Genomic DNA, 144,179 nt, shown 5'->3' on the forward strand with positions numbered 1-144,179 from the left:
GCACTTCTTCCATTTTTCGTAGTCATTCTTCTCCAAGAGGAATTTTCGTAGTCCTCTCCTCTATTCATCAGTCTCCATTGTGGACCTGTGAACTCTACTTTTATCTGAAGATATTTCTGTCCTTTTTTTTCTTGGCTAATTAATATAGCTGAGATTGCCAAGGTGGAGACACTTCAGGCTGGCTCGTGTGTCATTGTTTTGTTTGTTTGTTTGTTTTTGGTGAGCATTTCTTTAATTTCTGATACAACAATGGATTCAAGCTCATCTTGCATCTTCTTTGCCCCAAACCTGAATTAGTCATCTCATTTTTTCAACCTGATGGAAGCATTTAAATGATTTTTACTTTTTACCATTTAAAACATAACCCAAAGACTTATTCTGGCACTCTGGATATATTCCTCACTACTGTTACTGTTTGCTCTGCTAATGAGGAACAATATTAAAATTTTCTCTTTTTAATGAATAATCTGTTCATTTTCTAAAAATTTAATCACACCTCTGTGGATTAAAAAAATCAACACTAAGAAATCTCTACTAGAACTTGTGAATCAGAGAATGCTATATTGGTTCAGAATATTTTCCTCAGCCTCTAGGGCATGTTAACAAGGACTGAGGTGCTAATCACACAATTAAGTATTGCTAAAGTGATAGGAGCAACTGTAAAATCTATATTTGTCGGCGTGACATCTGCTGGGCATTAGCTCAGTACGCCTCTAAGTTCTGGTGATACAGCTCTTTGTGTCTTGTCAAAACTGTCAGCAGGAAAAATTTGCTTTCATCACTAATTTTTAAACAATTTGAAACAGCGCAGATCCTGGCTGCAGGGTTTATTTGGTTAGAGCATCATGAGGACAGCTGAGGTTGCAGGTTTGATCCCTGGACAGGGCACACAAGAAATAACCAAGGACAGCATGAACAGGTGGAACAACAAGTTGATCTTTCTCTCTCTGTCTCTGTCCCTTCCTCTCTCTCTAAAAATCAATAAAGTGAAGAAACATTACATGTTACTTTTCTTAATATGATTTTTTTATTACATAATCCAATAACTTTTGCTTTTCAAAGTGAAATACTGCGTACTCATTGATCTGAAATATCTTACTTAAGTGACATTAGAAAGATGGGATAAGCATGGGAATAGGTGACTAGATGCTGATTCTAAGACAAGGTATTGCACAATGAAATGAAATTGCAGTCAGATCAATTTTGTTATGTAGTTTGGGATGCACATCTAAAGAAAACCTTACGACGGATACAGGAGAAATTATGAGTGAGTGTTGTTGAGTTTTCTTTGAGTACTATTTTTCTTCTTGACGCCTCTTTGTATTTCTGGATTTGAGAAAAAGCAAAGACAAAGATTTATCTTCTTTCTTTTTAGTATTTTGACCAACATTTCTAAAGAAACAAATTATGGTATGAATATTATACAACATTTAAAAGCTTTTACCAAGCTTTTAATGTGGCATCAGTGACTCCAGGGCAAGTTTAGAAGACCCAGAGTCTCCGTTTCACCAGTTGAGTGACAAGGAGTGTTGAGGATCAACAATTTTATACACAGTGACCACTACAAAGTTATATAAACTTACACAAGACACTTAAACTCACAAATTTCATTCACTTAATCTATTAAATGAAGGCTGATAATAACCATTTCATAGAATTATTTTGAAGTTGGAGACCAACGAATGAAACAACATTTAATATGTTAAAGTGTTGAATATGCTTATAGTTATTATAAATGTTAACATTACAGGTTTGTCTTCATCTTGTCTGGATGGTCAGTTAATAATTTTGGAATCAGTGTCCTTAGAAAAAATACTAAATAAATGAAAATTGTAATAAAATACCTCTCCTAAGAGAGTTATTACATCAAGCACTATCAAAATACTTTTATAAATACTCATTTATTGTGAATAATCCTATAAATTATCACTTGATCTTATTTTGCAAATGAGATAAGAAATGGAAATGTTGAATAATGTTCCCAAAGGTTTTAAGTGACAAACTTAGATCTGCTGGACTTCTGTCTTCATCAACTCTGTCTTCAGTGTTAACTTTGTTATGTATCTTAGTTTTAATCTCAACCAGAAGGAAACTGAGAAATTAGAAGAAGAAAGAATTTTCCATGAGCTATAATAAACTGTGTGTGGGACTGGGAATGCGCATTGGTGAACTTTATAGTGAAAAACTGAAAATATCATCAAAAAAGTGAAGGGCAAAGGAGAACCCAAAAAAGAAACTTTGCTGTTTTTTCAGGGTTGGGCTGCACCTAGAAAGAATTGTAGAACAAAGCTCTATAAAGGGTTGTTTTAGGTCAGAAAGGAAGCACCGCTCCTCTTTTTATTTTTCACTCCTCTTTTTTTAATTTTGTAAATTAAAACAATACAAATACATCAACCAACAACAAAGCCTAGAACCAAACAGATGTAAGTTACTCCGAAAACACAAAGTTTGGATTACCTGAAATCTATGACATATGGTCCTTATTAAGAGCGTGAATAACAAAAGAAATTAATTGGTTAATTTAGAATTTGCTTACTATCCCATATCATGTTCAGTTAAAGCTCACAAGAGAGACAATATACAAAGTTGTGGTTGGATTTTCTCTACTTGCTTTTTCTTATTTTATTTCTTAGACTTAAAATTTTAATTACTAATTACCTCAGTTGCTTCAAGGCAAATCATGCAACAACTTGGCATGTAAAGCAACAGACATTTATCTGGGCTTGTGACATTTTGTTTGGGGTCCCCTGGTCTGCAGGTGTGTTGAGAGTTGCAGTCAGTTCAGGTTGGCTAAGGGTTGGTCTGGAAGGCCTCAGCTGCCTCTTCTCTATGTGACCTGTCCTCCTTGACCTGAGTAGCCATGTGGACTTGTTCTCATAAGCAAACCCCAAGGTGCAAATGCATATTAAACTTCTGCCGCTTGTGTCTCCTTTACTAATGCCCAAATCAAAGGTGAAGAAATAAATGCCACCCTTGGATGGGAAGAGCTGTAGAGTTAATCTACCATGACTTGAGTTCAGGAAGAGAAAGAATTTGTGGCCATTTCAGACTCCATCACACTGACATACATTTCAATATGAACATAAATAATTATAATAATATGTGAATAATATAACATTATACATAAATTATTCATGTAAATACTTTTTCTCTTACATAAATACAGATCATAGTTTCTTACTGTTCTCAGTTTTCTTGGCTTGAAACTTATTTGTACCTATATCATGTTGTCTATGATAACACTTTATTAAAGGAAGAGACTACATCCTGGTCAAATGAGTATGTTAGACACTTGCTACTTTTTGCGATGTTTGTCAGTTTTTCTGGTATCTGTTAATAGCCCCTTGCTCTTCCTTTTGGAAATGGATCTTCCTCATCCCAAATCCAAAAGGGTAGAGGGCAAGCAACACATGCATTCCAAACTGCGTTAATCACCACCTCTTAGAAATTTAAATCAGAAGTGAAGTCATGCAAGCATATAAGACAAGGGCCTACAATGACCATCCAAAGGTATTTGTGACTGAAATCCCCAGAAATGCCCTGATTCATATAGAATCTGATGACTCAGCATTTCCTTCAGTTTGGTGAATTTGTACCTTCACGACATTCTGCTTTGAATAACTATATATAAATTTAACATATATGTGTAATTTCCTATCTTATATATGTTATATGTAAAGTTGAACATTTATGAAGATATAAACTATATATCCTAAACAAATATGTATAACATATGTATATTTCTTTTAAGTTTGACAGAATTTTTGTTGATTTTTCTTTTCAGCCAACATACGCTTAATAAAAAATCAATATAATTGATTTTAAAAAGGAATATTATAAGTTCCTAAATCCCAAAATCTCCCTCAGGACAGTCCATTCTTTCATTGAACAAATATTTACTGAGCACCAGGTATATCCAGGTCCTGGTTTACGTGGTTAGACTATAGCAGTGAACACAGCAGACAGAAAAGTCTGCTGCCTAGAACGTTCTGGTAGGAAACGGCATGGCTGCAGTGGCTCCGAGAATCCACAAAGGGGATGATCACTGAGCTCTGACATGCTCAGAGCAGGCGTCGGGGAGGAGGCAACGGGGAGCTGTGCATTTAGCTGAGTGGGATTTAAATAGACAGAAAAAAGAAATAGCACAATAGTAAAAATATTCCTGGAATCTGATATGAATTTTTATGAGTTAAAATATTAGTGTTTTAGTTGGTATTGGTAACAAAACATTGGAAATCTACATTTTAAAAATGCAAATAAGGCCAAGCTTGATTTAATTTATTCCAAAGCTTTCCATTGCTCATAGGGTAAGATCAAACATCTTAGCAGGCTCTTCCAACATCTGGTCCCGGCATATCTATAAACAGTGCTTTCTTTAGCTTTATTTTTTTTTTTGGTCAATAAACTCTAGCTGCACTGACCTACTTTCAATTCTTATAGCTTATCAAGATTCATGACAATCTTTATGATCACTTGGCTTAGGAGGCCTTTTCCCCATCATGTTGCTTAACTAACTTATACCAGTTCTCCTCCTCTCAATTAACTGACATTTTCTCAGGGAAGCCCATCCTGATGCCCTAGATTAGGCAAAGATCCCTATTTTGTGCTCTCTACACCCTGTATTTCTCCTTCAGAACATTTAATAGTATATAATGAAATAATGATCCATGTAATTACTGGTTTAATATGTGGTTTAATATGTGTCCTCCCACTTGATTATAAACATCTTTGAGGACATTCAATATTTGTTAAAATAAATTAATGAATAATATGATGGTGTTGTCCCTTTTGAGACCCTTTCTTGCAGTAGGGAATGCCTACTGTAGGGACTGCACAGTCTGATAACAAATGATAATAAAAAAAATGCCCCCATGGTGGAATTGCCAACAGGGGGCTTTCCAGCAGAGAGTAGAACCCCTTCAGTCTCCCTTCTCTAGAACAAATTAGAGAGTGCAAGATTTTTTTCTTTTCTCTGTCACTTCTCACGGGAAAGCTAATATGCCCTCACTTCATTCACCCACTCAGCTGGATGCTTGCTGATTTGAATCTACTGTCCCATCCTGTGGCTCTGGTATATACAGAAATCTCTTTACAGTCAGGTGACATAATGGAAATATAGAAAGCAATAAAAAAATAAAAGGCAGGAATAAAGACATTAAGTGAATCTATCGTGGTGGGTGAGATTTCTTGGGGAAAATACAGAAAGTATTTAAAAGTAAAAAAAGAGAGGGAACTGAAAACTGTGGGCTGTCTACATTTAAGGGGCAATCAGAGGAAGAGAAAAAATATTCTGAATGGCTGGAATCCGAGGTCTGGAAAGAAAGCAAAGAAGCTGCATGTCCAGCGGGCGAAAGAAAGAGGATCTTTCAAGAAAGAGGGTGAAGTCAGCGCTTTTAATGACCTGGGCGGCAAAGAGGGGAGTGTAATTTGATAACATTTCCAAATAATTTCCATCAAGGAATTTACTGAAGGTCCCGGGGAAAAATAACTGTATAGAGTTAATATGGTGCATGCCAGGATGCTGCTCAGCAAAGACTAGCTGTGAGGCCAGGAAAGCTACAGAAGTTAAGACTGGGGAAAGAGGAAAGGGTGAGGACGGGGCATGGGGCCTGCTGAATTGGGGACACGTTTGAAAGAGAGCACATTTAAAGACTCCCGGGGAAGAGATTGTTATAACGGATAATATTTAGGACACAGTAACAGGAGAGGGGCCTTTGGTGGAGGGAAGTCCCTTCAGGGATTATGAGGAGATAGTATCTAGGCCACAAGACAGAGTCAGCCTTTGAGAGGAGGAGAGAGTCAGGCTGGGTGGTTTGACATGAGTGTGGAGAGAAAGCTGATCCTGTTCTTGCAGAATAGCCTCTACTTTTTTTTTCTTTTAATTAAAAATTAGGTAAGGTAAACTGTTGAAAACAGGAGGGGCTTTGAAGTAGAGGGCTCAGGAAAAGTGGAGGACTGGAATGTCCACGGGGCAGTGGGAGACGGTTGACTTGGGACAATCAAAGGCACTGAGTTCAGGCACTTAGGTCCAGGCAAACTTGATGGCTGCCCTTTGTGGCAACACACCAACCTTCAGAGGTATAGAATTTCTTCTGATCTCTACTAGTTCCAAAGGGCAAGAGAAAAGAAACTACTGGACTGATATAAATCTCGGGTTTTTCCAGGTGAATGACATGACTAGGTGCAAATACTCCCCCCTCCTCCTAATACTTACTATTTAATTCACAGAAGAAATTCTAAAACACATCAGTAGCACTTCGGTATAATTATGCCTTTTTAATACATACATGTTTTTACTGTTTATATAATGAAATCAATGGTTCAATAAGTATATTTTCTTCAAGTTTAAAATAATCTTTTATAATGATAAAAATTACATCTCAGGCATGTGGAGAATTCAAATTTAAATACTTTACTAAAAATGATTGGCAGTTGCCCTGAAGCCTGACCTCTTTTTAATAATGTGCAGAACACTCAATCCTGCATCTCATCTCTCCTCTAGTGGTTAAATATTTATCAAGTATCTTTTACCCAAATATCATTTCATAATTGCTTTTAGCACACTTTCCCAAACGGCCCTGTTTGGATTGGAATTAAAAAACAAAATAAATATTCTCCATATTCAAAGGTCACTAAGTGCTGGTACAAATACCAACTGTCTCAGCAATGTTTAATTGAAAAAATATTTTTACATTATATGATAAAAAGAGATGAGTCAGACGATTAAGAAGTTTCTGGATTTTGTTTTTCATTGTGATCTAAGTAAAAGGAAAAGGCCAATGAACTTTTGTTGAATAAATAAAGAAAAACAAAGCAAATAGCAATATGTGTATATCTATCTTCCAGAACAAAGACTAATGAACAGGCCAACTAGGATGGTTGCAGACACTATAGCACAAATTTAAAGATATAAAAAATTCAGGGCGGATATTTGCCTTGCCTTTCTCTGAGATAACATTCATTTGAACCCTGATATCAATAGTGCTTTCTTTTCTTTTTTCTCTTTGTAACAGAGACAGAGAGAGGGACAGATAGGAACAGACAGACAAGAAGGGAAAGAGATGAGAAGCATCAATTCTTTGTTGTAGCTCCTTAGTTGTTCGTTGATTGCTCTCTCATATGTGCCTTGACTGGGGAGCTACAGCGGACCGAGTGACCCCTTGCTCAAGCTAGAGATCCTGGGCTCAAGCTGGTGAGCCTTGCTCAAACCAGATGAGCCCACGCTCAAGCCAGCAACCTTGGGGTTTCGAAACTGTGTCCTCTGCATCCCAGTCCAACGCTCTATCCACTGTGCCACCGCCTGGTCAGGCAGGAATGTTTTCGTTACCTTTAACCTCAATGTGGCTGGGGTTTCTGTCTGATCTTGTCCTCTGTATTTTCTCCACCTGCTTAAAGCTACACATCAGTGTTCACAGCTCAGGCAGGAGTCCTGTATCTTACCGGTTAAAAAGCCAATTGTGTTTTTCTTCTGTCTCCCATTTGGACAAACAACATGCTCTGATAACAGTTGATCAGCTACTCAGTGTCAGCAGCTTTTTTCTCTCTTTCTCTCTGCCACATCTTTGGCTGCTTGGCTTCCTGGCCTCTGACTTGGCGGGTTAAAAGTCCCTGCGCCTTGAGCCCGATGCCCCTGTTTCCGAGGCCCTAGTCACCTCTATGAGGGTGTTGATGCACTCTTCCACAAGCTTTTCTCTGAGGTACCTCATTAGCCCTTTCTTAAGGACAGAGTGTGCATGTGGGTGTATGTGTGTGGGACGGTGCCCTCTCGCCTGTACGCCTTCAGAGAAATACAAAGTTGTGTCCTGGAGACAGTCCTGGTATTTATTTTAATGCTCAGGAAATACCACTCCCATGAGCGGCGTGTATATATGTTTTATAGGATGAAAGGGAGGAGAAGGAAACTGAGAAAGCAAGCAGATTTCCTGCCTTCTTCTCTCCTGTGACCACTTTACCTTCTACCCGCTCGGTGCTAACCTTGCTCTGCTCGGAGGCTTGTGCTGAGAAGGCGTGCGGACCCTCACCCTCCCGGCTGCCCGCACTGCTCCCTGCGACCCTCACCCTCCCGGCTACCCGCACTGCTCCCTGCGACCTTCACCCTCCCGGCTGCCCGCACTGCTCCCTGCGACCCTCACCCTCCCGGCTGCCCGCACTGCTCCCTGCGACCCTCACCCTCCCGGCTGCCCGCACTGCTCCCTGCGACCCTCACCCTCCCGGCTGCCCGCACTGCTCCCTGCGACCCTCACCCTCCCGGCTGCCCGCACTGCTCCCTGCAAAGCGCAGAGCCCACCTAGCCATTTCTCGCCTTTGTCCCACACACTTCGCTTCGCGCTTCTCAGGGGAACAAAATGCACCTCTCTGCCTCTGTGATCAAACCCCAGGCCCTATCCTATTCTCATACATCCTAAATGTTCTAAATCCCCAGGTGAATTCCACACTCGAAGTAATTTGGATTTAAAAGAGATTGAAGTCTTTCAAGCTAAGTTTATCTGAATCTGCTATCTTTACTTGAATTGGCGAGATAATAATTCATAGCAATGCTATGTTTAAGGAGGCAGAACCTACCAGATAGACTGTAAGTCACATACAATGGCTTTTCAAATTCAGGAAACTCTGAAGTCCTTGATTTCACAAGCAACTCATTGACTTATACATGAAAAACAGTTGTACACCAGGTAGTTTGGGGCTGTCCCTTTCCTCCTGTGACTTTAATCGGAAGGAAATTCTTTTCAATATTTCAGGTCTCTCTGAGAAAGAAGGTTTTTCTGGATCCAGTTTTGTGGCAACTCTGAGACTATGCCAGTATGTGGGAGACTGGCATAAAGCAGGTCTGCCCGTTCACAGAGCTGGTATTGATTCAGTCTTCCTTACCTCGGTCCACCCAGACTAATAGGGGTTCAGTAACTCCACAGGCAGGACAAGTCAGGGCACTGCCTAGCCAATGGGGGACCTGGGCTGAAACTAGGCCTCCGGATCCTGAGCTCGGTGTTTGATCTCCAGCCCTGGCTCCTGATATGTGCTTATGTCTGTTCAGGAAAAGTATTGAAGCACCAGTGATCACTAAGAATGCTCTGTCACCTTTCCTATTCAGAAATAAAGTGGAAAAGGGAGTTATCCCAGCTTGCCTTTGGACTGCTCAGTGTCTAGTTTTATCAAAACCATGTGACGTAAATATGTGCTATCTATGTTTATTAAAATTTCAGTAATGTCTCATTTAATTCAATATATAGAGAGATTATATCAATATGTAATCAATACAAAAGTTTTAATGAGTCTTACATTCATTTTCCTGGTAGCAAGTCTCCAAACTCTACGTATTTTATACTTATAGCCCAGCATTATTGCTGTTTGCAAAATGAAGACAAGAAAAACAAATTTAATGGAATGTATGCTTATTTATTATGTTTGGTCTTATTTTATGGCTCAGTGGATCACCAGTCTATAAAAAGAATACCAAATGTGTAATAGTGATTGCATTCAGCCAACTTTGGTATATTTAAGACTCTCAAGTCATAAAAAAAACCCAAAGGTTTCCACACATTTTGCAATTTTGTTGTTATGGAGGGATGCAACAGGTAGACGATGGGTCTCCACTTATACCTTTTCCGCAAGTCCCATCAATGTGAGGCGTGGAATTGGCTACTTTCCAGCATAGGACCGGGTACCGCGGAGGGGAGGATCCACAGGCAGCCATAGGCCCCTTCTGACACTGCTTACCACTGAGCTTCTCTTCCCACATCCCCTCTATTTCTCCTCAGCCCTTCCCTTTCAATGAAATAAAAATGTGTTGACAAAATAAACTAACATGGTATTTTTATTTCTGCAGACTGTGGGGCCTTTCACACGTGTCCTCTAGCTGGTGTATAATACACCCTGTGACGTAGGTAGGAACAGATAAGAAACAGGTTGAGAAATTTTAAAGTAATGAAACCAAAATTTAAGTTAGTCACCCAGCGTGTCTCATTATAAGTTCTTGCTCTTTCACCTTCAATCATTTGGGGTATGATTTGGGCCAGGAGAAATGGGAGTTAGGAAAGCATCTTAAGTGCAGCAAATAGCACGAACAAAGAAACAGAAAACGGCTGTCTGTTTAAAGCTTGCTGTCTGTGTTCAGGAGAAATGGAAAAGGTGAGAAAGAACAGGGCTGCGTTGATGAGGCCTTGGGCGTCAGGTCGGAGCTTTGCATTTTACTCTGATGATTTTACACTATAATTTTTAGCAAAAGCAACTGAAGTAAAGAAATCTTATTTTTATTAATACAAATATGGTTTATTTGCTCTTGAGAGTGAGCTGCTTAGTGGGAGCATGAGGGGAGATGAGCGGAACACATTGCACCTGCCAATAATAAGCTGCTGAGGCCTACACCTTCCTTTCGTTCTCCGGCGTGGGGAGGAAGCAACTAATCCTGGCCAGATGGTGCTCACTGTGATCAACTGGTTGTGAGGGTGGCTGAGTTAGAGAGGGTGGATGGATCCAGTTCCCCTCCACCACCATTTTTCAGCCAAGTGCTCAACTGAGGATGAATTTGACACATTTTTTTTTGTACAAAGTACAACAAATTTCTTTTATCAGTTGATGTACAGGGGTAAGCAAAAGTAGATTCACAGTTGTGAGTACACAAAACAGTTTATTCTTGTATTATTATGTATTAATAATCATATTATTTCTCACACCAGAAGATGTTCTACCCGGCTGGGCCACAGCTTCCGTTGCTTGGCAACTGAGCTATTTTAGTGCTGGAGGAGAGGCCATGGAGCCATCCTCAGTGCCTGAGTACAACTTCTCTTGAACGATTCAAGCCATGGCTGCAGGAAAGGAAGAGAGACAGAAATAGAGAGGGGGGAATGAGGAGAAGCAGATGGTTGCTTCTCCTGTGTGCCCCAACCGGGAATCGAACCTAAGACTTCCACACACTGGGCTGATGCTCTACCACTAAGCCAACAGGCCAAGGCCTGTATTTTTCTTTATAATCAAGTTTTAATACTCGAGGGCAGAGGACCAGGTTTCTATGATGCTTTAACTGATGGTGCACAGAAACTCAATAAATATAGGTTGACTTGATGCAGTGATGACAGTCTTTTAATTATGAGAGTCAACTAATGCCAAAGAAATTATAAGTCTGATCCACAGTATCGACTACACCAACTGTTTCAAGATCCAAATAAGAACAAGTAATTCCTGCATGCCCGTAAAATATCAAGAAATTTGGAATCAGAGAATGGAAGGAAAGAAAGAAATGAGAAGATAATTTTTTATTGCTTCAACATTTATTACCATTATATAAGTGTTGAGAACATTTTCAAAATACTAATTAATTTTATTCATCATAGTATATCTTGCTTCTTTCCACATATTGTTATAAAAGTATTTGGTCTAGTATTCATAAGAACAATTTTAACGAATCTTTCAAACCCATAAATTCTCCTGATTGTCCATCAGCAGAGGATTTTAGAAGAGGGGCAAAGTTCTGCTGGAGAAGGTACCAGTTGTATGGACCTTCATTCTGTTGCCTCCTCAAGCCGGAAGCTGACTATTTCAGCTCTGACCTGGAAAAGAAAGATAAAGAAACAATGTTCCCTAAACCCAGATCTGAATGAATCAATTGGTATGCTCTTTTTTTTTTAATATTCTTATTTATTTGGTTTAGAGAGTAGAGGGGGAGAGAGAACAGAGAGAGAAGAGAGAAGAGAGAGAAGAGGGGAGGAGCAAGAAGCATCAACTCCCATATGTGCCTTGACCAAGCAAGCCCAGGCTTTTCGAACTGGCGACCTCAGGGTTCCAGGTCGACTCTTTATCCACTGCGCCACCACAGGTCAGGACTTACTGGTATATTTTAAAGCCTCACCCTATAGACTTCAAACCAGTTGTCAGTGCTATGCTATTCACTTCCTCTCTGCTATGCCTCGTCCCAGTTTCCTGGGGATCTCAAGGCTTTTGAGAAACAACACTGTGCCTCAGAAAATGTTCAAAGTTCTTAAAAACAAAAAGTATTTATTAGAGATAATAATGACCCAAATTTCTTATGCAAAAAAGGAGTTTTAGAATTTTGGGACATTGCTACAAAGAAGCAGTTGACATAAGTGGATATCCTTCATCCACTATCAAATAAAGCATCTGTGAAGAGATTTTGATAATTCAACGATGCCCATCACATTTTTGTTAAGGTTAGCGGTCGGAACACTTATTCTGTCCCGGTAGGGCAGTCCTGAGTTACTCTAAGTAACTTATTAAAAAATAAAAAAATAAAATAAAGAACACTTCTGACTCAGGTACTTATATAATTATTTTCTTCAAAGATGTAATGTCATTCCCTTGTTCAAAAATTTTCATTAGTTAACCAATGGTTTACTGAACTAAACATGAACACTTAGCTGTACCATTCTAATCTCACCTGAAGCCTCCCCTTAAGGCAAACTGGTCCACTGACTGTCCTCCAAGTTCCAATGGAGGCCTCAAGAAGTCCTATGGCCACGCCTTTGCCAACGAACTTATCTTGCCCCTAATGTGATCCATGTGTCTAGGCCCCGTCAAACCCAACATCTGTCATGAATGCTCCCATGACCAAGTCATGATCTAATTCCGATCTTCTTGACATTTAATTGCCAAGAATAGTCAGAATTGTGAATTCAACCTTAACCTTTTGCTAGATGTGGAAGCTTGGACAAGTGCCTAACTACCTAAATCCCCATTCTTTTATCTATTGCATGGTGGTAATAATACCAAATTTACAGAGTTATTGAAAAGGTTAAAAACTTTGTAAAATCTGACAGTTTATAGAAATATATATAAGTTCTGTTCAATTCTATGTAGTGTTTATGTTAGTTACTGTTTTATGTCCAAATACCTTATTTCACCATCCTGAAATCCTTAAGAGTGCTATGTAGTTCTTCTACAGGGTGGGCAAAAGTAGAGTTACAATTGTGAATACACGAAATACAGAGTTTACTGTTGTATTATTATTTATTAATCATTGTATTATTACAAATAATTATAATTCTACTTTTGCCCCATCCTGCTTTGTCTTATTATGTCTGGCCAAGTATCTTTTTTATTCTATACGAACAGAAATATTTGTCAATTAATGGACTACATTTAATACAGTGATAAAAAGTTTTTGGAGTATCTCACATTTGATATCTTATTCATTGGTTAGTAATATGTAAACATAGTAATTAATTGTGTTGTTAATAGCAGGGGATTTGGGTTCATTTAAAGTAATCATTTTGACAAAGATGATCATGCTTTATATAATAAAAAATATATATACCCTTAATTTTGACAGAAAAACCACTGCCAAAGTTGATCAAACATGGCAAGTTATTAACTCTTTTAGCTTCACAAATTAGGACTCAGCCCCGAGTCTCTGACTGCAAGATAAGTTGTAATTCAACCTTTTGGGGGTTGGCTGCAAATTAGAACACAGTGGCTTTAATTAGAGCTTTGAAAGAGCTGACATCAGTGAAAAAGCTGAGGGTACGGTGGGGAAAAAGAAAAGATGCTTTGTTTTAGGGACTTTTTTTTATCCATTGATCACAGACACCAGTGGCTGCTTCAGCGACTCAGGTCAGTGGCATCTCCAGGGTTTATTTCAGTAGGTCTCCAGGGTAAACATGACAGTTTGAGACAGAGAAAGACGAATAAGAAATACAGTCAAATAGAGTATTTAAAAATCCTCCTCTTGGTTATTAGTATGAGGTTATGCAATCTGTTTTTCTATATGAGTATGTAATCATCACAAGTATTCATTAAAGCTTCAAGAGATAATTAAAGGCAATTTGAAATTCACTTAGTATTGCTTCTCCTGTTATCTTTGGCAGCTACTGTTGGGTTGTTGTGCTTCCAAAGGGGGCAAAGTGGGTAGGGCTCTCCTTAAAAAGAGAGAAAGATGAATAACGAGGATTATTATAACTCCCAATGGTTTTGAATGCTTCCTGAGTATTTAATTGCAACAAAAAGAAGAAATCATTAAAGTCAATTTTAAAATCATAGGCATTGTGTAATTGCTTGAAGAGGAAGGGGAGGAAAACTCTTTGATAAAACACTGTTATTTAGAAAAATAACTTTTAACAATTCAGTAACATGTATTAAAACTTTAAAGATATTTATTTTTATTTACTCAAAAATTATATCTAATATTCTTTCAAGAGAAAATAACAATTCTGAAGAAATAAAATGTTTATAAATGAATAAAATGAACCATAATGCAAATATTAAAACACTGATATTAAAAGTGATATTTAGCCTGACCAGGTGGTGGCGCAGTGAATAGAGCGTCGGACACAGAGTACCCACCCAGTTTCAAAACCCTGAGGTTGCCGGCTTGAGCATGGGCTCATCTGGCTTGACTGGGGGCTCATCAGCTTGAGCGCAGGGTCACTGGCTTGAGTGTGGGATCATAGACATGACCCCAAGGTCTCTGGTTTGAGCCACTGCACTCTATTCCCCTGGTTTCAAATCTCCTGAGAACCTTTAGAGCCTAGGATAAAGAACGCAAAGATACACGCCTGTGAAAAGAAGGAGAGTAAAGATGCAGGTGTGGTCCAGAGAAAGAGCATGCACCAGGCTCATTGTATGAAGGGATTTGATCTGTTTTTAAAAGCAGAAATTTTAGGGGAGGTCTTTGGGAAGGATCTCAACAGGATATTCATCAACTTTCCAGGTGTGTCCTTTAATATGCTGATTCATCAAAATGAGCAAATAGAGGGGTCAGGGTCATCTTCAGGTCAGTTTCACCTTTAAAGAATGTCACTAGAGAGGGACCAAGATCAAGGCAGGTCTGCCCTGGCATCTGGAATATGTGAACCATTTGCTTCTAAGTGTCCTTGGTTAAGGAAGATAAGATCTTGCAATTTATCAGCTGGCTGTAAATTACTCAACTTTTTGATGATCTGTCTCAGTTTCCCCATTCCACTTGCCAAAGAATTTTCTTTGCTTCTTTCTATCCTGCTCTACTTTGGTCTCTGCTTTCTGGTTTTAAAATATTCAATTTTTTCTCTTTCTATCCTGTGATGCTTCTTTGAAGAGCATCAAATAAAGATGTTTTAGTTTAATTAAGTCCCAAGTAATGTATTTATCTATCTACCATTTATCTATCTTTGTGTTAATAATCAGTTTAGAGTAGAATAAGTCAATAAGGCGGTTATAGACTGTTTTTATTTATTTATTTTTTTTATTTTTCTGAAGTTGGAAACGGGGAGACAGACAGACTCCCGCATGCGCTCGACCGGGATCCACCCAGCACACCCACCAGGGGGTGATGCTCTGCCCATCTGGGGTGTCGCTCTGTTGCAACCAGAGCCATTCTAGTGCCTGAGGCAGAGGCCATAGAGCCATCCTCAGCGCCTGGGCCAACTGTGCTCCAATGGAGCCTTGGCTGCGGGAGGGGAAGAGAGAGACAGAGAGGAAGGAGAGGGCGCTTCTCCTGTGTGCCCTGGCTGGGAATCGAACCGGGACTCCTGCACACCAGGCCGATGCTCTACCACTGAGCCAACCGGCCAGGGCCTATAGACTGTTTTTTAACAGAAGTTCAAATTTAATTGGGCATTCTGTTTATAAAGAGTTATAACTATTAAGATTAGCAACCTCCTTTGTATGGTCATCATTAATATGCTTATTGAAATAGTTTTCCTCAAAAATGGTAATTTATTCAGTGTTGAAGTAACTTAGAATTTCGTAGTGTATTATTTAAAATAAGTTAATAGAGACCCTCACCAGGTGGTTCAGTGGACAAAGTGTCATCCTGGCACTTGAAGATCACTGGTCAGATTCCTGGTCAAGGCACCTATGAAAAGCAATCAATTAGTACACAACTAAGTGGAACATGTTGATGCTTCTGTCTCTTTCTTATTCCTTGCTTTTCTCTGTCGCACGAACAAGTTAATATCCTGAGTATAATTTGGGTGTGAGAGTGCGTGACAACCAAACTTCTTTATTCTTTTCTCTAGCAGTTTGAAATTTCTGACAATTTAAGCTTGTAAGTCTTTTTTGTTAACTTACTGAGAACTATTATGATCTTACTATATATTGATATAAATTTTGTTCTAAAATATTAGAATAAACAGGAAGTTGTTCATCAGAAGTATCTTATATTCTTTTTGTTGTTGTTGTTATTTAAGGTGCTTTAAATCAAATGTTGGACTTCAGAATTTGTTCTACAGAAACACTTTGGTTTTTCCCACTTGCCTTTGAGGCTTCTTCTGTGTGTGGCCAGGGCTGGGAGACTACAGATTAAATTTCCTAGATTCTTTTGAAACCAGCAGATCAGAATGATATAAGAAGTGAAAAGCTTCAAGTTTTAGCTTCTACCCTACAAAACTGCTGGCAGTTTGGAAATGGTAATAAGATAAGGTCATTCCAGACTCTGGAGTACAAACAGAAGGAACATTTTTCCTTGTATTATACAATAGTCCTTGCGTAGCATCCCAGGTCAGAGCTTCCAACACTGGAGCACCAAACGTGTGCTCACCAGCCAGGAACGGATGCTAATGCAACACCTGCCTAATCTTTAGGTAGTCTTACTTTTTCCTTCTTTTTCCTCTAGTTCTCACCTTTGTTATCAATATCTTATTTATTTATTTATTTATTTGTATTTTTCTGAAGCTGGAAACGGGGAGAGACAGACAGACTCCCGCATGCGCCCGACCGGAATCCACCCGGCACGCCCACCAGGGGGCGATGCTCTGCCCCTCCGGGGCATCGCTCTGTTGCGACCAGAGCCACTCTAGCGCCTGGGGCAGAGGCCAAGGAGCCATCCCCAATGCCCGGGCCATCTTTGCTCCAATGGAGCCTTGGCTGCGGGAGGGGAAGAGAGAGACAGAGAGGAAGGAGAGGGGGAGGGGTGGAGAAGCAGATGGGCACTTCTCCTGTGTGCCCTGGCTGGGAATCGAACCCGGGACCTCTGCACGCCAGGCCGATGCTCTACCACTGAGCCAACCGTCCAGGGCCTTCTTGTTATGTATTTATGTTCCTACTGTTGTTTCTGTTTTCCTGATTGAACTCTGACTGATAAGAAGCCACTAGGAATCCTCCAGTACAAACAGAGTATCTGTCTTTGCCACCAGAATGAAGAGGCGCCTCAACAACTGTCCTCCTTTTGGAAGATATTATATATATATATATATATATATATATATATGGTCTTACAAAAATGATGAAGTATATTCATACTTCTGAAACGAAAATGCAGTGGTGTGCGTATTATAAACTCAACACAGCTTTTGGGATATAAATTTCACGCGAAGATTGTATTTCAAAAGACAATTATTCTTTTTCACTCTTAAAAGTTTCGGAGCAGTTAATTTTACCAGTAAATTCTACCAAATACCTAAGAAAAAATTAACACCAATCCTTCACAAGCTCTTAAAAAAAAAAAAAAAAGACAGAAGGGGAAGAACAATTTCTCATTTCATTCCGTGAGGCCAATATTACCCTCATATCAAAGAAAAAAAAATCTTGGTGACATTCTCTGCTGTAGTTACGACCAAATACGTTTGGGGTTTGAAAAGAAACTGGCAAAGGTGGAAAAGATCCACTTGCTGAATGATGCTCCATAGTTGTTCACACGCCAGAAGGGTATTTTGGAATGACTGGTTGAGAGATTAATGCTAACTCAGCTCTTTATTTTTAACTTCCACACTAATAATTTAGCAGTTTGACTAGATAATTAACCTTTGTTCATTAATTGCATAAGGATAATTTCTAGTAAAATAACTAGTAAATAATTTTTTAAAAGATGTGAGATATCTTTTTAATAAATGGAAAAGCACACGGTGCTGAATGCACGCAGGGAAACTGATCTTCAGTGTTGACGACGGGCGTAAGGTCTCAGTTTGAACACAGCGTGAGTCAGCGGTCCCGGAGCAGCCCCTCAATAATACATCCTCTCAAAAAAAAAATCTGTCTTCATTTTGTGTGTTAATGGGCTGAAAAGATATGCTGAATTTTGTTGAAAGTTAGCAGGAATAATTATGAAGTTATCCATTTTTGTGGGTACATTTGTAAAGAACTGGAAAATTAGTTTGAAAACTAGCTTCCTGACTTAGGCAAAGAAAAATAAAGAATTGGTTTTCAATTTTGTGGAATTACCCTTTTTCAAATAGAGTTGCAATTGTATTATAATAATGGCTAAAACATGGGTAAAATGATAAGTCATTGTTTTGCCTAAGGATAAACAGTAGGTCTCAAAGTTCTCTTATTCAGTAAAAACATTTTGCCGGTGAATTCTTTACGAAAGTGAAATTGTGAAAGCTTTCACTGGGTGTAATAAGACTGCAGCAGAATTAACGTGTAAAAATTGTGAAAAGATGATTTTATTGACAGTAGAATTTTGGAAACTGTAATTCAATTGTATGCGATAAAAGTTAGCCCACATATATGTTTTTCTTTCTTCTAAAGGCCCTTCAACTATTTTTCCCTTAAGACAGTAATAGAGGCAGCCTTACAATATTTCATATGACGTGAGTCCCTTGATTTTTCAACTAAAAGATGTCTAACAAATTTCCTCTAGTTTTCTGGTCATTTCGCCTTATGGACTGGATTGTTTATAAAGTTTACAAAACAATAAAAAAAAATTCAATTTGCATGCACATTTTAAAGTAGATTCACATTCTCAAAATATGGTGAGACTATGACAAGAAGGGAAATTACTGTACAATGAAAATTCAGATTGGCTCAATTTTATGAAATAAGTACATTCCATTCAGCTGTGATTAAATAAGGAAGCAGAGAGGAAAACTTTTGTTTTTCCTGATAGCACATAATTAAAACATTAAAAATTTTTAAAAATTTATTCAACAAGTATTTATTGAGCCTACTATCTACTGGCACTTTTCTAATTTGGCATAATCAGTGAACAAAGACAAAAACCCATATTCAAGAACGGTAAAAGTTTTCAAGTTAAAATTTTCCAAATTTCAAAAAGTTTAGGCACAGAGACCTTTGGATAGATATTTATTTTCTCTGCTATAAGAGAACTTCCTGGCAATATTCAAGAAACACTGCTCTGGTTACTTTCTTACTTCTGTAAATACCCAGGTAGTTAATTTGAGAACTAGAAGGCTGCTCGAGTGTGGAAAAGGTGAGCTGATGGAATTGGGTAACCTTGAGGGACATCTGTGTGACAAAGATCAGTTTGGGGGGGACCTCCTTCTCCCACGACAGACTGGAATAGTCCTGTGTTCAGAAATTTCATGTTCTCAGACTCTGGTCTTTTCCAAGAGACAGCAGAGGGTCAACACTAGATATTCTTACTCTTGGGGTACCTTTTTCTCTGTTCCAGGCAGCCTAGTTCTTTTTCATTCACACAGAGCTCCGACCAGTTAAGCCTCATTTCTTTTAGTTATAATCACATTTTTTTCTTTCTTTTTAATTCAGTGAGAGGGGGAAAAGCAGAGACAGATTCCCACCTACGCCCCAACCAGGATCCACTAGGCAAGCCCACTTGGGGGTAACACTCTGCCCATCCGGGGTGTTGCTCCATTGGTCAGCAACCAAGCTATTCTTAGCACCTGAGGTGGAGGCCATGGAGCCATCCTCAGTGCCCAGCATTAACTTACTCCAATTGAGCCATAGCTGCAGGAGGGGAAGAGAGAGAGAGAGAGAGAGAGAGAGAGAGAGAAAAGTGAAGGGGGGAGGGGTGGAGAAGTAGATGGGATACTTCTCCTAGGTGCCCTGACCAGGAATCAAACCTTGGACATCCACATGCAAGGTTGATGCTCTATCACTGACCCCACCAGCCAGGTCCACATTTCTTTTTTGTTGGCACTATATTTTATTATCAGATGCAATTTGAGTTTTTTCTGCACTCACCCAGTTCATATATACAGTTTTGGATAATGCTCTAAATTCTTTTAAAAATTGGCTTACAAATTGATTATATGCCTATTTTTTATTTGTATTGGAGAGAAAATATAACTTTCTGGGGTGTCTAATTTTATCCTTATGGTCTATTATATGAAGGTATAGATGGCTCATTTTATTTATTCAATTACCTGGATAAAATTTTAGATTCTGGTAATAGTCACAAGAAAGTAATAACAGAAGTTGAAAAGAGTATCAGTCTGCACCTCATTGACTTTGCCTGTCATTAATCCCTCAAAGTAAGACTCTCTAGGGGCCTCCGATCAATTCTAGTTCCTAAATCCCAGATGAGAGCTCAAGCTGCACTGACCCTCCACTTATTTCAGCTTTGTGGTGGTTACACTTCTAGCTGTCTCTAAATGGGTCTTTCACTTGCTCCGCAAGTCTTCTTGGCTCCCAACTTCATTAAAGAGCTGGTGTGCCAGTGAAGAACTCTCCATTGTTACCTCCGATGGAAATTCTCCTCACTACTTCTCGTTGCATCTCTTAACTTTCTTTTATGCTGGTTCCCTGGACAGAACTTTGAGATCTTGTATCTTGCTTTTGCCAATTTTTATCCCTCAACACTTCATTCCTACCTTGGACTTGGATCTAGTGTCCAGTTTCAGCTGCTTTGTGAGGAAAAATCATCTCCTTAAGGATGACGACCTGCCTGAGTTTTGAGCACAGTCCACCCTGGAGTCCTTGATGTTATGCTTTTCCTGGGAAAGCCTAGTATTTGCTTTTGCTGAGTTGAATTCATTTAGCTTTGGCTGCCTGGGCTACCCCACCACCAGTATCCTGTTTAGTGAGGTGACATGCACGATCTCAGCTTCTTTCTCCTTGGCTGGAATTTCCAATCAAAGATCTATATTCCCAGTGATCTATCTTCTGAATTTTAACATATAGAGAATATTACCCTTTTCCCATTTACATGTAACTTCCTTTTAAAAATATGGTAAATAGTTCTCTGCTTTCATTGAAAATTAACTATTACACTCCAAGATATCATTAACTCAAAGAATCACTTACTGAGTTCATTGCAACACAAAATTTCTTGCAAAAAATGAAATTATATATATATATATTATATATATATGGAAAAGCTAGGTTAAACTGTGTACATTTTGAGTTTAGACTATGTGAAACATTTAGCGTTCCTGATGATCAGTGTAGAAAAATAGGAAAATCAAAACATTCTGATTGTATACCGATGCCACAGCAGGTGTCCCCCACACCTATTTTATTTGGTAGCTTCCAATGACTGAAGGAGATAGCAATATATAGTAGTGGTTTGTCACAAATGTGCCTGAAAATAATTTTAAAAATCTTTGTAGAGAATCAGATTCTCTTTTTTATGGTCCAGATGTTTTTCTCGGGATGAAATGGAGTCTGGCTAAATCCTCTATGTAGAAGAAAATCATGTTTTGGTTATGATAATCAGCTTATCTTCATTGTCTATGTAAAAACAAATAAAAGTTATAATTTTTGATCAAATGAATTATACAAACATTTACATTTTTATACTTGGCTTTGACATAAGGCCAAATAGAGAACTTGAGCAAACATGTGCGTTCATACACGCATGTGCGTACGCGCGCGCACACAGACACACACACACACACACACAAACTGAAGCATTCTGCTCTGTTCATTCTCACTCCTTTCTGAGATAACTCATTATTATATCAGTAATCTTCAATTGAAATAATATAAGATTTCCCCCCAAAAGTATGCTAAGGAAAACTTCAATGAACATAATTGGTTCTAATCAAATGTTTCTAAAATGTTTACAAATCCCTTAAACCCAGCAATGACGGCATAATAAAGGGTGTAGTGTTGAGAAGAAACTGCCAGTCCAAAGCAGAAAACTACTGATTAAAAATCACAACACAGCAAAAAATATTTTTTAGGACAATTTCCATTTCCCTGATATGTTTTTCCATAAAAATTTATAAAATACTCTAAAAGAGAAAACAGAACATTCAAATAATCTCTGTTTTAGTTCTGTCTTTACAATCAAGGAGTTGAACTAGGTGCTAAGTTTTTTTTCAACTCTAATGTTCTATGATTTTGGTCAACGTAAAATGTTAAAATGTGTCCACTGTTTAAGTCATTTGGTGATAAAAAATGTGGCTTAAAATTATGAAGTCTGATATATAACCTTTAAATTTTTTTTGTTTTGAAATTAAGTTTAATGGGGTGATATTGGATCTCTAAACCTTTTAATTTACAGATAATTAAAGGCAAGTCCCAAGGAAGTAATAATGCTCATTTATTTGGGTATCAATGCCACTTTTTCCACATCTTTCTGATCACCAAATATAGTGCGTTTGGTTTTGTCTTGTGTTTTATTAAAAACACCATATTGCTGCTCACCACTTGTGGGAACTCTGCTTTAGCACTAATGGGGTGACGTCAGCATTCTAATTTTGTAAAAAAGGTTCTCAATACTCTGACTTGGTAGTTAAAGTTTGGGACCACAGATCTCCATCAGACTACCTGGGATACGGTCATGGGGGGGGAACAGGTCTGTTGCCCAGTTTTGTACAAGCTCTCCAGTGACACACGGCTGCATCTTCCTAGTCGTTTTATGCCACAGGCTACCACCTCCTTAGTGATGTCTGCCTTCTAGGTGAAATGCATGTTATATGAATGACATCACTCGGTTTCTAGGTTACTTTTCTCTGATAGGCTTCCTATAGAAAAAGGTAGCACTGAGAGAAACAAAAATTAAAAGAGTGGATCTGTAGCCTTTACTTACCATCTGCTCCAAGTCCACATTCTAGAAGTTTAATTCAGCTCAACTCTTGGAAGGTCCCTGATTGGAAAATATAAATCTGTCCATCACCATGCAACAGTCTTGAGTCTATTAAGGCAGTCTGGGATTTGGAAATTATTTAGTTGGTGGATTATGAAATGAATTTTGCTAAATTGTTAGAATATGTCATAAGGAGAAGAAGTCTCTTTGGATACTTTTGTCATAAGATGTCTTCTTAACCTTTTTGGTAGTAAAGAAACACTTAAATAGACAACATCTAATAACATAGTTGGTTTTATAGAGAGACAGCAGAAAGCAAAATTGCTTCTAAGATATTCTGTGTAGAATTCCAAGCATCTCAACATTCATATTTCTGTCAGTTCTCAATATAGATTTTATGTGTTCACTGTATGCAAACTGTGGCCAAAATACATGTTTCTGCCCCTTATGCTACTCACAGGCGCCAAAGATTAGTTTAAGGCTTATTTACGTAGCACACTATAAGAAATACATTATGATTAGCTTTCAATAAAACATCATTCTTGATGTTCCTTGTTCACAAAGTAAATTAATCTTTTATCTACTAATTTTAAGAAAAAAGGTTAGGAAAAGGAAAGAAAAGTAAATGACTTATCTCTAAACATGTATGACTCCAAATAAAGTTGAACTAAATCTTACTGCAATTTTAACAAAAGGTAAAATGTAATATTATTGAATTTATTTTTATACCCTATTTTAAAAATGTTTGTCATTGAGTTTGACAAAATAAATTCATTTTTTAAGTCATGTTGTTTATAAGGCAGTCTCATGATACTGGCTCAGAGAATCAAGTATACATTTAAAGCCATAATAGACAATCAAATGATATATAAAAGTTTTTGTGAACATTTTATGTTTGCTTTTGAAGGCTGATCTGCTAAACCTATGACAATTTCATTTATTTAAAAGAGTAAAATAGGTGATCAATGGTATTATCCTGATATGGGTTAAGAAACTATTTATGAGTTGTATATAGAAATCTACCAATGTTAGCTATGTGTAGAATTCTTATTTTTTCAATGTAGCTGGGCTGAGAAAGTGGTTAGTTAATATATGTACCTCAAATGCTTTAAGTGGATACCTATGAAAAGGTATACAAAATATAAATAGTATTGTATATTTTCAAAAATTTTAAATAAACACAAAGAATATATAGGTATACATGTTATAATTTCAAAGTCAACACTAGCACATAAGTTTTCTTATCTAAATACATACTAGGATACTTCTCATTTCAAGACATGCACCTACAAACACTGGCCATGCACATAACCTTGCTTTCTGCCACTTGCAAGGAAGTCAGAATATACAATATAGTACATTGTTTCAACTTAAATCATATTGGCAAATTAGTGAGGATGACATTAAAAAATTCTGATCTAAGAAAATAACGTACAGGAAGATGATTATTCCATAGATTAAAAACACTGAAGACTGGTGAGAAGTTAAGATTTATAATTGTTTGTCCCAGTGATCTTAGAAGGTACGGAAAAGATAGGATTGCCTGTAAACAATCAGAATGTTTTGTTTGGCAATTGGATTTTTGAAATCTAACAATCCAGGCCAGAGACTCAGATCATTGATGCTTCCGGTCGCAGAGAAACAGTACAGCTGTGGACAGTTCTCCGCAAGGCAGGGGGAGCTGATGGAGATCTCGAGGCCCATCTGGATGGGAGGCGGCGATTGGTTGGTCTAGCTGGGCGAGAAAATCCTTTTCCCTGTGAAGATTTCACTGCCGTGGATTCCTAAAAGACAAAAGACTCTCATCTCACTATACCAGCACCAGCCATGTGCTTAGTAGTTTATGAATCCCAGCAATGGGACTAATATATTAGCATATTTACAAGCATGAAAAAACATCAAAAACTAGAGAAGCTCACCAGCTAGTAATTGTGGTCTTGAATGTTTAAATTAAACCATTTCACTTTTTATATAGAATATGACATTTAATCATCTCTTCACATGGACAAATTTTAACACAACTGATCTCTTTTTAGAACTAATTTTAAGTTCAATATTTAGAAGTTCATGTTAGATAACTTTGATATAACGGAACTGCAGATGTTTCTTGGTAGAATTTTATAATGTAAAACCGTTATTTAAAAACAAAAGGTTAATTTATAGAAGAAATTTCATTTTTCTCTAGTTATTGACACTTTTAGAAGTCATAAGCAAACAGCATACATACCATCAAATGATGTACCCGATGCTCTATTTTCCCTCTAAGGACCACTGCTATTATAGCTCTCAAAAATTTTGAAATTGCTAATAGGGAGTTACTATCACTATTGGGCATCATTTGATGATTGAAAATTTTCTTTTCCCTTCTTTCATTTCTTCCTTCTTTTCTTTTTCATTTTAATGGAAAAAAGCATTCGTAAGCCCTTGCAACGAAAAAAAAAAATAAAAAGCTTACGTGACCCATTTTATACCTTTGATTGTTACTGACCTTTTGAACAAAGTGTTTGTTCTTTTATCAGAGATGGGCAGTGAGGATAGCTTCAATTTCTATGACAATAACTTGCATTTTCTTTTTCTTTCTTTGGAATCTTATTTTTCTAGAGGAAAGAAGGGTGAAGAACCCCTTCCAAATCTCCAATCAATGCAAAAATAAAATATCTAGAAATAGTTCTTATTAACTACTGAAAATTTGGCTGGTTACTGTGTACATGTTTCTCTTTCCCACTAAAAGCTTTAGAAGTTTATAGGTATTTATAGGCTCAAACAAAAAGGAAAGATACATATATGCAACCTGTGTTCACTGCAGCATTATTTGCAATAGCCAAGCTATGGAAGCAACCCAAGGGCCCATCAATAGACAAACGAATAAAAAAGATGCAGTATGGCCCTGGCAGGTTGGCTCACTGGTAGAGCGTCGGCCTGGCGTGTAGAAGTCCCAGGTTCGATTCCCGGCCAGGGCACACAGGAGAAGCGTCCATCTGCTTCTCCACCCCTCCCCCTCTCCTTCCTCTCTGTCTCTCTCTTCCCCTCCCGCAGCCGAGGCTCCATTGGAGCAAAGATGGTCCGGGCATTGGGGATGGCTCCTTGGCCTATGCCCCAGGCGCTAGAGTGGCTCTGGTTGTGACAGAGCGACGCCCCGGATGGGCAGAGCATCACCCCCTGGTGGGCAGAGCATCGCCCCCTGGTGGGCGTGCCGGGTGGATCCCGGTCGGGTGGATGCGGGAGTCTGTCTGACTGTCTCTCTCTGTTTCCAGCTTCAGAGAAAAAAAAATAATAATAATAATAAAAGATGCAGTATACATACACACAATGGAACATGACTTAACAATAAAAAAGGATGAAATCTTACCATTTGTAACAGCATGGATGGATCTAGAGTACCCTAAGTGACATAAGTCAGTTGCAGAAAGACAAATATAACAGGTTTCACTTATATGTGGAGTCTAAAAAATAATATGAATGAACAAACAAAACAGAAACAGACTCATAGATGCAGAGAACAGACTGGTGGTTGTCAGAGGGGAGGGGCTGAGAAGTAGAGACTGGCAGTTACAAAGTAGTCATGGAGGTGTACAATACAGCACAGGAAATAAAGTCAATAACATTGTAATAAGTCTGTATGATGCCAGGTAGGTATGGGGATATATTAGTGGGAAAACTTTGTGAAGTATATGACTGTTGAACCACTATGCTTTATACTGGAAACTAATATAAAATAATATTGAATGTAAACTAATTGAAAAAAAATTAATGTAAAATAAGATATAAAAGTAGAATATTTGTACCTTGTGCAAACTTGCAAAAGGTTTCTGATAAAATGAACAAAACTGGTATTTTGTAGGGTTTGAAAGCCACATAAAATTTTTTTTTACACCAGAAGGTAGTGACCTACATAACTTAAGATTATATTGCATACATACTGCACTATGTAAAACAGGTGTTTTAAAGCATTAGCTGATTATAGCAATATGCTACTTAGCATAGCAAGCTTTTGTGAGTTAGACTCAAAAGGGGACTGCCGGATAGCTCTTCATTGTAAATAGCAATCACTTCTACCTCTCTTTTTCCTATAACTAATGAAGATTTTACCCTTGCAAACTGTCTGGAACCAAAAAAGGACAAGCGTTTTTTCAAATATCAATTTTTTGTCAAATTTCATGCTAAGAATTTAGAGAAATTAGAATGACCTTAAAAAATTTTAAGTTATTAATATTTTTTATTTCAATGTACTCTCTGTTTGCTCCACAAATAAATGAGCTTTATAAAGCACTATTTTATTTTATTTTTTATTTCTTTCTATAAAGCACTATTTTAAATGACGTGTTTTACTCATATCTCATTTATGTAACTGATTCCATGAGAAAAACATATGAACCAAATGCTGGGAATGCCGAACCAGTCACAGTTAACAACTGAAAAGTGGAAACTATTTAAAAAATATTTCCCATATACTTTTTTTTTAAATTTTTTGAAGAATTTTTTTTTAATTTTTTATATTTATTTATTCATTTTTTAGAGAGGAGAGTTAGAATGAGAGAGAGAGAGAGAGAGAGAGAGAGAAAAGAGAGAGAGAGAGAGAAAGGGGGGGAGGAGCAGGAAGCATCAACTCTCATATATGCCTTGACCAGGCAAGCCCAGGGTTTTGAACCAGTGACCTCAGTGTTCCAGGTCAATGCTTTATCAACTGCGCCACCACAGGTCAGGCACCATATACTTTTAAGACCATAAATACTTTAAAAGAATAAAATTCTATGAATCAACAAGTGACTATTCAGAATACTTTTTCAAGAAACTTTCAACAGGCCCTGGCCGGTTGGCTCAGCGGTAGAGCGTCGGCCTAGCGTGCGGAGGACCCGGGTTCGATTCCCGGCCAGGGCACATAGGAGAAGCGCCCATTTGCTTCTCCACCCCTCCGCCGCGCCTTCCTCTCTGTCTCTCTCTTCCCCTCCCGCAGCCAAGGCTCCATTGGAGCAAAAGATGGCCCGGGCGCTGGGGATGGCTCTGTGGCCTCTGCCCCAGGCGCTAGAGTGGCTCTGGTTGCAATATGGCGACACCCAGGAGGGTCGCAACATGGCGACGCCCAGGATGGGCAGAGCATCGCCCCCTGGTGGGCAGAGCGTCGCCCCCTGGTGGGCGTGCTGGGTGGATCCCGGTCGGGCGCATGCGGGAGTCTGTCTGACTGTCTCTCCCTGTTTCCAGCTTCAGAAAAATGAAAAAAAAAAAAAAAAAAAAGAAACTTTCAACAAACACAATTTGATTTCACTGAGGTTCTTAAGCCCATATATTATGTTATTCTATTTCAGAGTTTTTAAAGAAGTTACAATGTGCTAACCCCAGTCTTAAAACTACACTTAAAACAGTTCGTGTTGAGTTATAATCCGAAGGGTTACAGTTATTCACAAATGAAGGATCAAAAAAGTAAGAGGCTGCCGAAGCCTGCGGCTGCATTCTGTTTATGTGAACGTGAGGGAGTAGGCTGAGCCATGAAAATATAAATGTAGTTCTACCAAACCAGGGGTCCCCAAACTACGGGCCCGCGGGCCACATGCGGCCCCCTGAGGCCATTTATCCGGCCCCCGCCGCACTTCCAGAAGGGGCACCTCTTTCATTGGTGGTCAGTGAGAGGAGCACATTGACCATCTCATTAGCCAAAAGCAGGTCCATAGTTCCCATTGAAATACTGGTCAGTTTGTTGATTTAAATTTACTTGTTCTTTATTTTAAATATTGTATTTGTTCCTGTTTTTTTTTGTTTTGTTTTGTTTTTACTTTAAAATAAGATATATGCAGTATGCATAGGGATTTGTTCATAGTTTTTTTTATAGTCCGGCCCTCAACGGTCTGAGGGACAGTGAACTGGCCCCCTGTGTAAAAAGTTTGGTGACCCCTGTACCAAACGATATTAATTATTTTCTCACCTCTGTCATCTTTTTCCAATCTACTCCTTGCTTCATTTGCTGTGCCCCACACATAGCTGTTTTTCCTCGAAGCTCTTGTTCTACTTGGAACATTTCTAAATGCTGACTTAATGTGGCCCCAACACTGACATCAGCATTACATTTGGTCCAATTATCCTGGAAGCATTTAGGATTTTGTAATGCGGACCCTGTTGATGTCTCATAGGTTTTCAGCAGCTTTTCCACAACACCATAATTTGACCTTGGATCAGCTGATCTCGGCCGGCCAGACAAATTACTTGGTCTCCAGTCATGCTCGTGGAGCCTATTCCGATAGCTGCTAGGGCTTGTGTGCTCCTGCGTTTGTCTGACTAGGCCTGTTGTGGATTTTTTGGTGGGATTATCAGGCACATTTTCTCTAGGCACAGGCATGTGGGCACTGGTTCTCAAAACATCAGACACATTGTCATCTTCTGGGATGTTGTCCATACGAGTAATTAGAGGATCACAGGGTTTAAGATCTTGAGATGATTCAGAGTAGCTTTGATTTTGCTGTATCGTATGACAATTTCTATCTGTTCTAAACACGGTTCTATTAAATTCATCAGTCTTTGCTGCCAGCTTTTCATTCCTAGTAGTCCTTTCAAAGCCACAACTGAAACTTCTAAGCGGGCCACTGTTCTGTGTCACCGAGGAGCTATAGTCATTGTTCACATGAATGTCAGAATGAGATTTAGCAGGGTGATCTGGGATAATCTTTTCGTATTTTGACTTATTGGGAGTAGAGCAGGTTTTCTGAAACCACAAGGTAGAGAGGCTATTTTTTGTGCCTATCACGGGGTCGCATGACCACATGCCAACTCCAACATTTTTATTACATGCAAGCTTGTTATCTATTTTGGCTTCTGGTACCAAAGCAAACATGATGTCATCTTTCAAAATCTTCCTTTCATTTAGACACGGTGTAGGCACCTCATCATGCCTCAAAAAGACATGAGGATTGCAGTTTCTTTCACCTTGACCCTTTTGGACCACTAGGCTGTTATGGTCTAAACTTTCCTTCAAACTTTCATGGACTGGTTCAGGATATGAGCTGGGAAAATTTCGAGATGTGCTTCTTGGAGGAGGAACTGGTGGGGTTTCATTTTTTTGCAAATCAATTGTATCAATTCCATATTTTTTCATAGAATTTCCCTGGAGCACATCAGTGTAGCTCAGATTCTTTCTGTTTTTCTGCTTTTCCTTTTCTGAACTGATTGGAAGAATGCACTGGCCATTGTCGATCACGTGGTCTCCATGAGGCATGTTAGTTACATTTGGCATTTCCTGGAGGAAAGAATCTGACTTCATCCTAAAGAATGATAAAACATGATATATTAGTGATAACTTTATTTAGAATAAACTCTTCAAAAAAAAAAAACCCCACAAAACAACAACAATAATAAACAAAAACCCATGGCTTAAGCAATGGATATCTGTTATAGGAAAAAGAGTCAAAATTTCCTAAAGGATCGTTTTATATAAATCACCTAGTCAATACTTCCAAGTCATTTTTAGTGCAAGGTAAAGCCCACTTCTCCGGGCTGCATTCAAGTCTCTACATCCTCTGACTCAAACTATCCTTCCTACCTCATCTCTTATTTTTTCTATTACCTACAACTTCACCTACACTCAGACTAGATCACATATATTTTCTTGGCTGCCCGTTGTTAGCAGTTCCCTTTCAATAGGTTTTCACTCATGATTTTCTTACCTCCAGTCTGCCTTCTGAATTCCTATTCATTATGACATGTGAGCTCAAATTCCTTCCCTTGAATTTTAAGTAACATTCTACACAGTATGACAGAAATCTGAATAAACGTACAACAAAACATTAGTAATAACCAAATGGAAGGTGTCCTTTGGGCTTGAAAGAAAAGTAAGAATTTTCTGGGTGAGTAAAGGACAGAGGCAAAGTGACCCACAGTGAAAGCAGTGTGACTGTTCAGGGGACAGCGAGTATTTGGTGTGGATGTATTATTATAAAGCAGAGTAGAGGAGGAGGATGGAAAATAAGTGAGAAACATTCAGTGATTATAAAGTCTTTGAATAACATATTAAAAATTTTGAACTTTATTTCTTAAAGGTCATGAAGTAACAAGAACTTGATACCGGTATGAATTATAAAAGAAAATTAGTTAAGTTTCTTCTGAGTTCAATCAGAATTAAAAGCTAAATAGAGCAATGATATGGATTCACAAATTAAGTTAAATTAATCACATTGATAAATATAAATCATATTTTTATCTCTTCAACTTATAAACTGTTATGTGCTAGCTCACATAAAAAGTACAAATAAATGCTCATTAACAGAGAATAGTAGACAAAAGCCAAATGAGCAAGTAGAGGGCAAAATTATGGATAAAATAGATAAGAAAATATATTGTAACTAAGTATAAAATTTTTTTCTGAGTTTCCTAAGAGCTAACAACAACAACAACAACAACAAAAAATATATATATACATTGCCACAACTTTCTAAGAGAAGCATCCTGCCTCACGAGGTGATAAATGTTGATCCTAGGACAGTCTATCTTGACTTAACCTGTAGAAAATTCCAGTTTATTTTTTAATTTGGCTAAAACTTACTTTCACAATTATATAAGTGTTTCTGAATTGAAACACTATTTTTATAGCATTGTATATATGTGTGTTCATATGTTCAAATATGATACTCTGAAAATTATGTATGCTTCCATTATACACATAATAAATGTAGAGACATAAGTGAGCCTTAGGTAAAAAACATTTCAGTAGAATGTCATTGCATAATTAAATCTGCATAGTTTAAAGAAGTATTTAACTGGATTAGTCCAGTTTTATACTATTTCACTGGCTAAATACTCAAAATTTTAAAAAAACCCACCTTCATTAGAAGATATTTGTTAATTTATTATGGATGGTAAACTAGATTCTTTAGGTGTTTAGTAAATATTCCTAATAGTCAAATTATAAAGAAAATCAGAAGATTCATTTTAATTAGCAAACAGAGAAACACTCAAAAGTTTTATCTCTTCTTAAAGATAACAGATTTTAATAACCCACTGTTAATTATCACTAACAAAGTGTGAGGAATTGATTAGCTGAAAACAGTATTTTCTAAATTTTATAACATAAAATAATTATACATGTACCAGCCTACCTTCTGTGATTAGACCGCTTCCGAATTTCCTCTTGAAAGCAGCAGAGTTCTTCACTGACTTTGGCAAGTTCTTCGAGAGCCTTTACATATATATAAGCAACAGTGTGTTAGCACTGTGAAATGTAAATACTACTTTAGAAACATTCCAGGCCAGTCATAGCTTACTTACTGTGTTGAGGGCGTGGGAACAGCCTTTGTTTGCCTCCTCAGAAGTCCTCAGGTCAGGCCAGGCCTCATGTTTTTTTTGGCTGTCTCTGGTCAGAGGATCCACAAATCCTACCTTTGATTTTTTGGTTGCTTTTTGTTCCTTACACATTTGATTTTTTTCACTGAGTAAATTTTGCTCTGTTTTATTACTTTTTTCCAGAACTTCCCTGTGATTCAACCCTGTAAATTCACATTGTCCAAAATTGGAGTAATTTGGAGTCGATTCCACCACTTTGTCCTGAGTGGCCTTCTCATAGTCAAGATCAATGACCCTAGCACGTTCATTCATGTTGATTTGCCTCCGAAGCTTTACTTCATGGCAAAGCTGAAAGGAAAACAAAGATAAGACTTTTTTCTACCTTAATTTACTTTGTTAATATTTTTTAAGCTAAGCACACTGTGTGTTTTGAGTTATCTTTGTCATAGGACTATATACTGCCCTAGGGTATCAATGCTTATGCCTCTAAATAGTGCTTCTACAATCTGAATTAGTCAGAACTTTGATAAATCATAAAGATTACTTTTGTAGGCCAAAGCATGGATGACAATTTGTTTTTCTGAGTAGAAATCAACTCAGTTAAAAGTAAAATAAACTTGTATTGCCTGACCAGACAGTTGCACAGTGGGAAGAGTATCGACCTGGGATGCTTAGGATACAGGTTTGAAATCCCGAGGTCATCAGCTTAAGCACAAGCTTATCAGCTTCAGCGTGGGATCATAGATATGACCTCATGGTCACTGGCTCGAACCCAAAGGTCCTGGCTTGAGCCCAAGGTTGCTGGCTTGAGCAAGGGGTCACTGGCTCAGCTGGAGTCCTCGGGTCAGGACACATATGAGAAAGCAATCAATGAACAACTAAGGTGCCACAATTATGAGTTATGCTTCTCATTTCTCTCCTGTCCTGTCCCTCCCCCCCCCCCCGGCTCTCTCTCACTAAAAAACCCCCCAAAACAAGACTGTATTTACATATGAACATCCATATGATACAGAAGTACGGTAACAAAGTTGAAACTACCTGAATCAATTACCGGCCATGAACTTCCATTGCTTTCAGAGTTTAACATTAAAATCATGTTTTTAAATACGTGATCTCACTTGTATATCAACATTTGACAGTCTAAATAGTTGACAATCTCATATCGTCAATTTATTCTGTCCCCTAAGACATTTTGCAATCAAAGGACGCTTTCATTGGAATTTATGTTGGTAAGGGTTAATTCAACTGAGATTCTTTTTAAATACCAGGTTATAAACATTCAAAAAAAAGTTTTTCATCCTGATTAAAACAGATGTGATGCTGTCATATGAGATAAAAAAGAACTGTAAGGCTTTTTTTTCTTTTTTCTTTTTTTTACAGAGACAGAGTCAGAGAGAAGGATAGATAGGGACAGACAGACAGGATCGGAGAGAGATGAGAAGCATCAATCATTAGTTTTTCGTTGCAACACCTTAGTTGTTCATTGATTGCTTTCTCCTATGTGCCTTGACTGTGGGCCTTCAGCAGACTGAGTAATTCCTTGCTCAAGCCAGCGACCTTGGGTCCAAGCTGGTGAGCTTTGCTCAAACCAGATGAGCCCACGCTCAAGCTGGAGACCTCGGGGTCTCGGACCTGATTCCTGCACATCCCAGTCTGACGCTCTATCCACTGCGCCACCACCTGGTCAGGCAAGAACTGTAAGGCTTTGATGATCATTAGTCTATGTTAAAGGGTACCTCAAATTATTGCTTGATGAAAATTTAGTTTAACTTGCAGGCACTCACTCAGCTTGCCTCTGAACAGAGGAAGTGGCTTTCTCTTCTGACTTCCATTCTGGGAAAGCTTATCAAATTTCATTGGAAACTATCAATAACTATTAATGCAAATGACTCCAGTTTACAGTCACAAACTGTATTTGCACTACATCTGTTATTTAAGGAATAACAGATTTATTACTGCTCAGTATTTACCTAACCCTCAGCTGAAAGAAGCACTAAACATGGTTGATTTCTGAAGATTATACAGTGTATTTATTGCCCTACTTATAAATCTATCATTGGATGAAGTCAGTATAGCATCAAATTGTAGCCATGATCCCTGTAGAATGATCTGTACTGAAATAATGTGGGCATTATAATTTTGGCTGACCTTGAAGATATTATAAGAAGTAACCCTCAAAGTACCATCTAAGGATGTTGTTGGTGATCTCCTCTTTTTGAGAAACTATGGATGAAAACAAAATTGCTTTAGTTTCAAAACCAGGAACAGAAGTACTATTTCTGAAAAATAAGTTTGCTTTTGTTTTCTAAATATTGAGAAATATGTATTTGATAATTTTTGTGGTAGTTACTAGAAAGACAGACTTGCTGCATACATTTTACATATGATCTTTGTTCTTGTCTTTATCTCACCTTTCTTTTTGTTTTGGCTACTGGTACCTTATGTAGAAATTTATATGCCATTGTAAATTCTCTTGGGAACTTAAGTGTGGTATGAATAAGCAAATGACAAAGTTTTTGATGGAAAACAATTTATTTTGTATAAGGAAATCTGTATAAGCCCTTGTAAATGGTCATCTAATCATTTGATAAAAGAGACAAGCAGGCAAAATTGCAGTGTGATTTAAAAAAAGGAAACGTTCCCAGGCATCTGCGTACTCCATACCAGGTTTCAATGATCCAATTATGTACACATCGGTTGATCATGGATATCCATGTAATGATCATGGATAGTGGTCGAACAGAAAATCATTAGCATCTTACTACTGAATTGTGGATCCTCTCACTAGATCATATTTTTACTTGGAATCACTCAAGTTCTATGTGTGTGTGTGTGTGTGTGTGTGTGTGTGTGTGTAGGGAGTCACCTATCTGATCTTGGACCCTCTATAACTTGGATTAAGGAACTATAGTTAAAAAGCACAGAGTATGAATTGTGATATTAATGTAATCCCTTGCTGCAAACACAGGGAAATAAATTTCTTGCATGCAAATACCAAAAAACTGTGTAAGTAACTTTTGTGCGAACATGAAGGAATGCACGTAACGGGTTTTAGGAAATTAGCCTAGAGGTTTATTGATCCCCTTCACTTTGTGCTACTAATTAGCAAAAATAAAAAATAAAAAAAAGGTCCCTGGCCGGTTGGCTCAGTGGTAGAGCATCGGCCTGGCGTGCAGGAGTCCCAGGTTGGATTCCCAGCCAGAGCACACAGGAGAAGCGCCCAGCTGCTTCTCCACCCTTCCCCCTCTCCTTCCTCTCTGTCTTTCTCTTCCCCTCCCGCAGCCAAGGCTCCATTGGAGCAAAGTTGGCCTGGGCACTGAGGATGGCTCTATGGCCTCTGCCTCAGGCGCTAGAATGGCTCTGGTTGCAACAGAGCGACGCCCCGGATGGGCAGAGCATCGCCCCCCTGATGGGCATGCCGGGTGGATCCCTGTCGGGTGCATGTGGGAGTCTGTCTGACTGCCTCCCCATTTCCAACTTCAGAAAAATTAAATAAATAAATAAATAAATAAATAAATAAGAATGTGTGACCGAAACTAGCCTTTTTTTCCATATCAACAAGAAATACATTAGTCATTCTTTCCCCTTATCATCTGATCTCCTGCCCCTGCAATCCTGTTACTGTTTTCTGCTTCTGATCAATAAAAGCCCTGGGAGAAGGAGACTCGGGAGGTTAGTCTCTCTTGAATGCCTCTCTCTCTTCTCTTGACAATAGTTTGTCTTTAGCAGTTTTTCCACGCGACACTGGTAGTTCCCAGAGGGCTGGAAGACTACATGTGTTCTCCCAAAAATCTACAGTTCTCTACTGCATCGCTTAATAATTTGTATCTGATTTAATACTCAGAACTTAGTGGTATATGTTAAACAAATACAGTTTATGATATTTGTGGTATGCTAAAAATTTTCCAAGTATTAATTTTTTATTTTAGTTTAAAACAGATTATCTTGATTCTCTGTGACATGTGACAATCTTTTTTGCTCCCCACTTTAAAGCCTGTAAGAGCAATGTATAAAAGGTACTTTCTTTCAGGGTACAAAGCTAAGATTCTAAAGTAAAATATATTAGTATAGGAAAGGGAGCATTCTAGTATTCAGGTATTGAAGAGCATCATCTATGGATATTCTAAGTAAGCACATTTTCTTCTCATTTTATTTTTTTAAGCAAGAAGGAAGGGGAAGAAGGGAGAGAGATGAGAAATATCAACTTGTACTTATGTCACTTTAATTGTTCTTTGATTGCTTCTCATACATTCCTTGACTGGGGTGAAGGGGCTCAAGCCAAGCCAGTGACCCCTTGCTTAAGCCAGCGACCTTGGGCTCAAACCGGTGACTATGGGATCATGTTGACCTCAGCATCCCAGGTCAATGCCTTACCACTGTCCACCATGGGTCAGGGTAGATAAGCACATTTTCTAAACACATTCCCTGGTTATGGAGCTGTATATGCAAGCATCAAGAAATAAATAACATCAAAGCTACTACTATCCAAGGTGAAGAGAAAACATGACAGTCCTTTTCTCTCCTTCATGCATAAAGGGGCAGTATTTCTATTATGGACCATCAGCCTAAGTTTGAAGTATTTTTAATGACTATTACTAATTGATAAGGCTGATATTTATCATAGATGAAGTCTACAGAGCTGTCATAATAATTATTTTACAATAACAAATTTAATCAGACAGTAGATTGTTTTCGCAATATGGTTTAATCCATTGGATAGATTTATCCTGACTCTCATAATTATTTTGTATGCATGAAAAAATTATCTGAGACTGTTACTATCTGGAACTTCTCAACCATTGTGAGCCAATGACCCATGACTTTAGGTTTGTGATTAGAGTTGTGGATTCTGATTTGACCTAGGCATATCTTTGTTGATCCAATGAGTCTCTGGGTGGAGGAATTAACAGAGTGAGCAAAACACCTTTCCCAAACCTATAAAGGGATGAGCAGTAGATTATCTTTTCAATCTTTAATCATGTATGTATTAATTGCCTGACTTCTCACCTGTACTTTAAAGGAATAGTTTAATAGCTACTCTTGAAAAATTCTTTTTGGAAAATGCCAATTTATATTTTATTCACAACCAACTACATATATGTTCATAAGAAAAATATTTGCATTATAAACACATAGAGCAGCAGCTTTGATTGCCTCTGAATAAAAGCCAAAGAGCCTATTAAAATAATGGCTTTGGCCATGTGCACAAAACCACATAACTCAATACCATGGATGTTACCAGAAGAAAGCACAAATAAATATAAACACTTTCAGTTGGAACAACTTGAATACAGATCAGTGTAAATGCTTAAAGCAAATACTCTAGGCCCAGCGTGCTGAGGGAAGGTGATTGAGGATTAAATGACTATTTGTATCAGGGTTATGGCATGACATTTTTCATTATCCCATTTCTAACACATGTAACAATAAATGTGTCACACCTTACCACAGCTGCCATTTTCTGTTTGAGATATGACAGTCCTTTTGATTTTACTGGATTACCTAATATGTAATTTCCTTTAGTAGACATTGTTCAAAAATCCTCTCAGGAAATATCTGCATTCTAATAACCAACTATAATTTTGCTAATTTGTTTCACTAATTATGGATTTCTCACATTTCCTCCTGGACCCGGTATTTGAACACTAATGAAAAATATATACCTCCACTTTTGATACCAAGACACCCTAGTCAGCCCTGGCCGGTTGGCTCAGCGGTAGAGCGTCGGCCTGGCGTGCGGGGGACCCGGGTTCGATTCCTGGCCAGGGCACACAGGAGAAGCGCCCATTTGCTTCTCCACCCCTCCGCCGCGCTTTCCTCTCTGTCTCTCTCTTCCCCTCCCGCAGCCAAGGCTCCATTGGAGCAAAGATGGCCCGGGCGCTGGGGATGGCTCTGTGGCCTCTGCCTCAGGCGCTAGAGTGGCTCTGGTCGCAATATGGCGACGCCCAGGATGGGCAGAGCATCGCCCCCTGGTGGGCAGAGCGTCGCCCCTGGTGGGCGTGCCGGGTGGATCCCGGTCGGGCGCATGCGGGAGTCTGTCTGACTGTCTCTCCCTGTTTCCAGCTTCAGAAAAATGGAAAAAAAAAAAAAAAAAAAAAAGACACCCTAGTCTGAAAATAATAAACTGATATATCTAAGAGTGATATTTCAAGTTCTTAAATTTCGTGCAAGTCTATAAAATAAGCCTAGTCCGTATGATGCCATTGGGTAATGTTACGCTATTTTTGGTGTATTAAATGTCACTGAGACATGCATCTCTTAAGTGGAATAAGAAAAATGAAAATAGGTTGATACAAAGCAAACTTCAACAGTATTTTCATTCTGAGATTTAAGTTTCCAATGTATTGAAAACAAATCAACTTGTACCTCCTCTATCTTTCTCTGCATGATCTTCCATTGGGTTTCCCATTCCTTCCTTTCATTGTCAAACTGGTCCAGTAACTCCATCTTCTCCTTGTGCCAGTCAGTCTCTGTGTTCTCCCACCGCTTATGCAGGTCCATGGCAACCACGTGAGTGTTAGTGAAGGGGTGTTTCTGCTTGTCTCTGCCTTCTCTCAACTGTTGCTTGGAAGCTTGGAGTTGTTTTATTTGAAGCAGTCTCACTTGCCTTTAAAATAAAGCCTAATATAAATATAACAGAGTTACAGATCCATGTGCTTTCTGGAAACATTCCACTGTTTTATCAAGCACCATTGACATAAACAAACTATAGGATAATTGGACTTAAAAGAAGAGGTGACAATCTATTTAAGAAGAAACAGTAAAAGAATAAAAAATAAATAAGTATTATCTAAAGTTTTTCCTCCCCCTTTCTAAGACCAGACAGCACAATTATAGTGGACAAGATGATTAAAAAGTACGTGTGAAATATAAACATTCCTTTAACTAACTACCAAATCTAAACATGGACGTTTTCATGACTATCTAAGAGTAGAAGTTTGAAATTCAATTGCATGGTCACATCTACAGAACCGTGACAGAATCTGCTGCATCAGAATTGTTCCTCTGGTCTGATTATGCAACCAGACTCTATATTTCTGTGACTTAACAGTCCTGAGACAGTGCTGGACTAATGTCTCAATTTTATATTCAGGAGTTCAAGCCTGTGCCAAATGTGATTACTGTATTAACAAGCCCCTAAAGTTGGTAGTCAATCTGGGTCTGGTATATTAGCAAGAAACCAAACTAAATCACATACAAAAATGTGTGTCTTCATTATTTTACTTTATCAAGTAAAATGTAAAAGCAGCAAAATTATCCTGGGAGCCAAATGTTAAAATTTATCCATGTTCTTTTTTCCTTCTAATAAATTATATACTACAACCTATTTAGGATATTTAATACGGAGAGATAAAGAAAACATTTGCCTCAGTTTGCAGGGAAATCCTCAATCATAATAAGCAATACCTAAAGTAATTAGAATTCTAGCATTTAGAGTGTATGTAGGGTTCAAAGATACAATTTAAAATACCAGATGAGCAATTTTATTATAAGTCATTTAAACTATCTGATATACAGTTTATTTACATTAAAACAGGACTAATCACAACGTTGTCCTAAAGATTAAATGACATGATAGGCAAAGTAGTTTGAACATTTTTTTAAATTTCATTTATTTATTTTTGCTTTGAAAAATCTTACTCTGACTTTTTTGAAAATGATTTTTATTTAAAAAGAAGTCATATGCTATTTTAATGGGTAGAGAAATATGTTTAAAATGTTTGCATCTCTAAAATAATCATGCCTATAGGAAATCTAACTCTTCAGGTTTCTAAGACATGACCGAAATGCATTAACTTAGCAGGTGGCGGTTATGTTAATTACGAGGGAAGTGCCCAGGAGTTCACAGCTGCCTAGGCGCTGGAAAGGTGGAATAAAGCCGACATGACCAGCCAGCGTGCCCCATCTTGTGTAACAGAGGACAGCTGCATGTCGTAGCCCAAACGAAAGATAAACATTGAAGACTAATTTAAATTTTTGTCAGACTGTTCTGAACATGCATATCCAAATGGTAAACTGTTCCAAACATGTGTTTGCTGAGCTACAATCTAGCAATGAATTATAATAGACTAATAAGGATAAAAATGTTAGTGTTATCCTAACACAAGGGCTCCACCTTCAAAAACACCCTCATAATATTGGGATCTGTACTGTGACTCTTTTCTCAAACAATTTGCTCCACTTTGATCATTTTTACTTATTTCTTTGGCACTCACAATGCTACGACTACTTCAGTCAAGGAAAAGAAGTCCTTTCAGACTTAACCATTAAAAATGTTATGTCTCATTTTCTCCACTTAGCTATGCTGTATTTCTAATCTCATTTTCTACTCTCTGTCAGCCTCCCTTCATTTTTGACCCTTTACACCGATGAGTGAATGACCCTAAGTACCTGCCACAGCAAATACAAGTTGCCCCCAAATAAATACATCAAGGAAGACCTAGAAAAATGAAGATAGTAAAGAAGACACAGAATTTGTTTTTTGTTTTGGTGAATCTGTCATTGATCTTGACTATGTAGTAATCTTTTAGGTTCATTTAATAACTATTCACAGAAGAGGCAGAAAATGATTATTTTCAGAGACTAGAAGACTGTTCAAAAGCTATATGTAATAACTGTGAGCTTCAACTATCTTGCTTACTAGCAGGTATATAACACTGGAACTTCTTAGGAACAGTGGAATGGTTTAAGACATCAAGAGATAGTTGCAGATTTAACCAAAGAAGTTACAGAAAGGGAACAGACTAATTTCAAACTACCTGAAAAAGAAGTGTGATGGTATTCTATATTTCATCCTAATGGTCTGTAAACACTGGAGATATTCAAAAATCATCATACAGTTTTTCCTACAATTATATAGCAAGTGGCTCCAATTTTTCTTTCTATTCCTAACTCTTCCTGAACCACTTCCAAACCAGGATTAAAAGGTTTTTCTTTTTCACTTAACTGAAGATCATCCAGGCAAACTCTAAATCAAGTTTGCTCCTGGTAACAGTAAGATACATAAACCCAGATACATGTTCCCAAAGTAGATATAATACCACACTTAATTGCAAAGAGCCAAACTCATCACTTAATATGGAAAAGGGCCAGTGTACAGAGCTTCCCGTTTCCAGGGCCAGAGCAATTCCTAGTGCCAGGGAATGTAACAGTTATGGATCAAAAACAAAGACTTTGAAAGAAAATTCCTATAGAGCAGTATCTGTGCCGATTTGGGGGGAGGGGATAATTTCACACTCTTAGCACCTCTGTCTCGTCATAATGTAAAATTTGAGATGGCTGAATATATTGTTTTCTGCTCTAAAAATAAAGTGGGGGCCATAAAGTTGTTGTGAGGATGAAGTAAGTGAGAGAAAGAATGCTTAATAAACATGCTTAAAAGTGTTTTGGATTATAGCAGAGATTTAATCAGTGCTTGTTTCTTGTTTTCTTCCCTCTGTCCCTTTCTCCCTTTGACGTTATTCTTGTTTTCCCTCCCTTGCTCTTCTTTCCTTCTCTTCATCTATCCCTCTCTTTTTTAAAAAAAATTAAATTGATGATTTCGACCTTTATTTAATTAGAAAATTGACCGAAGCAAGTCTAATCTGTGAACTCTCATATTTTCAATGGTTTTCCTTTGCACTTAGTAGTTTTCAAGTATTTCAAGGATGCATAAAAAGTTAAATATTTAAGAATAAAATTATTATTAAATATTTGAGTAAATAAGTCTTATGTAAAACTGCTTTTGTTATAATTCTCCAATTTTTTGGAAGCAAAGGTTGAGTAACATAGGAGTCGCATAAATATATATTCTTAAACATATATATATATAAATTTAAAATCCAATTAATTAGGCAACTTTGAAAGTTCTATAATGAGAAATTATAAAGTTCACCAGATTCAAAAATGCAATTTCAGTGTTCTCTACAGAGGCAACTATAAAAGTTATCTTTGTTCTAAGATGTCACTCTTTTTCACCCACAGATATTGGCATCTATGTGGGAGAAAAGAAAGGATTTCTGCTATGTGCACCCCTCCCTATGTTCTTTTGACTCTCCATTTCATTCTTTCCAAAACTTCATTCAAAATATAAATTTATTAGAACAAATGTAAATGAGTAGAGTGAGCTGCACTATTTAGTCGTGCATAAACTCTTCATCCAACAATTCTAAGATAGAATTACAAAATCCTTTTAAACTACGCCCCCCTCCCCAAGGCTGGAAGCCAGAATTGTAGGGTTGTGAGTGGTCTGCATAAGTATGGTCATGGGAGGAAGATAGTTCTGTTAACCTTCCGGCCCCACTTGTAAGCAAAAGTTAAGAGTAACATAGGCGTCTCATGATAAATCATTCCCAAATTAGCCTCAACTGGTTATGGTAACAACTTCTTTGTCTGAAAGGTGCTTCATTCTCACTACTCCTGGTCATTACCAACCTCCCCCAATGAAAACTGAACTTGAGCCAAACAAATGAAACAATGTTAGGAAAGTTGACTTCACTGTTCCTTCTCACTTTGGAGGTGTTCAGAATAGTTGTTTTTTGATCTCTTGTTTCCTCTTTCTAAACATATTACTTTTCAAATAGTCAAAGACTTTTCATTTGTAGAAGGTTTCATTTTCCAACATGAAAGCTAACATAGTAGGTATTGTCAACCTCACAATTCCTAGAAGAATCATTTGCCTTGGAGGTGCTTTGCTTGCTCTTAATTTTGACGGCATAAGAATTCTCATATCAATACCCATCACAGTAATGCACCATTTGCCTCAAAGATTCTCTATAGCTCTTCCTCCAGGCTATTATAAATCACTTGTATCATTTCAACTAATTAGCAGAGTTCCGAGTTAAGTTCTCTGCTATGGCTCACTGGCAAATGCACCTTTCCAAAGACAATCATGATTTGATTTTGTTAAAGGGCAAAATAGAATTTATTTTCTTTTTTTGCTATTTTGTGCTAATTCAGCATATTCCTTATGTTCCAATAAGGTCAAAGGGATACTACTACAAGCAATTCTGAAGAAAGCAATTTTGTCTTCTCATTTTATTATCTTTTCTCCTTCCTTTTTTCTCCAGTTACATTCTCAAGCTACAAAACATCCAAGATATAGGTGTGCTGATTTTTCATCTCTTATAAAATAAAGCTTTGAAAGAAACTTTTGGCTTGGGTAAAAAAAAACATTGAAAATTAACCAGCTTAAACAGACGATGTGGTGGTTGGTAAGGTCCTACCTAACTTCAGATTAAATGGCACATCCTTCAACTCAATTTACAGAAACACTTATCATGCAGTTAGCAAACCATTGTCTTGAATAAAACTACATTTATTTATTATTTTTCATTGCAATTTTCAAATATCAGCAACCGCAAGGGTTGTGAGCTTTATTTTACAAATGTTAAAATGTCTTCATCCTATGAATGAAAGTTCATCCAAGAATAAAAATAGCATTCAAATAACTAAATTTTAGCGAAATCCCATGGTAGGCACAACGTTGTTCTAAGTACTGAGGCAGTGTTAGAAAAACAGTGTCAGAAAGCGGGTGGCACTGTCAGTCCAAAATAGGAAAATTCACTCCTAGCAGCGGAATCCTCTCTGGGAGTCAGTAAAATCCGTTATGAACTCCGCCCCACAGTTTTCAAGCCCAAACAGGCAGATGTTGAAATCAGCCCTCACTTAAACAGTGAAACAAGCAGATGTTGAAATCACTCCCCACTTAAACAGTATCTATAGTTTCAAACATGTCAGTAGCAGCCCTTTTACATATTGCCAGAATTAGCCACTTGTTTTCAAACTGCCAGAAAGACACATACCTTCTAAGTCTGGGAAGGAATCCTATGGATGCTCGACCACTGGCCAATCTAGCAATGGAAGGATAGCTAGTTGTATTAAAGAGAAAAGTCTCAGCTTGGTGAAGCTTGCTTCTTTGCAAGAAATGGAAATGCAAAGTAAGTCCAACCATTCAACGGAGCAGTACTGACAAGTCCCTCTGAAACCTTCACCACTTGCACAAACCAGAACGCTGCTCAGCTCTGTGTCACTGCAGCAGCCGAGACTACTGTGACGTCAGATACTTGGAGGCGGCCTTCAAGCCACCCCTTCCAACCAGAGCTTTGTAACTTTAGAGCAGGCTCCTTCACTCTGGTAAACAACTCCAGGTCCAGGACATTTTTAGCTTTTATAATGGAGCTCAGTATTTTCAAACTTGCCAAAAGAGCTGGTGGTAATATCATACAATGACAATGGCCGATTTTAGAATTCTTTTACTTGGAAAAGTGAATTCCTTTTTTACAGGCAAGGGTTATCTCCTTGCATCCCTCTCTCTTTCCCCTCTCTTTGGCTAGCACCAGGATGCGCTTTTCAGTGTTTTTAGAGGTTGGTGCCTGAATGTGGCAGAACATGTTGTGGTAATGATTATATATAAAATCTTAAAAGATCTGTGAAAATGTATCAAATTTCTATTTTAAAATAAAGTAGAAGTGGGACATATTTAAAGACCAACTTCACAGCTCCCCGTGATTCTATGACAGCTTGCTGCCTGTGTCTCCAGCTACAGTGATGTCTTTCTGCTACAACGAAATACAGCATATGGGAAAGCATGATGCTTATGACGAGAGGATTAAAGCCAATGAGAGACCCACATGCTTGTTTTCATTTGCTGTGTGCTGCAGCCCAAGTATTTGGAGAAGGTGCCTAAACCGTGACAAATGGATCTATCTTAGAAATGCTAGGGAAACTTTGTTTCCCCAGCATTTCCAGGTTGTGTGAGAACTTGTACATATGTGTGCTCGTTTGGTTTCACTGACTTAAAAAAAAAAAGTGTCTAAAGCAATTTGGTGTCTAATTCAGCAAATAAGCTAGATAACAGTTTGAATAATATGGTTTTATCCTCAAGTTGTTCACTTTCGCATTGTTTTTGTCTGCTTCCAGATAAGTATCGCATGGGGAACTAAAAGTTTTATTAATAGTGATCTGCTCATAGTAGGACTTTAGCATATGTAGGACAATTGACTGAAATTATACTCTGTGTTGGTATACCTGAAATCCAGGTACCATATTCTCTAAAGCAAGAACAAGAAGAAGAGTTACAATAGGGATTACACAAGGAGAGACAGCTCTCTGCAAATCTCTGTGCTAAGTACTTTGTACCTTTCTTTTAGGTCACCCTCATAGCATAATAGTGTCAGTCAGTAGACACTATTAACCCAATCTCACTGATAAAACCATGGCTCAAAGAGGCAAGGTGTCTTGCCTAGACTCACAGAAGTATGCTCATGTAGAAGAGTGGGGCTTGGAACTAGTTTCTCCAACTAGAGATTCTAAAATTTTGTCACAGAGATCTTGGTTTCAATTCTATCTCCATCACTTATCTGTGTGAACTTGGAATTTCAGCTTCTTCCATAAAGAGGTAGTTATATTTACTTCATGAGGTTGTTGTAAAAGTATGAGAGGTAACTTATAGGACCAGACATACAAGAAATGTTAGCTCACTTCTGCCTTCATCCTTATGAGGACAGGAGGAAGATCTTGGGGGTAGGGGGGAGGTGCTCAAAAGCATCTATAAAGAGTTGTTTAGTAATATTGTTTCCCCTTACCCACTCCACACCTCTTCATTTCCAAGTGTCCTTTGTAAATCAAAATAAGACTGGTTTCCGAATTCCATCAGAACTTCAGATAATGTGTTTAACTTATAAGAGAAATTATGTTGGGCTATATTGTTACACTATCACTCAGTACTACCTATGTCAATGTCTTTTATCATGGATGTACTAATAATTATTAATTGCAGGTGCTTCATTTGCTTCTTGTTATTGTAAGCTGACCTTGAATTATATAAAAAAAACAAAAACAAAGAAAAGACTTTGACAAGAATTTCCCACCAAGTCCACCACTCCTACTTCCTCTGCTTTCTTTCTTTTTTTTAGTCAGAGAGATAAAGAGAGGGACAGATATGGACAAACAGGGAGGGAGAGAGATGAGAAGCAACAATTCTTCATTGTAGCACCTTAGTTTCTCATTGATTGCTTTCTCATATGTGCCTTGACCTGGGAACTACAGCCAAGCCAGTGGCCCCCTTGCTCAAGCCAGTGACCTTGGGCTCAAACTAGTGACCATGAGGTCATGTCTATGATCCCACATTCAAGTCAGTAATCCCATGCTCAAGCCAGATGAGCCCGCACTTAAGCTGGAGACCTTGGGGGTTCAAACCTGCATCCCCTGCATCCCAGGCCAATGCTCTACCCACTGCACCACTGCTTGGTCAGGCACCACCACTCCCTATACTATTTACCAACCTTTTCTGTTTTAACTTTCATATGCATTAGTTAAAATTTCCATCTATATTTCATACTTAAAAGAAACAAAGTAACACAATTAGATAACAGCAACCAAACTCAATAAATACAGTGGTACCTTGAGATACGAATTTAATTCGTTCTGTAACCGAACTCGTCAGTCAGTCAACTCGTATATCAAACTGCCTATACTGGACCCGTGCGCCAACACGCCAACTAGCGGCAGCTAATCAAATCACGACTTGTATCTTGGAATTTCGCTTGGATATCGAACAAAAATACAGACCGAGTCGCAGCTCGTATCTTAAAAAAAATTCGTATGTTGGTCTGTTCGTATCTTAAGGTACCACTGTACTCAGCACAGGTTTTTTGAAACTTTCCACTAAGTACTTTAAAAAAGCTCTGTTTTAAGGAAAAGTTATTGCTGCTATGTACATAAAGTTATCGAATGTAAAAGACTGACAGCTGTCAGAGATGAAAAGTTGCGGGGTCAGGGAGACTGGAAGAAAGACTGAAGAGATTAGCTAAAAAACATACATACATAACACAGAGACAGAGACACAGACAACAGGGTGGTGATGGCAAGAGGGGAGGGGGTGGGGGCTCAGGGGAGGTGGAAAATGGAGACAGAAACAGGCATTATGCTAGGGGCAAAGGGTGCTTGATGTGGCGGGCAGATAGTGGTTTGTTGAGCTGTACACTTATACCCCGCATGGTTTTGCAAACCAACGTCTTCCCAATAAATTCAATAAAATAAAATTTAAAAAATGGATGATGCTGGTGTAGTGATATTTTAGACATCTTGAAGTGGCTGACATTTTAAAGCCAGAGTCCAAACGGTTAAAAATCTTTTGGGACAAATGCAATTTGTTGTATAGTTCAGGCTATTTCTTTTTTTTAAGTGAGAGGAGGGGAGATAATGAGACAGACTCTCACATTCACCTTGACTGGGATCCACCTGACATCCCCCGTCTGGAACTGATATTAAAATCAACTGAGCTAAGAGACATGGACAAGAGTGTGGTGGTTACCAGGGGTGGGGGGAGGGAGGACATGGGAGGGAGGGAGGGAGGGAGAGAGTTAGGGGGAGGGGGAGGGGCACAGAGAACTAGATAGAGGGTGGCGGAGGACAATCTGACTTTGGGCGAGGGGTACGCAACATAATTTAATGACAAAATAACCTAGACATGTTTTCTTTGAATATATGTACCCTGATTTATTAATGTCATCCTATTACCATTAATAAAAATTTATTTAAAAAAAAAAATCAACTGAGCTATCCTCAGCGCCTGAGGCTAATGCACTCAGACCAACCCAGCTACTCTCAGTGCTGGGGCCACGCTCAAACCAATTGAGCCACTTTTAAACCATTTAAATATTTAAACTTTCAAATAGAAAACTGATACAAATTATAGCTCTTTTAATTCAGAGAATTTGGAAAAATCACATCTTATGACACACATCCCATTTCAACATATTACAAATACGTAAAGAAGTGCATATAATACTTAATGTAAAGTACTGTAAATGCAGAAATACCAGCTGCTGTCAAGAAACAAATAAAATCCTGGAAAGGATTTGAAAATGTTTATATGACTAGTGAAAGTAAGCCACAAACTAAAACGTTTTGAAAAGGGTGAGAAAGGAATACTGAGTGCATAAATGTCACCAGCAGGTGTTTCCAGACTTACAGATTTTACAGCCAGAAAGACCTCTGAAATCATCTAGCCAACCTTCTCATTTTACAGCTGAGGAAAGAGCCCCTGATGTTGAATCACTTGCTCAAGGTCACAGAGCCACTTACTAACAGTGCCAGGAATAGAATCCAGGTCTTCTCATTCCTGGTGGAGTGCCTTGAAGTTTAAAATTCCAAGGTATTCAAGGGAAGGCAACAGAGCCTGGGATAAGTGTTTTGGGTATAAGAGGTTGATTCCTGGTTTGTCAAATTTTAAATTCAGCTTTCTTCTAAGTCTAAACGAGGAAGACGAAAGTCCAACTTCCAAGTGTAACACAGGAGTCACATAGCATTTATCTTGATGACTATTTATCAGAAGAGGCTTGTTACCCTCATATACTATAAATCCTAGATCAAAATTCTAAAACAAAAGGATTTTAACATAGTGGTTGGAAAAAATCTGGGTATAAACATACCAACTGTGTCTTTAGCGTGCCACTGCACACTTAATTCACAGGTTTTTGTTTGAGGGATGATCTTGGAACATCACAAAGCATTTATTCATTTAATTTCTTTATGCTATAACAACTCTGGCTTGGGTATGAGAATGGGTGGCTTCTGACTTCTTGTGTAGTTTTTAGTCCCTTTATCCTTCACTCTTGAAACATTTAGTTGTGAAAGGGGTATCATATTTCTATTTTCACTAGCAAGGAGATAGAAAAAGTTGTAAAAGTGATGCCTTTGAAAAACTGGGCTAATTTTATGCATATTAAAACTAAGAGGTTATTATAGGTGACATTTGTTTTTTGACAGAGACAGAGAGAGTCAGAGACAGACAGGAAGAGAGAGAGATGAGAAGCATCAATTCTTCATTGCAGCATCTTAGTTGTTCGTTGATTGTTCATTGATTGCTTTCTGTTATGTGCCTTGACTGGGGTCTACAGCAGAGTGAGTGACCCCTTGCTCAAGCCAGAAACCTTTGGCTCAAGCAAGCGACCATGGAGTCATGTCTATGATCCCACACTCAAGCCAATGACCTCGTGCTCAAGCTGGATGAGCCAGCGCTCAAGCCGGCAACCTCAAGGTCTCAAACCTGGGTCCTCTGCATCCCAGTCCAACGCTCTAACCACTGTACCACCACCTGCTCTGGCATAGTTGACATATTGTAAATAATTCTTCCTTCTAGAATAATGTTGGTCCCTTGCAATTTCAAAGTACTTTAGGATTCCCGATCTCAGGTGTTTAGAACTGTCTTCAATCTTAAATTATTTTCCACTCTTAGGGAAAGGTATTGGGCACTCCAAATAACATTTCATTGAACAAATATCCATAAGCACCAACTGTGTGCCAGGTGTTGTATCAGACCCTGAGGATTGGAAGAAGACAAGTCTTTGTCCCCAACAAGCCTGGCTAATTCTGAAGACCCCTGAAATATGATCTGTAGCATGACTACCAACATCCTGTGTAGACTCATAAACCAATGTGGAGAAGCCTGTCCCAGTGTTCTGCATAGCACTCCACCACAGCGACCATAGTTTACTGTTACTAGTTTACTGTTACTCTCAACTTTTGCTGCATGCTACAATCACTCAGAGTTACTTTTAAAAATAACTAAAGCTGTAACTTTCCCCTAGACTTTCTGAATGAGACCATCCAGTGGTGAGAACTGGGTTTCTTAGTTTTTATAAAGTTCCATACCTGATACTGCCAAATGTAGCCCTATGCTATTTGAATCCTAGAAAGGCAAAAGTTAAACTCTGTGTTATAAATAGTATAGTTTTGATACTCATAAGACTCTGGTTTGGGTTATAAAATTGTGAGAGTACTTATTATCCATGGAAGTTACATATTTAGAATGCTGTTTTTCAGCTAATTTTGTTATTTTCCCAGTGTGGATGTTTTCCCCTAAAATCATAGGGCCCTGGCTCTCTGTCTTACCCTGAGGGCTGGTGACATGTCAACAGTCTTTTTTAGCCAAGCACACAGCATGGGGTTATGTACAGGAATTTCCAGATGACAGAAATATTCAAAAGAAAGTTTCATAACTATGTTCTTTTTAAGAACTACTATGTATTCTGAAAAAAACATTTTAGAAATATGAGCTATTTAAAACTATAGTTTTTCTAATGAGTGCTCAAATTTGTTTTTAGCATCTCATTATATTATTTCCAGATTCTTGGGGGATGTTGACGATGTTGACAACAACATGTAAATAATGAAGGGACTGTTCTTCGGCTACCTCTTAAGTCTAGAAAAAAGCCTTGGAAATGCCTGTCCACCACCAGAGGGCCACCCTGAGTCACTTGTCTCAGGAAGTTCTGGCAGCAAAGCGGGGCTAAGAGAGGTCATTTAGTGAGTATATAAATTGGAGGATACGGGATCAACCCCTATTCTCCCTCACTCTCCACCTCCAAGGAGTTGCTAGCCCACCTGTATCTCTACTAGAAATGTTAGAATTATCACTATTAGATGCCAGCATTCTATATTCAGTGACTGTCTTACAAAATGACATTGACAGAGGAAAGGGGAAACACTGCCACAGGAAAGAACATGTAGCACACAGAAAGGACTGGAAGGAACAAGCCAGTATCGGTAAGCTTCACTGGAGCTCAGGAAAAGAACATGCTTCACTCATAGTGCATGGATTGGCGAGAGGGAGGGAAGGTCAGACTGAGGAACCACACGAGTGGGTGCTGGAGTTTGAGGGCTCACTGGGCAATACGGTGTGAGAAGGCTCAGGTTGAAGATCTGGACACGTGGGTACAGAGGGGAGGCTCACAGTCACACTTCAGTGTCCCCGGGGCCCACTCTCATCAGAAGACTACAGAGCCAGCCAGGCCCATTCTGCACCACAAGGGCTCTTTGTAGGTCCAGGCGAGACTGCAAACACAGGATCTTCACGGCCATCTTGGCCCTTGCACTATTTTCTTTCGGTGGTGGTGTTGCCATCAAAATATTCTGAACAATAATACTCCTCTAACTTCATTCTTCCTTATCCAACTATTTTGAATCTACCCTGGTATTTTGAATTAATCTCTCTACAAGTATTAACACTTAAGATGGCTACTTACAAATCAATTACATTTCCTTTGAAGTGAGGAGTGTAGCCAGAGACACGAATTTCTTCTCCTGGAAGCCTTCTCACCTCAAGATCTATGAGGTCCAAATCTGGGGACGCTCACCCTCTTTTTTCAGTTATCTCCCCTGGCTGCTTCACTGTGGCTTTTTCCACATAAGGAGTCAAAGCAAATAAAGTAATGTGACCCCTTCCGTGCAGTGGCCCTGGTACCTCGCAGATACATACTTCCTTTCAGGCAAAGAAGCTCAGATTCCTAGGAGTCGCTTAAAATCTAGAATAAATGAATTTTGCTAACTTGCGGCAAACTCTCCTTCTGAAGTTCTAAATGACTGATCGAGGCGGGCACATAAAAACATTCTATTTTAAAATCCTAACTCTCCTTTATCTGTCCAGGAGTTAATGATACAGAAGGAATAACACAGATTGTGTAAAAATTGTACATGTTCATGAAAAACAAAAAAAAGAAAAGAGTTCTAAATAAGGAACTGAACTGAGCATTCTGACTTTAAGAAATGACTCTATAAAGTATTTTTTAAAGTTCTTCAGTTCTTCTTTACTAAGCCATTTGAGGCAAGTGGGCAAATGAGTGAGTTTCTCTCTCGCCCTCACATGCTCTAAATTTTCAAATGCCTAGATCAATGCAAATACTTTCGACACAGATTCGAAGAGCTGACTTGCAGACTTTAACGGTGCATTTCGTTGGATAACTTCAGAAAGGTACAAATGTTGTTTGCCAGCTTTTGAAAATTACTTCCGTAGGTTATTTGTTAACATAAATTATATAAACAGCTCAATTCATAGCATGCAGAAGAGACTACAGAAAATAAACGTATAGAGCAACCTTTTCAGAATCAATCATCCTCAGAGTTTCATCACCGGAGTGCGCAGTTTACTAACGCTCCTGAACCAGCCGCACCGTTCCTGAATACTATTGGCTGTTTTCCCATTTTGTGAAATGTGTCAGTACTGTAAGCTTTTCGGAAAGGTTCTAGTGTTTCAATTGTGCGGTCCTCCAAATCACTATTTAATATATATTTTGGTCTCAGATAAAAACTTTTTAATTATTTAATATATCTAAAAATGTGCTCAAAATTAAAAAAAAATAATCAAAAGAAAAGACAAATGATAATATAAACTGGGCTTGGGATATCCTAAACAGGAATTTTGATTTTAACAACAGTCAAAAAAGCATTCTAATAAACAAGTCAATAAAGTTACATGAATATTTTTGAAAAGGCTAAATAGTTGCTAGAAATCACTGATTATATATTCTTAGATCATAAATTTATAAATAATGCAGTTTTATTTTCAGATGTTGGGTTTTGATGGTACCTATTTTGAAAAATAACTATAGGAAAACTCATACAGCTATGAACTAAAAAACCTTTTATAATTGTGAAAATGAAACTGAATAACCAGGAAATATCAATAACTGATATCATAATATATTTTATGAATTTATAAAATCATGCAATTTTATTCTCAGATGTTGGATTTTGATGGTAACCTATTTTGAAAAATAGGTATGAGAACTCATACAACTATAAACTAAAAAATACATAATTGATAACAATGAAACTAGATAACCAGGTAATGTCAATAACTTTACGCTTGTTAAATAATGAACATCTGAGACATATGATGAGGCTCTTTAGGACAACACAGCCTGGCTGAACAGTAGACAGTGAAAGGTAGAGATTTCTGGTTTCTCATTTTCAAGAGGTGAGCGTTACATTTGCTGCTCCTATTCTCTGGTCAGCTGAGGTTATAAGTACTCTTCTTGAAAGCTGTTCCTAGAAGTGTTTTAATAGTCACCCCCAGCTTCATCAGGACTGCCACAAGGTATTTTAAAACTGCAAAAGAGGACATACAGATGGCCAATAGGCATATGAAAAAATGCTCAACATCACTAAATCATTAGAGAAATGCAAATTAAAACCACAATGAGATATCACCTCACACCAGTCAGAATGGTGCTCATCAACAAAACAACACAGAATAAGTGCTGGCTGGCGAGGATGTGGAGAAAAGGGAACCCTCCTGCACTGCTGGTGGAAATGCAGACTGGTGCAGCCTCTGTGGAAAACAGTATGGAGATTCCTTAAGAAATTAAAAATCGAATTGCCTTTTGACCCAGCTATCCCACTGTTAGGAATATACCCCAAGAACATCATAGCACTGTTTGAAAAGAAGAAATGCACCCCCATGTTTATGGCAGCATTGTTCACAATAGCAAAGATCTGGAAACAGCCCAAGTATCCATCAGAGGACGAGTGGATTAAAAAGCTTTGGAACATATATACTATGGAATACTACTCAGCCATAAGAAATGATGACATCGGATCATTTACAATAACATGGATGGGCCTTGATAACATTATACGAAGTGAAATAAGTAAATCAGAAAAAAACTAATAACTATATGAACCCATAAATAGATGGGACATAAAAATGAGACTCAGAGACATGGACAAAAATGTGATAGTAACAGGGGGTGGGGGGTGGGGTGGAGGCAAGGAAGGAGAGAGAGGGGGTGGGGGAGGGAAGGGGCACAAAGAAAACCAGATAGAAGGTGATGGAAGACAATTTGACTTTGGGTGAGGGGTATGCAACATAACCAAATGTCAAAATAATCTGGAGATGTTTTCTCTGAACATATGTATCCTGATTTATCAATGTCACTGCATTAAAATTAATAAAAATAAGATTAAAAAAATAATAATGTTAAAAAAAATGCAACTGAATAGAGTGACTGAGTCTTTAAGCAGAGAAGGTGTGCACCAAAATTTATTAAGCTACATGGAAAGGGACCTTTAGAGATTCTATGATTTCGCACATACTTGCTGAACGGACATTTAAAATAGCTACCATTGCCTCCTCTCCCAAATGATCAATACACAGAAACACTGTTCAAAAGCATTTAAAATGTTACCACATTTAATATAGTCACTACAAAGTTTTTCTTGCCATGCCCATAAAGGTTTCTTACTCTGTACAAGTTTCCTGCTAAATTTTACAAGCAGAATATTGAGAATAATACCAAGACCTCAGGAAATCTTAGCTTCATCAAAATGAGTATGCAATCGCTTCATTTCCTCAAAGCTAAATCAAACTTACAGACAGAATCAAAACTAGTTTTCATTAGCTCTACCTGGTTTACACGGGGGTTTAAGCAGTAGTGCCTTCACAAATACAGTTTCTGAACTATACCAAATCCCAGTTCGTAGTTTAATACAGTCAACTTGTCTCACTTTCTGATATTATCCTCCACCACTTTTCTCTTCAGTCCTTCCATTTGGTTAGGCTGTCTGACCCAAGGCGTGACTGTACCAGGTGACAGTGAACCGCAGTTATGTAAGAATATAGCTCCAAACCCCACGTGGATGTCTGAAGTTAAGGCTGAGCTGGCGAACTGACGTTTTACACTTCCCCGGCAGTTGATTCAACAACTGATTCAACAACCGTATCCCACTGAAGTGAGGGTTGGGGAGCGCAGGCCGAGACACATTCCAGGCTCAGCACTGAATTTCCCTTTGCTTTACGAGTCTGAGTTAGTTATGCTTAAAAATAGTCAACTGATTTCTTTTTCTTAAATTAGGCCAAATTACGAAAGGCACTCTACTCTTTCGTACACTCAAGACTGTGCATGCAAGAAAATTTTCTACAATAACTTTGGTTTGTTTGAATTTACTTTCAGCAAGATTTTTTTTTAAATAGCAGTTTCAAAGGTGCAAATAGGAAAAGATTCTTTGCCTCCATAATTGGGGGACTTTTTTTCTTTTGATGAACAAGGAAGCCTAGGTGTTCCCGTTTTAGCTTTATATTGAATACAATCAAGATAATACCAGTCACTGGATCAAAGGGGACAGGAGAAGATACCGTAAATTCTTTATGAGTTCCTGGGCACCGTCTTTGTTAACTTCTCTTCTCATGCCTATACCCTGCGGTGCAAGAAAGAGATGCATCCAAGATTCTGGGTGTTTATAGAACAGTCTGAAGTTCCATGGAGAATAAGGCAAAGGACAAGGTCACTTCATCCCTGCTGGCCGACTGCTGAGACCACCTCCCAATTACTAGCCCCCAGCAGTCCTCTAAGATAAAGACAGGTCTGAATTCCCTGACACTGAATGCACCACTCATTGTATGCCACAGTGCGGTAAAAGAGTGTGCGTACACACAGGCAAACCAACTACGCAGTGCATAGAGCAGAGCTGGAAAGGGCTACCCTGGGCTTTAACTACACAGTGAAGTCACCGCCCTAACTTCAGAGGAGCTGTCAGAGTGACTTCCATCCCCTCTGAATTTGTGAGCAGCAGCCAAGTGAGTCTTGTTTCCCCACCCCAACATCTTCTGGGCTTCCATATAAGGGCCTAGATGGAGTCTAAGATTCTTATAAAATTCTTCTAGAAAAAAATAAGTGTTTTAAGAGTTCATAAATAATATAAATACACCTGTTGCCAGGATAACCTGAATTCCTCAGAAGAGAGCTGAAGATGAGGTTGGTGTTCCAGTTAGCCCAGACTTTCTTGGGTTAGTCAATCCTTTCTAATACAGGTCACAAGATACCAGTGAGGTATAGGCTCACCCCTACATATATTTATGCTATCATTCAACCCCAGATTGCCTAAGAATTTTACTGTGTATGTGTTTTGTTATTGTCGCTTTTAGAAAAATCTAGCATGCTATCAGGAGTTAAATAAACAATACATTACAATCACAAGCCTTTTTTCTCAATTTAATAGAGTACATGTTAGAATTAGCTGTTTAAAGTCCTGGCTGGTTGGCTCAGTTGTCCAGCGTTGGCCTGGCGTGTGGATGTTCCTGTTTGATTCCCTGTCAGAGCATACAGAAGAAGCACCCATCTGCTTCTCCACACCTCCCCCTCTTGCTTCTCTCTCTTTCACTCTCTTCCCCTACTGCAGCCATGGGTAGATCAGAGTGAGTTGAGCCCGGGCACTAAGGATGGCTCCATGGCTTCTGGCTCAGGTGCTAAAAAGAGCTAGGTTGCTGTGCAACAGAGCAATGCCCCAGATGGGCAGAGCATCACCCTCTAATGAGCTTGCCCAGTGGATTCTGGTGGGGTACCTGCAGGAGTCTGTCTCTGCCTCCCCTCCTCTCACTGAATAAAAAAAAAAATGATTTAGCTGTATACATGTTTGTCTTGTTCCATCAAATAACTGAAGACTCCAAAAGAGCAGATACTGAATGTTACTTTTCTCTACACTGAACATAGCAGATACTTCAAAAAGTTTATTAATTATACAAAGGACCCACACTCCATTTATTTGCTCCATGCTTTCATCTCTTGCATATGCTCTTTACCTTGGTTTGAAGGGTAGAGTAAGTTGGCATTTATTATTCCAGGTGGATTTGTGGGGTACCATATCCTTTATTTGATAAACAAGAGAAGCTTTGTGGTAGAGATAACGACGTAATGACAGAGAGGTGGACTGTTAAAGTGTGTGAGAGGATCACCTTGTAGCTTTAATTCAGCACACATGTGCCTGTGTCTCCATGTGCATGCATGCATAACCCTGTATATACACTCTCTTCATCTGGGTTCTCCTTTCTGTCATATATTATTCCTGTTTATCTTCTCTGATTTTGTTGGTTTCAAGAACCTGTATTAATGAGAGTTTCCTGACACTGTCATCAATGTGGAAATGGAATTACTTTATCATGGCATAGACTGTATAACAAAGGCGGAAATGCTTTAGAGAGGGTCTGGACATTCACTGAATGGTTGGAATTTTAAGGTCTACTCAAACCTAGACAACTAAGGATTCTACAAAGCTAGTATCCTAGTTTACTGTAACCTTGGTATAGGCAATAGATAGACAGACAGAGAGACAGACAGATAGATAAAATTCAAACATCTAAAGAAGTAGTTCTGAGGAATTTTTAAAAATATAAATGCCTGGATCTATACATTGAATTTCAATTAATGTGGGGCAGGATGTTAATTCTAGAAACACCCCAAGAATTCAGATATGCAGCTAGGATTGAGAACCTCTGATCTAGATACTTAGTTCTTGATGCCTCTCACAAATTGAGATGCTAAAGCCAGTTTCTTAAAGCCACATAGGGTAGTGAATATCTATAATACTTCTGAACTGAGCAATTGGATTGCATATACTCTTTGTCTACAGGGACAATATTAGCAGTTTGGACAGGACAATCATTTGAAATTCTGACCCTTTTCCTTTAAATGCCATTAGAACCTGTCAGTCATGTGACAACTCACAACACCTCTATATATTACCAAATGTCTGCAGGCAGCTGAGAACCATTGCTTAGCCAGGTGGATCTGGTTTCAAAGGCAATAAATATTTCAGCTAAATTTCAGCCCTTAAACATTAACTTTTTCTTCCTCTCCCCAAAATAGTTCCTCTGGTCTGGAGACTTATCAAGGATCTAACAGACAGATTTTGGTTTTTAAACTAGTTGCTTTCCCTGAGATAAACTTATTTTAAAATTAAATTCTTGACTAATTGAATAAATACAGCACTTATGTATTTTTTTTTCATTTCTTTCTGTCATGAAGTACTGTGTAGCCTGTTGAATGTCCAAGATGGAAGGCCAGAAGTGTATACATAGTGACAGATTCCAACTGTTGGTTAACCACTCCTCACTCCAGTTCTTTCCTCGACTCCAAAACAAAATGAAATTAAAATCAAATGGGAAAAAAAGGAGATTAAAAGCAGTTATTTTAAACTAAAATTTCAACTATTGTTAAGTGCAGGGGTCGGGAACCTTTTTGGCTGAGAGAGCCATGAACGCCACATATTTTAAAATGTAATTCTGTGAGAGCCATACAACAACCCATGTACGTTATGCATTATCCAATAAAAATTTGTTGTTGTCCTGGAGGACAATGGTGATTGGCTCCAGCCACCCGCAACCATGAACATGAGCGGTAGGAAATGAATGGATTGTAATACATTAGACTGTTTTATATTTTTAACGTTATTATTTTTTTATTAAAGATTTGTCTGCGAGCCAGATGCAGCCATCAAAAGAGCCGCTTCTGGCTCGCAAGCCATAGTTTCCTGACCCCTGGTTAAGTGTTTTTTCTTTCATTTTTTAAATTAATACTCAAAGGAAAGTAGAGGCACTGGGGCCTGAGGTCACAAAAGTCTTTTACCAGTACCAACTTTTATAGTAAACAAAGATTTTCCACATCTTATTCTTTATCCTGAGATATAAGATACTACAGATTTTCATATCCACCAACCAGTGTGAGAATGTTTCCAACTGTGTGACTTCAGTGACTGCTGTGATTCTGAATCTTCAGTGGCACTGGTGCATTCCACCTTCCACTGGGTAAACTGCCACAAGATGGACTAATGCAGCCATCTGGGCACCTGGAGCCTATCTAGGCCACTTTAGATAGAAGGGGAAGTGGGCTCAGGTTCAAGAAAGTAAGTTTATGTTTAGTGAGCAATCCCTGTTGGAACTATACTACTGGCTGCGGATTGCGATTTAATAAAATTCTAGAGAATGACTATATTTTTCCCTATTCCAGATATTTTACATATTATAATTCTATCATATTTCCTGCTCTGGAAGCAGTTCTGTGCGACAATCTATTATAGAAGAAAGGATTCCAGGCAACAAACTTGATTAGCAACATATGTCTCCCAGTATAATAGATAAAGGCAGAAATTCTGGTTTGCTTGAAAGCTGGTCAATTGCAGTAGGATGGGGATAATTATTTTCTCAATAAACCCAAAGCCTAATTCGTTCTGCTACAAAACACAATTCTTTAAACAGAACTTCATCAACATTACAACGAATTACTTAATTTCTATGAAGGTCATATTTCATTCATTCACCAAAATTTTCATAGACATTTATTGGATATCAGAATTATCTTGTTAGTCTGATGTAATCTAGCAAAGATAGTTTATAAACCTACATATATTTTGGACATGTACCCAACTTGTGAAAGTCCAGCTTTTGAATTAATGTAATAGTCAAGTACTAACAACTGAGAGATTTAGCCAATTTTTACAGTCATTCTGCCCATTTCTGGATGAGTACAAATCAAGATGTAAAAGAGATGTAAAAGTTAAAATGATTTATAAAAAAAGTCACACTTACTTCCTTACCTGAAATATTTTAGTGCTTGGGCTTCTTATTAAATTTGGTAGTGGTAAGAGGGGGTCTTTATAAAGATATTAAGCAGTCTTCAGTGTTTTTATAACATCGGTTACTACAGAAATGATACTTCTTTTACTTCTTGTCTTGAAGGGTGAACAAAATAAACAAACTGAAAATACTACAATGAATGGCAAATGATGAGAGATTTACAGTACAAAAAACAGAGTAAAAAGGAAGACAAGTTTAAATATTGTTGTGTAAGAAAGTGATGAAAATAATACAAGAATGAGAATAAGTAAAATGATAGGCTGGAACATCTGGGAAGGTAAATGCAAAGACAAAGAGAAGAGTTAATTAATAATAATTTAAAAACTTATACTTATAGCAACTAATCTAGGCATTTAATTCAACTTCAGATAAAATAACCCTCCGTTATGTCTCTATTCACTAAATCTAAAAGCCTATTATCATACACAGTGTCTTCTCTCCCTGTCTCTTTTCCCCCAAGAGTATAATCGAAAAACAACATGCTTAAAGTATCGAAAAAGTTGCAACAAGAAAACTAGAAACCAATTATCGGATACACCAACTAGAAAGAAATAAGCTTCAACATTTAAAAAATTCAACAAGTTTTATCATAAGACAATTTTTCTTTGCATAGCAAAGCAGAGCGACATGCAAGATTAATAAGCAATAAGGTTGCGATTTTTCTACTGGTGACTAACAGGCAGTTCATCGAATGTCAGTCATGCTTTTGTCTATAAACTGATTTTTAAATTTAAACCTCTTGAATGTCTAAAAGCCATGCATGCTGTTGCACTTCTTCGGGTTCTCCAATGGATACAGGATATCAGGCTGGCCACAGCCGGTGGTGGCGCTGCCTGTTGTTTTAGGAATTATCTCTTAGGTGATTAACTGACAAAATGCATGGGTCTTTGGCCACCATACCTGGCTAGAGCAGCTCAGTCCAATTCATCGGGTGTGCCTCTACAAATTAGGATGGAGGAAAAATGCTGGTTTTCCCTGTTCGGGAATAGTTATTACTATTTATCTGAATAAGTGTTGCCTTACAGTTAAAGTATAACACTCCTTCCCCAGTCCTGAGATTCTCCACTACAGAGCAGACAGTGGTATTTTCTAGAAGTAATTAATGATTATTTTACTTCACCTGTGGTAAAAGGAGCAGCTTCTATTTATTTATTTATTTATTTATTGGTCGGGCTCTGGACATAATATCGTCATCTCTTTGCTTTGCTGGTTTCTACCTTTACCAGTAGTTATGCATCATCTTAGTAGTTGTAAAAAAAATTATTTTAAACTCAATTTGAGTTTTAGCTTGAAAATTGCACATCAACAACTGAAGATTCCTATTAGGGATCTTCCTACAGCTCGGATCCATTAGAATCAGTTAAGTAATACTAAAAGTGTGAACTGATAATAATAGTAATATGATAAATCTTAAAAATCCATTAAGCTTTCCAATAAAAGTGGGGGATAAGGTTTCCCTTTAAAAATAGCCCAGGGGAAACAGTTACCAAGTAATGGATGAAATCTGATGGAAACCTCAGGTCTGAAGAAGGACAGTGTGAAAGAACAGGAGCGCTAAGGGGCTTCCAAGCCCAGGGAGGCTCCCAGCACGGACTTCCCTACAGCAGGGAGGGCGCGGCGGTCGGTGCGCGGGGCCGCCCCGCCGGGGAGCGCAGCTCCGCGGAACAGCCTCGCCATGGCCGCGGCTTGCAATAGGCAGAACTGTACCTGACTCACGGATATGGGCTCCTCGGCTCCGCGCTCGTCCGCGGACTTGGGCACCTCCAGGCGGTCGATGAACGTCTGCAGCTCCTTGCGGAAGGCCTTCATCTGCGCGTTGATGCGGTAGAGCAGCTCGTGCTCGCGGATGCGGCTGCCGTCGTCCTCGTCGTCCATCAGCCCGAACAGGTCCCCGTTGGCCACGTAGATGCGCGCCTCGGTGATGATGGTGCTCGTGTCGGCGATGAGCCGGTCGATGGTCTTGCCCAGGCGCTCGGCCTCCGAGCGGATGTCCTTCATCTGCTGCCGGTCGGAGAAGCTCTTGGGCCAGGGCCCGGGCGCGGGGTAGAAGGAGCGCGTGGGCGTCAGGCAGCGGATGTTGCGCACCTCCTCCGAGTCGCTCTCACCGCCCACGGGCCCCTCGCGCTTGCGGTGCGGCGGCCGCGAGTCGTCGTCGCTCTCCTTCTTGCCCGCGTCGCTCTCGGCGTCGCTGTCGCGGGGGCTGCCGCGGATGCCCAGGTGCGAGGCCAGGTCGTAGCGCTGCATGTTGGACATGAGCACGCGGTTCTCGTACTGCAGCTGCATGACCTTGCCGCTCAGCTCGTTGATCTGCAGGCGCGCCGCCTTCAGCTCCTCCTGCAGGGCCTCGGTCTTGGCGCTGTCGTGGTGCCGCGCGCTGTCGTGGCCGCCGGACTTGTACTTGTACTTGTTGAGCTCCGCCGTGATGCGCTTGTTCTGCTCCTCCAGGTCGGCCACGTTCCTCCGCAGCAGCTCCGTCTCGTCTTCCACCAGCTGCAGGTGCTGCCGCAGCTCGGACAGGGACTCGCTCTGCTCCCTCATGAGCGGGTTGGCCGAGCCGTTGAAGTCGTCGCCTCTCAGGTCATCCAGTTCCGCCTTTAGGCCTCTGTTCTCTACCTCCAGTTCCACGATTTTCCGGCCCAGGATGTTGGCTTCTTCCTCCACCAGCCTCAGCCGCAGCTTGAGCTCAGCCTCCCTGGTGCTGGGAGGCCCCCCAGCTTCTCCTTTGGGCAAAGGGCTGTCCAGATCCCCATAAAAAGATCGGTACTTCTGGAGCTCGTGCTCAAACCTGTCCTTTTCTTTATCAATCTTGGCCATCTTCTTTCTCATCAAAGCAGCTTCTTCTTTCACGAACTGCAGCTGGCATTTCAGATCTTCGTTGTCCTCCTCATTTGGGAAAAGAGAAAAAGGGACAGGAGACCACTTTTATGTAAATCAAGACAACAACCAAAAAGGGACACACTTGCGCAGATTATTCTTTTTTGTCGTAATTAAGATTTAACGAGAGGCAGAGAGAGAGAGAGAGAGAGCTCGATGCTTTAGTACTTTCTCCAAATCATTTAAATTCTTTGGCAAATAAAAGATTAAGACAATATTACATACCGACAATAAAATGAGAAAGGAATATAAAAAGAAGAAAACCGTAGTCATTATTCAGGGATTGTTATATGTTGTAACTGCACACAAATATTTGGCTATAATTTAAACTACGTTCATTTTGCTTGTTTTGTTTCTTACATGGTTTGAATTCCCCTGACTGTAATAAATATGAAACCTATTCGCTGGAAGGAACATGCAGTTAATATGTACTCACTGCCATTTACTGATCATGGACTCGGCCAGAGTCTATAAAGTTCTTTCCAGATATGACCTAATTTAATGTTCAGAGTAAACTTATGAACAGATATTAAAATGGTTTTAAAGTGTTCATTATCTTGTTCAAGACTGCACAAGTAATAAGGGGCAAAAGGACAAAGGTGAAATTTGAATTCAATTCTGTCCAACCCTGAAGCTCAAGCTCATGATCTCTCGACCATACAGAAAGAAACTGATCTCCATCTTTATTTGAGGTAGAATTGTTCTTAGAGACCTTGAAAGTAAGGAGAGTTTCACACTACAATGGCCTATCCAAGGAGAACCTGATAAGTGTCCCATCAAATCACTTCAAAATGGAATTTACTCGCATCATCTGAAGTGGATAGGTTGGTTCTGCCGCCTGAAAGAAGGACGGAGCAGGCCCGACAGAAGCTCTCACACATCCCTAGGACAACATTCAAATCGTAATCATTAAGCTAAAAAGTACAGAAAAGTAGAAATCAACTATTTCTCTGAGAGCTAACAAAAGCACATTATTATATCCATAGCATAGTTCCTAAAATTCTCTTTTAAGTATGCACTTTGGGATAATCGTGTAACTTCTATAGATGTTGCTTTCCGCATTTTTAAAATCGGAATGAGAATACCTTCTTTTCACAGCACTGACTCAGCTGTGTTTGCGATGCATTCTGGTAAAGAAGTAGCAACACTGGTGGTGAAGGTGAGAAGAACAGTGAGATTCTGACAAGAGATGCTCAGTTACTATGGTCCAGAGCTTTTGAGATGGAAGATATGGAGAGCAGGACACAGGTCTGCTGTCCTCCTAATGAAAATAGGTCTAAGAGCTGCTGGGTGTGCCGAGCCTGAACATCACATTGCTTAAATCATTACATCCTCACATCAGCTCTGTGAGGACAGTGATACTATGTCTACTTTACACATAAGGTAGCCGAGCCTCAGAGAGCTTCACTAACATGTTAGAACACAAGTGACACAGCACATCTACGGGCAGGCCAGTTCCAAAACTCATATTCTTTCCACTGTACATGTTATTATACAAAAGAAGCAGAAGAGAAAAAAAAATAGGAAGATGGATGTAATAAAACAGATGTGTTGGTTTGTACACATTCCTCTAGAAGGAGTTCAGAAGAAAGGAGAGAAGCACAGAGAACAGAGAATTCAGGAACACAGTAAGAGAAAAGAATAAGAAGGGATGTCACAGAGAGATGGATGAGAGACTCTTTCACAAGGGAAGAGAGAAGCTGCCTTGTGAGACACTGTGCTGGAGCTCTCAAATTAATTCAGTGATAATGAAAACAAAGACATTTTCAATGTTAAATATCACATCAGCAGAAGAATCGAACACAACCTGCTATTTTGAGTTTAGGTATCTTTTATATTCTTGCATTTAGTTTCTTCCCTTTTTATTCAATGAAAATATTTTTTCAATTGAAGTTTACATTTAGTATTATTTCATATTAGTTTCAGGTGTACAACATGGTGGTTAAACAATCATATACTTTACAAGTGTTTTCCCTAATATTTCCAGTACCCAACTGGCACTGTACATAGTTATTACAATATTATTGATTATATTCCCTATGCTGTACTTTACATCCCCATAACTACTTTGCAACTACCAAATTGTACTTCTCAATCCTTTCATCTTTTTTACCCACTCCACAAACTCCCGACCTCTCTGGCAACCATCAGTTTGTTCTATCTATGAGTTTCTTTCTGTTTTGTTTGTTCATTTATTTTTCATTAGATTCCACAGAATGTATGCAGCCCTTTGTTCACTGCAGAGAAGTTTTATAATAGCCAAGCTATAGAAGCAACCCAAATGCCCTCAACAGATGAGAGGATAAAAAAGCTGTGGTGCATATATAAAATGTAATGTTTATTGGCCATAAAAAAGAATGAAATCTTACCATTTGTGACAGCATAGATGGAACTAGATTGTATTCTCCTAAGTGAAATAAGTCAGAGAGAGAAAGACAAATATCATATGATGATTTCACTCATATGTGGATTTTTGGTTGTGCTGTTTGCTGGGTTGTGCTGCTACTAACATGGATAGAGAATGTACAAAGAGGAGCAGGTTTTCTGTGAAGAGCATGGGTTTAGGTATATTAAAATGCTGTCATTATTACACAATGTGGGTGAAATGGATAAATTCCTAGAAACATACAATCCTTAAAAACTGATTCTGGAAAAAATCAGAAAACTTGAATAAATTGATTACAGCTAATGAAATTGAAGCAGTAATCAAAAAACTCCCGAGAAACAAGCACTGAATCGGATGGCTTCACAGGTTAAATTTACCAAACATTCAAAGAAGAAATGATGCTCATCCATCTCAAACTAATCCAAAGAATTCAAGAGGAGGGAAGACTTCTAACTCATTTTACGAAGCATGCCTTATCTTAATTCCAAAACCATATAAAGACTCTGCAAAGAGCATTGTTCACAGTGGCCAGGACATGGAAACAACCAAAAAGCCCGTCAATAGATGACTGGATAAAGAAGATGTGGCACATATACACTATGGAATACTACTCAGCCATAAGAAATGATGACATTGGATCATTTACAGCAAAATGGTGGGATCTTGATAACATTATACGAAGTGAAATAAGTAAATCAGAAAAAAACAGGAACTGCATTATTCTATACGTAGGTGGGACATAAAAGTGAAACTAAGAGACATTGATAAGAGTGTGGTGGTTACAGGGGGAGGGGGGAAAGGGAGAGGGAAAGGGGAGGGGGAGGGGCACAAAGAAAACTAGATAGAAGGTGAGAGAGGACAATCTGACTTTGGGTGATGGGTATGCAACATAATTGAAAGACAAGATAACCTGGACTTGTTGATTTTTGAATATATGTATCCTGATTTATTGATGTCACCCCATTAAAAAAATAAAATTATTAAGGAAAGAAAAAAAAAAAGACTCTGCAAAGAAAGAAAACTATAGGTCAAAATCCCTAATGAACATAAATACTAAAATCCTCAACAAAATATTAGCAAACCAGATCCAGCAACATGTTACAACTATCACACCCCATGACCAAGTAGGATTTACTGCAAGGATGCAAGGTCAGTATAATATTCACAAAAATCAATAAACGTTATACACCACATAAACAAAATGAAGGATAAAAATTACATGATCATATCAATAGACACAGAAAAAACATTTGATAAAATTCAGCACCTGTTTATGATAAAAACTCTTAGCAAATTGGAAATAGAGTATATATCAATGTAATAAAGGTTATATAAGACAAACCCACAGCCAACATCATACTCAGTAAGCAAAAACTACAAGTGTTTCCCTTAAGATTAGGGACAAGACAGGTATGTACACTTTCACCACTCTCATTCAATATAGTATTGGAAGTCCTACCCACAGTAATCAGACAGGAAAAAGAAATAAAAGGCATCCAAATTGTAAAAGAGGAAGTAAAACTGTCATTACTTGCTGATGATATACATAGAAAACCCTAAAGACTTCAACAAAAAAACTACTGGACTTAATAAATGAATTCAGGAAAGTAGTAGAATACAAAATTAATATTCAGAAATCAGTGGCATTTTTATACACCAATAATGAACTATCAGAAAGAGAAACTAAGAAGATATTTCTATTCACAATTGCTTCAAAAGAATAAAATGACTGAGAGTAAATTTAACCAAGGATGTAAAACACTTGAACTAAAAAAAATTATAAGATTTTGAAGAAAGAAATTAAGGAAGATACAAATAAGTGGAAACATATACTGTGTCCATGGATTGGAAGAATCAACATCATTAAAATGTCTATATTATCTAAAGCGATCTATAAATTCAACACAATTCTTATTAAAATACCAATGGCATGGGCCCTGGCTGGTTTGCTCAGTGGTAGAGCATCGGCCTGGCGTGCAGGAGTCCCGGGTTTGATTCCCGGCCAGGGCACACAGGAGAAGCGCCCATCTGCTTCTCCACCCCTCCCCCTTTCCTTCCTCTCAGTTTCTCTCTTCCCCTCCCGCAGCCAAGGCTCCATTGGAGCAAAGCTGGCTTGGGCGCTGAGGATGGCTCCATGGCCTCTGCCTCAGGTGCTAGAATGGCTCTGGTTGCAACAGAGCAATACCCCAGATGGGCAGAGTATCACCCCCTGGTGGGCATGCTGGATGGATCACGGTCGGGCGCATGCGGGAGTCTGTCTGACTGCCTCCTCATTTCCAGCTTCGGAAAAATACAGAAAAAAAATACCAACGGCATATTTAGAAAACTTAGAACAAATCTTCCAAAAATGTATATAGAACTTAGAAAGAACTTGAATAGCCTCAGCAATCTTGAGAAAAAGAACAAAGTGGAAGGTATCACACAACCTGATATTAAACTATACTACAAGGCCATTAGACTCAAAACAGCCTGGTACTGGCATAAGAACAGGCATAGAGATGAATGGAATAGAACAGAGAACCCAGAAATAAACCCAAACTTTTATGGTCACTTAATATTTGACAAAGAAGGCAGGAGCACACATTGGAGTAAAGAAAGTCTCTTCAATGAATGGTGTTGGGAAAACTGAACAGGTACACACAAAAAAATGAAACTAGACCACCAACTTATACCATATATAAGAATAAGCTCAAAATGAATAACAGACTTAAATGTAAGTCACAAAACCATAAAAATCCTCAAAGAAAACATGAAATAAGTAAAATATCAGACATCTCCTGTAGCAATATTTTTGCCAACATATCTACTTGGACAAAGAAAACAGGAAAATAAATATAAATGGGACTACATCAAACTAAAAAATTTTGCACAGCAAAAGAAACCATCAGCAAAATAAAAATATAACCCACTAAACGAGAGAATGTATTTGCTGATACATCTGATAACGGGCTATCTAAAATTTATAAAGAACCTCTAAAACTCAACCCAGGAAGACAAACAATCTGGGTAAAAAAGTGCAAAGGACCAGTATACACACTTCTCCAAAGAGGGCATACAGATGGCCAATGGGCATAAGAAAAGAAATGTTCAATGCAACTAATCATCAGAGGATAAAAATTAAAACCATGATGAGATATCACCTCATGTCTGTCAGAATGGTTATCATCAATAAATTAACAAACAAGTGCTGGCGAGGATGTGGAGAAAAGGGAAGCCTCATGCACTGCTAATGGGAAGGCAGACTCATGCAGCCACTGTTGAAAACATTATGGAGTTTCCTCAAACAATAATGTAACTGCCTTATGAGCCATGTATTCCACTTCTAGGAATTTATCTTAAGAATCCCAAAACACTAGTTTGAGAGAATATATGTGCCCTCATGTTTATTACAGCATTATAGTAGCCAAGATTTGTAGATAAAAGATGTGTAGATAAAAAAGCTGTGGCACATTTACACAATGGAATACTATACAGCTATAATAAAGAAATCCTTAGCTTTGGTGACAGTATGGAGGTGACCTGGACATTCTTATGCTAAGTGAAATAAGCCAGTCAGAGAAAAACAAATGCCATATGAATTCACTTATATGTAGAATCTAACAAACACATAAAGTGATGAAGAAAATAGAAATAGAGACATGGATACATGGAACAGATAGAACAGCTGTTAGAGAAAAAAAGGCTGCAAGGACTAGATGGCAGAAGGTAAAGGGAATAGCCCCCAAACCATATACACATAACATATACACACAGACAACAGGTGGCATGACCAGAGGGAAAGGGAGCTGGGGGTAGGTGGAGGTGCGCAGAGTGTGTGTGTGAGGGGTGGGGTTGAGAAAGACTGCTTCAGATTGCAGGGCAAAGATGTGGTGTACAGATAGTGTTATATTGAGTTGTACACCTGAAACTTATATGGTTTTGCGAACCAATGTCATCCCAATAAATTCAAATAAAAAATAATTTAAAAATTAAATGCTATCTTGAAGGTGTATCAGTGGAGGGCTACTTGGTGGCAACATCTATCAACAGGTATGTGGATTCCAGTCCAAAATTACAATGATTACACAACTGGACCTGCAGAGAGCTCAGGTCAGGAGGGAGATAGGAGAATGAGACATACAGACATGATGGTTGAAGCTACTGGTGGCAAAGAAAGAGGAAAAGCAAAGCAAGGGAGACAGATAGGAAATGGTTAAAGGTTTGCAGAGGGAGGGGACTGAGAGCCAGAGGTCACGTAAGCCAAGAGTTAAAAACAATGTTTGACATATGACCAACAATATACATATTACACATGATTTTACATGGGCTAGGCTTTGTTGGGAAGTAAGAGCAGGTGAGATCAGGAAGTTAGGTTGGGCTACCTGCACGGTACAAGTCCTTGATGGGAAGGCAAGGGCTTCATCTGCTACTAAAAAATATACATATATGGCATAATGCTACCGTTTGAATCTAACCAAACAACAGTGGATGTGACAAAAATCACAAACTGAAGTAAAAAAACACCTGAACGGGCTATGTTAAGAAAATATAAGGAGAAAGATACCTGACTTGTGTATATACAAGCTCTCCTGCCTAAAGAATGAAAACATAAAAATCATTTTAAGACTTAAACATGTACTGCATGGAACAGTCTTTAGAAGGAAAGAGAATGATGGATATGATAATCACTTTATTTTTTAAAGAAGGAACCTTTTCAAGATTCAAAGAGTTGAAATGATGACATCGGATCATTTACAATAACATGGATGGACCTTGATAACATTATACGGAGTGAAATAAGTAAACCAGAAAAAACTAAGAACTATATAAATCCATACATAGATGGGACATAAAAATGAGATTCAGAGACATGGACAAGAATGTGATGGTGGTCCTGGCCGGTTGGCTCTGTGGTAGAGCATCGGCCTGGCGTGCAGGAGTCCCGGGTTCGATTCCCGGCCAGGGCACACAGGAGAAGCGCCCATCTGCTTCTCCACCCCTCTCCCTCTCCTTCCTCTGTCTCTGTCTTCCCCTCCTGCAGCCGGGGCTCCATTGGAGCAAAGATGGCCCGGGCGCTGAGGATGACTCTGTGGCCTCTGCCTCAGGCGCTAGGATGGCTCTGGATGCAACAGAGCGATGCCCCAGAGGGGCAGAACATCGTCCCCTGGTGGGCATGCCGGGTGGATCCCGGTCGGGCGCATGCGGGAGTCTGTCTGACTGCCTCCCCATTTCCAGCTTTGGAAAAATGAAAAAAAAAAAAAAAAGAATGTGATGGTGACGGGGAGTTGGGGTGGGGGGGAGGGGATGAGGAAGGGGGGGTGGGGGGAGGGGAGGGGCACAAAGAAAACCAGATAGAAGGTGATGGAAAACAATTTGATTTTGGATGAGGGGTATGCAACATAATCAAATGTCAAAATAATCTGGAGATGTTTTCTCTGAACATATGTACCCTGATTTATCAATTTCACTGCATTAAAATTAATAAAAAAAAAGATTCAAAGAGTGACTGATAGTTTCTGCAAGGGTAAGAGTTTTTGTTTTTGTTTTTTCTGTATTTCTCTGAAGCTGGAAACGGGGACAGACAGACAGACTCCCGCATGCGCCCCACCGGGATCCACCCGGCACGCCCACCAGGGGCGATGCTCTGCCCACCAGGAGGCGATGTTTTGCCCCTCCGGGGCATCGCTCTGCCGCGACCAGAGCCACTCTAGCGCCTGAGGCAGAGGCCAAGGAGCCATCCCCAGCGCCCGGGCCATCTTTGTTCCAATGGAGCCTCGGCTGCAGGAGGGGAAGAGAGAGACAGAGAGGAAGGAGGGGGGGGGGTGGAGAAGCAAATGGGCGCTTCTCCTATGTGCCCTGGCCGGGGATCGAACCCGGGTCCCCCACACGCCAGGTCGACGCTCTACCACTGAGCCAACCAGCCAGGGATGCAACGGTAAGAGTTTAAGAACTCTGCCTGTCAATGTGCCTTGCCTCCTCGTGCTGTAGTCTAATTATTAATACAGGCTGCATTGGAACTGGGCATAGAAGTACCACATAGAAATGCTGAAAACATCAAATCAGAGATTGAGTGGGAAGGCCTGGTTGATAAGCTGTAAATACTTGTTCCTCTCTTCACAGTGAATGGTAGGCAAGAAACATTATAATGCTTTGAGATGCAAAACAAGTTGTCTGTTATTTTTGTGTACTTTCCAGACTCATTATTAAGACACAAATGACATGAGGAAGAGGAACCTAAAGATGATGAAGGGTCGAAGGAAGTGAGTTAAGTCTCACTTTGCCTCAGCCACTACTAGAAGCTAAACCATACACTAAAAAAATATTAACTCATTTAATCTGTACAACTCTCTGTTATGACCCCCATTTCATAGATAGGGAAACTTCCTAGCAAGAGGAAGTAACTGGTATAAGGCCACAGAGCTTATGTGGTAGAGACTTTAAACTATGTAATCTGGCCCTCAAGTTACTGTTCTTAATTGTTATGCCGTACCATTTCTCAGCACGGAAAGTCTTGGTGCCGCTGGCGGAACATGTAAGGAACGCTTCCTTGAACAAAATGAAATATATATATATAAAACTATACAAACAATACAAGGCTAAACCAAATGAAATTGTTATTTTTGTAGGTCAAAATCAACAGCATGTTGGCCATTCATGTGGCTATATGAAAAGGGGGACAGGGGAGTACTCAAAAGTGCATACTGAGCCTGACCAGGAGGTGTCGCAGTGGATAGAGCATCGGACTGGGATGTGGAGGACCCAGGTTCAAGACGCCGAGGTCGCCAGCTTGAGCGCAGACTCATCTGGTTTGAGCAAGGCTCACCAGCTTGAGCCCAACGTCACAGGCTTGAGTAAAGGGTTACTCAGTCTGCTGTAGCCCCATGGTCAAGGCACATATGGGAAAGCAATCAATGAACAACTAAGGTGTCGCAACAAAAAACTAATGATTGATGCTTCTCATCTCTCTCTGTTCCTGTCTGTCTCTATCTAACCCTCTCTCTGACTCTCTCTCTCTGTAAAAAAAAAAAAAAAAAAAAAAAAAAGTGCATACTGAGCATGTTGCAGAGTGCCAGGTACTAGACACTGATGTGTGAAAGCTGAATAAGGTGGCTTCCGCCTACATGTCCTGGCTAAGTACAGGAATGAATATGTGACCAAAAATTATAATAGATTGGGACACTTGTAAGTACGTGAATCAATGGTCCTCAGCCTTGCCTGAGCAATGAAACCATCTGTGTACTACTTTATAATTGAGCTCTCCCCTCCAAGACAGACAGCCCTAACCAATCTGCTGGGGTAGGTTTTTGATAAAAGACAGGTAATAGCCTCTGAAATTAAGTGAATTGCAAAGGATATCAGGGGCTTCAAAGATCAAACATAGTTATAAATTTCCCAGGACGTTTGTCACCATGAAATAAAAACTGGTGGATTTCAGCGTATCTTGGCTGTTCTGAGGTCCCAGGCCCCACTGAGAAACTGATAAAAGCTGTGGCTATCTTGCCGAAAGGTCTCAAAGTCAGATAGTCTGGATGGAGGTCTATCCAGCTAGGAGCAAACAGTTAACAATTCCCGGATTAGAGAGTATTTTTGAAAAGAATAAATAAACTTTAACAAGGGCAATATAAGAATAGGACAAAAGTTATTTAATAAGAGAAATAAACTGCTGACTAATACTGACGTAAGACTTTAGAACAAGGAACATCTTCTCCTAAATAAGATGAGGAGGAGGATTCATGGCAACAGGGAAAATGATTCATAGCAAAATACTGAGACTGAGGTGGCTAAAGTTATGGCAAAGACAGTGAGAAAGCTGGAGCAACAGAGCATATTTGAACTTACCAAGAAAAGTGAGAAAATGTACAAAAAGGGGGAATGATCTTGGTATAAGACTCTGACTTATAAATATTCTTGTGTAAGTACCAGATAACCATGATCAGAGTGGGTAGACAGAGGAAAAGAGAAAATAAACATGTGTTATGTTATGCTTTTTAAAAATATGATCAAGATCAACTTTTTCAAATTTTCTGTATTTAAATATTGCTTTAGTTAAAGTTACTATCTAATGAGAAACGCCTTTGAAAGAATGTTTTAAAAAGCATGCTATAGTACTCTAGATTCCAACATATACATTTACATGTCAATATCTCCAATAAAGGGTTTTTGGAGAGCCATAATGTCATTTTTGCTTCCAAATATTTCCTCTTCTGTTTTAAAATCTCCTTCAGGACGTCCATAACCACCTTCTGGCTTGGGTGAAAGCCAGAACTAGTCTTTACAGTGGCCATGTTTCTAAGGTTCTTCTTTTTTTCTTTTTTAACAGAGACAGAGAGAGGGTCAGATAGGGACAGACAGACAGGAACGAAGAGTGAAGAGAAGCATCAATCATCAGTTTTTCGTTGTGGCACTTTAGTTATTCATTGATTGCTTTCTCATATGTGCCTTGACCGTGGGACTACAGCAGACCGAGTAACCTCTTGCTCAAGCCAGTGACCTTGGGCTCAAGCTGGTGAGCTTTGCTCAAACCAGATGAGCCCGCACTCAAGCTGGCGACCTCGGGGTCTCGAACCTGGGTTCTCTGCATCCCAGTCCGACTCTCTATCCACTGTGCCACCACCTGGTCAGGCTGTTTCTAAGGTTCTTAACAAACCCATGCTGAATCCATTTTTTAAGTTTTATTTTTATGTTTTTCATTGCCTTTCTTTTGCTTCTTCAATCACTGGTACAGAGAATTACTTCAGTGTAAGACTCTAAAGCCATCACAAGCCTTCTGCTCCCCTTGGCCATGCCCTCCTCCACCTTCTTTTCTTGACCCTCTCCTGATTTCATAAGAATAACTTTTCTACCGACTTTATTAATTATGAGCGAAGAAGATTAGTACCATGGGTACAGTTTTCACATATAGGAACACATAAAAAGCTAATGGCATTTCGCTGTGTATAAACACAATAATAATAACAATGTTAGTGCTAACTTTGTAAGCAGAGATACTGAATGTTTTATACTGCCTGTATCTATAGCTACATACTCAGTGTGCATAATTTAACTTTGATTTACAGAAGTGTATCAGGATATTACCTCCATTAAAGAAGTAGTTTATTATATACGTTTATAGGTGCTTGATGTGCCAGTGAACTTGTGCTTCTACGTACCTCTGTGGGAGTCTGTTGAGTCTTTTTTTCAGATTTTGGCAAATCTTTGCTTCCTCTTCTTTTTAAGGATAGCTGAAACAAAGCATGAATATATTTAGTTTGATAAACTATAATTTTAATTCAATTTTATGGGTTTTTTTTCATTTTTTAATTATAAATTTTTATTAATTTTAATGGGGTGATATCAATAAATCCAGGTACATATGTTCAAAGAAAACATCTCCAGGTTATCTTGTCATTCAATTATGTTGCACACCCATCACCCAAAGTCAATTTTATGTTTTTAAATGTCTTAATCTCATATGATGAAACCAAGGCAAATAAAAAATGTTAGTTCAAAAATCATAAAAGAGAAGAGTAACCCAAGCCAGAAAGATTTAGATATAATTTCACTTCAGACTGAGCTACATGCCACTGTAGAAAATAAACTGGCAATTATAATTGTCTAATTAATTGAGAAATATAGGAAACCTACTGTGAAAATGCAGAAAAGTAACTTGGACAAAATTTAGATTATAACTCAACATGCTAGATATTTCAATTGAAAGCAAATTCTTGTTAGCAGATTTCATCACTAAAGAAAAAAAGGAATAAATTGGAGTTAGGTTGTTTTAAGTTTGTAAAGATCCACAGACAGTGGATTTATGTAGAATTTGAAGAATTTTTTCCTTTACTACGCATCCATGGAAACCTGCATGACACAATATACATGTACACACCTATGTAACACAATAGGGAATGGGGGGGGGATAGCGAAGAGGGTACGCACCGTGTAAAGGAGCGCGCAGAGTGGGAATTAACTGCAGCTGATTGGTGTAATACAGGAATGTGGGCTTTTTTCAAGAGACACTGGAAATCTGGAATGTTATATAAAATCTCCTACATTTTATTGGTTGGTCCAAATTAAAATTCCAACAAACAACACTTCGTATGTCAAATTATACATTTCTAGTGCCAAATCATTTTCTGGACTAGCAGTTAATGATCTCTGGTGCTCAGTTGCATTTCTGAGCATCAAGATAACAAGGAGGGTTTCTCTGTATAAATAATAATCTCTATGTGTGAATACCTTTTGTACACCAGACACTGAGCTGAAGAACCGGAAATCAATCAGATAATGCACCTACCGTTAGGAATCCCACAGTTCATCATGGGAGACAGGGAAGCAAACAGTTACAAGTTGTTAAATATTATGCTTCAGGTTCTGTGAAGCAAGAACACAGTCTTATGTGGCATCCTCACCACAATACTTGCCACAAGATGGATGGTGAAAAAAAAATGTGCTGAACTAACGAGTGAATATGAGATTCTGAGATCAAAGAGGAGGATAGGGGTAGGAACTGACAGTAAAAGCAAGAAAGGCTTCTCAAAAGAGGAGGAGTCATTAATTGCCAAGAGCTGCAAATTAAATACTTCATGGAAGGCGCAGAGAGCACATTGTTGCAATGCTTTAATTCAGTGTGAAAGCGAAACTAGAGCCAAATGAGTAGTCCATGTGTTTATTTCTAGTTCCTACAGAAAAACATTCTCTATGTTGCTTGAAATAAAGGCTGTGGGGACTGACTCACCAAAACCAAAAGTAATTTGGGAACCCATCTGCCAAAACAGTCCCAGGAAAACCAAGAATACAACAATCTGAACTAAGGAATCTTGGAACATTCTGTGTAGTGGCTACTTTCATAGAAATGTCTGAATTCATTTTATTTCTTATTTGTTGAATGCTTTTACTTTGAATTTATTCTATTATATGTTTATTTAGTGTTTACTAATGTACTTCATAAAGCACCTGTCACCCAACTATAAGAAAATCAATCCAGTCTCTAAATTTCTGTGGGGTTTCTACTTTATTTGGCAGTTCAGTCTATAATTTACTATTGTGATGAAAGCAATGATAATGTAGAAACAATATTGACTGAGTACCTACTCATGTCAAACACTCTGCCTCATTTTGCAGATGACAAGTTACATTTACAGAGATTAAATAAATTTTCTAAAGTAGAGTCTTAAAGTGTGATCCCCAGAACACCTTCAGTATAACTAATTATAAATGCAAAATTTCAAGACCAATCCCAGAACTACTGAATCAGAAACTCTGGAGATGGTTGCGTCTCCGGGTGAACATGATGCAGGACAAAGTGTGAGAAGTGCTGGTCTAGAGTCAATATTTAGTTAGGAAACGGATTCCTGTCTTGATCCAAGTCTCTCTAAACTTTCTTATATATTAGATCACAAAGGAGAAATGTTTCATTTCATCTGGGGCTGGAAATGGTACCAGGATTTAGGGATGATTTCCAGAAGAAAAAAAAAAGATAACATTTTATTTTGAATCTGGTGGATGAGGAGCTAACCAGTAGAAGATGGAGAGGAGAAGGATGGAACAAGAAAGCATTCCATGCTAGGACACAGAGAAATTCAGTATAGTGGTAGCAAAGTATGAGGAAAGGAGTGATGTGGGATTTGGCGTAAGTCAATCTTGAAGGACACTGAATAAAGTTTGGATTTCCTCCCAGAAAGGACAAATAATGGTCAGTCAGGAATATTAAAGGGTTTTAAGCAAGAAGTGTCCATAACCAGACTGTCCTAGAAGAAATACAAAGGGACAAAGTGGAAGTCCAAATGTCCATGCAGAAAAGGGATGACATGCAGAAAAGGGATGTCCATGCAGAAAATGAAGAAAAGTATGCTCTAGTTCTGAGAGTTTTTTCTCCTTGTTTTTAGGTTTCATTAATTCCACAGATATTTGTTGAGTTCTGCCTATATATGCTCCTCTATAGCATAGAACTATTTTACTCTCCCCTGAAAGAGCTGATTGTTTATTTTTATTTATTTATTTATTTTGCATTTTTCTGAAGCTGGAAACGGGGAGAGACAGTCAGACAGACTCCCGCATGCGCCCGACCAGGATCCACCCGGCACGCCCACCAGGGGCGACGCTCTGCCCACCAGGGGGCGACGCTCTGCCCCTCCGGGGCGTCACTCTGCCGCGACCAGAGCCACTCTAGCGCCTGGGGCAGAGGCCAAGGAGCCATCCCCAGCGTCCGGGCCATCTTTGCTCCAATGGAGCCTTGGCTGCGGGAGGGGAAGAGAGAGACAGAGAGGAAGGAGGGGGTGGGGAGTGGAGAAGCAAATGGGCGCTTCTCCTATGTGCCCTGGTCGGGAATCGAACCCGGGTCCCCCGCACGCCAGGCCGACGCTCTGCCGCTGAGCCAACCGGCCAGGGCCAGAGCTGATTGTTTATGATGATAGAAAGGATACAGATAATTAGCTAAAAACAAAAGACAGAGTTGATTAAGGGCATGAAATGAAGAACAAAGAATTGAGAGGACAAAAACACATCTATGATTTCCTATCTGGGGATATCACAAAAAAAAAGCATCCAGAGAAGAATGTACACAATTTCAATAGAAATAAAAACAACTAAACAGCAGAAACAAAGACTTGGAGAATGAACGTCTTATTGATTCCCTAAGTTCTGAAAAGAACTAACAGGAGTAGAGACATTTTAGAGACAAGGTAGAAAAAGACACAGAAAGGATTGAGGTCAGTTTGTGGAGCTGAGAAATTTAGACTTGATCCTGTGGGCAATGTTAAAACGAGCCCTCTCAATTAATATGGGAGACATGCTGAAAGTAGGCCATTCCTTCCTAAGAGGCATTTTCTATTTCACTTTTACTTAAGTGTCACTCAGGTGGCGTGTCAAACTCAGTTAAAACTTTGCAATAAGGTTTTCCCTTGAATAAAAGGTAGACTGCCTTTAAGGTGCCTGAAAGAGTATAAGTAGCTTTAAGTATCACATTTAAATTTTCAATAAATATTTAATCATCTTTTTATATTCCAGTAAGTTGTTATTCAATTTCTGACTCTAATAAAACAAAGATGAAAAATTTATTTGGGTAGAGAACGTTGAAGAAATATTTTAAGTCCAAAGCGGTCCGTTTCCTCCTTCTTTGTATCCTTCTCTACCTTCATTCACCATCTAGAAACCATTATAAAGGCAGCAGTTGGGGAGGCTAGACCTAAATCTCAGATTTTCATCATAGTTTGCAAAGTAGGCACTTGAGATGGTTCCCTAGAGAAAAATATTGAACATATGTCTTGCACACATCTTGATTCTTTGCATTTCCAGCCTCAATTTGTCCAAAAGCGGTTGCTGTTCTTTTTATCTATACAAAGGCCGGGAATTAGAGAGTTTTGCCAAAAATTATGTTTGCACAACAATATTACAAAATGGATTGTTTGTGTTCTAAACACGTTTGAGTTTGCTTTGCTTCCTTCACTGAAATGTGGACCCCTTCTTAATACGCAGTATGTTTATGTTTTCAACAATTAAACAACAGAGAAGAACCTGTCAAAAATGCTACTGGAAGACATTACTATGTTTATAAAATTCTCTCGCCTGACCAGGCGATGGCGCAGTGGATAGAGCGTCGGACTGGGATGTGGAGGACCCAGGTTCGAGACCCCAAGGTTGCCAGCTTGAGCGCGGGCTTATCTGGTTTGAACCAGCTTGGACACAAGGTCACTGGCTTGAGTAAGAGGTTACTTGGTCTGCTGAAGGCCCACTGTCAAGGCACATATGGCACATATGAGAAAGCAGTCAATGAACAACTAAGGTGCCACAAAAAACTGATGATTGATGCTTCTCATCTCACTCCCTTCCTATCTGTCTGTCCCTATCTATATCCCTCTCTCTGACTCTCACTCTGTCTCTGTAAAAAAAAAAAAAACTCTCATGTTGTTTTTGATAAAATTAGAGAGAGATCCATTTGCATGATGAAAAACCAAGGAGGAAACTGTTGGACCTGGCCAGTTGATTCAGCGGTAGAGCTCGGCCTAGCATGTGGAAGTCCTGGGTTTGATTCCTGGTCAAGGCACACAGGAGAAATAAGCATCTGCTTCTCCACCCCTTCCTCTTCTCTCTCTCTCTCATTCTCTCTTCTTCTCCCACAGCCATGGCTTCAATAGTTTGAGGAAGTTGGTCCCAGGTGCTGAGAATGGCTCTATGGCCTCCCGTAAGGTGCTAAAATAGCTTGGTTGCTGATCAACAGAGCAGTGGCCCAGAGGGGCAGAGCATCACCTGGTAGGGGGCTCACTAGGTGGATCCTGGTTGGGGCACATGCAGGAGTCTGTCTCTCTGCCTCCCTACCTCTCACTTAATTTTTAAAAAATAAAGAAAAATAAGGAAACTATAACTGTATTATACCTAGGATTTATTGAGCACTAAATATGAACCATACACTTTTCTGAGAACCTAATATGTATCTGCTTATTTAATCTTACAATAGTCTTCTGAGTTTGACACCATTATTTGAAGCACACAAAGAATAAATCATTTAGCTACTAAGTGTCAGAAACAGCATGCAAGTTACACAGCTTCAAAGCTCTTGCTCTGAACAGCCACATTACACTGTTATTCCAAAGGAAGATAAGTGCAAGGCTATATTATTTCCAAGGATATCTTTTTCTGTGCTTACACTAAGCTACATGGGTTTGGGGGCACTATTTACATATATTACACATGAACAGTGTGTTTCTGTACTTTCAACATAGGGGTCAGCAGACATGACATACACATTCATTGCTTCTCAAAGTCCTCCTGGAAATAACTGTGACTCCAGGGAAACATAGGGAAGGAGGCATGAGGATTTCAGACTGAAGGTTGGCAAAGAAAGGAAAAAGGCAGCAACTCTGCCCCTGCTATTGTCCAAATGCTTGTGTCTCCCCAAAATTCATAAGTTGAAATTCTAATTCCCACTGTGATAATATTAAGAGGTGGGGCCTTTGGGAGGTGCTTGGGTCATGAGGGTGGGGCCCTCATTAACAGGATTAGTGACCTCATAAAAGAGACCCCATAGAGCTACCTCACCTCTTCTAGCATGTGAGGATATAACGAGTCTGCTCACTAAAAGAGAGCCCTCACTTGGGCATTCTGGCACCCTGACCTTAGACTTTCAGTCTCCCAAACTGTGAGAAGTATATTTTCGTTGGTTATTAGTCACCCAGTCTATGGTATTTGTTATAGTAACCTAACTAAACTAAGGCAGGCTCCAACCCATTTTGGAAAGAAACAGAAGGGCTCTTGACTCTAGAAGACCTCTTCATTTCCTTCTATTACAGCTTTGACACTTACCAGAGAGGCTGGAAGAAGAGGGGCAAGTGAGGGCACCCAGAGATCTTGCTCAGGACCACATTTCCACTCTATCCCTTAAAAGAGTAAGGCAAAATCCAAGCTCTATGCTAAGTGATGATCCGTTGCAGACCACGGGAAATGTGAGTAAAGGGGTCATGCAGGAATGATTGGGTCATGTCCTTCTTCAGAGCAAAATCTTCCAGCCATTTTGATCTCACTCAGAGGCAGAGTTGTGCTTTATTAAAGCAGAGGAGACCTCAACTACACACTGGATCTATCCTGGTAATGTTTAAAAAAGACATGACCAACCTGACCAGCAGTGAATGAAGCATCAGCCTGGGACGCAGAGGACCCGGGTTCAAAACCCCGAGGTGATCAGCTTGAGCGTGGGCTCACCAGCTTGAGCATGGAGTTGCTCCCTTGAGAGTAGTATCATAGAAATGAACCCAAGGTCGCTGGTTTGAGCAAGGGGTCACTCGCTCTGCTGTAGCCCCCCAGTCAAGGCACATATGAGAAAGCACTCAATGAACTAAGGTGCTACAATGAAGAATTGATAATTCTCATCTTGCTCCTTTCCTGTCTGTCCCTATTGTCCCTCTCTCTGTCCCTCTTCCAAAAAAAAAAAGACATGACCAGGGTCAAACTAGACCTGTTAAAACAGATTCTGGGGGTGGGCCCAGGCATTTTGTGCAAAGCTCCAGGGAGGGTATAATATGAAGCTGCCTCTGAGAACCACCACCCTGCTCTCCATGGTCAGCCACATGCCCACCCCAAGCAAGATCTCAGACCTCATCTCCCACCATACTCCTCCCTTGCTGCCTTCACTCCAGTGTCACAGATATCCTTGTGGTTCCTCAAGTATGCCAAGCATGTTCCAGATTTGGGGCCTTTCTTCTGCCTGCACCACTCTTTCTATATACTTTCATGAACCCCTCCCATAGCTCTTTTAGGGTCCCTAATCAGACAGAACGTTGTAGACCACCTTGTATAGAATAACGAATGCCTCCACTCTCTCGCTCTTTGTATACCTTGTCTTCCTATCCCTGCTTTATTTTTCTCCATAGCTCTTCTCATCACTGAACTTGTATATTTGTTTTGTGTCTGTCTCCTCTTTCTGGAATGTGAGCTGCACCTGCACATTCTCTGCATTGTTCTCTTTCAGAGCACCAGCTCTTAGACACGCAACTGGCACAGAGAAGTTGCTCAGACAGTATCAGACAAACAAGGAAATTGCTAGGTCAACCTCATTTTTTACACAGATTTGTTTTCGAGGCATCCTAACCCAAGAAGTTGGTAGAAGGTTAAATCAAATAAAAGTTCACTTTTGAAGTTCCACTCAAAGCTTGGAAAAATAAAAATTTATTCGAACTTTTCAACAGAAAGAATACAAGGCAAAATATATGAGATGAGAAGTATTTAAAATAGGACATATAATATACCTTTTTATTTTCCCCAGTGTTATAAATTAAGATTCTAAGTCTCAAAATCATTTTGCAAAGAATATCTGGTATCAGCATTCTTTGGTGGCCTGTATGCCTGCTTCTATTCATAGCTCTTCCCCTATAATTTCTTTTCCTACCCTAACCCTCCCAGTCTGCAGAACCCCTGCTTCTGTCTTCCTGCCCTTAAGCCCAGGTCACACTTCTCCAAGTCACTTTCTAAAGTGTCCTATTCTTTGCTGTCAGTCTTGGGAGGAACCAAATCAATGACTCCCCCAACTCTTTCACTTTCCTTAGCTTTGGGGAAATGTCAATGTGATCATTCTGATGTCAACTAAATTACTTTCCATGCATTATAATGCAGCCAGGGTTTACAAAAAATATTCTGGCCTGACTAGGTGGTGGCAAAGTGGATACAGCATCAAACTGGGATGTTGATGGCCCGGGTTCAAAGCCCTGAAGTTGTTGGCTTGAGTGTGGGATCATAGACATGACTCCACGGCCACTGGCTTTAGCCCAAAGGTTGCTGGCTTGAGGCCCAAGTTTGCTAGCTTGAACAAGGGGTTACTGACTTAGGTGGAGCCCCCAGGTCAAGGTACATATGAGAAAGCACTCAATGAATAACTAAGGTGTCGCAACTATAAGTTGATGTGTGTCACATCTCTCCTTTCCTGTCTCTTTCTCTCTGTCTCTGTCTCTGTCTCTCTCTCTCACTAAAAAAAGAATAATAATTATAATAATAATCTGTAAGTTATAAGCATAAAGGCTCCTATCTTTCAGACCCAACCAGTGTTTATTATATTGTACATTAGACTTCAGACTTTTATTAATGATTAAGGTTTTCTATAGCAAAACAGTTTACAAAACTGGCTGTATTTTTCCCCTGTCAGTGGGTAGTCAATTTGCAATGTGTCCCATTAAGAGGCAGGGTCCGTTTCTATACCTCTTCAAATTGGGTTGGCCTCATGACAACAAAACATGGTGGCAGTAAAATGTGGTAAGGTAGATGACATGCTACTTCTGATTCTTCCCTCAAGAGACATGGGACATATCTACTCACTCTTTTTTGAAAACATGTTGCCTCACATGATGTGTCTGGGATAGCCAGCTGGATGAAGGGTCACGTGGCTCAGCTGTTCCCACTGTCCCAGCCAACAGCCATCCAATCCCAGAAACAGAGCCTCCTCACTGACTGTCAGCTGGATGTAAGTGGGGACCAGCTGAGAGTAGAAACTCATAGAGAAGCGCACAGAATTATGAAATAATTGAATGTAATATTAAGCCATTAAGTTTGAGGATGTTTTGTTATAGAGCAAAAGCTCATACATTTGCAAAATACCATGGAGATTGAAAAAGACGTTATGCTAATGAACTCAGTTGATATTTGTGGGGAAAAAAAATCTCTCCAAATTTCAGAAAACCAAAAACACATGTAAAAAGGCAGGAAAAGAGTTGAAGGATTATCAGACAGAGGAAAAAATACTTGATTTACATTATGTTTCTATTTTCCCCTGCTTTTGTCAATATAATAATTCCATAAAATTATTAAAATAAAACTGAGCTGTAAGTAAATTATTATAGCCCTGGCCAATAGCTTGGTTGGTTAGAGCATCGTCCTGAAATAACAAAGTTGCTGGCTCGATACCCGGTCAGGGTACATACAGGAACAGAGTGATGTTCCTGTCTCTTTCTCTCTTTAAAATAAAAAAAAAAAGATTAAGCAACAAAAAAATCAATTGTTTAAAAATAAACAAGTAAATAATTATAAAAGCTCACCTTTCAGTTTTAAATTGCAGATGCTTCTTTTAATAAAAGTAGGTGTTCTATAAGCACCAAAGGTGTGATATGAGGTAAAAGCTAATCAGATTCATTCTAACAGTCAAGCTTTTACAGGGTCTGACTCTTCCTCTGTACCGTCAGCATATTTTTCAAGTTGTTCTTCTATTTTTTTTAATTATTTATTTATTTATTCATTTTAGAGAGGAGAGGGAGAGACAGAGAGAGAGAGAGAGAGAGAGAGGAGAGACAGAGCGAGAGAAGGGGGGAGGAGCTGGAAGCATCAACTCCCATATGTGCCTTGACCAGGCAAGCCCAGGGTTTCGAACCGGCGACCTCAGCATTTCCAGGTCGACGCTTTATCCACTGTGCCACCACAGGTCAGGCAAGTTGTTCTTCTATTTGAACTTAAGCTTTCATTTTTTCTTTTCAGAAAAGAAGTGGTATATGAGTACATCTTTACCCTGCTCCTGGGAGCTAGGTTTCTAACTTATATTTTTCAGTTCCACCCCTATTCTTGGCGAATTTTGTTGGTCCTCCTGTTTCTATAGTTTTCCTTAGCTAGGGAAGAGAAATATCTGTAATTTTACAAGAGTCCTACTGAAGTCTATTCACAGAGTTGAAACATAAAGGTAAATTCACAGGAAGCTGTACCCAGAAAAGTATAATTTAAGGCTCAGATTTTCCAAATTTCTACCGATTGACAATTAAAAAGGCCAGAATTTATTATAGAATAGAATGAAGGTGAGAGAAAAAGAAAGTTGTCATGTATGGTACTCATTTACTCAAAGAAACAACTTTGAAAGATATGGGAAAGGAAACTGATCAACAGTGTAAATCAGGATTTGTTTTCAGAAGATACTAATAAATTGGATAACAAACAAACAAACAAACAAAAACTGTACATTCGTGAGGAGCCTGGTAATCCTCCGGACATCATCATAGAGGTTCATGTTACAAAGGTGGAGATGTGTCCCTGGCACAAAGAAGTCTATGTTCCAGAGGTGGAACCCCACTTCTGCAGTAAATAACTCAGCTTTCTTCTGCACCAGAAGGTTCTCTCCTTCTTCTGCCCCATAACTGCAGGTCCCATTTCTATTTTCTGAGTTATGAGCCTTTCAAATTTATTTTTTTTAACTCTAGTAAATTCCTTAAATAAACACTTTCAAAACCTGGAAAAGTTATTTTTCTGCTGTAAAAACCTTGAACCAGTGACAAGTTAAAATAGTTGGAGTCATGTTCTTGGACACACACACACACTAATCAAATGAATTTTTCTTTTCTTTGCTTCTCCATCCTACTCCCTTTCTGCTGATCAGATTAACTCTAGAGTTATTCTTTGTTGCTAAGGAACATTAACAAGTGAACTTTGTAGAGCATGCTACCAAAATAGAACATCAAGGAAAGAAGACACCTTCGAATCTTTGTCTGTATGGAAATCAGAGTTATCTGTTCAGGGCCTAATGGCTTTGAAAGGCTCTAGAGTTGCCTAGTGTCTTTCTCCTTTAAAAGTCATTCCCTGATACCAATAATTACTTTACAACACTCCTGGTCTTTTCCTAACATACTACTTGTTAATAGGGCTTAAGTGTTTTTAGATTGGAACCTACTTTCCATGACTAGTAGAGTAAAAATTATATAAGCCAGGAACTTAAAAACAAAATATTGAACTTAAGTCCAGCAAATCTATGTTCCATGGTCTTAAGAACCATGGATTATCAGAGAGAGAGAGAAAAAAGGAGACTTCTCTTGTTAATGGGAATGTGGTGGTTATAGAATCAAAGGAAGTAGAATTGGGATAAAATTGGCGATGATAATGTAATAGCTGAGGTTTTTAAAACCTTTTTGAAAAATATTCCTTTTAACAGTTAAGTGTAGATACAATTGCCTGACTTCCATTATGTGGTTCGTAGCATATAAACAAAACATCTCTAGTTCCTTAGGCAGAATTATTCTCTATAGTCTTTAAGCTACTCTAGGATCCCCAAGGGGCTCAAGGCTACTGGTGAGACACTTTCTCATACAAGAAACTCTTAGATCATTGAGGAAACCCTTTTTTTTGAGCAGGTATAGGTTATTAAGAATTTTTTCAAATTATGAATAATGAACTGATCCCAAAGCAAGACCATCTTGCTTTAAAAAGCAAAGACAACATGATGATAAGTGCTTCTTTGATAATCATATCCTGTGTAACACAGGGATGGATAGGTACCATTCAAAGGCCTCAAAAAGCTCCAAAGGATTTAGAACTGGAAGCTTCCTCAGCTGAGATTTTTTTTTTTCATCTGAGAACATGGTTAATGACTTCTGAAATAATAGTCATTAAAAAATACTTTATGCCTTAGATAATTGAGAGAAAATGTATGCTTACTAAGCTATGAATGTCATCAGCAAATGCAGAGATTTGCACTCCCTTCTAATTAGCTTTAGTTAATGAATTGGGTTCTAAGCACCATTAGATTTAGCAATTAAGACACATTTAGAAAATTTAGCTGAGCACTGATAGCCAGCATATATAAGATGAAACCATGATTTGTCTGGTGTTTTCTACACTGAGTTTGAACCAGCTTCTACCTTATTAATGCAGTGATATTAACATCATTGCTGTATCAATTCAGAATCTTGCAAGAAATATGCTAATGCTAAAAGCGCCATTAACAAAATGGCAAGATGCTAAGGGGTGGGTATTACAAAGGTGCTTGAAAGTTACTCTTTATTTATTTATACATTAAGATATCAGTGATAAAGTTTTAAAGGTCAGAGTATTCAATAATTTCCAAAATGCACTGAAATGGAGTAGAAGCAAGTTTTGGGGGGCAATTCTTAGATGAGGTTAAAAAGTGATAGCCCTCAATTGTACTTTAAAAAATTTGGAATTAGTTACCAAATTTTAAAATGTAGACAATTACATTTTTAAAATCAAGATTTCTAGTTTCTCTTGAAAAATTAGAAGGCCTGCCTGACCTGTGGTGGCGCAGTGGGTAAAAGCATCGACCTGGAATGCTGAGGTTGCTGGTTCAAAACCCCAGGCTTGCCTGATCAAGGCACATATGGGAGTTGATGCTTCCTGCTCCTCCTCCTCCTCTCTCTCTCTCTCTCTCTCTCTCTGTTTTCTCTTTTTAAAAATAAATAAATAAAATCTAAAAAAAAAAAAAGGTATGGAAGATTTAAAAAAAATTAGAAGGTCTGGTAAAGCTGGGTTCTGGTTATGGCATGAACTCCTTGGGTTGGAACTGAATATTGAGATATATAACATATACAGTTTCCCCCCTCATCATTAACACAGAGAGCTTCAGTCATTCATAGAACCTGCTTAGTCCCCAATAAAACGGAGTGTTCAGCCTGACCTGTGGTGGCACAGTGGATAAAGCATCGACCTGGAAATGCTGAGGTCGCCGGTTCGAAACCCTGGGCTTGCCTGGTCAAGGCACATATGGGAGTTGATGCTTCCAGCTCCTCCCCCCTTCTCTCTCTCCTCTCTCTCCCTCTCTGTCTCTCTCCTCTCTAAAAATGAATAAATAAAACAAAAACAAAATTTAAAAAAACAAAATTTAAAAAAAAAAAAAAACGGAGTGTTCAGACTCCGCCCTGGAAAGCTATGTGTATATGGAAGAGCTCAAGGAACCCAAACTTCCAGTTAGTATCTTACAGGAATCTTTTCTGTGCCACCCAGACTCTGCCTGTTCTTTTCTAGTAGCTTATCTCTGTATGTGGTAAGCAACACAATCCCTTTTAAAGATAACTTTAATGGCTAAAATATCTTTGCTTTTCTTTCAAATCTACTTAAAGTTAAAACCTACTTAAAAAATGGTTCAAAGAATAAATTTACTATATCTTCTATATAGCAAATCTTCCAAACTATGGAAGGGAGTGAACACATTGCAAGTATTTCCATTTCCGGCTTTATATACTTTCCAATTCTTTCAAGCATTCATCATATGACATAGATTTTTGTTGTTGTTGTTTTGTTTCTTTGTTTGTTTGGTTTAAATGAGAGGAGGGGAGATAGTGAGACAGGCTTCTACATGCACCCTGACTGGGACCTGCCAGCATCCCTCCCCCAGTCTGGGGCCAATGCTCTAAGCAACTGAGCTATTATCAGTGCCCTGGGCCAAGGCTTGAACCAACTGAGCCACTGGCTTCGAGAGGGGAAGAGGAAGAGAAGGCAGAGAGGGAGGGGAAGAGAAGCAGATGGTCACTTCTCATCTGTGCCCTGACCAAAGATTAAACCCAGATGTCCATATACTGGGCTGATGCTCTATCCACTAAGCCAACTGGTCAGGGCCAATAGTTTAATATTTAGCTTATGGTCCAGTAAACTCTCTAAACCTTTTTTGTCTGTAAATAGCTATAAATGTATTTCTCTCCTTTTATATTTTAAAATATAAAATATGTAAATATTTTAATATAAATGTAAATTTTAAAAAATATCAAATTGTCAGACATCACATTTATCCATATTATGTTAATGTGGATTTTTCACTTTAGTATGTTGACATTATTTTGATTTTTTTGTTCTGTTCTTGACTGAACTTTTCTTGATTGCTACTAGGGAGGATTTCCCTAAGATATTCTCTTTTTTTTTTTTTTTTTTTGTATTTTTCTGAAGTTGGAAACGGGGAGGCAGTCAGACAGACTCCCGCATGTGCCCGACCGGGATCCACCTGGCATGCCCACCAGGGGGCGCTGCTCTTCCCATCTAGGGCGTTGCTCTGTTGCAACCAGGGCCATTCTAGCACCTGAGGCAGAGGCCACGGAGCCATCCTCAGTGCCCGGGCCAACTTTGCTCCAATGGAACCTTGGCTGCAGGATGGGAAGAGAGAGACAGAGAGGAAGGAGAGGGGGAGGGATGGAGAAGCAGATGGGCGCTTCGCCTGTGTGCCCTGGCTGGGAATCGAACTCGGGACTCCTGCATGCCAGGCCGACGCTCTATCACTGAGCCAACCAGCCAAGGCCCTAAGATATTCTTTTATTAGAGTATGACAGATATACACTAACAATATAGGTGAAATACCTTAAAATAAACATCATAAGAAGACTGAGTTAACTCCTTATTGCAAATTTATAAAAACATTTATGAATAAAGCATTACAATCACAATTTCTGTAACTTCTATCCATGTACCAAATAAGTAAAGTCATGAATTAAGATTATGGAATTTTTTTCTGCATTTTTTTTTGAAAGAGAGAGACAGAGAGAGGGGACAGACAGACAGAAATGTATGAGAAGCATCAACTCATAGTTGACACATCTTAGTTGTTTATTGATTGCTTTCTCATATGTTCCTTGACCAGGGGTTCTAGCTGAGCAAGTGACCTCTTGGCTCAAGTCAGCAAGCTTGATCTTCAAGCCAGTGAACATGGAGTAATGTCTATGATCCCACACTCAAGTTAGCAACCCAAGCTTAAGCTGGTGAGTCCATACTCAAGCCAGCAACCTTTGGGTTTCGAACCTGGGTCCTTAGCATCCCAGTCAACACTCTATCCACTGCACCATCACCTGGTCAGGATGTTTTCCTATAGATCTTAAAGGCATTGGGGAAAAAAAATCTTGTTTCTATGATTTTATTCAATGATAATCAACTATTTCTGGCAAACTGATCCTTTTCCATATTGAAATATAGTGAAAGTAGAGGCCAAAATAATTCAGCGTATACGTGAAAAGGCAAAACAAACAAAGGAACAAACCCAAGACCGTAAAATCAAACAACACATCTATAGAGTGTGTTTTATTTGTACATATATGTGCACATTCATAGAGCAAGTGAGCATAAGTGCATGACTATACACATATGTGCATATATAAATAAGTTTGTGTTGGAGCATGCATGTATATGTGCATGTGTATATCTGTATGTGTTCTAGGTTCTCGAAGGAATTTCAGCATATTTAAAAAATTTCTTAGTGAATTCTAAAACACAAGGACAATCAGAATTTCTGTAACCTCTATCCATATATCAAAAAGATAATCTGAAATATATTATAGCTATCAGAACACATGCTCACTGAAATAAGTCATAATTTGATTTTGCTTTATATTAAGCAGTATCTTGATAGTTTTTTGAAGCATACTGTATCTGATCACATCAGTCAGATGATTTCAAAGTTATTTTAATTCACGGGCAGTCATTAAATTTCTAAAACTTGCACAAAAACAAATGCTATATTCTAGGCTAAGTAAATTTCTGTAGTCTCTTGATATAATGTTATAGAATGCAGATATGTGCACATGCATCATCTTTAGACGTAAGAGCCACTTTACATGTACACAGATAGTAGTGTCTTAATAAATAATGAATAAGTACCTGAGGAGGACCTGCATGAACATGAGAGCATGAGGCACCACTGGAATAAAAATAGGAATAAAATAGTCTATATATTAAGGAAGTTAATGTAAGTGATCAAAGATGAATCAGATTCATTTCCTAAAGTAATGTTTCTAAAAGAAATTTTACCCTGTTTACATTGTTAATCAAATTGAAAGAATTTGGGATTAATATGGCATGAAGCTATCATTTTCTTCTTATTAAAATATACTTAAAGGCAAAGATAAAAATGTAAGTGCAGTAACACCAGAAACTTAGGTTAGTAGTCAAGCATTTTCTAGAATTTGAAAAAATTTTTTCTTTAACAATAACATCAGCAGAATTCAACCAAGAAACAGAATTGGTCTTACATGTAGCCTTTACTGACTGAAGCAGAGCAACTGGAAATGTAGACCAATCAAAACTAGGCATTCCTTTTTCTTAAAACATTAAACATAAATTTACCTTCGGTTCAATTCCCAGTCAGGGCACACAGGAGGAGCGCCCATCTGCTTCTCCACCCTTTCGCGCTTATCTCTCTCTTTCCCTCCCGCAGCCAAGACTCCTTTGGAGCAAAGTTGGCCTGGGTGCTGAGGGCAGCTCCATGGCCTCCGCCTCAGGTGCTAGAATGGCTCCAGCCACAAGGGAGCAATGTCCCAGATGGGTAGAGCATTGCTCCCTGGTGGGCATGCCGGGTGGATCCCGGTGGGGCACATGTGGGAGTCTGTCTGACTGCCTCCCCACCTCTAACTTCAGAAAAAAAATTTACTTCTAATTCAGCAATTCCACACTTAGGTATGTATCAAAATAAAATAAAATAAAACATGTACTTACACAAGTACTTGTACAAAAGTATTCTTAGCTACATTATTCGTAATAGTGCCAAACTAAAAAGAACCTAAATGTCCATCTGGTGAATGGACAGATAAAATACAGTATCTTTTTGAAGGAATATTATTCAGCAATAAGAAATAAACTACTAATATGTGATATGACGTTTCAAAAACATGGAAGTGAAAAAAGCCAGGCATGAATTAAATTTTTCGCTGGAATCTTTAAAGAGCACGACTGACATGGCAGAAAATTGAGTGATATTGAGAACTTGAGAAATTGTCGAAAGACACAGGTAAAAAGGATAAAAGGAAAGCCAAAGGATGAGAAGATAGTAATAAGGAGTACAAAGTGAAGAAAATTCTTTTTTTTTTTTTTTTTTTAAATATATATATTTTTTTTATTTATTCATTTTAGAGAGGAGAGGGAGAGAGAGAGAGAGAGAGAGAGAGAGAGAGAGAAAGAAGGGGGGAGGAGCTGGAAGCATCAACTCCCATATGTGCCTTGACCAGGCAAGCCCAGGGTTTTGAACCGGCGACCTCAGCATTTCCAGGTCGACGCTTTATCCACTGCGCCACCACAGGTCAGGCTAAAGTGAAGAAAATTCTAAAAAACAACTACAAAAAATTAGAGGACATGTAATTATTAAGCCTATACTACAAAAAAGCTCCTCTGAGATAATTAATAAGTAAATGTTAATTTCAGATTAAAAGGTCTATGTATTTAGGACATATTATAAACAAAGACCATCACCTAGATATGTCCTGGCAATATTTCTGAACTGGTTATTCTCCTTCAGCTCTCTAAGTGCATTCTTGCCCCTTTTCTGCCTTGCTCTGTGCTTCAGGAGGCTGATCTCTGTACACTGTCTCACCCAGCCCACAGCCCCTAATAGCTGCTTTCCAGCTGGCTTTGGCCAATAGAAGACACTGGCAGAAATGCTGAGAGATGAAGGGTAGAGAAAAGATCATTCAGGATATTTCTACTTGTGTTCTCACTTTTTCAACACCACATCTTAGCAGTAGCTAAGACTCCTCCAAATGACAGCTTCTACTGGCTTGACCTTCCTCCCAAGTGCCAGCTTTTACTGGCCCTTGTAATAGTATTTCCTCAGCAGTGGATTCATCTCTAAAGCTGGAGATGTTTTCCAAGTGTAACTAATCTCTGAAAACCTCACCAGCCCATATTAAGAGTATGTTTCTTCAATACTGCCCACACCACTGTGAGTAATCCTACTCATTAATCTATCTACGGTGAATTTTACTTCCTACTGGAAGATCCTGACTGATACAAAGGGTAAAGAAAAATATCCTTAAATATCTAAAGAGAAAATAATTTGACTTACAAAGGAATCAAATTCAGAATAATCTCACACTTCTCCAGTGCAAAACAAAAGCCAGAAGCTAATGCGAGAATCTGTCTCTATTCCTCCCCGTTTCTCACCTCAGAAAAAAAAATAGGACAACCAACTTCTAAATTAGTGCAGAACATATTATTCTAATTAGCAGGAGGCAGAGAAGATAGACTCCCGCATGTGCCCGACTGGGATCCACCCGGCAAGTCCACTAGGGGACGATGCTCTGCCCATCTGGGGCATTGCTCTGTTGCAACTGGAGCCATTTTAGCACCCGAGGCAGAGGCCATGGAGCCATCCTCAGCGCCTGGGCCAAGTTTGCTCCAATGGAACCTTGGTTGTGGGAGGGGAAGAAAGAGATAGGGAGAAATGAAAGGGGGAAAGGTGGAGAAGCAGATGGGCGCTTCTCCTGTGTTCCCTGGCTGGGTATCGAACCTGGGATAGAATTCTACATGCAGGGCCGACGCTCTACCACTGAGTCAACCGGATAGGGCCTAGCCACACCATTAAATAAGTGAATCATCTAGCTGTATTTTATCCTTGAAACACAATATTTTCCATATAACAGCTCTTCCTAAATTCAATTGGTTACCATTTGATAAAAGTCTAAGAAAATCTCTTCTTCCATGTGCAAGGAGGTAGTAGATACAACCACATACCAATATATTAGTAGTTCTCTGTGCCCTTAAATACAGTAATCAATTGGGCTAATTATTTCTACTATCATTCAAGGTACTTGGCCAATGCAGTGGTAAGAACACTTACTTTGTGAAGGAAAGAAAAAATAATGTAGCTAATTTTATTAACCATTTATGACTATGACTAATTGGCTAGAAAAATTAGAAATAATTGAACTAGCCCCAGATAAATGTAGAATAGTTTGAATTTTTAATTTTAAGGGCTTCTGAGTTGATTCGTGCTGAATATAAATGGTCCCATTAAGTAAAATATATAAGTATGAAATGGAAAATGTCAGGAGAGAAACTAAATGACATCTTTAAATGTCATTTACTATCTGGATATAGATCAGTTTAACTAACCCTGAAATGTAAAAATGGAACCTGAACGGAGATATTAAATAAGTAATTGTATTTCCTTTAAAATGCGATCAACTCTAAAATCTTCAAGATACAACTGAATCTTCAAGATACAACTGAAGTGGAAAATACTTCCTAATATACAGTGAGTGAAATTGCATGTTATATTTACTCAAATGTAACACAAGTATTAGAAAACAAAAGAACTGAATAAGTTCTACGGTAATTTAAGGAGCTGAAGATGAGCGCCTCTGACAGAAATCACATTTTAACAACCCTTCCCTTGCCTGAGCATTTTTTGATAGTCTTTGTATGTATAACAGCTTCTGCATGTGAATTAAACAGAAATAGCGTTCTTAAAATCAGAAAGCAAAGAATTTAGATAGATGTGGAGTCAATAAAAGCTTCAAAGCCATCTGAAGTATCTTGTGATTGAATACAATGGACCTCCTCTCTGCTAAAATGTACAAGACTATTTTACAGAACAGCAAAGGCAGGAGAGACAAACTGGAATGGTCAGCAGAGAGGTCAGCCATACTCTCTGCACATCCCCCCTCCAACATATACAAATGTGAGCTAATGGTGGGGAAGCCCTAAGATCTAAGCCAGGGGTCGGGAACCTTTTGGGCTGAGAGAGCCATGAACGCCACATATTTTAAAATGTAATTCCGTGAGAGCCACACGACGACCCATGTACGTTACACATTATCCAATAAAAATTTGGTGTTGTCCCGGAGGACAGCTGTAATTGGCTCCAGCCACCCGCAATCATGAACATGAGCGGTAGGAAATGAATGGATTGTAATACATGAGAATGTTTTATATTTTTAACATTATTTTTTTTATTAAAGATTTGTCGGCCCTGGCTGGTTGGCTCAGTGGTAGAGCGTCGGCCTGGCGTGCAGGAGTCCTGGGTTCGATTCCCAGCCAGGGCACACAGGAGAAGCACACATCTGCTCCACCCCTCCCCCTCTCCTTCCTCTCTGTCTCTCTCTTCCCCTCCTACAGCCAAGGCTCCACTGGAGCAAAGTTTGCCTGGGCGCTGAGGATGGCTCTGTGGCCTCTGCCTCAGGAGCTAGAATGGCTCTGATTGTGGCAGAGCGATGCCCCAAGATGGGCAGAGCATCGCCCCCTGGTGAGCATGCCGGGTGGATCCCGGTCGGGCGCATGCGGGAGTCTGTCTGACTGCCTCCCCGTTTCCAACTTCGGAAAAATACAGAAAAAAAAAAAAAGATTTGTCTGCGAGCCAGATGCAGCCATCAAAAGAGACACATCTGGCTCGCAAGCCATAGGTTCCTGACCCCTGATCTAAGCACATGCCTCACAGAATAGAGAACAGGGCAGGTGGAACAAGTTACTATGACTTTGTAGTGAAGTAAAATGTGAAGGGGAACCTCATAGCGCAATGGATGCTCACGGGAAAAGAGACAGCAGGAGTGTTTCAAAAGCCTGCGTGCAAGAACTGGAGCCCTAGGTAGATGAAATTTCAATCTCATGGACTTAAAAATTCTTTCCAGGAGTGATGTCTTAATTGGCTACTCTAGAGGAATGTGGTAATAATAAGACAATAACATTTCCTGTCTACATTGTACCTTACACTTTATAAAATGTTTTCACACACATATTATCTCACACCGTCTTTGTGAAAAGAATAGATAAAAAAAATATTATTTTCCTAGGTTTTAAGTCTGTAAAAATAAGGGACAAGATCAGCATACTTGAAAATTTTTTTCTAGTCTTGTTTCTAGGTCTCCTCCGCCCCCCACAAAGAGTCACTTTCTATGTGAGAAAATATGTTTTTCCTATAGGCATGGCGGTGGTCTTAGAGCAGTCCCAACATGTCCACGAGAAGTGTGGAACTTGGAGATTATCGGAATATTGAGGTCCCCACATAGAGCAGGTTACTTGTGGGTCAGGAAAAAGATGAAGTGGCCATGGAAGGGGCAGCCTCAGCCTCAGTCCCTGCAGTGAGGTTGCACACCAATGGCCAGTGGAGACCATGGGCTTGGAGACAGGCAGATGGCTGTGGACCCAGTCTGTTACTTCTGGTATAACCACTCTGAGCCTTGAGTATTCATCTTAAAAATGAAACTATTAACAACATAATTATACATAAATTATCTGGCTCAGTGACTGGCTTATAATTAGCACTCAACACATGGTTATCAAGCCACTGCAGCCCTGGGGTAATTTTCCATTATCTCTTCATCCAAATTAACTGCTGAATTGACTATCCCAAACATTGAGGATTTAAAACAAAATTTAGCTGAATAGTCTTCGGGAGAAACAGCATCTGCAGTCTTCTCTCATTGTCTAAATCTGCATTTCACATTTTTTCAGCAAAGCACATACAAGTTAAACTGCAGAGCTGGTGTTGAGGATGTCAGAATTGTTCTTCTGTTCTTGAATTCTTATTCTCATTCCCCCTCCCAAGAAGCCTAAAAGAGCCTGCTGCAGGGAGGACTTGCTGTTTGTGGGGAATGACGGGGGTTTGAGAACAGCTAGGTGGAGGACTGGAAGTTTCTAGGAGGAAGCAGTTCAGGAGACCTCTAACTCTAGAAGCAGGGTGAGCTACTCACTGGCTTCCTCCTCATTTTGTGTCTATTGCACTAAGCTCCCTGGAAAGGGGCCTGGTGCTGAGTCATGTTTCTCGTTCTCTACAAAAGAGGGTCTAAAACCTCTCCTCGTTTTCATTCATCCTCTCCTTCAAAATTATTTATTATCTGGTTTTTGTCAACAACTTTTGATTGTTGTGGATGCAATGATGGCTAAGACAGACTCAGTCCTTGCTCTTGGGGAGTTCCATGTGGGGGTGGGGGCAGTGATGGGATTCAGCCAATTTGCACTGGTTCGGTAGAACCGATACCTAATATTTTGTTGAGTTCAGTGAACCGGTTGTTAAAATGGCACTTGTAATCAGGGTTCTCTCTCAGGTGGGCGCATGGGCAGCTGCCCAATGTGAACATCACAAATTTACATTCCTTACTCTTTTTTTTTTTTTTTTTGTATTTTTCTGAAGCTGGAAACCGGGAGAGACAGTCAGACAGATTCCTGCATGTGCCCGACCGGGATCCACCCGGCACGCCCACCAGGGGGCGACGCTCTGCCCACCAGGGGGCATCGCTCTGTTGTGACCAGAGCCACTCTAGCGCCTGGGGCAGAGGCCAAGGAGCCATCCCCAGCGCCTGGGCCATCTTTGCTCCAACGGAGCCTTGGCTGCGGGAGGGGAAGAGAGAGACAGAGAGAAAGGAGAGGGGGAGGGGTGGAGAAGCAGATGGGCACTTCTCCTGTGTGCCCTGGCTGGGAATCGAACCCGGGACCTCTGCACGCCAGGCCGATGCTCTACCACTGAGCCAACCGGCCAGGGCCTCCTTACCCCTTTTTAATGTTCATCTGCACAACAGCGTATTCTAAGTGCCTGTAGTAATGTTCATTCTGTCCATAAGTGAAAGAAATTGCAAGTGTGGACACTAATCAAGACGTAATATAGAAATATCTTAAATAACAGCTTTATTGTTTTTTTTGTCAGATATTATTCAATATTTTTTATTAATATTTTAAAACTTTTTCTTATAATCTAGTTTTGTGTACGTCTATCATTGTTCTTATTTAAGTATTAAATGCATGAAATAATAAACTACCTTTTGGTATATCTTTTTTTTCACTTAAGACAGTCATTAGGTCAGAGAACCAGTTGTTAAATTATTTGAATCTCACCACTGGATGGGGAAGAAATATATGCAAATGAAATACTAAATAACAGTTAGACTATTACAGAAAAAATACAGTTTAATTACTGAGTGCCAGACACTGAACTGGAAATGGAGGGTGCGGCAGTGATCAACACAGGTATGGCCCCGTCCTCACAGGGTCTACTGTACTGAGACAGCGTGCACCTAATATTCGGCATGGTGGTGCATATGCGTAACTACCGCCAAACTACAACCTGGCTGTCTTTTCCTGTCAAAAAATAATTCACTTGAAGTCAGGGACTTTTCTCATAGTGACACTTACTGTTATCCCCTTATATATATATATACTATATATGTACTCAATAAATGCTTGTTTTAAAAGTGTGCTAACCTGAAGTCAGATTATACGTTTTGGTTTTTAACCTCAAGAAAAGGCTGAGACAGAAAGCCAAAGGTGTCTTCTGCCATGCTCAGGGCGAGGTTCTTCTCAGGCAGCCAAGGGTGCCAGGGTGGAGAGGATGCCAAAGAACAGCGTTAACTCCTGCCCCCAAAGCCTAAAGGTGGCATCACGCCCCAACCCGAGTCCCTTAGGGAACGAGGTTTTAAAGGGGAGCGGGGTAGCTCTACAAGAAGTTTTGTTTGTCAAACAAATAGGCCAAGTAACCCCGAAGAGATTCTTCCCATCTTGTAAAGAATTTCCCCTTCAAAAAACATCAGAGAAGTCACAGGAGGATGAAAATAAGTTGAATTTCAATAAGAAAATATCACGAGTATTTGGACGTTTGCCTGAGAACCAGCAATCATTAACTCAAGTGCCACACCCGCTATGTGAGAGCCTGGCCGTCGCCAGGGGCAGGTTTCACCCCAGAGAACTCTATAAAGTCACTTCAGAGATTTCAACACAAATCCGAATGTCTGTACCATCATTCAATACTCTGGTTTATAACTATTGGAAAAGATGATGAATTCTTTGGTTACCAAGAGGTCTTTGTGGCTGCCTGGGGTGGGGAGCTAAAGGCTACAAAAAGCGTGGCTCAGAGCGTTCAGAAAGCTCCACTTGTCCTCAGTCCGGCACACAGGGTCCTCAGTGCTGCTTTTTTTCACCAAACCAGGCCCTGAGTGCTGAGCAGGAGCACAGCGTAGGTCTCAGTATCTGTGGCTCAGGACCCTTGAGCATGCTACCAGGAAGTGCAAACTCAGTTTAATGTAACACCCTGCTATCTCTGTCTTTGTATCCTCTCTGGTTTGACCACACTACAGAACGTAACAAATTACTGTTCACTAAATATCTGTTGATTGAATAACTGAAAAAGATGCTTGAAGTAATAAAATAGCATTAATGAGATGGAATGGCATACCTGTCTTTGAATAAAATTTTTAGGAAGAACAAAGATAAATAAGTGAGAAAGTAAAAATGACACTTTTACAGGAACTTTTGAGAACATTCAGTATAACTTCTACATTTATGAATAAAGAAACTGAGGTCTATAATTTTAAAGTTACTTGCTCAAGGTCACAGGGAATGAGAGGTGAGGCCTCAAAGCCAGTCACCAACCAGACCTGTGGTGGTGCATGCAGTAGCTAAAGCGTCGACCTGGAATGCTGAGGTCGCTGGTTCAAAACCCTGGGCTTGCCTGGTCAAGGCACAAGCGAGAAGCAGCTGATGCTTCCAGCTTCTCCCATCCCTGCCTTTCTTTCTCCTGTCTCTAAAATCAATAAATAAAATAAAATAAAAAAGAGGTAACATTAAACTTAAAAAAAAAGCCAGCTTCCAGACTCTATGCTACATGCATTTTCTAGGAAACCACACTCAAATTCACAGCTACTGACAAAATGCCTTAGTTTTATATCCTAAAATATCCTAAATTTTAATTTCTAACGTATGAATTGTACAGATGAAAAACGACAATTGTTGAGAAGGTGGTCCTCCATTGGTTGCCATGTAAATAAAGTCTGTAACAGTCAACATTTCCGTGTACTATAATTGATTTTCTTCACCTTTGCTCAGGAGGACTCACTGGAAGCTCAGAGTTGCCTTCATATATGAAATCACAGCTAGAAAAATATTTCTTTCAGTATTTTGCTCCCTACTTTGATTGCTACTAAACTCAAAGCTGTTCATAATAATGTAATCCCTTGAATTAAGTTTGCCTGCATCTTCCCAGATTCTTACTTGACTTAATTTTTAAACCCTTATTCAATGTTTATGGCTTATTGTGAACCATTTCAAATCCTCTTTTAAGATAGGTTGGATAGAGAAGTAGAAGACATACAGATATTTAAACATAGGTAAGCTGCTCATGTTTTAAAGGGTGAATTACTCAGTGTTCAGCCTAGAGCTCCAGAACCTCTGATAACCTGGGAGAGTCCTGGGTTGGACACTGAACTCCCATAGAAATGGTTTGTCAGCAAACACAAAAAACATTTCAACACACATAGGTTGAACAATTTCTATGAAGCCATGATGTGACAAATACCAAAAACAATGAATATTTAAACTAGAAACTGCAACTCAATAGGAAACACTTAACCAGGTAAAATCTGTTTTTACAGTGCCTTACTGTTTCAAGAATATGAAGTTGAGCCTAATAACTAGGCGGTGGGGCAGTGGATAGAGTGTCGTACTTGGATGTGGAAGACTGAGGTTTGAAACCCCGAGGTCGCCAGCTTGAGTGGAGGATCATCTGGTTTGAGCAAGGCTCACCAGCTTGAGCCCAAGGTCGCTGGCTTGAGCAAGGGGTCACTCAGCCTGCTGTAGCCCCCCAGTCAAGGCACATATGAGAAATCAATCAATGAACAACTGAGGTGCCGCAATGAAGAATTGATGCTTCTCATCTCTTTCCTGTCTGTCTGTCCCTATCTGTCCTTCTCTCTGTCTCTGTCTCTGTCACACACACACACAAAAAGTTGCAAACTCCAACCAAGAGGGAAACTGGGATCTAATCAACTATATAAGGTGAGTTATGCTGACATGTGTTTTTATGTAAAGAATAAAAAATTTGAAGTTTATATTAAAAGTTCAATATGCTTCAAAATATAATCCACCACCAGAGTTCTTCTGATCTGTGTAATTACTTTGCTTTAGCTGGGGGATTGCATCTCAGTAAAACAGCCACTTACCCAAGGCTGTGTCTGGGAAATCATTTCACAGTACATGTAACTGCATATGAATTGCATGAAAAAATATTTAGCAATGTTTATCATTCCAAAATAAATACGTCTTTAAAAATACATTGTAACCTCCTGGAAGACAAGCCTTCCTGTGCTTACCTGGCATACTCTTTTTTTAAATTAAATCTCTATTTTTCTTGCCAATATTATTCAAGAAAACTATTGTCTCTGAAAAGATATGACTAAAGTAATAGTGTTTGATGCTTTTGAAAATATTTCTGGTGGCCCTGGCTAGTTGGCTCAGTGGTAGAGCATCGGCCTGGCGTGCAGGAATCCTGGGTTCGAATCCCGGCCAGGGCACACAGGGAAGCGCCCATCTGCTTCTCCACCCCTCCCCCTCTCCTTCTTCTCTGTCTCTCTCTTCCCCTCCTGCAGCCAAGGCTCCATTGGAGCAAAGTTGGCCTGAGCGCTGAGGATGGCTCCTTGGCCCCTGCCTCAGGCGCTAGAATGGCCCTGGTAGCAACAGAGCAACACCCCAGATGGGCACAGCATCGCCCCCTGGTGGGCATGCCAGTTGGATCCTGGTCGGGTGCATGCAGGAGTCTGTCTGACTGCCTCCCTGTTTCCAACTTCAGAAAAATACAAAAAAATATATAGATATTTCTGGCAATTTCATTTAAAAACTTCAATGACCACTGTTTCATTTTTTTTTCAAATTATAAGGAAACTACCAGAACTAACGGGAAATACTCAAAATGCCAAAGAAATTCCCCATTAAAACTGTCCCTAGGGCTGTTTCTTTGCTAACTTATCACTCAGCATTTCTTGTTTGTATTTTATAACTTAGATAAACATGCTCTCTCATAACTAAGTATTGTTACAATCAATTCTTTATTTTATATAAGAAAATAATAGGTAATTATAATTATGCAAGACAAACATTTGTTTATTAATGTGTCCTGTCTGCAAAGAGAGTCTTAGTATACAGATACACTCTTTATAGAAAAGACCAAAAATAAAATTTAAAAAATCCCCAGAAACAGAAATTTATAGCATCAATAATTTTGTTGTTCTAGAATGAAAGTTCATCATAACAGACAGGATATATTAACCAAATACACAGAAAATGAAAGTCCCAAGATAGATGATGTTATTGTAATAGGCCAGTTAAGAGCTCTCCAGAGCAAATCCCAGGAAAAATGAAAAGAATAATTTTCTTTTAAGACTCTTGTGTATGAGTGAGGGGTTAGACAACACAAATACTGATTCTGATATGTAAAAGATCAATAAACAATGCTCATCATCATCTCAATTACTTTTTTATCTCTATTTTCAAAGGTCCTCTGTTGGTTATCTGCTTCAATGTCTCTCATCAATGCTTCTCCAAACACCAGACCTTAGGTGACATGAGAAGACTGTCCCTATTGTAGAGTAGTTGTTTCAAAGCTTTGATAATAAAGATTCATCTTACAACAGGACTTCATGAAGGGCAGTGACCCTCAATTAAATGAAGCAAAGACTCACCCTTCACAGACCCTCACTTTATGCTACTTGTGCATTAACCTGTCCTTGCATTCAAAAAACTAGTAATAGTTTCCATAAAATAATATCTCTACTATAATTTGTGATGCTGAAAGACCCTCATTTTTCCTATGTTACATAAACGTAAAGGCATTTTTCTACCGCAAGAAAACATACTGGCTAGTAGCAATCAGTGTTTTGAAATCAGAGTGAGAATAACACTATGATTCTAAGGCGGCATCCTAAGAAGTCTTTTTTGTTTGCAATTGGCAGAATATCAGCTATTTCAATAGAAACAATGAACTGCAAGAAACTTAACTAATTACCTCCATCCTGTCTCTACTCAACTCTTCTTACCCCCAAGTGCCTACTCTACCCTCTCAGGGGGAGACAATAAGCAGATGGATGTGAGCAGGTGCACAGAACTGTGCACAGAACTGTGCGCAGCCACCAGCCCTGTGAGCAATTGGTCAACACCCTTGAAGCCAGTTAAACCTTTAGTAAACAGTTTTCAAACTCCAACAGATGGGCTACTGGTCCCAGTTGTGCTGTTCAACATCCTCCATATAAGAAACTAAAATCTGGGAGTTGGAGGATTGCTTCTCTCTAGTATATTCTATTTCATATTTAATGACTGTACTCCATAACTAGTGTCTTCCCTTCACAATGGAAAGCTTGGCCTGGTCTGTTTTCTCCACTGGTAGAATGCCACAAAGGGTTGGACAGTCATGTGGTTAACACTCACCAAGGACTTGAACATGTTTAAATCTTACAACCAAGGAAACAGATGGTTAACTGAAGCTGTTGCAATTGTGCAGGGACAAATCAGTCTTCAAACTCACAGCTCCAGTAATAACAGTGAGCCTGTTATTACTGCAGCTCAGTTTTAATATTTATGTTCATGGAGGACAACAAAATTACCAATATTTTTCACTTCCCTTATATTACATTTAGAATCCTTCAAATTTTTATCTTCCACTCTCTTGTCCTTAGTCTCTATTTCTTCTTTCTTTCTCTCTCTCTCTCTCTCTCTCTCTCTCTCTCTCTTTCTTTCTTTCTTTTTAGTGAGAGAGTGAGCAAGAGGGACAGATAGGAACAGACAGACAGGAAGGGAGAGAGATGAGAAGCATCAATTCTTCGTTAGGGCACCTTAGCTGTTCTTTGATTGCTTTCTCATGTGTGCCTTGAACAGGGGGCTCCAGCAGAGCAAGTGACCCCTTGCTCAAGCCAGCAACCTTGGACTCAAGCCAGCGACCTTGGGTTTCAAGCCAGTGACCTTTGGGCTCAAACCAGTGCCAATGGGGTCTTGTCTATGATCCCAAGCTCAAGCTGGAGACCCTGCGCTCAAGCCAGATGACCCTGTGCTCAAGCTGGCAACCTCGGGATTTTGAACCTGGGTCCTCAATATTCCAGGCCTATGCTCTATCCACTGCACCACCATCTGGTCAGGCTTTCCTCTTATTTATATTTCTGCCACTTCTCTCACCTTCTCAAACTGTAAATGCTATTTTAAAGACCATCTTTTTAATAAAAGTTTACTTTAAAAGCTGATGTGCTGTATATGTGTTCCTAAATTCTTTACACTTTTTGTTGTCATCTCTAATCAGGGATTGAAATTTGGCCTCTATTAACTCCAAGAATAAAGCAAATTGCCTCTTTAGCTTGAACATATATATATACCCATACTGCTTGGTGCTGCAAGAGTGTTTTCCCAATCCAGAGTTAGAGCTCTGAAGGAAGAAGCAGTCACAGGGAAGGGTGTGAGGAACAGAATCAAGGAAATGCATCTTTCCAATGATTCTCTTGAGGACATTCCAGGTTCTAGCCCTTCTCAGTAACCAGATGACTTTAGCTTTTATTTTAAGATGGGAGTGGTGCCTCTGTCTGGCTAATAGAAAGCTAGTTTATAGGTGTCTTTTCCCTTTCCTGGACATAGATTAAAATCAGAAAGCCCTTATGCTATTGTTAAATCCAACTTTCTAGATATCCACTTGAAAACTACTCACATGACACCAATTCACCATGTATTTTTCTTTTATCCTTGGTAATCAAATAAAGTTTGTTTTGACTTGAATGTTTCCAATTATATAAACAAAGAACATGGCAGAAAGCAAGTGAGGTATGAACATGGAATGAAGCTGAATGGAACTAACAATGAACTTTCTCTTTGCTTCCCCATAAGAAGGTATTTAATAGCTACTGTTCTGCGTTGAATTGTATACCTGCAAATCATATTTTTAAGTCCTAGTCCCAAGTATCACAGAATGTGACTTTATTTGGAGATAAGGCCTTTATAGAAGCAACCAAGCTACAATGAGGGAGGTTATTATGGTAGGTTGTCATCTAATATGACTGTTGTCCTTATAAGAAGAGAGAATTAGAACCCAGACAGCTACACGGAGAATGCCATGTCAACAAGCCAAAAAAAGACTTGGAACAAATTCTTCCTTCACAGCCCTCAAAAGGTGTCAACCCCACTACCACCTTGATTTTGGACTTCTTGCCTCCAGAACTGTGAGAAAATGAATGTCTATTGTTTAAGCCATCCTATTAGCGATACTTTGATACAGCAGTCCTAGAAAATTAATACAGCTACTTACTCTATGTTTGATCTCTTAACTTTAAGAAATAGATATCTATGCTGCTCTTTAAATGGTAACATCCTGGATTTCACAGTAGAATCCATGATAGCAACAGGAAATGTTGAAAACCCTAGAAAACCACATTTAATAATTGAATAAACAGAAACCAGTAGAAGTCAGAAGCCTGTTCAAATCCCTGTTTGTTACCAGAGACGGGAAGATGAAATCAACATGGCTTCTAGTCTCCATGAGTTTCTACTTCAGCACACAGTCACCCTTAGCCAAGAATTACTATCATTAAAACATCATGTTAAAAATATTTAAAGTCAGGCTTGGCTAGGCAGTAGCACAGTGGATAGAGCATCAACCTTGTATGCTAAAGACCCAGGTTTGAAACCCCGAGGTTGCCGACTTGAGTGCGGGCTCACCAGCTTGAGCCTGGGGTTAACAGCTTGAGTGTGGGGTTGCTGGCTTGAGTGTGGAATCGTATACATGACCCCATGGTCACTGGCTTAAGCCCAAAGTTGCTGGCTTAAGCATGGGGCCACTGGCTCAGCTACAGCCCCCCGGGTCAAGGCACGTATGAGAAAAAAATCAATGTACCACTAAGGTGCCGCAACTATGAGTTGATGCTTCTCATCTCTCATTTCTCTCCTTTCCTGCCTGTCTGTCCCTTTCAGTCCCTCCCTCCCTCCCCCAGAAAACAAATATATATATTTGTTTAAAGTCAAGATAAGACTAAGTAGAAACTTAGATCACAAAGAGTTTACTACATTGAAACAGCTTTATACAATTTCTGAAACATATTCTTAATCAGACTATTGACAATTTCACTGTTATATGATAGATACACTTATATACCATTTTGACATAGCACGGTGAATGGAAAACTGAAGTATCTCAGTCCATAGAAAGTTCAAGATTTTCATTTCAATTCTGCATATGTCATCAGAGAAAAAGGTTCAGAGTGCCCTTTATATAATTTGGTAATTCTCAATGGTTTTTACAAGTTGCAGTAATATTCTCAGGCAGTTTTCTTTCTCTCTCTCTCTCTCTCTCTTTCTCTCTCTTTTTAGTGAGAGAGGCAGAAAGAGGGACAGATAGATAGGAAGGGAAAAAGATGAGAAGCATCTTCATTGCAGCACCTCAGTTGTTCATTATTGCTTTCCTATATGTGCCTTCTCTGGGGGGCTCCAGCTGAGCCAGTGACCTCTCGCTCAAACCAGCGACCTTGGGCTCAAGCCAGCAAGCTTTGAGCTCAAGCCAAGTACCATAGGGTCACGTCTATGATCCCATGCTCAAGTCAGCCACCCCACACTCAAGCTGGTGAGCCCGCACTCAAGCTGAATGAGCCTATACTCAAGCCAACGACCTTGGGGTTTCGAACCTGGGTCCTCTGCATTCCAGTCCACTGCTCTATCCACTGCACCACCACCTGGTCAGACTTTCATGCTGTTTTCAAAGAAAAATATTTTAATTCAAGTTATTACTTATCACAAAGCTAATTGTGTATTGATAGACCCTTTCTCTTCCAACTATTTTCTTTGATACTAATTTTTTTTTTTGTATTTTTCTGAAGCTGGAAACGGGGAGAGACAGTCAGACAGACTCCCGCATGCGCCCGATCGGAATCCACCCGGCACGCCCACCAGGGGCGATGCTCTGCCCACCAGGGGGTGAAGCTCTGCCCCTCCAGGGCGTCGCTCTGCCCCGACCAGAGCCACTCTAGCGCCTGGGGCAGAGGCCAAGGAGCCATCCCCAGCGCCCGGGCCATCTTTGCTCCAATGGAGCCTTGGCTGCGGGAGGGGAAGAGAGAGACAGAGAGGAAGGAGGGGGGGGGGGGTGGAGAAGCAAATGGGCGCTTCTCCTATGTGCCCTGGCCGGGAATCAAACCCGGGTCCCCTGCACACCAGGCCGACGCTCTATCGCTGAGCCAACCGGCCAGGGCTGATACTAATTTTGCAGATAACATTCAGGGATATATAGTAGGAATCTTGAGATAACTGATGTGGAAGGCAATTCTGACTCTTTTACCCTTAAGGGCAGAACTAAGACAGCTTGGTTAAAGTTGAAATTAAATAGATTTCCACTCAACACAAAGAAAACCTTTAAAAAGATGTATGCTGTGGTAGAATTAGTTACTGTAGAAGATCTTTTATGGGTTAGTCACTGGTGATGTTCTGAGTATCAGACCGTTTGGAAGCTTTTTCATAAAGGAGGATTCAAGCAATGATTAGGTTAGATTAAATGGACTTTTTGGCCTTTTTCATCCAAAAGTCCATGGTTCTATGAATTTAGTAATATCACAGAACTAGTTCTTCCCCTCTGCTAGCACAAGGTTTATTCCTCCGTACTCTTGACACCCTTCGTGTTTCATATAGCTGTGTAATTCATATAATTAACATACATTTAGATGACACAGGCTGAAACATCAGTCACAGCTCATATATGTCAAGTTAGAGCAGCGGTTCTCAACCTGTGGGTCGCGACCCCGGCGGGAGTCGAACAACCAAAACACAGGGGTCGCCTAAAGCCATCGGAAATACATATTTTAAAATGTATTGTATAATAAATATGTATTTTCCGATGGCTTTAGGGGACCCCTGTGTTTTGGTCTTTCGACCCCCGCCGGGGTCACGACCCACAGGTTGAGAACTGCTGAGTTAAAGGTAGAGCTAAAGTCAAATTCTCATTTATTAGTACAAACTCATCTATCTGTTATTATATAGAGTGAGAACAACAAAATGTCTTATATATTAATCCTTGAAATTCTTTTCTAAAAAGTTAAAAATAATTAGCACACCATGAGATAATTGAATTACTAACCTCCTTCATTTTTTCCAGTTCATTCTGTAGAGCTTGCTTTGCAATCTCAACTTCTATAAGTTGTTGCCTCAGTTTCTCATTTTCATCTTCTGTTGTCGTTCTCTTTTCCTCCACATTTTCCAATTCATGGTGAAGTCTCACAGATACATCCTTTGCAACCTAAAGTGTTTATAACAATAAAATATAATTAAAGACAACAAAATAAGTGGGCTAAATTTATATTCATAGAAAAGTATTGAGTCAGTACTTAAAATGTTTTCCATATGCAGACATTATTCCAGATGTTTTATATATAAGCCGTTCACATACACAAACCATTTAATGCTCAAAACAACCCCATAAAATAAGTACGATTATGATTCCTATTGTATAGATGGGAAAACTGACTATGAGAGATGTGAAGTAATATGTTCAAGGTCATATAGCTAAGAAGTGGCCAGGTTGTCTGGTTCTCAACTCTGTTCCTTACTTTGAAGTTAATACAATTAAAATTATGTATTTTTGGTTGTCCAAGGCCATGAAGATAAGACTTGACTTACAGTCAAATTAAATAGCCACACTCATCTAAAAACGCATTCCAAAATTGAAATTTCTCCACTGGGGGAAATTTTGCAGAAGCTCCTTCACAATAAAAAATATATAAAGTATTTCTTTTACTTTACTTCACTCTCCCTTTACTTACAAAAGGGGTCTTCTTTAAAATTTTTTATTTTTATTTATTCATTTTAGAGAAGAGAGAGAGAGAGGCAGAGAGAGAGAGGAGAGAGAGACAGGGGGGAGGAGCTGGAAGCATCAACTCCCATATGTGCCTTGACCAGGCAAGCCCAGGGTTTCGAACCGGCGACCTCAGCATTTCCAGGTCGACACTTTATCCACTGTGCCACCACAGGTCAGGCCCAAAAGGGGTCTTAAATTGGACATTTTTTCCTTTGAGGGATTATGGAGGTGGTAAATACAGCAACAAAAGACTCCTGGAAGGTAGGGATAAGGGACTTGCAGAGAGAAATCTCAACTCATCTTCCCAGTGCTTTTCCTATTCAGGGCTTCAACTACTTTGGGGGAGTCCTCAACGCATTGCTCTGGAGTGCTTGATTCCACCAGGCCTTCAGCTGGGAGGCAGATTCTCGAGGCCAGAGCCTGTGCTCTACCACACCCTTGTTTCTGCCAGGAAGGGAGGCGCCCTCTTCCCACCATCTCCGTTAGAACCGCCTTTAATCCCAGGAGAACCCAAGGGCTCGCTCTCTATAAGGCCTGACATACACTCTTCAGATCAGCCTATTTGCCCTTCCTATCCCTTCTGGGGCTGACATTTTGTGGTCGGAGCTGAGAAACTACGTGTAGGGAGACAGGGAGATAGGCACCAATGAAGGCCTTTCAGAGTATAGAGCCTTTGACCAGTCCCCCGCCCCACTCCCCTCCCCCCGCCCCGTCCGCCCAGCCCCGCCTTCTTTGCCTCCCTTGCCACGCGCCCCCAGCCCCCGCGCCCCCATGCTGGGGCGCCGCAGACCTTGAGGTCCTGCTCCAGGCTGCGCAGCAGCTCCCCGTCGATTTCGCCAGTCTGCGCATAACGGAGCCTCTTGCGCTCGGCTTTGCGGAGGCGGTACTGCAGGATCCGGCAGTTTTTGTTGGCTCTCTCCAACTCGTGGCGCATTTCTTGCAATTGACAGGCGTCCTCCTCGAAGAAAGTGTCCCTCATCTCATCCATCTCGGTCCTCAGCTCGTCTATCTCGTTCTGGGGTGACAGGTCGAGGGTGAAAATTAGCCTCGCCCCCCACCCTTCTGACATACAACGTGTACACCCCATCCTAACTCCGAATTCTCAGCTTTATTGCCCCCTCTCTAGCAGACACGAGTGACACGGAACAGCTAGAAAAACAGGCCCTCTTTGGGCTTTCTCTTGCTCTCCTACTCGATGTAGCTTTCTCCGTGAAAATGTGGGGCAAACCATGATAATTAGAGAAACGAAGGTTCAGATTTGGATTTACACTAAACCCAACGCTACCAATCTCAGGCTATTTTAAATCCGGAAAAGACCTAGGAACCCCCTCCCCTCATTTCCTGTTCCCCTCCCTCTTTAAAGGCTCCCTAACGCGTTAGCAGCCTCTCACCCGCGCCAGACACGCCCTAATCCCCCGAGGCCCACACCTCCCCTCCCCCACCCCGTTTCCCCCCACCTCCTCACCTTGAGAGTCTCGTTTTCCTCTCGAAGCTTCTCCATCTCCTCCTGCATTTCTTCCTGATCCTGCAGCTGCTGCGGGTGCGGCTGCGACGAAGGGGGCGCCGCCGCCTGCATGCCCCCGCCGCTCGCGCTGCCTTCTGCGCTCTGCTGGGGGCCCTCCGCTGCCGCCGCCATTGGGGAGGAGGAAGGGACTACAAGAGATTCGCTGATGGCAGGGGCGCCGGAGACCGGGAAGTTGCGGTTGCTGTCACTGCCGCCGTTCTTAGTGTGCATCTGAGCCGCGGCCGCCGCCGCCGCTGCCCGCTCTTTCTTGAGATGGAACTGGATGAGCTCAGACTGCAGACATCCTTCCTTCCAGTAGCTCCCCCCTCCACTGTTGCTGCCCCCCACAGCGCCGCTTCCTGAGTTTCTACTGCCGGGGCCTGGGGTTTTGACAGCAGAGGATGGCGAAGGGGAGGCCCCCTCCCCGCCGCTGCCGCCCCTCTGCTGAGCTCGTCCGCCTTTCCCTCGCCAGCCCCTGGGCGGCGGCGGCGGCTGCGGCGCGCCCCCCTCCCTTTCCCCGGAGCCGTCGCCGGCTCCTCCTCCTTCCACACCTCCTCCTCCTCCTTCTGCGAACGGAGGGGGTTCCCCGAGTTTAGAGGACACAGGCTCTAGCTCCCGAGGCGGCTCCTCCGCTGGGCCAGGCCTCCTGCCGCCCACCGGGGCCAGGGTCACCGCGGGGGCCGCTTCAGCACCAGCCGCGGCTTGGACAGCTCCCGGGACGGCCCCTTTGGGAGCCAGGGGCGCAGCCTTCTCCGCCCCGCCTCCGCTTCCTCTGGTGCTGGCGGGAGGTGGCCCGCGGCCCCCGCTCTTATTGCTCTGCTGCTGCTGCAACTGCTGCTGCCGAACAGTATTGAGTTTAGTGCCTGCCCCCACCGGGGACCGTGTAGACGCCGTCGTCTGTCTGGCGGAATTGTCTCTCAGTCTAGCGGGTGATTGAGCACGCTGTTGCTTTCTGCTGCTGCCCTCCGGGTGCAGACGAGCTTCGGTGGCTGCGGTTGCAGAAGAAGCTGCCGCTGTGGCAGGGGCAGCGCCCCCGGTCGGTGGCTGACTCATGGCTGTCTAGGAAGAATAAATATACTGGATGAGATTTAGAATGGTCCATCACCAGATCATTTTCTTCCCTCCGCACTGCCACCAAACTTCCTTTGTAATCTGGAACGGAAACAAAAGCAGGAAAGCATACAATATGTCTGCATTATTACAGAGCAAAGGATGAGTTTGCTATGCAAGAAAAGCCCTAGGAAATAACGAGATTTGGAAGGCCCCTAATAGAAGCCTTGACTTTAAGAGCAAGATGCAGGATTGTCAATTCTCTTTTTGCCCAGGAAGGCGCTAGCTCCAACCCACTTCACTTCAGCAAAATGAAGAAGATGGGAAAGGAGCCGAACCCAACACTCTCCAGGCAGCATGTTTTGACAAGGGTGAGACATAGAGTCAGAAAAGAATTGAGGGGAAGAATATTTTAAAAAGAAGAGGGGCTCTGGCTGGATTGTTCAGTAGATAGAACGTCAGTCCTGGCGCTCAGAGGTTGTGGGTTCAATCCCTGGTAATGGATGGCAGCACAGAAGCAATCAATGAGTGCAAAACCAAATGGAAGAACTAAGTGGACCAACGAGTTGATTTTTCTCTCTATCCCCCCCCCTCAAATCAATGCACATTTTTTAAAAAGAAAAAGAAAAGGACAAGATCAAGAAGAAGCTTCAGAGGAAAAAGATGTGTCCACATATTAGAGTTGTCAATACCCCAATTTTTCAATTTTGGTTTTTCTTACTTCAAATTCACAATTTAAAGCACAATTTAGTGAAGAGAGTTGTATTTAATTTATACTCCCAGTGTCAATTACATAAAAAGGGTGATGAGGGAGGTTTTTGAAGAAAATTTGTTATGGATGAATGGCACTTTTTTGAAACAACTCTAAGCCTTAATGATCTTCTTAGTTGGAGAAATGCACCTAATTTCTTTTAGGAATATATATGTGAATTTATATATTTAAAATCAACCTCAGTTTCAAGAAAAAAAATGGCATTAGGAATTATCTCTATAGTTTAATCATGAACAATTCTACAGGGATTTTTCTTTGTCCAAGCTTCAGGAAATAATTTTTAAAATATGTTTAGAAGTTTATTGATGGCTCTGCACAATTTCTTAAATTACAGGTGATGACATTTTCTACACTTAACCACACTTCGTAGTTTTTGTGAATCACCTTAGTTTTAAGTCTAGTTGCTACATAGAAAATATTTTTATTCTTAAGCATCTTCTCAGATGATATTTCATAGGCAAAGTTATATTGTTTCAGTGCCCTGCCCATCCCATAAAGCCACATTGTGAGACAGAATGACCCTGCTCCCAAGAAGGTTGCTACATCCTGACTGGGCACCCAGAGGCTGGTGCATCTTAACTCATGGTGATAAGACCAATTTTTATTGTGTATTATTGCAAAGATAAAACCATCATTGGCATTTAAATCTGGAATACAGCAAACGGTTGCCTCCAGGGTTCTCCTTAGTAATTCAGCTAGCTAGTCAGCCAGCTAGAACTATAATTACTCTTTAAAACACTGAAGAAGACATGACTAGGCATAAAGTTCTATTTTTTTTAATTCCAGTTAGAAGAGAAGGTGCTTGTCAGTTACTTTACTAGCATTATTCTTGAAATTGTCTATTTTCAGTATCGTAACTTAGTAAATGTATAATAAATCCTCGTTTTATAAAGAAATATTACTGGAGGGCTCGTTCTCTACCACTTTCTCTTCCCAGAATCTCTTTCTAACTCAATTTGGAAAATAAAAGTGAACAAAGAAGACATTATGGGTGGGGATAAAAAGAAAAAGTTGTCTATCAACTTATTTTTTTTACGTGTTCTCTTGGAGCCACATGCTCCAAGAATATGTGGCCCAGCAAAGAACGCTCCCCAGACAGCTTTAACCCAAGAGAAAGCTCGGCTTCCACAAAGATACCCCACTGCGGTCACGTGGTTCTTCCAAAGTGACAAGACATTGTGTCTCTTTTAGGCTTCCCCTGTGAAAACCGTTAACCAAGCAACCCGGAACAACCAAAACCAACACTTTTACTCTCTAGTTTTATATGCCCATTAAACTACCCCCTCACTCATCCCCGTCCCTTTAGAAATCCGGAACTGCTCACTTCTCAGCAGAGACGATGTTTCGAAGTTGATGCAAATCAATAGCGTTTTCCTCTTGTTCTTCCGGCGACCTCAGGGTTTGTGTCTTTCAGAAAAAAAGCAAAGTTTGACTTCGTAGTATTATATTCGACTTTCTGGTTGAGCACTACTTTGGGCCCACTCGCCCCAAGTCCCACACCCACTGGATTTCTCCAAACAATGGCGTTCAAGTGCAGACTCAGGGGTCACCAGAGCCGATTGCTTCCCGGCAGCCCGCGGCTGGGCTGGAGCTGGGGCTGGAGCTGGGGCTGGAGCTGGGACTCGGAGCAGGCGACCACGGAGGTACCAAGCCGTGCCAGACGCTCCCCAGGAAGTGCACAGATATTCATGAGCTGACCTCACCGGACTGGGCAGGGGAGGGGGCGGGATTGCAAGGGAGGACAGGGTAGAAGTAACCAAAGAGAAGCTACTTACAAAAAGAGAAGAAGGCGGGGATGGGGAATGGGGGGGGGGGGGGTGACAACAAGACAAAAAGGCTAAAGCCACGCCCGGGATGGAAGATCCATAGCCACGCTCAAAGTCTTTGCTCCACTCCTGTATCCCGTACTTGGCAGATGATTCCAAAACCGCTCGAAATCGGATGCACTGGTTTTCTGCAAAGCTTTGTCCTCGGCTCGATCAATTTCCATCAATTATTCACTTAAGCTTTTTTTTTTCCACAGGGAGACAGATGCGAACAAGCCTTCCGGGAGTGACTGACGTCTTCTGATGCAGCTGCGAGGCGCTGGCGGGCGGCTGCTGGGAGTTTTCTTTGTTCGTTCACTTTAATTCTCAGTCGACCTCTCCACGCGGTGCATGGTTCCCACCCCCAGCCCGGGCGGAGTCATCAGACGTCGTTTCCAAGAGTAGATATGGTTGCCAGACCCACCATCCCACAGACAAAGGGTTCTGGTGATGCGACGACTAATTTAGTGTAAAACGAATAAACATGGGTTTACAAAGATAGTTTATAGACGAGTTCGCCTTCGGTACATTTTCTTTGCTATTAAGTTCTAGTTTCCATTGTGAATACAGTACCAATTGCTAAAATCCATAATCTTTCAAGTATTGCGTGTGCATAACAGGAATTATCAAAAGTGTTATTTATACGGTATGAGCTTAAGAAATTTGGGGGGAAATTGAGAATAGATCCCTTTAAGATGGACACTAATCAATACTGTTCTACAGTAGTAACATTTAAAAAATCAGACTGGGAATTTTTTTTCCTTCCTAGTTTTATTTTATTTTATTTATTTATTTTTTTGGAGGGGGAACATGAAGATCTCCTCCTACCTCTTAAATCTTAAATTTTTTAGTGAAATTTAGGATGAAAATATATAATAAACACATTTAAAAAGGTTATTTTTAAAATTTTTAAATTTCTCTTGCATTTAATATTGTGGTTTGCATCTAAAAGGTCAATGTCGTGAAATGATCTCTGTTTATGCTAACGTGAATTTTAATGTAATATTTTATTTACCAAGTGTAACATCTTGCATTAAAATGTAATTGAAACATCTTAAGAAGTAGTTTGCATACAAGCAACATCATTATTTCAATAACAAAAGAAAACAGATGTTCAAACCCTGGCAAGTCGTATTTTCAGTGATCTATCAGACAAGTATAGTATCACAGCAAAATCATGCATTCATCTGCTCCAAAATAGTTAATAAGTGCCTATTTTATTCCTGGCACTGTCCAAGGTGCTAGTTATGAAAAAATTAAATTAAGAAATAGTCTTTTTACTGGGTTGCTCAAATCTATTGATGAGGATTAGAATAATTTTCATATGATCCCCTGAATATTTTTGGGTGGTGGAATTGTGATATCTCCGACACCTATCATTAATAACTCAAACTCTGACCAGCATACAAAAAATAGAGGAATAAAAATAAGTAAATGTAACCACAGTTTACTTAGAATTTATATTCTGCAAATTGTCACTAAGTACCCAAATTTCACTTGTGATTTCCTTAAGAAATATCAAGGTCCACAGGTATGATTCAACCAAAATGGGTAAAAGTGGATAAAAATACTTTTCACATTAACTTTTAAAAATGAAATGATATTATAAGCATAATCTAAGAATACAAAACATACCAGCCTGCTTCTCTAAAGACTTGTATGCCATTCAGATATCTATGTTTCAAATTTGGCCTAGGGTAATATTTCTTTAATGAAATTAGTAACTTTAAAAATAACGAAGTCAAGAATTGGTTATTATGCAGTTAATGTTCTTAAATGTGTAGAATTAATAATTTAATATGTATTTTTAAGGTTTAAAACTAAAAAAAACAGAATAATGATATTTGAGATACTTCTTTATTCAAGTAAATATACTACAAGAAAAACCTTTATTATTATTATTTTTTTTTTAGAAAGAGAAAGGAAGAGAGACAGAGGTATTCATTAGTTGTTTCACTTAGTTGTGTGCTCATTGGTCACTTTCCATATGTGACCTGACCTGGGGTCAAACCTGCAACTTTGATGTTTCAGGACAATCTTCTAACTGAACTAACCAGCCAGGGTAACTATAAGAGGAACTTTTGAACAGGAAATTTATCCTGTGTATTCCTTTATTTGCTAGTTAAAGTTATACATCTTCAATTAAGGAAACCTTAGAGATGATTATTCAGCGATTTGTCAGAATTTAAGAAGGCATTATTTTTACTGCATTTTAAAAGTAGACAGGCCAATGACCTTTTTATGACTGTTATAATGAGTCATTTACCATGTACACAGTAAGGTGTGGATCTTCAATGAGAGAAGAAGGCTAAAGTCTCAAATTCAAAGCCCTTAGGAAAAACATAGCTTAACACTCTACCCTTTCATTCTCATGACTTTATCCACATAATTACATCTTTATCTACATCACCTTAAAGATCGCAAAGCCCTTTCACTTTGTATGCTCAAAATTCTGTGAAGTAGAAACTGTCTTTCCACTTAAAGCATGAAATAGCTATGTTTCAGAGAGATTAAACGACGTAACTCAAGTTCCATTCATAATCAGAGCTTGAACTGGGGTGTCTTTTCCCTCAAATCTGTTTTTAATATTCTTCCCATGTACTCCTTTTCCTGCTGTGACTTTAAAATCAGTATCTCTAAGCTTGACTTCGTGTCTGTATCCTCTTCTGCATAGACTATATCTGGAGATAAACCTACCACCTCAGACTCCATATGAAATCCTTCTCTCCTCCAACTGATACTGAATTCTATTCCATTTTTCTTTTAATGAAGATAAACAATATATTCCATGTTTGTTTTTCTCTTGGTGATATCACTATTTGATACACTTTCTCACTAAACATTGGTTTCTTCATTCTTTTCTCTTTTAGAATCATTTCCCCAAAAAAGATTTCCTAGGCTTACCTTTCCTATTTCCAGTGCATTTGCTATCAAAATTCATACTCTCATAATTTTATGTTTAGACTACTGCAAATTTTTTCTATAGCAGATAAATTCTTCCTACCAAATCAACATTACCTTATGCTGCCAATTTATACCTGCTTACAGTGGCTGCATTATTTTCAAACTCTTCTTTCCAGACTTTAAGAAACTACATAGTTCCTATCCTAAACCAAAACATACTCCCGAATACTTCACCTTACATACTCCTTGTCCTACTTATATTTTTCATCTCTTTCCCTGTAAGCATGTGGATTTTGTTCTGTTTATGTGCTTTTTCTTTTGCCAATTTTTTATTATTAAATTTAATGCAGTGACATTGATAAATCAGGGTACATATGTTGAGAGAAAACATCTCCAGATTATTTTGACATTTGATTATGCTGTCTACCCCTCACCCAAAGTCAAATTGTCTTCTGTCACCTTCTATCTGGTTTTCTTTGTGCCCTCCTCTCCCCCACCCCTCGCTCCTTCCTCCCCCACCCCCCACCCCCATTGCCATTTCATTCTTGTTCATGTCTCTGAGTCTTATTTTTATGTCCCATCTATATATGGATTCATATAGTTCTTAGTTTTTTCTGATTTACTTATTTCACTCCGTATAATATTATCAAGGTCCGTCCATGTTATTGTAAATGATCCGATGTCATCATTTCTTATGGCTGAGTAGTATTCCATAGTATATATGTACCAAAGCTTTTTAATCCACTCGTCCTCTGACAGACACTTGGGCTGTTTCCAGATCTTTGCTATTGTGAACAATGCTGCCACAAACATGGGGGTGCATTTCTCCTTTTGGAGCCGTTCTATGGTGTTCTTGGGGTATATTTCTAAAAGTGGGATAGCTGGGTCAAAAGGCAGTTCAATTTTTAATTTCTTGAGGAATCTCCATACTGTTTTCCACAGTGGCTGCACCAGTCTACATTCCCACCGGCAGTGCAGGAGGGTTCCCTTTTCTCCACATCCTTGCCAGCACTTATTCTGTGTTGTTTTGTTGATGAGCTCCATTCTGGCTGGTGTGAGGTGATATCTCATTGTGGCTTTAATTTGCATTTCTCTAATGATTAGTGATGTTGAGCATTTTTTCATATGCCTATTGGCCATATGTATGTCCTCTTTGGAGAAGTGTCTATTCATTTCATTTTCCCATTTTTTGATTGGATTGTTTGTCTTCCTGGTGTTGAGATTTACAAGTTCTTTATAAATTTTGGTTATTAACCCCTTATCAGATGTATTGTCAAATATGTTCTCCCATTGTGTAGTTTGTCTTTTTATTCTGTTCTTATTGTCTTTAGCTGTGCAAAAGCTTTTTCGTCTGATATAGTCCCATTTGTTTATCCTGTCTTTTATTTCACTTCCCCGTGGAGATAAATCAGCAAATATATTGCTCCGAGAGATGTCGGAGAGCTTACTGCCTATGTTTTCTTCTAAGATACTTATGGTTTCACGGCCTACATTTAAGTCTTTTCTCCATTTTGAGTTTATTTTTGTGAGTGGTGTAAGCTGGTGATCTAGTTTCATTTTTTTGCAGGTAGCTGTCCAATTTTCCCAACACCATTTGTTAAAGAGGCTGTCTTTACTCTATTGTATTTCCTTACCTCCTTTGTCAAATATCAGTTGTCCATAGAGCTGTGGGTTTATTTCTGGGTTCTCTGTTCTGTTCCATTGATGTATATGCCTGTTCTTATGCCAGTACCAGGCTGTTTTGAGTACAATGGCCTTGTAGTATAACTTGATATCAGAAAGTGTGATACCTCCCACTTTATTCTTCTTTTTTAAGATTGCTGAGGCTATTTGTGTTCTTTTTTGGTTCCATATAAATTTTTGTAATATGTGATCTATGTCTTTGAAGTATGTCATTGGTATTTTAATTGGTATTGTGTTGAATTTATAGATTGCTTTGGGTAATATAGACATTTTAATGATGTTTATTCTTCCTAACCATGAGCACGGTATATGCTTCCACTTGTTTGTATCTTCCTTGATTTCTTTTATCAATGCTTTGTAATTTTCTGAGTACAAGTCTTTAGGCTCCTTGGTTAAGTTTACTCCTAGGTATTTTATTATGTTGGTTGTAATAGTGAAGGGGATTATTTCCTTAATTTCTCTTTCTGACTGTTCATTTTTGGGTATACAAATGCCTCTGATTTCTGAGTATTGATTTTATATCCTGCCACTTTGCTGAATTCATTTATCAGGTCCAGTAGTTTTTTGACTGAGACTTTAGGGTTTTCTATATACAATATCATATCATCTGCAAATAATGATAGTTTTACTTCTTCTTTTCCAACTTGAATGTCTTTTATTTCTTCTTGTTGTCTGATTGCTGTGGCTAGGACTTCCAGGACTATGTTAAATAAGAGTGGTGAAAGGGGACACCCCTGCCTTGTTCCTGATCTTAAGGGTAATGCTTTTAATTTTTGCCCATTGAGTATGATGTTGGCTGTGGGTTTCTCATAGATGGCTTTTATCATGTTGAGGTATGTTCCCTGTATTCCCACTTTGCTGAGAGTTTTGATCATGAATGGGTGCTGGATTTTATCAAATGCTTTTTCTGCATCTATTGAAATTATCATATGATTTTTCTCCTTCTTTTTGTTTATGTGATGAATCACATTGATTGATTTACGAATATTGTACCAGCCTTGCCTCCCCAGAATAAATCCCACCTGATCATGGTGTATGATTTTTTCCATATATTGTTGGATCCGTTTTGCTAATATTTTGTTGAGGATTTTAGCATCTATATTCATCAGAGATATTGGCCTATAATTTTCTTTCTTTGTGTTTTCTTTTCCTGGTTTTGGAATCAGAATTATGCTCGCCTCATAAAAGGAGCTTGGAAGTCTTCCTTCCTTTTGAATTTTTTGAAATAGTTTGAGAAGGATAGGAGTTAGTTCTTCTTTGAATATTTGGTAGAATTCAGTTGTGAAGCCGTCAGGCCCTGGACTTTTCTTTGTTGGGAGTTTTTTGATAACTGTTTTGATCTCATTTGGTGTAATCGGTCTGTTTAGGTTTTCTGATTCTTCCAGATTAATTTTTGGAAGATTGTATGTTTCAAGGAATTTGTCCATTTCATCTAGGTTGTCTAGTTTTTTGGCATACAGTTCTTCATAGTATTTTCTTACAACATTTTGTATTTCTTTTGTGTCAGTTGTTATTTCTCCACTCTCACTTCTAATTTTATTTATTTGAGTCCTCTCTCTCTTTTTCTTGGTGAGTCTAGTTAAAGGTTCATCAATCTTGTTTACCTTTTCAAAAAACCAGCTCCTAGTTTCATTGATCCTCTGTATTGTTTCTTTGGTCTCTATGTCATTTATTTCTGCTCTGATCTTTATTATTTCCTTCCTTCTACTACATTTGGGCTTTACTTGCTGTTCTTTTTCTTGTTCTTTTAGATGCAGGATTAGGTTGTTTATTTGAGCTTTTTCTAGCTTCTTAAAGTGTGCCTGTAGTGCTATGAACTTCCCTCTCAGTACTGCTTTTGCTGTGTCCCATAAATTTTGAGTTGTTGTATGCTCATTGTCATTCATTTCTAGGAATTTTTTTATTTCTTCTTTGATCTCATTCTTAATCCATTAGTTATTTAACAACCAGCTATTTAGTTTCCATGTGTTTGAGAATTTTTGAGCTTTTCTGTTGTGGTTCATTTCTAGTTTCATGCCATTGTGATCAGAAAAAGTGCTTGATATGATTTCAATCTTCTTAAATTTGTTGAGACCACTTTTGTGCCCTAACATGTGGTCTATTCTAGAGAATGTACCATGAGCACTTGAAAAGAATGTATATTCTGCTGCTTTAGGGTGAAAGGTTCTGAAGATATCTATTAAATCGAGTTGATCTAGTGTGTCCAATAAGTCTGATGTTTCTTTGTTAATTTTCTTTCTTGAGGATCTATCTAGTGATGTTAGTGGGGTATTGAAATCCCCTACTATTATAGTATTGCTGTTGATCTCGCCCTTTAAATCCATCAAGGTCTGCTTTATATATTTAGGTGCTCCTATATTAGGTGCATAGATATTTATAATAGTTAGATCTTCCTGTTGGATTACTCCCTTTATCATTATGTAGTGGCCTTCTTTATCTCTTACTATATTCTTTGTTTTAAAGTCCAATTTGTCTGATATAAGTATTGCTACCCCAGCTTTTTTTTTATTTCCATTTGCATGAAATGTTTTTTTCCATCCTTTACCTTCAATCTATGTGTATCTTTTGTTTTAAGGTGTGTCTCTTATAGACAGCATATGTACGGGTCCTGTTTTCTTATCCACATAGCTACCCTATGTCTTTTGCTTGGGTCATTTAATCCATTTACATTTAAGGTTAATATTGATATGTAGTTGTTTATTGCCATTTTATTCTTTAAAGCTGTATTCCTTTTTTGCTATATTTTTTCCCACTTTGATCTGTTTACAGCAGGCCTCTTAACATTTCCTGCAGCATTGGTTTGGTTGTAATGAATTCCTTGAGTTGTTTTTTGTCTGGGAAGCTTTTTATTTCTCCTTCAATTTTAAACGATAGCCTTGCTGGATAAAGTAGTCTTGGTTGTAGGTTCTTGTTCTGCATTACTTTGAATATTTCTTGCCATTCCCTTCTGGCCTCAAGTATTTCTGTTGAGAAGTCAGATGTCATCCTTATGGGGGCTCCTTTGTAGGTGATAGCTTTTTTTTTTCTTGCAGCTTTTAATATTTTCTCTTTATCGCTTAGCTTTGGTATTTTAATTATGATGTGTCTTGGTGTAGGTTTCTTTGGGTTTCTCTTTAATGGAGTCCTCTGTACTTCTTGAACTTGTGAGAGTTTCTCCTGCATTAATTTAGGGAAGTTTTCAGCTATGATATGATTGAACAAAGTCTCTATCCCTTGTTCTTTTTCTTCTTCTTCAGGAACCCCTATGATCCGGATGTTATTTCTCTTCATGTTGTCACAGAGCTCTCTAAGAGTTTCCTCAGACTTTTTGAGTCTCTTTTCTTTCTTCTTCTCTGCTTTCTTGCCTTCATTCCAGTTGTCTTCCAACTCGCTGATTCAATTCTCAGCTCTATCTATCCTGTTTTTAATTCCTTCCATTGTGGTTTTTATTTCTGATATTGTATTTGTCATCTCCGACTGATTCTTTTTTATACTTGCTATTTCTTTATTTAGGTGTTCATAATGACTATCCATTGTTGTTCTAAGATCCCTAAGCATCCTTACAATCATTATTTTGAACTCCACATGTGGAAGTTTGATTATTTCCATATCACTCAGTTCATCTCCTGAAGGTTTCATTTGGATTGCACTTTTTTGTCTTCTCATTGTCTGTGTTTTTTTGTAGAGTTGGTTGAGTCTAGGCTTGGTGTTGTCTGCCTCCAGTTTTCCTCTTTTGCCATTTTTTATATTTGCTATTTTCTTCCTTTTTGTTCAAAAGCTATCTATATTCTAACACTCAGCTTAAGTTTCAGGTCTTTCTGTCATATGAACTTTGGCAAATTATTCAACTTTTTAGCCTTAATTTTTCCATTTACTTATTTATTCACTTATCTATACATTTAATATATATTGTTGAATTTATGTTATTAATGTGATTATTATAAAATGCATTCATCATAACAAATAATAACTTCCCTGGCCAGTGGTACAGTGGATAGAGCATGATCCAGAGCCCTGAGGTCCCTAGCTTGATCCAGGGTCACTAACTCCATCCCAAGGGCACTGGTGGGAGCCCCAGTCATGGCACTTATGAGAAGTAATCAATGAATGCACAACTAAGTGGAACAATGAATGATGCCTCTCTTTCTCTCTCTCTCTCTCTTTTCTTCTATGTCTCTCTCTAAAAAGAAAAAAAAAAGATGAGTAATAATTATTATGTGCCTGGCATTATAACTTGCTAAAAAATGTGAGCTACTATTGTCATTATTCCTATTTTAGAAATATTATTACATTAGTTAACACCAAATTCTACTGTTCCTGTGTTTCTATAGAACTAATAAATAATGTCATACCGTTAGAAACACTTGATTAATTCTGGGTTATTTTATAATAACCCAGATGATAAATATCTTTAAGTAATACTACTGTTTCCCTCATTATCTCCAGCTGAGAGTTAGGCACATAGAAGCTGTCAGTATAGGGAATGGATTGATTGTTAAACTTTTAGTTACAGAGAAAAGCTGATGTTTTTAGATCCATTCTCTGTTTTTAGAGAGTAATTTAGCTTGGATATGTGCATTGTCTTCACCTTTATTGACATATGTATACAGTCATAAGCCACATTTGTTCTCTGGGCTATATTTTGATAATAATTTATGAATCATAGACTCCTTGGATTGTGAAGACCATGATTCATCTTTTTTTTCTCTAAGCAGTTTACCTAAACCATATTATATATTGGGTTTAGCCTAATTCCAGACATCTCAATAAAGTTTATTTTACAATCTCCAAAGTAAATATACACATTAGAAGAAAATTATGATGAAAACTAATTGTTTAGTTCATATATTGGATTAAGGCTGCTCTGTGAATGATGAAAATTGCTACTGTACTGTAGAGGCTTTAGTTACTTATGTTTTTGCTGTTTTTAAGTTTGCAATCTGATATTGTATAGTCAAAATTCTGTTCCATTACTTCTGTAAATGCTCATGAGTATTCACCCTTGGTAATTCAAGCCAATGTCTAGCCACTCGTGATAGCCAATGTATGATCTTAGTTGAATTCACTTTTGCTCCGGCTGATTTCTGCCTTAATGGTCCCCCAAATAATTCTATTTTAATTGATCCCCAAAATAATTCTCCTATTTTCATTGGTCTCCAAGTGTAAAGGATTGAAAGCCATTTGTTTATTGTGTATTCTTGTGGGACTTTCTTGTGTATTTTTATTACAAATACATAGATTAAAAAATAAAATGTGATCATACTATGCATATAATTCTGCCAAATTCTTTCTTTTAACTTAACAGTATGAGATGAATGTGTTTCTCTATAATCAGATGGATTTACTTTATTTTACAATCAGTGCCTGGTATACTATAATATGAATATTTCAGTAATTTCAGACTTTTGTAATTTCTCATTACAAATAATAATTTAAAATAGTCACTTTTTTCTTTTCTTTTTTTTTTTTTCATTTTTTCCGAAGCTGGAAACGGGGAGTCAGTCAGACAGACTCCCGCATGCGCCCGACCAGGATCCAATTGGCATGCCCACCAGGGAGAGATGTTCTGCCCCTCTGGGGTGTCGCTCTGTTGCATCCAGAGCCATTCTAGCGCCTGAGGCAGAGGCCACAGAGCCATCCCCAGGGCCCGGGCCATCTTTGCTCCAATGGAGCCTCAGCTGCGGGAGGGGAAGAGAGAGACAGAGAGGAAGGAGAGGGGGAGGGGTGGAGAAGCAGATGGGAGCTTCTCCTGTGTGCCCTGGCTGGGAATCGAACCCGGGACTCCTGCACGCCAGGCCGATGCTCTACCGCTGAGCCAACCGGCCAGGGCCAAAATAGTAACTTTTTTCATATGCTCTTGTGCACCTGTGTTTTCAATGGAGTAGATATCCAGAAGTCAGTTACTAATTAAAATATATGTCTTTTTATTCTTTTAAAGATTTGCCCTTTTACTGTCAGAATCAGATTTTAATCCAGCCATTCTGGCTTTAGAATAAATTCTCTTAATGATTGTACTATTTTTATAATATTCTAAATTTCAGTATTAATAGGTTTTTTTATGTATTATCTACTGCATTCATTGAACTATTCTTATATTAATGTATGCTATTTTAATTATTATAAACTTGTACACCATGTTGATATGTGGTCAAGCATATCCCTTCTTTTATTTAAATATTTTCTTGTCCATTTTTATTTTCTGTTTCATGTGAACTTTAGAACTAGTTTATCAAGTTTTATGAAAATTCTGCTGTGATTATTTGCCTTTATACATTTAATTGGGAAAATTAATGTCTTTAAAATATTAGAGTATTGTTTGCTCTAGGAATATAATCTATGCATTGATTTTGATTTTTTAAATGGTACTTAAGAATGTTCTTTTTTATTGTTTATTTTTTTCATAGTCTTGTACTTTCTTTTGTTTTTATTGTAAGGTATTCCATAATATTTATTTTTATCATAAACAGCATATTTCCAACTATATTTTCCAATTATTTATTGCTATGTGTGAAAACTATAATTGATTTTTGTCTTTTTTATGTAGCTAAATGATCTTATAAAAATTCTAATTATTTTTTCATTTACCATATTAAATTTCTTTTTTGAAATAAAGAATATGAAAAGCCTTTTGGATTTCCTTTAGAAGAGAAAAATATAAATTTGTTGCACAAAAAATATAAAATTGCTACTTTGAGAAGGAAGAAAAAAGAAAAAATGCATAACATTCACTACATCTAACCATTAAAGTAACTAAATTTCACATATTTTGAGCAATGTGAACCAATTTTCTTTACTTGAATTACTTTTTTTTTATTGTCTTTTTTGGCTTTTTCTTTTTTTTTTGCACAAAACCGCCTAAGAAAAAATATGTCAATTTATATTATTATGATAATGTTGAATCTTGCTTAAGCAAATAAAATTTGCCTAACTCAAAGTGAAATATCAGCATTGTGCAGTAATCTCTTTCACTATGTTTTGTCAATCTCAGCACCTTTAAAAGGCAAAAACTTCCCACTATGAGTGTTGTTGGTGACCTGGGACAACCTAGAGAATTTTTGTTTAGAATGCACACACACACAAAACCACATCAATGTATACTTATGAAGTGGAAAAAATAAAATCAACAAAGTAATAAATTGTAGATTATTTGTAGATAAAAAGCATCTTGCCAGGAGAAGAAAGAACTAGCATAATATATAGTAGGTTTTAGTGGTATATAAAAATATGATACCTTTGCAGAATGCTTCAAACATGACTGTGCTTCCACACAGTCTTATTTTAAAATCTTTATCAAAAAGTAATAGTGGTTTAAATTTAAAATATTTCTGAGAAAATTAAAATAACATGCTGTGCCAGATAAAAAATAATTTCATATCATACATCTCATGATTATTGATAGAAATTGCACAGGGGATATAGAAATAGTACAATTGCCTGATTTAAAGTCTAAGAGCAAAATTAGGGGACAAAAACTTGACTAATTCTCTTGAACATTTAACAGATTCTTATTTTGGGCTGCAAAATGTATGCATATTCCAAAAGGAGGAAGTTTTCTGGACTTTTGGGCAATCTCTCCCACACCCTTTTTTCAAAAAAACATTTTAATATTAAGACATTTTATATTATTCAGGTATATTTTATAGCTTTTTCACACTATTTATTTAGCTTTTGTAAAGTTCAAAGGGAAATAAATAAGAGGAAGCTCCTGCCTTCAAGTTTACATTCGAGAGAGTATAACTAATGAATATTTCTAAGAAAACGTCCAGATAGCAGCAAATCACTAAGCAGGTGTATAGGAAACGTAGTGGCGAAGCATTTCTTTAGGGAAAGCATCGTGGAACAGTGAATCCTACGCTGGCCTGGAAAGAACTGCAGTTTTGACCCATTTATTGAATTCCCTTGGCAGATGGTGATCTCTTTTCACTTTAATTCTGATATGTCATTCTTTTTATTTAGTGCTTGCTGAAAATTTCTTAAATCCCAACCATGAAATGGTGACTCCACTCATTGAACAGGGTCATGTCTTGTTCACAGTTATATCCTTTCTATCACTATTCTTTTTTTTTTTTTGTATTTTTCTGAAGCTGGAAACGGGGAGAGACAGTCAGACTGACTCCCGCATGCGCCGGACGGGGATCCACCCGGCATGCCCACCAGGGGCGACGCTCTGCCCACCAGGGGGTGATGCTCTGCCCCTCCGGGGCGTCGCTCTGCCGTGACCAGAGCCACTCTAGAGCCTGGTGCAGAGGCCGAGGAGCCATCCCCAGCACCCGGGCCATCTTTGCGCCAATGGAGCCTCGGCTGCAGGAGGGGAAGAGAGAGACAGAGAGGAAGGAGAGGGGGAGGGGTGGAGAAGCAGATGGGCGCTTCCCCTGTGTGCCCTGGCCAGAATCGAACCCGGGACTTCCACATGCCAGGCCGACGCTTTACCACTGAGCCAACCGGCGAGGGCCTATCACTATTCTTTATTTACAAAGATTATTTATTCATCACAATTTGCATAATCTAGTTATACTGTTATAGTATCACAAACACGTGTGTTACATTTTTCATAGAGATTGTTAGGGATATGTGGGGTCCCAACTTCCATATTTTTATATCCTTCCCAGTTTCTAGTGCAGAGCTTTGTGAATCATGAGTGCTTCAGAGATTTTCTCAATTGAACAAGACTGGCACAGTTGGAAGATGACTCTACACAGAGGAAATGAAAACTGTAGGTAAAGGCAAAGAAGGAGGCCACAATGAAAGGCATAGTTTTGTTCTGAGGAGTAGTGGGTACCTTCAGCAGTTTTCTAGTATCAGTTAATAGAAAGTTTATTTTTCCAGTTATTGAATTCAAAATCCTTGAATTGTCTTTTTCTTCTCATATACCGCCTCTAATAGTTAGGTCGTCTAGTCAGCCCTAAACACAAAATAAATTTCAAATAGACTCCCATCTTGCCACTCGCCCTGCAGTCCACGGGGAAATCATCACTTACCAGGGAAGATTCCCCCTGCTTTTACTCTTGTTCTCTTCCGTATGTAAGTAACGGCCACATGGTGACCAGAGTGATTCTTTCCATCGTAAATCTGAACATATGTTGCCTTTGAAGTGGCTTGGCCCTTCTTCCAGTGCAAACCCAAGACAAAAGTATGACACAAAATGCTACATGGCCTGGCTCCCTCACTCTCTCTCCCTGCTCTGCTCCACTCACTTCCCCTTTCACACTGGCCTCCTTGTAGCTCCTTAAACACTACAGGCACATGCAGGAATCATGATTTTCAAAGCATTTATTTCCCTTATTTAGAAAATGTTCTTCATGGGGGATGGGTATACAAGATAATCAACAATTCAAATAGTATGCAAATGTTTACCTGAAATGTATGTGCTCTTATTGGCCAATGTCACTCTGTTAAATTTATTTTTTTAAATAAAATTCAAAAACTATTTTGTAAATTAAAAATGTATTTTGCTGCACCTACTCTTGTCTTTTTCCAAACGACACCTTTTCTTACTAGTCCAATATTCTGACCATACAAATTTGTGCCCATTCAATAATCTCTGTTTTCCTCCATGTGTTTTACGGTTTCCTTTACAGCACGTGTCTCCCTCGAACATACTCTGTTATTTGATTTGCTTCTTGTCTGTCTCCGCACTCTAGAATGGAACCTCCGAGATAGTAGAAGAGCATTGTTTTTGTTTGTTTGTTTGCTTTTCTTGCTCATTGCTCTATCCCTAGAATCCAGAACAAGGACCTTAGAAAGCACTAAAAAATATTTTATTTATTTGAATAAATGAATGAACACATAAATACATGAATAAATCAGAAAAAAATTTCTGGAGGCTTTAAAATGCCAAAATAGAGCTTTGCTTTGAGATGAAAAAAACAACAGAGGTACAATATGGATAGTTGAGGAAAAGAAGAAAGGTAACTTGAAATCAGAGAGAGGAAAAATCTGAGGAAGACAACAAGAGTAAGGAAGGAATTGCCATTCCACTGAGATGACTGGAATCTGGTTTAAGAAAATAGTAACAGAAATGGAGAAGTAATCAATTCAAATGGGACCAGAAATGAATTGGCTGAATTAAATATTGTGGATGGAAAGAAGAGACATTTCATAGTCCAATTATGGTGATCTTAGAAAAATGGACATGATTGGACCACTCCTAAAGATGGAAAAAGTGAGAGGTTAAGCTTGTTTAGAAAAGATGGGGGAAGGGTTATGGCTTGTTGGTGTTTCTTTTAATCGTTATTGCAATGATGTAGAGAAGGATGAATAAAAATGAATTGTTTATAGTAATGTAAAGGCTTTTTTTAAAAAACTATGTTTTTCTTTTTGTATTTTATATTGTTTCTTTATATATCTGACAGTTGTAATTTGACCGGTAATCAGCAGAGAAGTGATTCTTTATTACTCCAAACTTATTTAGGGTATATTCCTGCTGTGTTTAAAATAGTCACAAAAGTAGTAAATAAGTCCCCAGATTCTCCCTGGCACCAACTCCTTAGCAGTGTCCCCATATTAGTATTCTGCTTTCATAGATAGCACATTGACATAATGGATTTCAAGATCCTACATTTTCCCATTGAGATAGAAATCAGAAGACAGGAAAGAGGAGAGAAAAGGAATGGGAGGGAGGGAAAGAAGGGAGAAGGGAGAGAGAGAGAGAGAGAGAGAGAGAGAGAGACTATCAAATTGGTTTATAGCTTTGAGCTTTTGCACTAGAATCCTAGTATCTTCTATTTCCTTTATGTTGAATTTCTGAGAGTATAACTATTGATATATGGGATATACATGCTTATGCCATTAATTTATAAAGGAGAAATCAAGATGACTGTCAGTTGATAGACTAAAGTCATACTACTCACCTATCCTCCAAAACTATTGAAATCCCCAGTACCAGAATGTTTGGGAAGGCTGAGCCATCCAGACTTATAGGACTGAAGTGATGTCTGTTAGAGATTATATCCATTTGCAAAGTGCTTGGTATTCCTGGAGTTGTATTTCTTTAAGATACTACTTATGCCTAATGGGTCACAAGTTTAAATTTGTTCTTCTAATTTTTGCTATTTGGTCTCTTTACAATTTTCCTCATTTGATATTTTTAAATATAATAGGAGTTAGACTTGAAGAGATTATAGGGTAAATAAAGAATTAATTGCTTGTACAACTTTGAGTGGGAAGCATGTGTGACCACTTGGATTACTAAGAGTTCCTTTGGTTAAAGCAGTGGTTCTCAAAGTGGTGCCAGGGTGCACTGGTACACCCTAGAAGATTTCCAGGTGTGCCCTATGGTATTCCAGAAAAATATGTGCCTGTTGGGGACCAAAAAGTTAGATTTTGGGGGGACAGAGAGGTGTGGAGAATTGGCTGTAAGCTGACAGTCTGCCCGACCCCCACCTCACTTGCCTGATTAGGTTGCAAAAGGCTGTTAAGCTGTGGTGCTGGATTGTTTACACTACCACTCCTACGTCTCTGAAAAGACTGGAGGTAAGTTTCTTCTATCCTTTGTTTGGTGTAAAGTTAAGATGATATGTATGGTGGAGGTTTTGAATTAATGATTAAACATAAGGAATTGTCTCTGAAGCCTTTTGGATTTCTATAAAAGAAGAATATGTGGCAATATCTAAAAAAGCTTTGAACATTTTACTGCAATTTTCAACATCCTATTTATGTGAATTAGGATTTTCTACCCTCAGCACAATTAAGAGTAAAAAGAGAGAAGTTCTTCAATTGAGGAAATGAGAGTTTGCCTTTCAAATATATGCCCAAACATTGAAGAAATCACTAGGATACATCAGACTCATGTTTCTCATAAACACAAGAATGAAAAAACTTAACACATTCGTGCCAGGACCTGCTGAATTTATGAAATCTTACTAAGAATGTATCTATATATATATAAAAAATAACTTTTTTGTCATTTTTAATTTTTTAACCCCTCTTTTTTACGAATTCTAAAAAGCATAACTCAAAAAATGTAACATCAAAATGCTTTTTAATGTCAGAATAAATTTAATTTTGTTGTATTTATTTTGTTTAATTACCACAAAAGCATGCTTGGACTTTATATTTTTTCTTTAGTATTTGACTTAATTATTATAACATATTTCTTAGAAATTTATATATAGTGCACCTACAATTATTTGTAGGATTTTAAATGCATCCCAACTTCAAATAGCTTGAGAACTACTTGATTAAAGTGATGGTAACCCAAAACTAGCTGGGGTACAAAGGAGTATTTGTTGGAGGATTCCCTACTGTCAAGTGTGTTTTAAACAGCATGACTCATCAAATTCTAATGGGAGAGGGGCCACAGGCTTCAGAAATAGCTGGAACCACTCACATGACCACTGTTTGGACTCTCTATCTCAGCCTTCTATCTCTGCTTCTCTGCTTTTCAGCTTCATTTTTCTTACTTGAGGAGGCCAGCTTGCGGTCCTTGTCTTGCACCTGTAGCCCACACCTTGCTGCTCCCACTACCAGGGAGGCACAGGCTGGCATTTCCTAATTCTCATTGGAAAAAAACCCGGGAAGGACTCTGAGTAGCCTTTCCAGGGCACAGGTCCACCCTTGGTGTATGCAGCCAAGGCCAAGAGGCCATGGTGTGAGATCTTGCGTGAGGACCAAGAGTCTTCTACTGTCCAAGGTCACTCATCGAGTACAATACAATTTGATCAATGTCTTTGGAAGTCACTACATAAATATCAGTTATAATTAAGCTTGTAATCATTAAAAAGCATCTGTGAATATCCTGAAACAGAAAGTACCAAAAACAGGGATAGATTATTTTTAACAGGTTTTATACTACCATCTAGTGGTGATCTAAGGAATTTTATCATTATTCAAATTCCATTGTAATAACTGAGGAAGTTTTATTTTGTTTAATGTAATCTTTAAAAAGAGATCATAGTCAAACATATTTATCATAAATTTTTACATAGTTTGTGGTCCCACTATGATAAAAGCACACATTTAAAGAATTACTGCAAATGATATTCAAGAAACCAGCTTTGTAGTACTGATATGAACAATGATTTTGAAATTTAAAAAATTTGCGATACATTCTTTTTCAGAAAATAGCCATTTATTCTCAAATGCAGTATAAAATGAGCCAAATTTCAATGTTTTCAACAAACAGAAAAGAAGATAGATGGTCTTTTTTCCTAGGGAACAAATAGTTGCTATTATGAATGAAGTTACAAGGTAGGTAAACTCTAGGGGCCTTTCCTGACAAGGCTCTCCCAGAGACCTGCCCGGCAGCTGCTCTGTTCTTTGCTGCCAGGCTGTAGAGGGGGAGACACGAATGCAGAGCTGCCTAGTTCTGAATTCACATGTCCACTCCGGTCCCAACAAGCATTTGGATGCAATCGAGCCCTTTTATAAATGTGTGCTTTAAAATAATACGATTCTAGCATTTTATTTAATTTTTTTCTTAAGCCATCCCCAGGGCCCGAGCCATCTCTGCTCCAATGGAGCCCTGGCTGCGGGAGGGGAAGACAGAGACAGAGAGGAAGGAGGGAGGGGTGGAGAAGCAAATGGGCGCCTCTCCTATGTGCCCTGGCCGGGAATCGAACCCGGGTTCCCCACACGCCAGGCCGATGCTCTACCGCTGAGCCAACCGGCCAGGGCCTACAATGCAATTTTTAAAAATTCATTTTAGACAGGAGAAAGAGGGAGAGAGAGAGAGAAGGGGGGGAGGAGCAGAAAACTTCAACTCCCATGTGTGCCTTAACCAGGCAAGCCCAGGGTTTTGAACTGTTGACCTCAGCGTTTCCAGATTGACACTTTATTCACTGTACCACAACAGGTCAGGCTACTACAATGCAATTTTAATGTAAGGGAAACCTGATATTTTTGTGTAAAAATATTGACCTCTTGACCGAGTATTTTTAAAATTATGTTTAGTTCATTTGATGAGCTCTAGTATAAAGTTTATGTTTCTATTGCAGAAATAATATTTCATAGTGTGTGTGATCGATAAATTTGTCCCTGGAGCACTAGCTTGTAACAAGAGATTTTACATATGCACAGAGAATTCACTGCAACAAGTAACTGTCCAGTTACTTGATGAGGTCATTTAAATCTTGATATGATGCAAGAGAAAAGATTCATGAGGAAGTAGAGAACTTGAATGTGATAAATTTTTTCCCCTGGAGATAACAGGATTTCATGATGTGTGGACATATCATTCTATTCTTTTCCCAGGCCATATATATATATATATATATATATATATATATATATATATATATATATATAAAGCTGCTATCCCCACTTGTTAATTAGTTTAATTTCCAACTCTTAGCAGGGGAGCAATTTTAGTGGCGTTGGTAAACTACCGCTGATGAATGCAGTGGAGTAAATGGTAAGATTTAAAATTAGATACATTTTGAATATAAATTTTATTTGCATTAAAAAGTTTTTAATGGAGTCTTAAAATATAAAAGGTATACCTGTAGCTATATTATATATATTAAATATATATATATATAAATGTCTGGGTAATATATTTTACTAAGTATATCTGGAATATTTATTGAAACCATCTGGCTTTCCAGTTGTTATTTTAAAAAGTATCATGTTAACCACAATTTAAAAGATGTTTCACAAGCGATAAAAAAAAAGAAAGGAAGAAAAAAAAGCAGCAGCTGCTGCAATACCTACCCTATAGAAAAACTCTTTGATGAATCACAGACATCTCCTGGGATTCACCAAGAGTCAATGATCATATACACTCTCAGGGCTCAAGGTCTAGGAGAGCCTGAAAGAATGTCATTTGGTCATACTTCTCTGATTATGTACTGGGAAAGTGTACTGGTGAGCCCTTCTGTATCCAAGGAGGATAGAGGATTCCTGGTCACCTTTTAAGCATGTTTTATTGTGCAAGGGAATGAACACTATTATTCACCAATTCTTCATAGCAACTGTAAAGCCAGTAGCCAGGGCCACCAACACAACTGCCTGGCCAATGCAGGTTCGCATTTGATTTGGACAGAGGGTAATGAAACAACAGAGCCAAGAACTGGTGGGCCATTACCTTTAATTCTAGCTTGCACCTGGCGGGCAAGAAATACACACAGTGGAAAAACAATCCCCTTTCCATTCAGGGCTCCCAAAGCCACTGACTTATCCTAGTTTCCTAGAATTAAAGGTTTGAACCTCACCAGTCTTATTCACCTCTGTTGCCTCTCCTTCTCTCTGCACAAACTGGCTTCTCCTTCAGCACTCCGCCATCTTGGCTGCTTCTCCTCTCCTCCACATGGCCTTTCTCTGCTCTCCTCTAGTATGGGCTCCTCTGCCCCATTTTATAGTGTAGAAATCAAAACCTTTAATCCAATATACAAACAAGGAAGTCTCTGAAACAAAGTCACATATCTGAGGCATAATGGGATTCCTCATAAGAGTGCACCACCCCACATCATGCAACAGTCAAGGGTGTGGGGAAAAGCTTAGTTTTAAAACTAAGCCTTAGGCTATAACGACCCTGCCTGCTTACAGCCTGTCCTCCACACCCAATGCAAACTATAAGCGAGCAAACATATATATCATATTTACAAACTTACTTGACCAACAGCAACCCATAACTTAGCCTGCTCTTGGCAGTGACCAGGAACAGTTTTGAAAGTTATTTAGTGACACTAAGAGACAAGTCAGCTCAGGTGTGGCTAGAAAGAATCTAAGCGGGTATGTTGAAAGGCTAAGGAATATTTGCTTATCTTCACCACAAGGCGGTCTCTTCCCTGAAGATCTAGTGGAGTGGAATTGTTGGTGCCTGGCTTGGCCTCTCACCACAGCTGAAGGCTTACAAGCATAACTGCTTCCATGACTCTACTGAGGCCAATGATTAAAAGGAGAGGTTGATCGGTCCCATTGCTAATGCTGCCAGGACCCCAACCTTTGCTGAGTTAGTTTATGAGTGAAAGCAGATGAAACACAGTTAGGCATCTTTCCCCAGAACCTCTGCAGGATATTTCAAAAAGGGGGATGGGGCCACGAGGGAGGTATGCTTTAATTTATTTTGTAAACCAAGTTTCTGTTTCCATGTGGTGTTTTTATTCTTTCCAGGTAGAACCATCCCAAGTACTGGGCTCCACAAATGGGTCACTTAATGCTCATGAAAGTCTCCCCTTTTTTCCCTTGGGCTTTGCATGATAATTAACTCCAGATTGTTATGTTTTCTACAAACATTTCCTACAATCCTATTTCCTGCTGAAAGCCTACAGGTTCAAGTCTCCAGGAGAACTGCAACTACTCTTTGGATACATGTGTCCATGGTTCTGTAGGCCTACGATTTTCTATTCCACCCCATTATCCTTTTACATCTCCCCCTATATCAAGTCCCTGGATAACTTTTGGTGTCATTTATTAAAGAGTAGAAGACTTTGGCTGCATGATTTGGGTCAGATATGCCCCGTGTTAGTCATATGCAGCCAGCATATTAATAAATCTCCTCCTTTTAATAAAACACTTTAAAATTCAAAAAAAAAAAAAAGAGTAGAAGACTTTCCTCACTCAAGAGAGCACAATGGAGAGACCAGCCTTGTGACAAACTGCTGACCTTCACCCCTACGCCTGAGATTGGGGCTTTTGAAACCATTGGTGACCTTGTTTCCTGTACATACCCTTCTTTCTGGGACAAAGTATAAGGCACATCTAAACTACAAAGTCAGCTTTTGAAAATGCAATGTAAAGCAAGTGAAGAGGCAGAGATGAATTAGCCCAATAACCCCAAGGAGACATGCAAGGAACAGACCCTTCTTCATCTCACTTACTTCGCACTGCTCCACCCATAACTCCAGGGTTTTGGGAATGGATGAAATGGAACACTTGACAATCTGTAGTGAGATAGGTTGAGGAGAAGAGATGTGACTCCAGGAGTTAACAGAGGAATGGAGCTAAGATCAGAGGAGAGAAGAGATAGTTGGACCAGAGAGAAAATTTGTTTATTCCCTTCTGACAACCAGGGTTTTGGCCATATTGTGTAGTCCTAAGACCCCAGATAAAAGACCCTAGGCCCTTTAATGATTTTGGAGTGATTTGTATATGGTAGAACAAACTATTTGTGAAATGTGTATTGGAAGGTTGGAAGATATGATTCACCCTGAATTAAAGGATTGGCTTACAGATTCTTTTGGACTCAGCAAATGTGATGAGTAAACAGATTGTTAAATATAGAACTCCATTACCCTTGCTTTCATAATGAGTGCATTGTACTGGATTATATATAGACATTTGTACAACAATATATCAGTCATGTACCATACACTTCCTCTTGAGCTCTTCTGGTGCATGTCATGAAGAAGAAAATTAAATAACTATGTTTCTAACAGTTTTTCTTCAGTCTTCTTTACCATGAGAGAGTACTACCAACTTTCACCAGTCTTCTTTACCAGCCCTTAATTTCTTTGATTATCACAAAGCCAGACCTATGGTAACCAAAAGATAAATGAATAAAAACATATTTTTAGGAATTCCTAAACAACACAAGTTCCTAATGATACTGTTATGCTCTGATTTCTTCTGACAGCTCACATACTACATCCTATGTGACTGTCTAAAACACCCGAATTATTGTTTATCTAAATCATATATTGTCCTAGGCTGCCTTGCATGGCCTCTGGACCAAGTGTTTTTGGGCTGATCACAGCAGGACCATATTTGTTCCAAAGCTGAGAAATGTGCATCTGAAGATCTGTAATGGAACTTCCTGTTCTATTGCTCAGTCACCAGCAGAAAACATGCTTTATCCACTTGGAATGAGAAGGGTCCAGCAGGACCGTATTTGTTCCAAAGCTGAGAAATGTGCATCTGAAGATCTGTAGTGGAACTTTCTGTTCTATTGCTCAGTCACCAGCAGAAAACACGTCTTTATTCACTTGGAATGAGAAGGGTCCAGCAGTAAGCATATCCAATTAATTCTGGGTTTCAGTGAGTTTATGTACCCATTTAACTTCCACGTTTAACAATTTATTTACAATAAAAAAGAATCTTTACAAGTTTATTATTGGTTTCTGTCTTTGGTGCCATAATTTCATAGACTTCTCTCAACCTGACATTGTTCACTAGTATTTTATTCTAATACTTCTATAATTACATATTTTAATTAACTATTTAAATTTATTTTCCTATGATGAAGCATTTATTTTTCTGAGGAGGTGGTCTACCTTGGTTTTTAGTCACTTAGGCCAATATATTATTCAAAAATCAAACAGTTGAAATTCTTCTTTTATCTTATATCAAATATTTGGGCCAATTTCTGGTCTTCTTTTTATGATTGATTTATTTCTTTGCTCTTTGGCTATCCAAATGTTTTATTTGTTTTTATTTTTTTCTTTCTTTGGTCTTATCTATTATACTGGGGAACAAAATTTTTGTTGCAACCACAAAAACACTTGTTCTTACCTAATTCGAGTGTGCTTATCTCAAATCTGACATTAGTTTTTCTCTATAAGCTACAGTTTTTTTGCAATTCAAGATTTTAGGTTATCATTTTATTGTAAAATTTTCAACATTTAGTTTAACAAAATGAAGTAGAATGTCTTCTTGAGCATCATCTTTGTGAAAATATAATAATTTATATAATGCAGTAAATACGCTAATACACTAAACGATATGATTGCATCAGAATTTGTCTATAATTTTAAAATAGAACATATTAAAATACTTATTTTAATCATAAAATTTGCGCAAAACTTATTTAAATTCTATTCAGGCAAAAATTTGTGTGTGTAGCTTTTGCATTTGTGTACTTGTTGAGGACAATCTCGTTTGATGCTCTAGCAGTAGTCCGCTCAACACTAACAGCTCCAAGATTTTCAGGAAACTTATCAAGGTGATTGTTCAGGAAGTGAATCTTAATGCTCATGTTACATCCAATGTCGTGGAAAGCCAACAGCATCCTTTGAACCAGAAGTTCAGTTTTCTGCTTTTTTGTTGCCAAGGAAGTTCTTTGTAACTGCCACAAAAGACTGCCATGCTGCTTTCTCCTCCTTATTCATCTTCCTGGCAAAGTCTTCATCACGTATGAGGGTTCAAATTTGAGGTCCATTGAATATACTGGCTTTTATCTTCTCAAAGGACAAGGCAGGAAAAGCAGAAATAATATGTTGAAAGCATTCACTTTCTCTATTCAAAGCCTGAACAAACAAACTGCTTCATTAAGCCAAGTTTGATGTGAAGGGGGGGGGGGTAAAACGATCCTGTCTTGATTAACTACAAGTTCATTCACAATATTTTGCATCCCTACTTCCAGAGCTTCACGTTTCGGCCACTCCTTCTGTATCCAGTGTTTCTCCCAAGCTCGGCTGTCCCACAAACACAGAAAGCAAGGATACTTTGTGAAACCTCTCTGTTGTCCTAGCAGGAAATTAACCATTTTAAGATCCACACAAACGATCCAGTTATGCTCCTCATACTTCAGAAAGTTGAGGACAATTTTTATGTCATTCTTACTAAGTCATTCAATTCGGGTTGTCTAAACTGCTGAGGGGTTAATGACTCCTTGTCATTAGAAGAAGACCCTTCAGATTCTACAACTATTTCCTCATGCATCTTATCAAAATACACTTGATCACTATGTTCTCTTTCTTCATCCTTAGAAAAAATGAAACCATTGAAAACTGGAACTGAGAGTGTCTCAGAGTGTGGGATAGGAATATTAGGATACGTAATCATATGCTGTTTTTTCTTGCCAATGCCCTTTGTAGGGATCAGACAGAAATAACAGTAACTGCTGTGGTCCTTAGGTTCACGCCAAACCATGGGAATACCAAAAGGCATTCCTTTGCATTTTCCTTTTGTCCAGTCACAAAGCATTTCCTCACAGTTATGACATGCAATATGGGAGCCCAATTCTTGTCTTGATCGCCAAGAGGAACTTGAAAATAGGCAATACATGTACGTGTCACAAATGATAAAATATTGTGCCTTTGACATTGAAGTATATAACAGCCACATATGTAACAGAAGGTGTCAGGACTATTCTTACATTTACGCCTACTCGAAGAAGCCATGATTCAATCTTAAAACAAAATAAGAGGGTGTTTTTATCAAATAATAATTTTTTACATTTAAAAACAACTACAATTATGTAAAAGAGATGTTGGTAAAAGATTAATTGCCTTGCGGTTATGTTCAAACCAATAGTCGTTGCCCTTTAACTCCAATTTAAAAACCAATGCATGCCATTAACTGTAACAAAAATAAATTAAAATTGCATAAAAACTAGAGCATGCACCAAAAAAACAGATTTCAGATTTGTAATCAGTGATGCAGAAATGTATAGAAACAGTTCTAAAACCTCATGCAACAGAAAATGAAAAAAAAAATTGTTCCCTAGTGATTTTTCAAATATAGCAAAACTTGTACTTTTTAATTTTTATTCCAGGAACACATTGCCTTTTCAAATTCTTCCATCTACACTAACAGTTCTTTATTTTATAATCTTGGATTTTCTAATTAAACAATCTTATTATTTATAATAATAATAAAACTGACTCTTCTTTTTCTATATATATAGCCTATTGATTTTCATTTGCCCTTCCTCACTCTCTCCCTCCTTACTCTTTCCTTCCCTCCCTCATTTCTTTCTTCTTTCTTTCTCTTTCTCTTTCTTTTGTTTGGGAGAGGAAAAGCACCCTTCCTTCCTCAGGTTCATTTCGCTGGTTGAATAATTAATATAACATAAAACAGGTTAACAGGAGTAAATCAATTCTAATTTTGTATCCACCAAACTTCACATACATAATAAAATCAGAGACCCCACATACATGGGAAGTTCGGAGACAGAAAGGTAAAATGAAGTATATAAGATATCCTACACTAAGGAATGGGATGAGGGGTCTGGGCTTCAAAGGAGAGCAGGGCAGTTCAGAAATTAGATGTTTGCCTTCCCACATAGATAGGTCATAAAATTTACTTTGTGTAATAACTCATTATTGAAAAGACAGCTAGTTTAGACTCTCTTAAATAGTAAATAAAGGGGCAGAAGTCTCTCTGGAGCCCACAGGGTCTTAATTGCCTTCCAGTCAAAATAATGTACGCACCTCAGTTGCACACCTTGGGGCCCTAGGTCTGAAGCCCTACACTTTCTTTCTAAACAATGCAAAGCAACAGGAGCCAATGGTACCGTCTTATCTCATTTATAGTATATTCTTCATGATTTTAAAGTAAACAGCTAGTTTGATTTTGCTTTGTTTTTCAGTGAAATATAATGTTTACAGTTGGATTCATTTACTGGTATACCATCAGCCCCAAGTTCAAGACAGGAGTAATAGCCTGTGAACTAGCTTCTGTGAACTTCCATGAGATGTGTGTAGGGTAGATTACAAACTCCCTTTCTGCCTCTTCACTTATCACCAACCTTGCTTCAGGCTAGGTTTATCTACATTCCTGGCCCCTTGGAGCTTGATTATGTCTTCAGATCTTCCTGAAAACTGTCCATTGACTTTCCAGTTGGGCTTGTGAACTGTTAGATGGTTTGCCATTTACCAAGTTGAATTTCTCCAGTATCATGTCTTCCAAAAATTGCTTGAAGTCACTTTTGTAATTTCTCTTACTTTTTTTAGTATTTCTCTGGAATGTCAGTGGGAATTAAATAAATAAATTGGCTCAGCATCAAACTTAAAATGGTTAATGTTTCTTTTAAAAATACTATTTATCATTTTTAACTCTCAAGTGCCAAAACATAAGAGAAACATCCCTTAAGTAATAAAGACAGGTAGCAATGATACAGATAAATGCAGCCCCTACCACACATAAGTGACGGCGGCTCCATTAAAATTGTTTTCCTGTTTAATTTAATTAACATTGGATTAAAAAAAGTGATTCCAAAATGAAAATATAAATGTGAATAAGCTATCTCTTTTCAAAAGAAGTGAAAACTAAACACAAGTGTTGAAAGAGTGTTTATTATTATTATTCAAACAATTCCATGAATTGTTTTTCTTTTTTTAAATATTAGCAAAAAAAAAAAAAATCTACCTAAGAAACAATATTGAGGCCTTGGATGGTTGGCTCAGTGGTAGAGTGTTGGGCCGTGTGTGGAAGTCCAGGGTTCAATTCCTGGTCAGGGCACACAGGAGTTGTAACCATCTGCTTTTACACCCTCTCCACCCTTTCTATCTCTCTCTCTCTCTCTTTACCTCCCACAGCCATGGTTTTAATAGTTTGATAAAGTTGGCTTCACCTCAGGTGTTTAAATATCTCAGTTGCTGAGCAACAGAGCAGCGGCCCAGACAGGCAGAGCATCACCTGGTAGGGGGCTTGCTGAGTGGATCCTCATTATAGAAGAAAGTGTGGTGGTTCCTCAAAAAAATTAAGAATAGAACTACCATTTGATCTAGCAATCCCTCTACTAGGCATATATCTCCCAAACTCAAAAACATTGGTATGTAAGGACACATGCAGCCTCATGTTTATTGCAGCATTGTTCACAGCGGCCAAAACATGAAAACAACCAAAAAGCCCTTCAATAGATGATTGGATGAAGAAGGTGTGGTACATATATGCTATGGAATACTACTCAGCCATAAGAAATGATGACATCGGATCATTTACGACAACATGAATGGACCTTAATAATATTATACTGAGTGAAATAAGTATATCAGAAAAAACTAAGAGCTGTATGATTCCATACATAGGTGGGACACAAAATTGAGACTCATGGACATGGACAAGAGTGGTTGGTTACCAGGGGGAGGGGAAGGGAGGAAAGGGAGGGGGTCGGGGAGGGGAGGGGCATAAAGAAAACCAAATAAAAGGTGATGGAGAACAATAAAAAAAAGGGCAAAGTGTTCGTGGAATAAAAATAGAAAATTCAAAACTTTCTTATATTTGAAAACAAATAAAAAAAATAATGGATAAAACCTAAAAAGGAAAATAGAAAAATAAATAAAACATTTGGGGATAGCTAAAGACAAAAGAAATAAATAGATCAGAAAAAAAAAGACCAGAAATTGGTCCAAATATTTGAAACAATTTGGTATAAGATAAATGGGATATAAAAGTAAAAGATGTTCAGGTCATATTCTAAAATGTGGTCAATACTTAGAAATTAAACTGGGTTCACACTATCTTTTTGGCTTTATCATAGTTTAAAAATAATTTGAACATAATACTATAGATTAAGCAAGATTTTTGTAGGTACCTGGACTAATAGACTAATATTACTTCAGCAAAATTTAAAGATTATGAACATATAAATATTTGTGTTAAAGAAAATTAAATAAAAATAGCCAATATCTTTAAGAAAGAAATTGATTACTAAGAAGTTTTTGCTCAGCAAGAGAAACTGATAACAAAATAAACAGAAAGCCAACTAAATGGGAAATGATATTTTCAAACAACAGCTCAGATAAGGGCCTAATATCCAAAATATACAAAGAACTCATAAAACTCAACAACAAACAAACAAACAATCCCATAAAAAAATGGGAAGAGGATATGAACAGACACTTCTCCCAGGAAGAAATACAAATGGCCAACAGATATATGAAAAGATGCTCATGTTCTTTAGCTATTAGAGAAATGCAAATCAAAACAGCAATGAGATACCACCTCACACCTGTTCGATTAGCTATTATTAGCAAGACAGGTAATAGCAAATGTTGGAGAGGCTGTGGAGAAAAAGGAACCCTCATACACTGTTGGTGGGAATGTAAAGTAGTACAACCATTATGGAAGAAAGTATGGTGGTTCCTCAAAAAACTGAAAATAGAACTACCTTATGACCCAGCAATCCCTCTACTGGGTATATACCCCAAAAACTCAGAAACATTGATACGTAAAGACACATGCAGCCCCATGTTTATTGCAGCATTGTTCACAGTGGCCAGGACATGGAAACAACCAAAAAGCCCGTCAATAGATGACTGGATAAAGAAGATGTGGCACATATACACTATGGAATACTACTCAGCCATAAGAAATGATGACATCGGAACATTTACAGCAAAATGGTGGGATCTAGATAACATGATACGAAGCAAAATAAGTAAATCAGAAAAAACCAGGAACTGCATTATTCCATACGTAGGTGGGACATAAAAGTGAAACTAAGAGACATTGATAAGAGTATGGTGGTTACGGGGGGGAGGGGGGAATGGGAGAGGGAAAGGGGGAGGGGGAGGGGCACAAAGAAAACAAGATAGAAGGTGACAGAGGACAATCTGACTTTGGGTGACGGGTATGCATCATAATTGAACGACAAGATACCCTGGTCTTGTTATCTTTGAATATATGTATCCTGATTTATTGATGTCACCCCATTAAAAAAATAAAATTATTTAAAAAAAATAAAAAAAAAAAAAAAAAAAGAAATTGATTTTTGTAATGTAATTTTTTTTATTTAAAAAATATCAATTATTCTTCTGTTGTTTTATGGACATTTTAATATTTTCAGAGAAACATTATACACTGAACTTATTATTTGATTCAATAAAGATATATTAATATCATAAAAATTTAATACTCTTTATATTTATTTAAGTCAACATAATCAAAGTTGAACTATATACTCTGTATTAGAGAAATATTTAATATTAAGGCCATACTATATAAGTGGATTTTATAAATCATTGAGAAAAAAATAATTAAGAAAATAGGTAAAGAAAGTGATAGACAATTAAGCCAAGAAGGAAGAATTGGCTAAAAGTCATTTGTAAAGATTGTTAATTTTACTAATATACATATATATTACACTTAGATATATATAACAATTAAAATTTTATTTTACAAGTTAGATTGGAAAAGACTAAAAATATTTATGATATTATTACTTAGAGTTGTCAGGGTACGCAAATTTAGTTAATAAATTATATTGTAAAATGCTGTAACTTCAAGTTTCATGTGATAATACCTCTCAAAAATTAAAATTATACATATTTTGACCTAAAGGAAAGATTTCTTATTGCAGATACAGTTTTTTATTAGGCAAATATTTATTGTAAGCTATTTTGTGCCAAACATTGCATGAAATACCATGAATAAAATGGTAAATATAAAATGGTAAATATAAATGGTCATAACAAGTGAAAATTTTTATGCTGATATGTACTTACAGTGTAGTATTATATCAACATTAGAAATAACAAAAGAAGTCTGTAAGTACAGGCATTCCTTAAAATTTATTAATATCTCTGACAAATATAAGTATTAAATTACACTTAACAAATATAAGTTGAAAACCTGCAATTCCAGTTAAATAAAAATAATTTAAGTATGCATCTGAAAGAATACAAAGAATTTTTACTCAAATTTTGTTACTAATTGTTAAATTGTTGGTCTTATTTTTTTATCATAATTAGTATCACTGGCATAAATGAATAAAAATTATTAAGAAAATAAATTAATCACGGTTAGATTAGCAAACATTTAATTTACTTTAATCTACCTTCTACATAGTATTATTATTTTTTACATTTCACCCCAATGGTATGATTAGAAAATTAATGAATATAACTTTGCACATAAAAGTCATAATAACTTGTTTTAATAGTTCTTAAAGAGGAGTAAACCTAAAATATTAATAATTATTTAATGATTTGGTGTTTCAACTAGGAATGATAGACAATGTCCTCAAAACTTGCAGTTAAGTTGACCTCTTCACTTTTGTCTTCTGTTAACCGGGACCAGTTCCTGTTCTCTTTTGCCACATGGTGGCAGCATCTGAACACTTGCCACTCATTTCTTCTGAAGCCAGTACACGCTTTAGGTGAAATCTTGGTGTGTGCAGCCTGATTTGAGGGACGTGACTAAATGAGACTGCCTCGCCATGACTGATGTGCTGTGTAATGTCTTTCTATGAAAAAATACTGTTACAGAAGAAAACAATATATAATGTTCCATTGCCATTGTGAGAAAAAAGAAACCATACCCTCAAGGAATTGAACCTGGGACTTCTACATGCCAGAGCGATGGTCTACCAGAGTCAACTGGTCAGGGCTGAGCTTTGATTTTCTTAACAGAATGAATAGTAGAAGGTGAGGACACACATTAGAGGTGAGGTATCAAACTGATTGTTTAAACAAGGAAGAATATTGTTAAAAATCTATAATAATCACCAAAAGAATGAAGAAATGGTGGTGAAAGTAAGTAGAGATTATGATGTTATAAGATTGTGTGACTAGGTTGTTCAATAAGAATAGTTTCCATTTTGATTAATCTACTCTATGGTTGATTAGTTGTAAGTAAAAAAGAATGAGCAGAAACTATTCACCAGGGAAAACGTGTCAAAAAAAAGTAAAGTGTCAGTAAAGACAAAGAAATAAAAATGGAGGGAATGTCTATGAAAAGGATAAGAATTCTATTTGAAAATTATTATTATTATCATTTTTTTTGTGTGTGACAGATACAAAGAGAGGGACAGATAGGAACAGACAGACAGGAAGGGAGAGAGATGAGAAGCATCAATTCTTCGTTACGGCACCTTAGTTGTACACTGATTGCTTTCTCATTTGTGTCTTGACCGGGGGGCTACAGCAGACCAAAGGACCCCTTACTCAAGCCAGCAACCTTGGGCTCAAGCTGGTGAGCCTTACTCAAACCAGATGTGCCCATGCTCAAGCTGGCGACCTCGGGGTTTCTAACCTGGGTCTTCCAGGTCCCAGTCCAATGCTCTATCCTCTGTGCCACCACCTGGTCAGGCTGTCAATTATTTTAAATGGAGTAGAAGACACAATGGAAAAAACTTGAAGAGGATTCAGTGTAGCAAAGGAATGGTTACTGAAAGGGAGTCTAGGTTCAGATATTTTGAAGGAAGTCATTAGTACGTGAGAATATTTGATATAATCATTGAAAAAAGATCTCACTTTTGCTGACAATGACATGTCTCCAGCTGTTGATTATGATCTGAGAAAAGGATGTGAAGATCTTGGTAAAAAAATGTTTGGAGAATAAAACAAGAGCAATCAATATGCCATCGTATATGTTTTTTGAGTAGATCAACTCAATGCACTGGTAACCCATAACCGGCAACTTATCAAAAAAAAGTATGAATGTTTAGTTATCTTTGTATAAAGATAAGTTCCACTGAATTCTGAGCTATTATAGTTAAGGTCAGCTCAGGGCAAGAAAATAATGAAGCTATTAAAAGGCGTAAGATCCAGAAGAGAGGAAGAGGTGGCTGCCATTTAAGCATGAGTGTGGAGAGAGTGAGATGTTTTCACTATCACTAGATATACAGTGGTCTTATGAATTGTATCATGTCTGTCTCAGGCCAAGCCAAACACCTGGGAGTAATCTTTCAGTGTCCTTTTGCCTTTCATCTAATATGCACTTCATCAGTAAAATTGTAGTTTCTTTTTTTTCAATATATACATAATTTCTTACAGAGAAGATGAGAAGCAATCTTTAGAAAGATTCCCCCAGGATGCAAACATGAAGAAAGAATAGCAATTACTGGAGGAGGGACACAAAATTCCTCCTGGACCCTTCTCTCTTATTCCTTTGTAAAACAAAAGCCCTAATCTGTGTGTGAGGGAATAATAGGGCAACAAACTGTCACCCTTAGTACACAGGTGAAAATCCATTGCAGCTGGGAGAAAGTAACATAAATACCTTCTATGCATGGGGAAGGAACTGGAATAGATACCAGGAGGCCCAGAACTAGAGAAAGAGGAGGGTAAGCAGCATTCGTGCTAGCCACATCCCTGACTGGTGCCTACCAAACATGGAGGCTTAATCCTAACATCAAAGAATGGCTCTTGAGTACCTACCCCCACAAGGCCAACAGGTGTCAAACAAAAGTAAGTGTGAAATACTGCT

The 144,179-nt window shown here is 38.8% G+C and overlaps 2 protein-coding genes across 3 annotated transcripts; both read right to left on the reverse strand.

The window, feature by feature from the left end:
- Positions 1-23,290: 23,290 nt before the first annotated feature.
- Positions 23,291-43,837, reverse strand: KIAA0408 (KIAA0408 ortholog). Its single transcript, XM_066247964.1, has 6 exons — positions 43,639-43,837; positions 38,222-38,462; positions 31,841-32,203; positions 31,672-31,751; positions 28,512-29,841; positions 23,291-24,378 (listed from the first exon to the last, which is right to left on the reverse strand). Exons 1-6 carry the CDS (start codon positions 43,785-43,787, stop codon positions 24,205-24,207), a joined length of 2,337 nt encoding a protein of 778 aa, XP_066104061.1. The 5' UTR covers positions 43,788-43,837; the 3' UTR covers positions 23,291-24,204.
- Positions 38,381-111,648, reverse strand: MTCL3 (MTCL family member 3). 2 transcript variants are annotated; one of them, XM_066247963.1, is made up of 8 exons: positions 111,383-111,648; positions 108,198-109,295; positions 107,523-107,747; positions 106,016-106,174; positions 73,413-73,484; positions 60,732-61,907; positions 58,985-59,293; positions 38,381-38,462 (listed from the first exon to the last, which is right to left on the reverse strand). In XM_066247963.1, exons 2-7 carry the CDS (start codon positions 109,287-109,289, stop codon positions 59,183-59,185), a joined length of 2,835 nt encoding a protein of 944 aa, XP_066104060.1. In that variant the 5' UTR covers positions 109,290-109,295; positions 111,383-111,648; the 3' UTR covers positions 38,381-38,462; positions 58,985-59,182. The 2 variants fall into 2 exon arrangements, with proteins under 2 accessions (XP_066104060.1, XP_066104059.1); XM_066247962.1 differs by having other exon boundaries at positions 38,391-38,476.
- Between the last annotated feature and the right edge of the window lie 32,531 nt (positions 111,649-144,179).

The sequence above is a fragment of the Saccopteryx bilineata genome, chromosome 12 (genome assembly GCF_036850765.1).
Source record: "Saccopteryx bilineata isolate mSacBil1 chromosome 12, mSacBil1_pri_phased_curated, whole genome shotgun sequence".
Lineage (NCBI taxonomy): Eukaryota > Metazoa > Chordata > Mammalia > Chiroptera > Emballonuridae > Saccopteryx > Saccopteryx bilineata.

Coding starts and splice junctions, on each gene's coding strand:
- MTCL3 (XM_066247963.1), bottom strand. CDS start 109,289: ATGAGTCAGCCACCGACCGGGGGCGCTGCCCCTGCCACAGCGGCAGCT. Junction 106,175..107,522: donor GCCTGGAGCAGGACCTCAAG/GTCTGCGGCGCC, acceptor TAAACACTTTAG/GTTGCAAAGGATGTATCTGT. Junction 59,294..60,731: donor AGCCCATATCCGTGAGTCAG/GTACAGTTCTGC, acceptor TTACCTTCCCAG/ATGTTCCAGCCTATCATTTT.
- KIAA0408 (XM_066247964.1), bottom strand. CDS start 43,787: ATGGTTGGACTTACTTTGCATTTCCATTTCTTGCAAAGAAGCAAGCTT. Junction 32,204..38,221: donor TGCAGAGAAAGATAGAGGAG/GTACAAGTTGAT, acceptor TTTTCCTTTCAG/CTTTGCCATGAAGTAAAGCT. Junction 31,752..31,840: donor GTTCCCACGCCCTCAACACA/GTAAGTAAGCTA, acceptor ATATATGTAAAG/GCTCTCGAAGAACTTGCCAA.